The sequence below is a fragment of the Poromitra crassiceps genome, assembly GCF_964638095.1.
Source record: "Poromitra crassiceps genome assembly, chromosome: 7".
Taxonomy (NCBI): Eukaryota; Metazoa; Chordata; class Actinopteri; order Beryciformes; family Melamphaidae; genus Poromitra; species Poromitra crassiceps.
This window is the reverse complement of record NC_139628.1, coordinates 42,372,065-42,504,051: the sequence shown is the minus strand read 5'-3', so window position 1 is coordinate 42,504,051 and position 131,987 is coordinate 42,372,065. Positions and strand designations below refer to the sequence as shown.

The following is a 131,987-nucleotide window of genomic DNA, read 5'->3' as shown; positions in this document are numbered from 1 at the left end:
GTTTGTTTGTTTGTGAACTGGGATGGCTTGTGTCCTTGAAATGAGAAAATAAGAACTTTGTTGTAGAGCTAAACCCAACACATCGTTGGAAAGGTCTCAACACGGACACATACACCGCTAACATATGTCAGTATGAAGATTCTACATGGCTCCTCCCACTTTCACATATTGACCTTTGAACCTTGACTTGGGTGGATATTTGAAGGCTTATAATTCAACAGCTAAATTGGTTACAGATATGAGTAGGGTGAGCAGATGTCTTGCTTTGTGTGGGACTGCACAGCATGTTCATCACTTTTCACACGTCCCACAAATTGAGAAGATGTCCCCCATTTTGATTGGCTCGAAGACTTTCAAGTGCAGGTGGCTCAGAGAGAGAGAGAGACAGACAGAGTGAGAGATAGACAAAGAGAAAGACAGATAACATTAGAGAGAGAGAGAGTGAGACAGAGAGAAAGACAGATAACATATAAGCTCATATAAGCAATTAAGTATTCTCATACAAGTGATCATATATGTCCATGCAAGTAATGTACATACAGGGTTATTCTTGCATATGTTTATATATATGTACATATAAGCAATTAACATATAAGAATATTTCTACATATTTCCGCATATATGCAAATACAAGCAACACACATATATGTTATTCTCTTGCATATCAAAATATGTGTGCATATAAGCATTAAACATATATGATCATTATTACGTAGGTCAACATATATGCTCATATAATCAATTAACATATGCAGATGTTCACATACATGTAATCATATATGTTTGTGTAAGCATTGAACATATAGGGTTAAACTTACATATGTCTACATATATGTGCATATCAGCAATTAACATATAAGAATTTACTTACATATGTAAGCATGTATGCTCATATAAGCAATGAACATATATGAGTATTCTCATACATGTGATCATATATGTTCATACAAGTAATGGACATACAGGGTTATTCTCACATATGTTTAGATATATGTACATATAAGCAATTAACATATAAGAATATTTCTACATATTTCCGCATATATGCAAATACAAGCAACACACATATATGTTATTCTCTTCCATATCAAAATATGTGTTCGTATAAGCATTAAACATAATGATTACTATTATGTATGTCAACATATATGCTCATATAATCAGTTAACATATACGGATATTCTCATACATGTAATCATATGTTTGTGTACGCATTGAACATATAGGGTTAAACTTACATATGTCTACATATATGTGTATATCAGCAAATAACATAGAAGACTTTACTTACATATGTCAGCAGGTATGCTCATATAAGCAATTAACATATATGAGTATTCTCATACATGTGATCATCTATGTTCATGTAAGTAATCCAGGGTGCAGCAGAGAGACTGGTTGGAGGCGGCGTGAACATTTCTCCAGAATTTGCATGGAAGTCCCATGATGCATTTGGGGCAGAGATTAGGGATCTAATATGGTTAATAACTCCACAGGATTTAATTTATGAAGCTTTTAAATTATATATTTGGAATCAGCTTTACGATGAGCTTCTGAATCATATATAATATGTTTACACTAAAACCATAATATAGACTACTATAATATAAACTATCACTATTTTAATGACTCCACTGTCAAAAAACCCTTATTTTTCAATCTCATGCACACTGGACTAACCTTGAAGAAATCCAGTAGTGTTGGAAGTCTTGCACAGAACTAACCATTTTTATGGTGGGTTTCACTTCTGAGATGTTGTTCAATCAAAAATAATTTGGAAAATTATATTTCTTTTAATTAAGAGATATGTGTTTTGATTCCAATCTTGTTCCAATTCCATACATGTTCATATATTGTGATATATATGCACATATATCCTGGATATATATGTCGAATACAGATAAATACATACAGTTATACACAGGTAATAGTCATATATGTTCATATAAAATAAAACATATATGTATGTATAGTTATTATTCATATATAGTTTTATATGTATTAACCATATATGTCCATATAGTGTCAATGCATACAAATGTACATATAATTAATTGCCATATGTGTCCATATACAATCTATACATGTATACATGTATGGACGTGCTGACCCCAAATCAGCTGTAGCAAGGCACTTTGCCGATGGCAATCATTCTCTTTCTGACCTAGCTTTTTGTGGCATTGATACAATTTTTCCAAAACGTCGTGGTGGTAATGTCGACCAAGCACTGTTACAGTGCGAGTGTAAATGGATCTATTATCTTAAAACATTGCATCCCAATGGCTTGAATGAAGAACTCGAAATGGCCTGCTTTTTGTGAATGTCTGTATGCACTACTAGTCCCATGGCCTATAATCTAATAATGTATATACTTACCTTTATACCTCTGGTTCATGTATAGGTATAGACATGTGATTGATTGATTGATTGATGTGATTTGTCTGACATGAGCTAGCTGTGCTGATTACCTGCCCCATGTGAGGCTCCTCCAGGTGTGCCTAATTAAGCTCTCCAGCTTGATTGAGAACTCTACAAAGACACTGCCACCAGAGCCGCCCAGTACTGCACTGACGATAGTCCAACCAGGACTGAAACGTTTGCTGCTAATTTTGTGCCGATCCTCAATAAAATGGATCTGATTTTGTAAGACTTTGTCTTGTCTATAGTTCTGTGTGCGAGTCCTCCACTGCCTGTTACATGTATGGACAAACATATATGGACCATATATGAAACGTTCCAATTCCATACATGTTCATATATTGTGATACATATGCACATATATGCACATATATCCTGGATATATATGTGGATATATGTCGAATACTTATATGAACATATACTACATATATGTTTACTACATATATGTGCATATATGCCTCTTCCGTATGGGCTCGCGTTCGTCTGCGTTTCTGGGGTTTCGGTTGTGAGCTGGGATGAAGCTGCGTCCGATTATAGGCTTTCTGCTGCGCGTTTCAAAGTGCGCTGCACCCAGTCTATTTTCGGAGCACTCAGCCTTGTGCGCCGGCTCCCAGCGCGACACTATATAAGCCAAACCATTCTCATGGTTTGGCTTTGGTTTTATTTTCTGGCGGCTAATCATGTGGAGAAGCTATGCAGCAGAGACAGAGACATTTGTGGGAGCGGATTGACTGCTGTTCGCAGCTAATGTTGGCTCCAGGCAGCCAGAGCAATCTGTGCCGCTCTGGCTCATGCATCGGTTTCTCTTTGATCACGGGGCTTTTTCTGCTTTTTTTTCCTCAACTTTCTCTAATCTGGAGAGCACTGTCGCCACCTAATGGGTCGGTAAAATAGGTTATACACATTCAACATGCCCCAAAATTTTACAGGAGATGGATCTGGCTTTGATCCACGTCCCACCGTCAAAAAACGCAATTGACGACTTTAGTCATCATTGGCACTCAACGTTACTATCCGAATTGATGACTAAAGTCGTCATTGGCACTCAATGAGTTAATATAGTTGTGTACCTGGTCCCTCTCTCCCCTACCCATAACCTCATACCACCCTACCTGCTCCCTCTCTCCCCTACCTATAACCTCACCCTACCTGCTCCCTCTCTCCCCTACCTATAACCTCACCTACTGCCCTGCCTGCTCCCTCTCTCCCCTACCTATAACCTCACCTACTGCCCTACCTGCTCCCTCTCTTCCCTACCCATAACCTCACCTACTGCCCTGCTTGCTCCCTCTCTCCCCTACCCATAACCTCACCTACTGCATTTTGGCCCACCCCCGCGTATTAACATAAGGTGAATAACCTCACCTACTGCCCTACCTGCTCCCTTCCTCCCCTACCCATAACCTCCCCTACTGCCCTACCTGCTCCCTCTCTCCCCTATAAACTCACCTACCGCCCTACCTGCTCCCTCTCTCCCCTACCCATAACTTCACCTACTGCCCTACCTGCTCCCTCTCTCACCTACCCATAACCTCACCTACTGCCCTACCTGCTCCCTCTCTCCCCTACCCATAACCTCACCTACTGCCCTACCTGCTCCCTCTCTCCCCTACCCATAACTTCACCTACTGCCCTGCCTGCTCCCTCTCTCCCCTATACCCATCACCTCACCTACTGCCCTGCCTGCTCCCCCTCTCCCCTACCCATGACCTCACCTACTGCCCTGCCTGCTCCCCCTCTCCCCTACCCATAACTTCACCTACCGCCCTGCCTGCTCCCTCTCTCCCCTACCCATAACCTCACCTACCACCCTGCCTGCTCCCTCTCTCCCCTACCTATAACCTCACTTACTGCCCTACCTGCTCCCTCTCTCCCCTACCCATAACCTCACTTACTGCCCTACCTGCTCCCTCTCTCCCCTACCCATAACCTCACTTACTGCCCTACCTGCTCCCTCTCTCCCCTACCTATAACCTCACCTACTGCCCTGCCTGCTCCCTCTCTCCCCTACCCATAACCTCACCTACCACCCTGCCTGCTCCCTCTCTCCCCTACCCATAACCTCACTTACTGCCCTACCTGCTCCCTCTCTCCCCTACCTATAACCTCACCTACTCCATGCTGTGGGCACTGACTCAGGCCGGGGGAGGGGGAGGGGGGAGCGCCAGCGCCCTGGTGACCCCGTCGCACCACGTCGCAACCCCCGCATCATCAGCACTTCCTGGTTTCGCCAGAAGCAGCGCCTCCTCCTCTTTCAGACATACTCACACCACCCTCACTCCTCCTGCTGCTCCTCACTCTTCCCACGGTGGCTCTGACTCCTCCCCTAAAACCTCTGACTCCTCCCCTAAAAACTCACCCAAACCCCCCTCATCATCGCCCGGCTCCTCCCCCTTCACCCGAACATGTAGGCTCCCTGAGAGTCTCAGCCTGTTCGGGTGAAGGGGGAGGAGCCGGGCGATGATGAGGGGGGTTTGGGTGAGTTTTTAGGGGAGGAGTCAGAGGTTTTAGGGGAGGAGTCAGAGCTGCCATGGGAAGAGTGAGGAGCAGCAGGAGGAGTGAGGGTGGTGTGAGTATTCGTGCGTTCCTTTATCGCAAAATAACTGGGATGTGGAGGTTATATGACATCACATCAGTTTTGTTAGCGTTCCATTTGCGGAAAACTTGAGCTGGGAAGTTCACTGTTCATTGGTCAGATCCAGGTCAGATCCAGTCGCTAGCCAGGCTAGCCATTGTTAGCAATAACAATTGACAACATGGCATTTCGCGGCATTTTGCGCATACAAACACTGCAGCCTCATGTCCACACAGATGGAAGTTAGGCAGTGCTGTGTGTACAGCTGATTTAATGAGACACAAACAAAACAGAAGTGCTAAACAATATTACTACGATTACTACTACTGTTGTTGCTGCGCGGCGCAGCCATCTTGGATTTGTGAGGTTGGGGCTGCTGAGGCTCCTACGAGTTTGGAATGGGAAATACCAGCTCTGATGACGTCACCGCCCAGCTCATGACCTTTGACCACCCAACATATGAACATAAGGTGAGTAGGCTGACAAGCTCTACTGTATGATGGCAGTCTTAACCATCCAAACCATCCAGGGAGATAAACATCAAAACTAAAGCAAAAAAGTATGCCGTAAAGTAAACAGGTACACAGAGATTTAAAAAGCCATACTTCAAAAATATCAAACATAGTATAAACATAATATCAGATACAACATTCCATATGAACATTACATTACATATTGTAACGTATCGGTGATACGCCAAGGAACCGGAGAGTTATAGTTGGTACAGGGTCTTTATTCACAGGCTCCTTTAGCTCCTAGCAGCTAGCTTCACACCGCTAGCTCTACACACAACAACCGGTCTCAGCTCGCTCCATAGCTAGACTGACATCCGGCCTGCGGCCGCTGGCTCTATATACCCCCTTTCCCCTAGGAACACACCCACACACATTAGTTCCTAGCTGCAATTGAGACACTTCTATTGCACATCACATTACAGGTAATACCTGGATTACCTGAAACGCTACATACTCCTCACCCAACATTAGTCAATGCCCACATTGACACCCACAACCCACACATATCCCCCTGTACCAAAACACACCAACACTACATTTTTCGCATTTCCCCAAATAGTCTCTTATCTTTTTAGCACACTTCTCAATTTCCGTTCCACCACCACCATTTGCATTTCTTTCCATTCCTTCCTCTTTTCCCATTCCTTTAAATTCAACCCACATTTCAATTATCTTTTTACACACATTTCAATTCACCAATAACTCCCACATTTACCTTATTTCGTTTTCCCTCTTTTCTTTACACTCATTTTCAATTCAACCCACATATCATTTCAGTTCGACAATAACCCCAACATTTACCTTATTTCTCTTTTTTTCTTCCCATTCATTTAAACCACCATTTCCATCCCCCCTTTTATAGCTTCTGTCCCACCTGAAGCACGCTAGTCCTTCTCCACCCCCAGTGGGGTTAGCCCTTCGCAAGGTGACTCTTTTCGGTCCCTTTTCTGTGCTCTACAGTCCTCACACGCACTGCAGTATCTCCGCACGTCCTCCTTTTGTTTGCCCCAGTAGTACCTGCCACCGATGTTGCTGAGTGTCTCTTCGGGCCCATAATGACTGGATCCAAGGCCCTTATGTGCCCACCGTAGCGCCAATCCTCGCAGGCAACTAGGCACAAGCCACTGGAACCCCGTGCGTCCGTGCCCCTTTCTCTTCACAATCCCCTGATCCAGATACAGGTCCGGAAACATGCTCCACAGTCCCCTCGTGGCACCGGAACACAAGCGAATCTCCTCCACAGGGGGCCGGCATCCGGCCGTTACCCCCTCGAGCACCGGACCGATATCCGCGTCCTCCGCCTGCCTGCGTCTCCACTCGCGCAAGTCGACCTTCCAGATGGCCATGTCGTCGTCCAGCTCTTGCACTCGCTCGTCCTCCCGTCCCGCTCCCCCAGGGGGCGGCGTGTTGAGGACAGCAGGGCAAACACCATCGGCGTCGATCTCCACCTCGGCTTTCTGCAGTGCAGCCGTCGGGGCTGTGTAGCGGCTTGGTTGGGCCGTCTCCTCCGGCCTTGACCCATCTCGCTCCCCCGGGGACACGAGTGCCGCTCCCCCGACTGTAACAGCTCTGCAGATGATGTCGCTCACTTCCCTCTGGCTGTTCAAAACGATCCCCGCTCTCCTGATGGTCTCGTCGCTGATGATGATGTCCCCCTCTACCGGCTGGTATGCAGAGCAGCTAGCCTGGGCCGGCTCAACAGTCACTCTCCTGCCCAGAACAATCGGCTCTGTACTGCTCCGCTGCTCCGCCGCTTGTTGCTCAGGCTGCTCCACTGCTCCGCTACCCCGCTGCTCCTCTGCCTGTTGCTCCGGCTGCTCCCCCGGCTGTGTGTCTCTTCCAGCGTTCACACTCTTAGTGCAGTCTCTAGCTAAATGTTCAGGCGACTGGCAAGTCCAACAAAGCCTCACCTGTCCGCCGCCTGCACGTCTCTCCTCCCTCGCTGTCTTCCAGTCCCCGACAGCTTCTCGACACTCTCTAGCTATGTGTCCCGATCCACCGCATGCCCAGCAGGCTCCCTGCTGTCCCCAGTACCTTTGCTCCGCATGCCCGGTCCGTCTCCCGGGAACCGTCTCGGCACCACCTCGCCACGTGGCCCGGTTCTCCACAGGTCCAACACAGTCTTTGCGGCTCCTCCGTCCGCTTCTCTCCGTGCTGCGCGACCTCTCGTAGCAGCTCCATAAGCCCCTCTGCCCAGGCTGGTGTCGTCTCCAACAGCCGTCTGACTTCTTTCAACACACGGGCTTCCATGGCCGCCAGCGCCGAGCTGATCTCTGTCGTCAGCTCTTCTTTTCTCCCGTTCGCCGACAGGCATTCTTCTAAGCGCACCATCACACGTGGCGCTCGTAGCAGCTAGCTCACACAGCTAGCTCTGCTACCGCTAGGTCCAGTGGCGGACTGCATAATCGGGCACGTCGGGCAAATGCCCGGTGGCCTGGCCTGGCCTGGCCTGCCAAAAAAAAAAAAAAAAAAAAAAAAAAAAATTTTTTTTTTTTTTTTTTTGCAAGCCAGGCCAGGCCACTCACTGAACAGCAGGCCAGGCGCCGCCTACTGGTTTACTAGTGGTTTTATTACTTTATTCAGGTTTAAAGTGGGTGCATCTCATTGTAAAATTGGACTTGGCCCAAATTGGGCTTCAAACGGCCCAAATTGGGCTTCAAACGGCCCAAATCGGGCTTCAAACAGCCCAAATCTGGCTTTAAACGACCCAAATCTGGCTTCAAACGGCCCAAATTGGGCTTCAAACGGCCCAAATTGAGCTTCAAACGCCCCAAATTTTCCGCCGGCACGCGCGTCGGCCCGTATCGGCCTGGCCTGCTTGGTATCTAATGCCCGGCCTGAATTATGATCCCAGTCCGCCCCTGGCTAGGTCGCTCGAGCCTTTGATCTCCAACTTTTCCTCCGCCGTTCCTCCTCACTCTCTCCCCTCTCGACCGAATCAGAGGCGCTACCGCTTTACTGTCTGACACCAATGTAACGTATCGGTGATACGCCAAGGAACCGGAGAGTTATAGTTGGTACAAGGTCTTTATTCACAGGCTCCTTTAGCTCCTAGCAGCTAGCTTCACACCGCTAGCTCTACACACAACAACCGGTCTCAGCTCGCTCCATAGCTAGACTGACATCCGGCCTGCGGCCGCTGGCTCTATATACCCCCTTTCCCCTAGGAACACACCCACACACATTAGTTCCTAGCTGCAGTTGAGACACTTCTATTGCACATCACATTACAGGTAATACCTGGATTACCTGAAACGCTACAATATGTTCAAAAATATTGTATTAAGTTCTAGATGATCTTTTTGTGTGTGTGTGTGTGTGTGTCTGTGTGTGTGTGTGTGTGTGTGCAGAGCTGCCAAGTCTCACCCATTGAGAGTGAGAGTCACGCAATTTAACCTCTTCACACGCGCACACGCCACACTTGTTATTTCACACGCTCATAAATGTTTCCCTCTCACTTCTTATATTTCCATAACTCGCTGCTTGCGGCTTGCCGTAGTTCGAGTCTGTCACAGGGTGAGCCCGCCCTATTCTGCCTCTGATTGGCTGACCGATATTCTTACCCTAACTTTAACCAATCATCAGTCCCCCCTGCCTACATCTAACCAGAGCCGTATCGAGGATGTTGCGTATCGGATAGCGTCTTCACTTCACGTGAAGGCTCAGGTAGGAGCTGGCGTTATATCCGTGAAAATGGCAGAGTGTTTGATGGGAAATGCGTGACGTTCGCCGGGCGCTAATGTGCTCAGTATGAGCGAGAAGCGCCCGGCTACGGGGTAAGTGAACAGCGTGGCACATTGCTGCTGTGGGTTTAACATCAAACAACCGTGACAGGCAGTGTTCATTAAAATCATCACGCATGTGTGAGCTAATTGATACTTACTATGAGCTAAGGGGATTTACATTAACTGCACACTTGGATTTTTGTCTGTTTGAAAGATGTCAGGGAAGAAGAAGCAGCAGAGAGATCTGCTGTCATTCTGGGCAGTGAAGGGTCAACCACCCCCTGCCAAACTTGCCAGGTCAGAGGAAACAGTGGAGGATCTGACAGAAAATGACAGAGCGGAGGAAAATGAGACTCCAGAAGACACAGAGGATGAAATAGTGGAAGAGACAGAGAATGAGACTGCAGGGGAGACAGGAGATGAGGGAGTAGAAGAGAGTAAAGACAGAGAGAGAGCACGAGGAGGCTGACAGTGCAGGGAGAGCAGCTGGCATGGGGGTGAAGACTGAATAATTACATCACAACAGTAATCCTAATGTTAATTTAAATTGAGATATCCCTCTAAATCTACCCTAAAAAAGGGCCAAATTTTTTTTGCCGGCAAGCGTCGCTTGCCGGCAAAACGCATTTGCCAGCCAGCTTCGCTGGCTGGCAAATCTCACTCCTAACTGTGGCTGAAACTTGGCAGCCCTGGTGTGTGTGTGTGTCTCCCACCTCCTCCCCCCCGGCCCAGGAGTGCCTCTTCTGCTCCTCCAGCTCCCGTAACCGACGGCGACGGGCCGCCTCCTTCACCTCCCTCTCCATGTTCTCCTTTATTGCGAGAGAGAGAGGGAGGGAGAGAAAGAGGGGGGAGGGGAGAGAGAGAGGGGGGGAGAGGGAGAGAAAGCAGTTGTTTTGTGTCAGTTCTCCTCAGAATATTTTTCCACTGCTGTTCCACAGTTTGAACACCTGGTGGCAGCAGCATACAACTCATTTATGTGAAGTGGTGGAATATGCTGAAGTGTCGATGGTAGAATGGATTGGCCGGAGGGACCTAACCCCACCTCTGACCCTAACCCCAGCCAATTGTCACTCCCCATGCCTAAACCCAACCAATCACCACTCCCCATACCTAAACGCAAAGAATAATTACTCCTCATGTCTCTCCGGACGATCCATTCTAGCATCGACCATGATGAAGCAGTCATCCTCTCTCTCTCTCTCTCTCTCTCTCTCTCTCTCTCTCTCTCTCTCTCTCTCCTCTCTCTCTCTCTCTCTCTCTCTCTCTCTCTCTCTCTCTCTCTCTCTCTCTCTCTCTCTCTCTCATATTAATGGGGTTTCCATCCAAATGTATCGCATAATTCATGCAAATTTTGTGAAAATCCGCAAAATAAAATGCGAATTTATGCATGTTTCCATTCAGTTTTGTTTAGCGAGTTTTGGGAGTCGGCGTGGATCAAGAAGGTGGAATCTGTGTTCATTTAATACATCCATGGTGGGCCCCCGTGATTAATTTAGGTTTACGACTGGATTTTTTCTTCTTCTTTTATGTAGCTATGTTTTCTGTATTCTTTCCTTTTCTTTTTTGTAACGATTTGTTACTGTTGTACCCCACCCCTGATAAGGACAGTTTTGTGTTACATACTGTTATTGTTCATTGAACTTGTACAATAAAAAGTACAAAAAATGCCCCCGTGATACTACTTCCGGGTCAAAGCACAGATCGATAGCAGAGCCGAGAGACGGATAGTCCTTCGGAACAGCATGTGTACCAGGCGTTAGAGGCGACAAAACACAGCTGTCAGTTATATCTATACAGGTAACGTATCCTTCTGGTTTTTATGGATTTCTCGAGGCGCTAACGTTATTTCACACAGTAACCAGCCCGTCCGTTCATGTCTCGCTAGCCCGCATCCCTAGCGTTATGTAGCCTACTAAATGCTCGAATTTTACTAACGCTAAATCAGAAAAAGATCCTGTAATGGAACTATAGCCTACGGATATTGGATTGTATATGGCGAATCCATTGTTTTACTATGTCATCCGGGATCATCCGAGCAGCATTTTGGTAAACAAACGGCGTCACTGGGAGAAAACGGCGATGGCTTTTGGAGCCAGCCTTGAGTGCTCACTCTAGCCCCGGCTGTGCTTTTTACATAAAAAAAAAACTGGGACAGTTAACACAACTTTAACACGACATGCATATATTATTTATTATTTTTGATGATGCATATATTATACATCAGACGCTTGAGCTACTTTCACTCAAAATGTCAAAATATAAGCGATGTGATGTATAGTTTTTGAGATATTAACGTTTGTTTGGCACAACTCATACTAGTTAACTACATCGACATAAATGAATAGGGTTAGGGTTAGGTTAACTCCCGCAGTTCTGGGGGATTTGCGGTGTCGTGACGTCACGCGGATTCCTCATATATCTCCAACAGGATCACTTTCTCTTCCGGCCACGTGCGTGCGTGTCTGTGTGCTTGTACCCACGCATTATCATGTTACTATTTGCCTTCACTTCCTCATCATCCTCACTGTTTCCTAATCTCCTCAGCCTCGTCACTGGGCCCCGGCTGCTGTATCACCCACAGACATGACAGAACCACGCAGCCCGTGTATGGCCCCCGCCCCACTGACGGCCCCGACCCCCGCGGACGTCGGCTCCCTCTCCTCGGCTGTGGAGATGGACCCGGTGGAGTACACCCTCCGCAAGCGTCTGCCCCGCAAGCTGCCCAAGCGGCGCAACGACGTCTACGTCAACATGAAGACGGACTTCCGGGCTCAGCTGGCACGCTGCCAGAAGCTGCTGGAGGGCGGCGGCCACAGGGAGATCTGTGTCCATGGCCTGGGCCTGGCCATCAACAGGGCCATCAATATCGCCCTGCAGCTCCAGGCGAGCAGCCAGGGGGCGCTGCAGCTGGCGGCCAACACCTCCACTGTGGAGCTGGTGGACGACCTGGAGCCCGAGGACCCCGACGAGGCCGGGGAGCCCATGACGCGCACGCGCAACAACTCGGCCATTCACATTAAGGTGTTCTACCCCGACCCGCAGTGACCCGGCTGGACGTCTGCCTCAGGCAACACCGGGCACTAGGGATGTAACCATACACTCAACTCACGATTCGATATGATTCACAAGACTGAGTTCTCAATGTGTTTTGTTTGTTTTTTACAAAATGAGATTGCAGAGCCAAAAACCACAAAATACTGTATATTTTCTTTATCAAATTAAAGAATCCCTTTTTATTTCGGAGGTACGGGTATAACTGCAAAACAAACTTTGGAATGAATGCATATTTCCTCTTTGTAAAAGAAAAACTGAAAGAAAAAAAGGCATTGCAATTTGTTTTTCATCTCACCGATTTGAATCTTCACACATTTGTATCGATTTTTGACGGTCTCGCAATGTATCGTTGTTACATCCCTACCGGGCAGGGTTTCTCCAACACTTGTTCAGTGCTCAAATAATCTTTGTTCCCTTATAAACTAATAGACACAAGTCATCACATTGCTAATGTAAGTTTTTTTGGAGGATGTGAGAATCTGAGGAGAGAGACGAGGGCGTGATGGCTGCAGTGAACTGTCCAAGAAAACCACAGTGTGATGTCTGGACGGCTTTAGTAGTTGAATGGATGTATGGTTTCCAGTTTTTGTCAGTTGTGAATTGTCATTGTCAAGATGGTGTATTCTTCATTTACTGTTGTATCCTGTTTGCATGTCTTGAAGCCAGTAGGCATGAATTATACTGTTTCAGCAAAACTCACTGGCATATAGGCTTTTATTTAAGTAAGGAGAATTTGCAGTTTTGGCTTAGGAATAGGCTAAATGAACATTGCCAACAGCAACATTTGAGGTTCAGGTCAAACCTCAAATATACTTGTCGACATACATGTACTGGCTGTGCCAAATATTAATCTATAAATATTTTATTTTTAAGGCCTATGAGCCTGTTCATTGTTTACAGTTTCATTTTCTGTGTATTTATATCAACTCTAATGTTGCTATGCCATACAAATAAATCTCAAAACAGAAGTCATGGGTTTTATATGCAAGTGATGTTACAGTGAATGTCCACTTGATGTCAGTGTTCAGCCATAGTTGTCCCTGCCAGGATGTTGGCTGTCAGCAGTCCTGCTTCCATGGCACACTGACAATCTATTTCCAAAGCATTGTTTTATAGCAGCATGGGTTCAGCTGGAGGGCAGCTCTCAGATCCCTCACTCTTGATTATGGATTAGTAGTTTATGTATCAATACTTGCTGCAGTCTCTCTGTTCTGATTGTCCTTTAAAATCTACTTGATATACTTATATATTTCCAATAATTTCATTGATGAGTCTGGGAATAGCACGGTTTACGGTTAGTGTACACACTGGCTTGGTGCATGGTAGACATCTTCACAGAGACTGAGATCATGTATGGAGCAGTGAACTTTGTGAGCTGCAGCAGGTGTTGAATGAGACAGCCCTTGGCAAAGCAAATTGTATCTGAATTTGGTTTAAAATACCTGAGCCACTCGCAGTGCTTAACATTTATACTTAAAACATTGTCAAAATTGATACATTGTAATATATTGTATCAAACGCTCCATTGTTTCAGGTTGTGAATGTATTCTACCTACTTCTAAACACAAAAATAGCGTTAGAATGTGTCAGAAGCCCACCTCTTTAGCTAGATATTTTCCAATTGAAATTCAAATATGAAACCCAAACCCTATTGTGGGTTGTTTTTTAACCTTTGTTAAAAGAAAGAAAACTTAAATTTCTATATTATTGGCAGGAAGTCAAACGACGGTAATCATGGATTATAACTTGATTGAAAGAAACAAATTTACAGACTACTAAGATCTGTGATACTAGCCTGTGTTTATGACCTGGTTTTAGTGTCACCAGGAAAACTACAGTAACTTGTCTTTTAACACCACTGAACCAAAAAGCAAAGTTGGAGAAAAAAACAAAATAGACAAACTTCCTGTCGTTTTGTCTCGCCTTTCTTTATCAAAGAAAAATATTTTGTATTTAAATACCAAATGGTGCAGTGACAGGGGGACAAACCAACACAGAAAACAGGAAAGAAAACATCCTTACAAACATCTCGCACTTCCACAACCAGATATAAGACGACGGGAAACAACAAGGAAAGACTGGTGCTAGTCTGACATGGGTGAGCAGCCATGACTGCAGAAGACCCACGGCCTGATTGCCTGCTCGCTCGTTTGATGACGAACAAGAGCCGGGGACGGAGGGCCAGCGCGTGCGATTTAGAGCTAGATCCGGCAAAACCATGCACAATTACAGCCGTAACACAGGATGTTCATCAAGGGCCAATCAATGTTGTTCCTGACGGTCTCGAGGCTCTGGTTGTGTTGGTGAGGCAGTGACAGAAACACGGATAATCACCAAACAGCTTCACAGTTCTCACGTAACCCCCCTTCAATCACTAAATCAGTTTCTTTAGTCCCACTTTCTCTATTGGTCCATTGGAAGAACATTCACTGTAATACTGTAACACATAGGTATACTTATACAAACTTTATAAAAAGGGAGACAGTAGTGTGCCAGTGGATACGATATCAACAAATACCTTTACTAAAGCATTCAGTGTTAACATCAGTGAATGTGGCCCTAAGCTAGAAGAACCCAACTAAAATCCTTAAGATCCAACAAAAAAATACATACATCTGAACAAACTGGAGCTTAAAGTTAGAAATATGCATCTGTATAAAAAATATATATATATTAAAACAGTTATTGGAAAAAAGAACAATCCAAAAACAAAAGTAACTACTGTATATGAGGCTCAGTTGTTAAAATGTTTGAAGGTTTGTTTGGTAATGTTATGCCTCATTCTTTGCTTCTTTTACAGTGGTATTGGGGGGAAAATGTCCTGACACAACCTCACAGTCCTCCAGTTTCCAGGTGCAATCTATATTTTCTGGGTTGTCCACTCTGGTGGGTTTAAGTCCACAAAGATGGGTTTAAGGGTTAAACTCACTTGAAACAGACAACACGTGACACAGATAAGACACAGGTACACAACATACAATATAAGATGAAACAGTCTCACTCACACAAAACACACACACACACACACACAAAGTGCTGGAGAGAGCCCATGAAAAGCTATTGGAGCAGTGCATCCCACAGGCCTCGTTTTTGGTTGACGTGTGCTTCACCATGTCCATGTTTCATGTCCATATTCCAAGGTGCAATCTTCTCTTGTCCCTCCAAAGCCCAGCTGGGACTGGCCTTTGCTTTCAGCGTCCTCCACTTCTACGAGGAATGGCTGTACCTTTCACTGTCCGCGCCGCTTCCACCAGCCAATGAGCAGGTCAGAAGTGTCAAGTCCCTCCTCTTGCCTTAGGAAACACAAATCAGCTTTGCCCTGGAGTCAGAGATAAGCTGATCAGCTGACGTCTGGGTGACAAGCCTGCGCATCCATTAGGAGGAGGCGCAATTTGCCCCGCAGGAAGTTGACGTGGACTTGAAGCAAGTCTGGTGCTGAGGACACCCTCCACGTCTGCTCCGCCCCCACTGCACTGGATGATGGACTATACTCCTGAAAGCCAATGCAGAAAAAATATGTTGATATGTGTATCACACATAGTGAGGCTTCTAGAATAGTATTACCTAAACTGCATGGGTGTCAGTACTGTTTAAGTGTGTTTAAACACTTCTTGAGCATTTCTGAAATCACATGACCCCTAGAAATACAGAAAATTTAGTGTTTACAGAGGTGCCCAAATTCTTTCGTATGAAGGGCCAAAATTAATCTGAATGGATGGCCGTGGGTCAAAAATAAAATGTTGATGATGTTATGTGAGATTATATTAAATTATTTTTATTATTATTATTTACATTCCAAATCTAAAATAGGTCTTCTCCTTTCATATGGTAAAAGTATCATCAAGCTAGCTTTAAAAATGAGACCGCCACAGCCTCTGAAAGACAGTTATATTAGCCGTGATTATTATAATTAATTTTTTTCAAAACCATGGAGGGCCAAAACAAACGGAGCGTGGAGAGTTTGGCCCGCGGGCCCCAAATTGGTCAGCCATGGTTTACATGCACATTCATAACCATCACACCTTCTGCAGGCTTCATCCGAGCCTCATCAGAAAATACATCATTGTGAATTTCGAAGAGAATCAACTGAAGTAACCTGAAGTGCAATCAATATATTTCAAATAAAACAGCAGTTCTTTGTTCAGCAAGTGTCCTCTATTGACCACCTCCTTTTGAATGTTTCTGCTTCTGAACGTTGACTGAATTGTCCAGTATCTGACCTGAATGTTGAGGCTGCGCAGCACAGCATTGATGCTGAGCAGGTTTCTGATGCCGTTGTCTATGTGGCTGTGCAGTGCCGTGTTGGTGACGGAGGCCCGGAGCAAGCTGAGGGCCTGCTGCAGCAGCCGGAGGCCAGCCTGCACCTCCTGGGCTTTATCCAGTGCCTGCCCAGGAGAAAAACACACAAGGCAAGAGTTGACGTGAGGTGAGATCAGGAAGAAATTAAGCAGAGAATCAGCATTCTACCATAAACCATATCCTAGGCATATGCAATGATTTATGACTACGAATCCAATAAGACCTCTGTAGTTGAAAGCTTACACCTTCAAAGATGTGCAGGCAAATGCATGTATTTAATTTTTGAAGGAGGCATACTTCCGTGTACAGCATCACATAATACTGTAGCATACTAGGGAAATTTGTCACAAACTGTAGACTCAGCAGTTTTATGTGGTACTTACACTTTTCTTTTCCCATACATCAAAGTCGACGCTGGGTTGGGGAACAGTGACAGACTCTGACAGGCTACATCCGTCTCTACATGACCGCTGAGTGAACAAGAGAGAGTAACAAACATTAGATTGATGTCTGGCAGGACCACGAGTACAGTACAGACACTTGGGTGACTGACCCCAGTGGGGGACAAACCCTGGCCCCTGGCTGTGTTAGTGCCATGTTCTACCCACTGATCTACTACACAGGATGGCCTAACAAGCTTGGCCTGCTCCAATATCTGAGCGCATGCACGTCTGTGCCTCTCACCATGGCCACTTCTGCGTCTCGCGCTTCCTTAATGAAGTGGTTGAGGACCCTCAGGTCGCAGATGGGCTTCAGCGGAGACGGCAGGCCTGGCCGGGTCCACTCCAACACTATCAACAGCAAGGCAAACAGTCCTGCAATCATACATACAACACTCACTGAAAACGTTGCTGAGAACTGTGCAGGTAAAACAGGACGGAGCAGAGCTGAACGCTCCTACAGTAGCTAGTATGAATGTGCATCCATCTGGTAGACCTTTTAACCTTTACCCATCTAAGGAAATGTTTTTCTGAGCATGTATTCTCTTTTTCATCAGTGTTATATTGTAGGCCAGTGAGCAAATCAGCCTCGGTGAAGACCGCCTGTGTGGTGGGAGAGCTCTACTTGATCACATTTCCCCAGCTGGTCTGGAGACCCAAACCGGTGCTTACAAGCACACTTCTCCAACCTTTACGCTACAGCCACCTCCAAGACTTTGTGATGTTTGCAAGCTAACTTGCTGAGAACTAGATACAAGTCCATTCTATGCATCTTTGTAGCCGTTATGAAGATGTAGGATACGATATGATATACTTTGTTGTCCCTGTAGGCACATGTGATGCAGTCTAGATGATTGTTTGATGTAAAAAAAAAAAAGAAAAAAAAGTGGCAGCCATGCTTTTAAAATTTAAACACATGATGGTCCTCTGTGGATTAACCTGGTCATGGCCCTGAGACAAAACATTACCACGAACCACCACAAGGAGGATAAATGTGCTGATTCAATCAATTCCAACCAGCTCAAGAAAGCTTGTGAGCCCTTTCATTTCAGTGAAAAGCAAAGAGAGGATAGCACCAATCAACAACAAAAAAGCAGTAATTTTCAGAGAATAAACTGGCTGAGAGTAACTACTACTAAATTATTCACATGAGTATCATTCAATCATCCTGTGTCAGGTAATCAAGATGAGAAACGTAGTAACTCGGTTCTTGAGAGAACCACATACCTCCATCAAGAATGACCTTGAGCTCATGATTGAGTCTTCTAAATAGCGAGTAAGGACTGGAGGCTGCTAAACTTTGGGTTTTTGTGCATCGAGTATGTGAAATTACATCTGATGACTCTGTATGCATCTAATGGTAAGAGCTGAAGGGCTATTCTCGACTGAAGAAATCCACTTGTTAGCAAATATGAAATATATGTAATTTTAATGCATTGTTGTCCTATGATAACTTTAGATCTGGAGTGAATCAAAGATAATGAATATTTGTGAATATAACAATACAGAGAGGGTAATCTACAGAACAGTAGGCCCGCACTGGTAGAGATTGATGGTAGAGTGTTCCAAAAGGAAAAGATTGTAATGCCTGAATAGTTTACTAGGTGGAGGGCCTCTCTAAATATTAAGGATCAAGGAGTAACCTTCCAAAATATCAGAGTACAGTAGATATGAGAAATATTTTTCTTTTCAACATAGTCCAGTGATTTACAAAAAAATACACACATTGCATATTAGTTGATGGTTAATTCTCTAGAATAAATCATGTAATATCTGCAGAATATTAAGCACAAAGAGGTGCCTCTTTAGTTTTGCATGAGTGATATAGAATGTGTTAGGAAGAAGAGATTGTGACAAAGCAAAAGTGACTGAATCCTCATTTAACCCTTTCTGCACACGTCTTCAGTTGTGCCGGCATCAGGCCTGCCCCCGATCATCTTTGCAGTAAGTTAGTAATCTTCTACTTAACCATGACAGGTGAGTACCCTCAACTCCAACATGTCAGATTTTACAACTGGAATATGAACAAGGAGTATACAACTGGAATATGAACAAGGAGTATACAACTGGGGCGCTCCGATATATTTTAGATAGTGTGCATTGTTCATGCCCACCCATCCCAAATTTAAAACCAGTGAGAAATGTGGACTTCATTTAATTACATAAGTACTCCTAACCTCTGCTTCACTGACTATACAAGAGTTTCTCTTTTGAAAGACACAGCACACTCTGAACCCTCCAGGGATAGACTTGGCAATGAGTGCGGTTCCACTGTTGTGGGTCATGTGGGCATCTAGCCTCGTTGCTCTGCGCCACATGCTGAATGTGCTCTTTCACAGCAGCCTGGACGTGTGACGCATAAATATAGATTATATTAAGTCTATAGACGCATAAACCATGAAGTAGCGACTGCTGCAGACTTCCATCTCTCCATCTTTAAATAGATGTAAACCTCTTTCAAACACTTCCAGGGGTGTCTCTCTCCCCACTGAGGTCTTCCTCTGCAAATTTGAGTGGTGGTCACCAGCTTAACCTTTCTTTGACACCAGCGTTATGGAGGGGATTGTCACAGATGTGTAGGATGAGTGTGTGTGTTTAAAACCACACGCCCACCACCCTGGGTTTCCCGGAATCCCTCTGTACACTATCTGTGCCATCTGACCCAGACACACGTTCACACTGTACGCCACCCACCCACACAGACACACACCCACACCCACACACACACACACACACACACATTTGTACATTTAGTGTTAGACATTGGTAACTTTATTGTTAGACATTGGTAAATTGAGTGTTAAGATATTGGTACATTTAGTGTTAGACATTGGCAGTGTTGGGCAGTAACACAGTACTTAGTAACGCATTACTATAATCTGATTACTTTTTCAGTAACTAAGTAATGTAAGGTGTTACAATTTCCAAAACAGTGATCAGATTACAGTTACTAATCCAAGTCACGCTGAGTTACTTTTTTTGGGGGCCAATTTTGCAGTTTGGCCGATTGTGGACTCCTGTACTCCATTCCAATAAACTGGATTCAGTTGTAAAAGGAGCTGGCTTGGTTGTATGTCACTTTTTCGGGGGTAAAAAAGAAAAGAAAAAGTAACTAGTAATGTAACTAATTACTTTTGAAAAAGTGATCAACAAAGTAACTTTTCTTACTTTTTTAAGGAGTAATCAGTAACTAATTACATTTCCCAAGTAACTTGCCCAACACTGGACATTGGTACATTTATTAAAACATTTGTAAATTGATACATTTATTGTTACACATTGGTAAAGTTAGTGTAGGTACATCTATTGTTAGACATTGGTACAGTTAGACATAGGTAAATTTATTGTTAGAATTTGGACTTCAGAGCAACTGACAAATTAAAAGCTTTGTGCATATGGCCCTTATCACTCCTATCCTAAGATACGTTGTGCATATGCAAGCCTTCGAGGTCTTTGTGTATTCTCATTCTCAACAGAAATACTTAAGGTCAACAATGTGGCCACAAGTAAACTGTGGTAGTGTGTGCACTTAAATAATCTTTAACCCCATTCCAGTTCCAGAGGTCTGTGTTATGTGTACTACTGGAAAACTAACCTTATTACTGGCTTCCTTTCCATACACGTCTTTATCCAAAATGCTGATCACTTTGTTCAAGTGTGTGCGACTTAGCTGTAGCATTATCAGTGACCTTTTTGTCCCCACCATGGCCTACGTGAGAATGAATGAATCTAAACTGTGTACACACACGTGCGCGCACATGCACACACTCGCCACATGCCGTCCAGAGGTGAGATTTGCAGTGCAGGACTGTGGCCAAAGTAAAGGGGAACAGTCTGCCTGCCAGCGTCAGGTTCCAGGACCTTGATGCTATTTTAAATTGGAAGCTGTTGCCCACAAGTGGCAACACGTTGGATAACGGCAAGCACACGAGGTATGCGACAGATAATCTGGAAAGGTCGAGGGATGCTCACGAGATGATGCATTAGTCACTCACTAATGTAAAGCAGTGGTTCTCACCATGGGCTCCGGGGATGACCAGGGGTGCTTGAGGGGGTTCCAGGGGGTCCCCAGCAAATTGATTAGGCCTAATTGTTAAACTTCACCACTAGTACTTAACACAGTTAATGAATGTAGAAGAATGACTATTTTGATCATATTTTCAGTTATATCTGACTACAATACAGTCATGGAATTCTGGACAAAATTGTATGTAAAATAATACCACTATTCTCAGATTTGGATTTGAGAGACTACATTTTATAAAATGTATGTGTAGATTAGGGGCCTTGATGTGAAAAAGATCACTGCTCTTAACAGCTCATCACACTGACGCACCTGAAAATGCATGAGCTCAGCAATTTCAACTAACTGGTCTGTGTGAAACTGGTGAAGTGGCTGACAAGGCATCTAAGTAGGCTACAGCTGAAATACAGATCAACTTTCCACTATTGATTGCTATGGGGAATTCCCCTGCAAAATGACCAGGCATCAGATGACACATGTGACATAATTTCCTGCTGAGCTTCATTGGAATCCCATATAGTTGTGTCAGCCTAGAAAAACCTCTTGCTCTTTTCTGCTGTGTCATGTTAGACTGTGTGGCACATCTCTTCTGTTGGCCAAAACCCCAGAATCAGCTTTCACATTGACTATCCCTAACCTTGCCTTCTGCTGTGTCATGCTAGAAAAGGACAGGAAAGACTTATTTTCATAGTGAACGAGGCAGAAAAACAAAATGATCATTAATGTCATTAATGATCAATGCATAATTGGTTTTAATACCGTTTGCTTGATCATATCAGGTTAATTTAAATGCCATTTAAAAGTGAGCATTTTATTATCGGATTAAATTATTAATGGCTATAGAGATTACTGGAACAGAAACTACAGTAACAGTAAAATAAATTGGTATATCATATTACTTTTTATATGCTCCATGTGCGCTAATCTGCGGGAAATAAAGAAAATCCCCCACCCATGAAAGATCCGAGGATTTATTAAATGTAGCTACCCTAGACAATGGAGAAATTATCTTCCTCTTGAGAAGTCAAGACTCCCAAAATTGGCAAATGAAAAAAAACTATTCAATAGACATTATAGACATAATGCACATAGCCTATACGAATCCAAGCAAGCTGCATCCTATAGGACAGCTAAGTGATAACTTTCCACTACTTCGATAACGCACGAGTACTTTCCAAATGAAGAAGTACAGAAGCGCTCTTACCTCTACTTGTTTTCTGCAACATTCGCAAACAGGTGCCGCATCCTTAAGAAACATTGTGAAAATAATCAAATACATGCGCAACCCCGACGGCGCAACAAAAGGCAGTCCAATCCAACATGCGCCCGCAGCGCGCTGGCCCGCTTTCTATGAACCAGGAGCGGACCTCTAGGTCTCCAAATAACTGTGCAGCAGCTGCGAGCAGGCATCGATCAGGGTTTGCATCACTGCTGTGCTTTGGCAAAACCTTTTATTTACCTCCCCTAAAGGATAAAGCGATAACCCGCGAGTACTGGACGCGCCTTTTTACGCAGCACAGTGAGCGATCAAACACCAACCCATGCAGTCCCCCTCTGCCTAACAATCTAAATAAGAGTACTAAAGCCACAGTAGAGAGAAAAAGAGACGGAGGCATGTCCATAACTCACTGGGGAACTCCATAGCGACATCCATATAGTCCCTCACAGGATCCTCGCTGTTTGGCACATAGGTCGGTCTATTGCCCATTAATTGGAAACGAAGCTCTTTTGTGGATCTCCTGCACTTATCCGGTAGGTGTATCTACAAACTGATCCTGTTTTTTTATTGATGACTTGCATTGCAACAATGCAAAGTTGCATTGTTTCTATGATGACTATCTCAACTACTTCCTCCCTTCAGGCAAAACTGTTTTTCTTTCATTGTTATCCAAGTAATATCCATGTTTTCAAAACAATAGGCCCCAAAAGTAAATCATGTCTCAAAAGCAATGCGGTGACTTCCCATCCATTGTTTCTATGGATGATCCTCTGAAAGTCCCTCTTCACTGACTACGTGTCCCAAAAATGTTAGCCTCAATATTAATAAACATCGAATGGGCAAATGTCACAGGCCTAACCACTTGAAAGTTAATGCAATAAAAAATAAATAAAAAAGTGTGGCCCAGAAACCAATGTTTTCCATAAATTCACTTTATTTTCAATATCTTGAATCGTCCAATCATTTCCAAACATCTGAAAAAAGAAAAAGATAATAAAAAGTTATATACTGTAGCTTAACCTTAATAAACAATCTGTCTACTGTCTAGATGCCACTTTGTCCAATCCAGCCCAGCAAGACTAACCTTGACGTGATGGGGCTCACGTCCTCCTTAATGACCCTGCACCCTCACACACCCCTCTAAGTGTATGTGCAACTCAGCTTTAGCATTATCAGTGACCTTTTCACCCCTGCCATGGCCTACGTGAGAATGAATGAATCTAAAGGCCATACACAGAGAGAGAGGGGGGGGGGGCTGACTCAGGGTAGGGGGGGGGGGGGGGGGGCTGACTCAGAAGTCCGCATCTGGATCAAAGCACCCAGGGTCATAAAGCTGCACCTGAACATCTCCACCGCTGCACTCATTCATGACAACAAAGTGTCAGTTTTACTTTTCAGGTCAGATCATTTTAGTTGACAATATATGTTGTGTCGCTGTGTTAACAACAATAATAATGTTATATAGTGCTTTTCTAAGATGCTTTACACACAGTAAAGTCATTTAATAGGTACATTCATTATAGTAAAAATAAAACAAGAAAAGTTGGTAGTTTAAAACTGGAGGGGTCATGCGATGGAGGGAAGGGAAAGAGAGGGAAGGATGTTAGCAGGTGAAAGCGAGTTTGAAGAGGTGGGTTTTGAGGGCCTGTTTGAATGGTCCGGAGCTTGGTCCTGGGGGTCTTCAGACTGTTTGTGTCAGCATACCTGAGGCAATGGGTAGGGGTGTGGCAGGGGAGGAGATCGGAGAGGTGAGGAGGGGCCAGGTTAGTTAAGGCTTTGTAGGTGGTGAGTAGTATTTTGAAGTCGATCCTGTATTTAACCAGGAGTCAGGGGAGGTTGTAAAGGACAGGGGTGATGTGATCTCGGCGGCGGGTGGAGGTGAGCAGGCGGGCAGTGAGTTCTGGACATATTTTTATTGAGGATTTTGTTGGGTGAGCCATAGAGGATGTTATTGCAGTAGTCGAGTCTGGAAGTTATGAGGGCATGGATGAGTGTCTCGGCAGCAGAAAGGGACAGGGTAGGCCAGAGGAGGGCAATGTTCTTGAGGTGAAAGAAGGCAGCTTTGGTGATGTGGATGACATCAGGTAGGAATGAAAGGGTGGGGTCAAGGATGATTCCGAGGTTGTGGACCTGGGTGGAGGGGGTGACGATGCAGCTGTCAATGTTGAGTGAGAAGGTGTGGATGGAGCGGTGACTGGTGAGGGAGTTTGGGGCGATGAGTAGGCCTATCTCATTTATTGCAGTTGAGTTGGAGAAAAATTTGTTGCATCTAGGAGTGTAATGGTTCACAAAATTTACGGTTCGGTCCAATACGACACAGTGGTGTCACGGTTTGGTACGTTTTCGAAACAGCAAAAAAGTTGAAATGCCAGAGAAATTGATTGATTTTAAATATATTAATTCATTTATTTTATTATTTTCAGTCTAGTTTAAATTTTCAATTTATGACAATGTTTTTTAAGATGGTTTGCAATGCGTATTGAACCTAAATTTTTTAACTTTGTAGCACTCAGATTCTTTCTGAATGAAGAGCGCACTACAAATAAAATGATTATTATTTATTATTAAAGCCTTGTACCTAACACTTTGGTATGAATAAGCGTATTGTTACACCCCTAGTTGCATCCATGATTGTATATGGGCAAGGCAGGTGGTGAGGGTGGCTGAGGTGATTGTCTTGGAGGAAATGTAGAGTTGGGTGTCAGGCAGGTGGTGAGGGTGGAGTGGGTGGGTGAGGTGATGGTCTTGGAAGAGATGTAGAGTTGGTGGTGAGGGTGGCTGAGGTGACGGTCTTGGAGGAGATGTAGAGTTGGGTGTCAGGCAGGTGGTGAGGGTGGAGTGGGTGGCTGAGGTGATGGTCTTGGAGGAGATGTAGAGTTGGTGGTGAGGGTGGAGTGGGTGGCTGAGGTGATGGTCTTGGATATGTAGAGTTGACAGGTGGTGAGGGTGGAGTAGGTGGCTGAGGTGATGGTCTTGGAGGAAATGTACAGTTGACAGGTGGAGTGGGTGTCTGAGATGATGGTATTGGAAGAGATGTAGATTTGTGGAAATGGAGGCCATGGTGGTGGAGGATTTGTCTGAAGGGAAGGATGTATAGGATGAAGGGGGGGGAGACCAAGCACTGAACCCTGGGGGACACCATGAGTGACTGGGACGGTGGAGGACTGGCAGTTGTTTATAGAGATGTATTGATGTCTGACAGAGAGATGTCAGATAAGCCAAGGGAGTGCTGAAGGCATATGGAGGATGGAATGGTTGATGTATCAAAGGACCCAAAAAGGCATAGTTTGAGACACAGACCAAGGATAATTACAGTTACAACACAGATGCTCACAGACGACACCCTTGAAAGAGAGGGACGCTTGCATGTGTGAACACGTAACATGTGTGAACGTGTAACAGCAAACTGTGCTGTTACACGTTAAGTGAAAAAACCTCTCAATTTATATTCTTGCACAAAATATATAAATTCAAGCACTTTCAGACATAGGTGACCTGAGACATTAAAAGTGCTTGTTCAACCTGAGTCAGGTCTATTTATGTCTATTTTCAAAAACTTTCAAGGCATTGATTTTTTCCCTCAAATTCACAAACTTTCAATCATTTCAAAGACCTGTGGAAAACCTGGATAACATATGGCCGCAAAGGAATAAAACAGCAATCAATCAAACAATAACAAAAATATTGATTTCATCAATTCATCTACAATCTAGTCTCGCTGGCCAGCCTCCTCTCCCTTCCGTCTGAGGAGTCTGGCACCGCAGCTCTCTATAGTGGGATTGCGAAGGGCGGCGCTTAACGGCAGTGCCCTTGGAAAATAGTTTCCAACAATCCAATTTGCCGTTTTCAGTGTGTGTGGAAACGAGCTAGCGTGTAGGTTTCTGCCGTTAGCTTGCTAGCTAGTTAGCGTTGTTGTTTTCACTGCGGCGGCAGGGCACTATTTACAGCGACACACAGGGAGGAGGGAGCGGAAGCTGCCCATGTCTGATTGACATGGTCGGAGCCAATGACAGAGCTTGTAATAAGCCGGGAGCGGACATCCGGCTGCCCCCGAAACAGTTGCTCCAATGGGAGAGCAGCTGTAGAGCAGGGGAGGGTTTATCCCAGCTATGAAGACCTGCGGCGCCAGACTCCTCAGACGGAAGGGAGAGGAGGCTGGCCAACGAGACTATCTACAATCTTAACCAGGAGACATGTGATGCTTGGCACTAAATGGAAGTCAAATGTTTGCAGAATAATCATGTTTACAGATCAGCTGCTTTCTAGGGAAGAATTACTCAAGCATACAATATAAAAACCAAAGATAACGCATCATGCTGAAGGCAGATTTTTAACAAGAATAAACATGCATCCATTGCCAATGCCCGTGTTGAAATAATGGGTAGCAATTCCAGTCCAGGAAATAATTGGTAATTAATTGCAAATACTATAAAACCCCACCACATATTGTTAAATGCTATAATTCCTGTATAGTGACATTTCAATAAACTCCAAATGAGACTGACCCCAACCTGGGTATGTACAGTGACAACACATATCTGGGGCATCATCTAAACAGAATGCGGGCCACAGGAAGATGCAGAGACCCTTTCAAGGAAACCGTTCAAGTTCAGCGAGAGGGCTGGAGTTCAGCCAACATGGTAGCAGACGGCATTCCTAGAATAGTTTCCTCTTGATATGGCTTCCTTGTGATACAATGAAACAAATAGGCCTAGGAAAGACGAGTTATTCCATAGGAGACCGTTAATCCTACATTCTGAAAATGGCATTAATTATTCAGTGCACAAGATTTATTTCATTATCCTTGTGGATGTGGTTAATTATCATTAGATAAAATATTGATATTAAATGAACTAGGATCAAATATTACAGTATGTAATACATCTGAAAATGAGTATCCAGTAAGGACAATCTATGGGTGGTGTGTGGGTTGTGGAAAAATATGTCAAGCAACTCCATTAGGTGTACTTGAACTAACCCTGCCCTTTGGGGACAGTGCAAAGGATATATACAGTACCGGTACTGACATTTCCTGGAAGTCACCACTGTGTCTCGTGAAGGGGGGGGGGGGGGTGGAAGACAGGAAGTAATGGTGTGTTTGAATGTGCATTATCAGGTGCCAGCATGCAATGCTAAGTGACATAGGCTTATATAGTAGAGCAAATACTTGAAGAGACTGATACTGAAGTTTAGTTTGTACAGTACAGGGCTTGACATTGCCATTTACCCGGTGGCAACGTTTTTTGTGCTAGCAAATATTGATTTTTAGTTCGACCGTTTGGCCGCTAAAAATTGCCTATATTTGATCATTTTTGTTGTGAAATGATTGACGGAATGATTACATTGTCAGAAAAGGCTTCCCTCTTTGCAAGCAAGCATGCAGAATGCCTCATGGTGGTTTTGACTAATTACGTAGCGACGTCAACATTCACATTCTGTGACTGCATGAATGGTGGCTGGATACAGACAAGCAACGTCACTGCAATCAGCGCTCTTTCAGATGTTTCCTAAGCCTCCGTCATCTGGCCACATGCCAGGAACAACGATTCCGCTAGAAAGGAAGATAAGAGAGAGAAGAGGAGATAGAAGATGACAGGATAAGAGTGTTAAAGATCAGCTTCACTGAGTGACAGGCAGGGCCTAATGCTTTTTTTCTTCTTTTTTCCTCTCTTTTCTTCAAAAATCAAAGTGGCAGCAGCAAAAAGCACTGATTCACTAATGGGCCAGTAGTTTCAGTGTTTGGGCCAGTGAATTTGAAAAACCACTGGTTTTTAAGTACTAAGGCACTGGAAATCAAAAGAGAAAATTGCATTTAAAGAGTGGAGAGATGAACCAGCTAGGATAGCCTCTTTTGAGCAGCTTATCCATAGAGTTAACAACACCCCTAAACGTTTTCAGGAAGATCTGGGGGCCTTACTTGGAAATATTTGGAAATGATGAGTAGAGATGATTATGATGAGTAGAGATGATTACTAATATCAGTGCTGATATTTTATTCTGAAGACTGTTGACCGATGAGGTACTGATATTATCGTGTTTCCCTAATGGCAATAATCACACACTCTAAACAGGCCGATCTCTATGTATTGTAGCAATGTATTATTAATGTAACATTGGTATTATGATGTAAGAATGTGCACCTCTTGTTTTCTTTTCACCCTTTTTTGTTTGTTTTTTGTCCGTCTTCCCCCCACTTTTTTTGTTTTTCTTCCATTTTGCTTGGTAAAGGTGACTATTGTAAATGTTTAAACATCAAAAAGCAAATAAAAGCTTTAATCACACAAAAAATGGTTCAAATGGAAAATTGGAAGTAGCCTATATCATATAGTGGACATGAGCCTATGAAATGTGAATGCATACATACATGAAAGTGACATTCATTGACACAAATGGGTTTCTGTGTAGCCCATTCAAGATATGATGGCAGGTCAATGGCAGAAATGTCATAGCAATTAGAAGAGGGATGAATAGGCAGAATACATTTTATATTATAAAAGAGATAGCTCCGGTCCTTGATTCTGATTGGCTGAGCTGCGTTCGAAGCCATTGTAAAATTCTCTATAAACACAGACTGTGACCGCGACTAACATTTCAGTTGGAGCAAAAATAAAGACGGGGCGGGGGAAATCGGAAAAACAATTCCCCCCCACCCCCGTTATTTTTTGTTTTTGCTCCAACTGAAATGTTTTATGGTCACTCTCAGGATTCAGTAGGAGAAAATGAATGCAAAACTCACTTCCGGGGCAACAGATGTCACGAGTGTGTTCAGCTCTATAGCGTCAAAACTGTGCAAGCATCCCTGTGATCCCATCACAGGATGGCCTCTAGTTTAATGATTGTGAATGCTCTGATTAAATGTAAAATAATGCTTTGTTTGTGATGACAGTTTTGTTTAGTTGTAATAGCTTAGCTAGCACCTAGGCGTCCAATGTGCTCCAGGCACTGTGGATCTTTTGTTTATGTATTCTGTGACTTTTTCTCCAAAGCCCTATCTCCAATAGTTATGAGCTATATCACTATAATGTTCCTATAACATTCCTATATGGATTTATAATCTGCTTGTGGTACTCACTAGTCAGTATATAGTGGCATCATCAGCACCCTATTCATAGCTTTCAAGGGGCGTTACGTGCTGCCGGGAACGCCCACCTGGCGGTCAAAAAAAAACTTGTTCATTCCGTTGCCTGCGAGTCGACTCACGCTGTTTGTTCAGCCAAAGTGCCGGATAGCCTACCTGTTGTGCTATCGGTTGCACTAAACCGACGAGGAGACATGCCTGGCTTGTGTTTTACAGAATCCCGTCGGAGAAAGAAAGGAGGAGGTTGTGGATTTGTGCGACGTGGTTCAGTCGCTGGGGAGGGCAAAAAAAATTGCTTTTTTTCCTACCATCAAAGTACACACGTCTTTGCTCTTTGCGGCCAACATTTCATCAAAGGTAAGCTCAAGTAACGTTACAATAATGATTAACACCCCGTTAACGTTACTTGAGCTTACCTTTGATGAAATGTTGGTCGCAAAGAGCAAAGACGTGTGTACTTTGATGGTAGAAAAAAAAGCCAAACAGCGTGAGTCGACTCGCAGGCAACGGAATGAACAAGTGTTTTTTTTGACCGCCAGGTGGGCGTTCCCGGCAGCACGTAACGCCCCTTGAAAGCTATGAATAGAGCTCAACAGTCACGTGACTTTCGTGACGTCATTTCCGCGGAAGTTCCCCATTCATTTTCTCCATAGACATTTAGAAAAATCCTTATAACGAGTTTTAAGGCTCGAACCAAGCCACCCTGTGACCTACTGAATCGTGAGTGACCATAAAACATTCAGTTTGAGCAGTTTGAGAAATAAAATAAAAATCTGGTTGTTATTCTTTTGTTCTTGCTCAAACCGACAGTTATCTAAGGATTTTTCTGAATGTCTATGGAGAAAATGAATGGGGAACTTCGTCACGAAACGAAAAGTCACCTGACTGTTGAGCTCTGTGTGTTCCGGAACCTCTTGATTTACAAATTAAAGGAACACACTGCCGCTTTTCAACCAGCTTTGTATCATTAAAAAAAATCTGTAGTATATCAGAAAACTGTAAACAGTTTTGCAGGCCTTCATTTAGTTTGACAGTTATTGCGAGTTAATTCGAGTGAAGTTGTAGACCAGTGATGCCATTTGTGCACCAACTAAATTAATGTCTGCAAAACTGTTGACAGTTTTCTGATATACTACTGATTTTGCAATGATACAAAGCTGGTTGAAAATCGGCGGAGTGTTCCTTTAATCACTGCCAACACTATTTCACATTTAATCATATTTTATACCATCAAATATCTGGGACCCATTTTTGGCCTACTCTGACGAGGTTAAGAATGATAAGTGACTGAGGTTGGGGGTGACGGATGGCTTGCCCGGCTGGACCCCTTGCGCGGGATCCCAGGCACACAATCTCTTATAAACACATAAGCACCTTATGCAGCAACGATGTCAACGATGTATGTTTTTCTTCCTTTCTTTTCCGGTGTCTGAGCCTGTTTGTCTTGTTCGGATATTGTTCTATAAAAAATTTAAAATAAAATATTAAAACTCAACATAATTCTAGGTCAATTCAACACAAACTTACTGATCAGGATGCCTTGTTGTAATAACACACTAAACCCAAGGCTTTGCATAAATGGTTATTTCTCAAACATTTGTTGCCAACAATCTGATGCCAAAATATAGTGGCTTCTCTAATTTTATTGGGGGTATGTTGGGGTATGTTGATAATGCAATACCTCCCGATTTCTCAGTTCCCTGCCATATTCATCAGGTGTTATTAATGAATGCCTTGGACATTCTATGTGTCACCGAATGCAATTCTCTAGACATTCTCTAATAAATGTATACACTATACTCATACTGTACAGTATATATCAGTCAGCTCCAACTCTACATGGTCACTGCAGTGCTAAGCTGACGCCAATGTTGACACATTGTTGCAGTGTTTGCTGAAAGGCCCAGGGCTGTTTGCTTATGTCTGAGGCAACATGAGAGAGAGAGAGAGAGAGAGGAGAGGGACACAAGGTACGTGCTGAGAGCCATGCATAGCGACTAGGAGGACAGGGGCTTAGGGTGGGAGGTGAGGGGGGTGCGGGGACAGGAATGTCCCGTCACACTGACTCCTTGGTTGGAATGGGATGCAGTCATTGGATTCAGTACCATTTAAAAGGGGAGGGGTGATATAAAGTCGAGGATGAACCCAAAGACTCTCGCTGTGCCCCCCCCCCCCCCCCGTGATTAATAAACAAAGACAGCCAGGAGTCAGTGATGCAAACAACAAAGGGAGGGAGAGTTCACATCATAGTAAATAGAGGGCAGTGAAAGTGCACGGCTGTTACGGTAGAGAATGTGTGTTCTTTGTGTGTGTGTGTGTGTGTGTGTGTGTGTGTTTTTGGGATCACAGCCAGCGAGGTCTCCTCCTCTGGCGCGACACAAGACAGGAAGCTGACATAAAAGAATAGGGGGGAACTGACTACGAGGGACCCAGGAGCCAAGGCAGTAGCCGCTGGCGAGGTCGGAAGTTATTGTTTCAGAGCTCACAGGCGTCCCCAGTGAAGAGGATAATTTGATCACTTTGTTGGACCGGCGAGGCTTTGTGGCCCCGTGACGACCAGCGGTCGTCACGTGACACTGCTACTGCGCCTGTGTCACCTGTGGTCCTCTGCACGTGGAGGGGAGCAAATTCCAGGACAGGAACCTCGTCATTGCAGTTTGCGTTGAGGGGAAACGGTGAAGAAAAGCACCATGCATCATGGGGGGGTGGCGGTAGAGAATGAATAATGGTTAGAAACATTAGCTTGTTACTGGAAGGTTGAATAGAAGCATTCTTCCATTCAATCCTCCTCTCTTGTTTAACAACTGTTACATTGACCTTGAGCAAGGCAGTTCATGGCCTATTTTACTGCTGTGAATATGCAGCCCAGTCGCCAGAATAAAATGTCACCATTGCACCTTTGTGGAATCCACGGAAATGTAGAATACTACGTGCGCTCGATGCCTAGGCTCGGCCGCCGTGTGGCCTCGCCCGTAGCTCGGCCTCGCCTATTGCCTATCCACCTTATTTTTGGCGGCCATTTTGCCTTACGTTAACTATGGGTTCTATTTCCGGTGTAACCAATTTAGATAACCCCCCAGCCCCCGACAAAAAAAACGTCTATGAGGATTTTACCCTTTTACAGCAGAGCCATTCTGCTCTACAGCCGTGTCGTTCGGGTGCTGGGATAACGTAATGCATTGTGGGTAGTCGGCTACTAACTGTGGCTAATGTTAGCGGCTAGCTAGCTATGTTACATGGCAGTAAAACGCCACCAAATTGATTTAACTTTTAACCATTTCGAGTAACACACATTTCGAGTTTCCATACGGACCTCCAGCGTTGGTTAGTTGTTTATAACGTGACTATATTTATAACTTTTATAACGGACTCCAGCTTCCGGTTTATAATTCGGGTCTGCAGCCAGAGTATAACAAAGGAAATGGCAAGCGGCAACAATGAGTCACGTTAAACCGGACCTTGTACCCACGATTCTTTTTTACAGTGGGGCATTCAAAAATAAGGTGGATAGAGACACTGCATGAAATAGGCCATGCCCATCATGGCGGGAAAGCTATCCATTGACTTCCAAACACCATTCATTTTCCTTGAATTAAACATAGCTAAAAGCTGTTGTGTGGTGGGCTGCGGAGACAACAAATGTAAAAAAAACGCAAATTAAAGTTTTTTTGTAGTCCCGAGAAAAACAAGGAAGCCATTGAGAATGGGCGAGAAGAAAAATGTGGATCTAGCTGTCAAGGAAGTTGGAGTGTTCATCTTCCGTAGATATGATCTTTGTGTGCAACACGTGACATAGGAGAACGCCAGGATTGGGGGGGAAGGGGAGTTTTTGTTTCCCTCCGTTTTGGGCGTGGTTTCTGAATGATGACGCACTCCACAGAGTCTCTAAGGGGGCACGCGCGCGCGCGTGTGTGTGTGTTGCTCACTAAATGTTATTGCATCAGTGATGTCACAATGCCTCCTTGTGTGTGTCTGTGTGACCCATTATATCACTGATGACATCATCAGTGTGTGTGTGTATGCGCCCCCCTATGACATCACTGATCAGTCTTGTCACAATGCCTCTTTGTGTGTGTGTGTGTGTGTGTGTGTGCGCGCGCGCCCTTATGACATCACTTTTGACATCATCCCTGATGACATCATCACTGATGACATCACTGATGACATGACATCATTAGCTAAAATCTGGCTCCATCAGGTCACCCGCACGGGTGCCCTTTACACACCCTGAAAGTTTCAGCCCAATCTCACCTAAAACGGCATAGCTGTAGCCGTACACAGAACTTGAAACATCGCCCACATACTCGATGCCTAGGCTCGGACGCTGCGCGGCCTATACACGTCATTGAGGATAACGACTGTCTCATGTTGAAGTACGTCTCTGGCGCCTAAGGGTGAAGGGGTGGGATTGGCGAACCTCTAACCCCGTCTTACAAGTGAGAGAGCACATGTTCAACTCCGGAGCGGTTTTAGCCACAAACCATACATTTAACCAAGTTGCTGCTCCCTCTAGTCTGAGTCTTTCAGTGATCACTTTAATCCACTCATCCCCTTGCCTTGAACTTGACATCCTTTGGCGTTCCTAACAACACCACAAAAAGAAAAAAAGATACTTGCTTTAGTTACTACCTACAGTAACCTACTCCTACGTCAATACTACCATCTTCGCTCTTATTGTTCTCCCTCTCTCTCATCCAGGCATCTAGCTAATTCTTTTTCTTTCTTTTTTTAGCTTCCCTGTGCCCCAGCTGCCCCCGGAGCTATTCCCTTGCCCTTTCAGCCATCTTTTGCCTTCTTCTGTGGTATTCTCTCCCTGCTGCCAAGCTGCCTGGTGTGGTGTATTTCTGGCATGGTGGCGAGGGACTCACACCTTCTCTTATCCAGTGGGCCTCTCACCTCCACCCCACACTACTCTACTCTCCTGGCTGTCCTGCGTGCTATTTTACTGACTTGGCTGCCCTGGCTGTAAGACCTAGACTTTTTACCCTGCAAGTTTTATTATCCAACTCACGCTTTAATATAAGTCTGTGTTGTACATATATACTGTATATTACAAAGAAATGTCTGTCACATAGGGTTTATGAGTTTCATACAGACAATCAATTAGCAACATACTGTAGACATTTGGGAATTTGTTTGATAAAGGGAACTAATCTGATTAGTCATGTATGTGTGTACTTTGAAATTTACAGTAAAAATAAAAATATTTTGTAAAACATCTTCCCTGTGCCTTTCTCTGATTCCCCTCCCCTTTCTCTGTTCACAGTTCTATCCAAAAGAAAAGCGTGCTGCTTGATGGCAAGCACCTGGTGGCCAGATGACCCATGTAGCTTGACAGGGTACAAGCACCTGGTGGCTAGATGAACAGGGTACAAGCACCTGGTGGCTAGATGAACAGAGTACAAGCACCTGGTGGTTAGATGAACAGAGTACAAGCACCTGGTGGCTAGATGAACAGGGTACAAGCACCTGGTGGCCAGATGAACAGGGTACAAGCACCTGGTGGCCAGATGAACAGAGTACAAGCACCTGGTGGCCAGATGAACAGGGTACAAGCACCTGGTGGCCAGATGAACAGGGTACAAGCACCTGGTGGCCAGATGAACAGGGTACAAGCACCTGGTGGCCAGATGAACAGGGTACAAGCACCTGGTGGCCAGATGAACAGGGTACAAGCACCTGGTGGCCAGATGAACAGGGTACAAGCACCTGGTGGCCAGATGAACAGGGTACAAGCACCTGGTGGCCAGATGACCCCTGTAGCTTGACAGGGTACAACCTGAAACTAGAACGACCGCAACGCGGACTTATGCCTCCGCCATTAGTTCATTCTTGAGTCCAAGTGGATGTTGGAGCCAAATTGGAAGAAATTGCATCAAGGCGTTTCTTTGCAGAATTGGATATTTGAGCCAAATGTGAAGAAATTTAGTCAAGGTGTTACTGAGATATGGCGTTACCGAGCTTGAAAATTGCATTTGTTAGGTCACTGTGACCTTGACCTTTGACCTTTGATAACCAAAATGGAATCAGTTCATCCTTGAGCCTAAGTGAATGTTTAAGGCGAATCTGATGAAATTCCGTCCAGGCGTTCCTCAGATATCGCGTTAACAAGCTTGAAAATGGCGTTTGAGAGGTCACAGTGACCTTGACCTTTGACCACCAAAATCTAATCAGATCATCCTTGAGCCTAATTGAATGTTTAAGGTGAATGTGATGAAATTCCGTCCAGGCGTTCCTCAGATATCGCGTTAACAAGCTTGAAAATGGCGTTGGAGAGGTCACAGTGACCTTGACCTTTGACCTTTGACCACCAAAATCTAATCAGATCATCCTTGAGCCTAAGTGAATGTTTAAGGCGAATCTGATGAAATTCCGTCCAGGCGTTCCTCAGATATCGCGTTAACAAGCTTGAAAATGGTGTTCGAGAGGTCACAGTGACCTTGACCTTTGACCTTTGACCACCAAAATCTAATCAGATCATCCTTGAGCCTAAGTGAATGTTTAAGGCGAATCTGATGAAATTCCGTCCAGGCGTTCCTCAGATATCGCGTTAACAAGCTTGAAAATGGCGTTCGAGAGGTCACAGTGACCTTGACCTTTGACCTTTGACCACCAAAATGTAATCAGATCATCCTTGAGCCTAAGTGAATGTTTAAGGCGAATCTGATGAAATTCCGTCCAGGCGTTCCTCAGATATCGCGTTAACAAGCTTGAAAATGGCGTTCGAGAGGTCACAGTGACCTTGACCTTTGACCTTTGACCACCAAAATCTAATCAGATCATCGTTGAGCCTAAGTGAATGTTTAAGGCGAATCTGAAGAAATTCCGTCAAGGCGTTCCTCAGATATCGCGTTAACAAGCTTGAAAATGGCGTTTGAGAGGTCACAGTGACCTTGACCTTTGACCTTTGACCACCAAAATCTAATCAGATCATCCTTGAGCCTAAGTGAATGTTTAAGGCGAATCTGATGAAATTCCGTCAAGGCGTTCCTCAGATATCGCGTTAACAAGCTTGAAAATGGCGTTCGAGAGGTCACAGTGACCTTGACCTTTGACCTTTGACCACCAAAATCTAATCAGATCATCCTTGAGCCTAAGTGAATGTTTAAGGCGAATCTGATGAAATTCCGTCAAGGCGTTCCTCAGATATCGCGTTAACAAACATCCGTACGGACGTACGTACGTACGGCCGGCCGTACGTACGTACGGACGGACAACCCGGATCCATAATGCCTTCGGCCTGGCTTCGCCGGCGGAGGCATAAAAACAGTGCGTTGTGGGCTCACCACCAAGGAGAAAGAGGTTTGAATGCAACGCCTGTGAGACAAAGCACAGGGGTGGAGCAGACCTAGGGGTCATGGAAAGGGGAACCAGATCTCAGAATAGGAATGCAACCTGGTGGGGAAGGAGCCTGAGCTGGTGTGAGAGGAACCAATGATGCTTCTGCAACCAAACGCTGTGATATGGCGTGGTCTCTCTCCCACTCAGGAGTTGTGAGTGGTGGCTGACTGGCTGCCACACAGTTGGAGTTTCTCCTGGTGGAAGGGAGAAATGAAGCCAATGCAGAAGTTCTTAAACCTGCATTCTTTAGGTGGCTAGTGGCCAGGTGGGCTATCTCGTGAAAAGGGCCTTTCTGTGTGGAGTTTGCATGTTCTCCCCGTGCTCCCCTGGGGTTCCCTCCACATAAAATCAATATGGACCCCCACTAAAAACATGCAAGAAGATCGTCGTCTGACCACAGCTGTCCACCGCCCCTGGCCTGACCATGGAGGAGGATGAGCCAGGATGGGAAAAATGCAGAGGACAAATTTCAGGGCACCTCTAAGTGTGTGTGTGTGTGTGTGTGTGTGTGTGTGTGTGTGTGTGTGTGTGTGTGTGTGTATAATGCATATGTGCATGCATTGGTGTATTGTGGAAAATAAAGATGGGGTTTGTCCATCCTGTACCTTTATTTAGAGGTAAAATAAGACGATAAATCAGGCTATGTTTTGGGCTGTGAGTGACAGGTCACCTGTCCAGTTATAGCGCAGCTCGCCAATCATGGACCAATGGCAGGCGGCGCTGCAGCTCTCTTCCTCTTAAAGTTTGAAGGGCAGCAGAATGTGTGGATGACGATGTTGATAAATTAAGGGCAGAGAATGGGAATCGTGTTTGGTAGTTGGCGTGGCCTACAGAAGCCCTTTAGATGCCATCTCATGAAGCGTTGATGAATGTCTGTCTGTCTGACTGCCTCCCTGCCTGACCAGAATATACATCATGATGCCCTCAGTGCCGTGGGAAAAGGTGGGTTGTCCCATCCAGGTGAGGGGTGAGCAAATGCCCCAAGTGGAGGAGTTCAGCTATTGCCGGCTCGTATTCACAATTGCAGGTAATAATGAGCGAGTGACTGAAAGAATGAGATAGCAGATAAAAGCGGCCAAAATAAAAATTGCTGGCTTGCTGGGGAAACTAAGCAGGACTCACTCTGGTTAGTCTTTGGATAGGAGACCATAGGACCAGTAGAAGGTGTTCTTCCCTCTGGTCTAATGAATACAAATATCCCCATCCCCAGTGCTCCAGGGCAGAGACACGGACTGTGAGTGATGTTAAACAGGTTCTGACTCTCTCTGCTCATTAAGATCCCACCTGCACTTATCACAAGAGTAGGGGTGTAAACCTCGTACCCTGGCTAAATTCCCACACACGCCTTCCTACTCATCCCTCGACATCTAATTGGCACATTCAGTCCTCAACTCTCCACCGTGATAGGCTGATGTGTGGTGAACGTTCTGCCATTTGTGCATCATCCAGGTGGCGGATGCGTTGCTCCACCATCACGATCCTGACCCAAATAAGTGGCTAGAAAATGGATGGATGGACCTACCGGCTACTTGGACAGATCTACACCGTCTACCTGTCATCTCACAAAGCCCACTTCTATTCAACACTGCTGTTCAATTCTGGCACCAAACAAACTGACATGATTGCTATTGCTATGCTATGCTATTGCTATGATATGCTAACAATACCTCTCCTCAGTGCCAGACTCTCCTGAATGGGAATAATACTATAACCACCACCCCCACCTGAAAGAGAATAAATGGGTTCAAGTCCTGAAGAGCAATCTACGTTATGTGTCTCCTGTGTCTCTTTATATTGTTTTTGTTGTTGTTTTTAAAGGGTGGCTTAGTTTTTGTGCTACAAACATGAAACTTTGCAATACGAATGAGTAGAGTGGGCTCAATTCAATAATTCAATATTCAATAATTCAATATTATCATTTATCATCTTTCAGTGGAATCATATTGTGATGATATGAAGATATTTTAATGTCGTCGTGACACACATTTCTGCTGTCTAAATTGATGACAAGCAGATTTTACTTAAAAAGCTCACAGCATTACCATCCGGTTCAATGAGATGAACAATAATTTGATTATTTAACGTGATTTTGCACACGTGAACCATATCGTGATATATATTGATATATCGCGAAAGATCCGGATGATTATTGTGATACTGGTTTCAACCATATCGCCCAGCCCTACGAATAAGGTGCAATCAATGGGTGCAATATCTACCCAATTTACAGTAAGATGTTGCAATAATTAAAGTCCAAAACTCAAACATCTCTATAGATAGATGCCTTAATCATGCAAGCTTTTGACCCCTTAACGCAGTGGTTCTCAAATGGGGGTCTGCGGACCCCCAGGGGTCCGTGGCACTTTGCCAGGGGGTCCGCGAAAAGTTTTCAGGTAAAAAAAAATAATAATAATAATAATTAATTAATTAAAGAATAAAATGCTACATGTTACTTATTCCTTCTCAAACTACTTCCTACATGGTGCTAGTCTATCAAAATATCTTGGCTGTCATTGATTGTGTTGCATAGTGGTTTTCTGTACTGTTGACAAATTGTGATATTGTAAGTCGCTTTGGACAAAACAAAAGCGTCTGCTAAATGATGTAATGTAAATGTAATGTAATAAAAAAAAAAAATTTTTTTTTTTTTTGCAAAATCTTCATTGTTCAATGAAAATAGTTTATGCTTTAAATCTAAAATGGTTCATGGATTACATTCTAATAACAAACCTATCAAATTAAAAGTCAAGCACGTTACCGTGGAAACAATTAAGCTTAGCCCAAAATCACAAATCAGAATGAGGGGGTCCCCGGTATATTTTCTATCTTGTAAGGGGTCCTTGGCTGAAAAACATTTGAGAACCTCTGCCTTAACGTTCCCATATGGCCCATTAAATTGCAGTGGCATGGATTCTTGACAGTACCATCTAATCTAATGGAACACTGGCCATTTGTGACTATTGTTGGGGGGGAAAGGAACGCCCACATACTTCAATGGGAATTCCATTGACGCTTCTCCTACTAGCTCAAACATTTAATACTACAACGTCCTCAAACAAAACCACTTGCACCAAAAGAGGCCCTGCACTGCCTCAACATGCAGCTCTTACAGGTAGATGTCTGTAAGCATTACTGGAGTCACACAGCTGTTCAAACCACAAGCTCACAAGGGGCATCATCGTTATGCAATAAGGCCTAAAAGCATAATGCAATGCAATCCAATTTGGCTGTTATGACTATTTAGTTCTAATTCAGTTCAGGGGACATGAGAAAAGGTGTGTTCTTTGCTGTAGATCTCTATGCCACTTTGTACTGCAATTATTCAGAAGCACAGATTAAAAACAATATCTAGTATCAGTATCAAGACAGCATTAGTTACTAGAAACATACTAGTAGGAAAATATGAGCATTCCATGTGCAGAAAGGTGATTTAAAGCACATATGAAGCAGTGTAGCTGTCCCAAACATGCTTAGACCAATATCTGTGTATTCTAATGTGCTTCTTTTCTTGTCTTCTCTATTCACAATGGGGTATTGTTGTCTGGTATATTTTAGGTTCCACTGAAATTCTCTGGACCCTGTGGAAATTCCTCGTGGGTAATTTCATTTGTAGGCATTTCATGGCTATCGACTTCATGGTTAAGACTAATTAGATAACGAGGTTCCCATGCTTACAGTATATCATGATGTAACCACCGGGGTCTAACTGATTCAGATATGTATACATATAATTTAGATTGGATCTGTGGTGACTTCATGTCACAAAGAGAACGGAAATTGATGATTAATAAATTGGGTTAAATGGTAAGTGGAAATCGATAAAGCTAAGGCCACAGCTACTGTACGGCTCATTCTTCAAACGATTAGATCCCATATTAAAACTGTAATAGCCCAGTCTTGTCAAAAACCCCAAAATGAGTTATTTTACAAATGATCTCCTTGTATTGTTTTGGCTTTTATCAGAATGCCCCCTGTACCCACCTGAGGTACAGTTGGAAAAGCCTCTTCAGGGATTGAATGAGAGGTGGCCTGTCCAATTGGAGAGTGGAAGGGTGTGAAGTGGCCCAACTGTTGTGTCTGCCTCATGCTCCTTTTCTGTAAAATAAATAAACAAATACAAATACATACTTACACATACATACATATATACATACATACATCTGATTTAAAATGATCATGATACAGCAAAAGTCATGTATCACTGCATACACAAGCTACTACGACCATGCTATCATTTGCTATCAGCACATCTAGTACAATACCCTCCGCAATCTTGCAGGTTGCATTGGTTTTGAAGGGGTGAGTAACCTGTTTCTGGTTGGGTAATGGGTGGTGTGAGCCCATCAGTCTTCCCTCCAGTCTGTCTAAAGCAGTCTGCAGAATCACAGCACTTGCACAGACCACTGTCTCCCTCTGTGGCACGCCAGCTGAATGACACAAATGTCTTGTTAGCACACTGCAGCTGTGATGTGATGGCCTGCACTGCAACATGCAATCCAGCTAAGGAAATAAGCTTGATATCAGTTTGTTTATTTATTTATTTTTACCTTTATTTAACCAGGTAAAAATACTTGAGAACCAATTCTCATTTATTTATTATTTATTTCTTATGGCCAAAAGGTGATCACCTCATTTGCCAACACTTTGGCAGCCTAACCTGAATGTGGGGCTGTGGAAGAAGCAGGCTTTGTTGAGGCGGTCAGGTGGGTTTTGTTTAAGAGTGGCCCTGAGGTGACAGTTGACGAACATCTGCAACAAGAAAGCAAGACAATTTTTAACTAAATACATTTTGATTCTGGGGACCAATTTCAATATCTCAATAGCACTATATACCAACAAATGATAATTTTATTTATATCACATATTCCCAAAAAGTACTTGACAATCAAAAAACAAACAAAAAAATCCAATAGGATAAGTAAATTATGCTACTCTAACGGTAGCCAGCGGTCGTGCTGTGCAGTGAGTAAAACTCACTCCTGACAGCTTAAGAGAGACGCTCTAGCGACAGATGCTAGAGGTAATGGGTTTTAGCTTCCTTGCTAGAACGTGCCGGAGGTTCCGAGTTCAATCCCCAGGCTGCGGGGGACTAAGCATGCAGGTTACACTGCCAATAACATGTTTGTGCTCATGAAGACAATCATTCAAATAATGGTAATCCTTCAGATAGTGACGAGTTACCTGGTCTCCAGACTCCTGGCTGAAGTGGAAGGCTTGGACGCTGAAGCGCAGTCTGTTATCTTGCTCCCTCGGGAGGAATGTAGAGGGTGACTTTGGCACTACACTGTCCATAAGACACCTGTAACAGAGGAGCAACACTCACTTGCATGATCCAAGTGAACTGCGTGAAACATAGTCGTGATGCGTGTCTCACTCTCACCACTTGGTATAGATTTGTTTAAAGCACAGATTTCAGTTTACATTTGAAATCTTGGATGAGGTCACTGTGCCATAAACAAACTTTGGAGTATAGTAGCCACTAAATTGTGTATAAAATCCACAAATCAGTTTCTTTTCACTCAAATTTGACCATGGGTCAGTGAAAGGATGTGACTGACCCATGGTTAGTGATAAACATGTAGCTGGGCAAGGAGAGACGGTCAGGCTTCAGTGTAGCGACACAGGAGTCAACGTAGATCCTGAGAGGAGGGTGCAGAGGGGCAACGACGCTGGCCTCCAGAAACACCACCTCCCCCTGCTGGTACACCGATGAACTACGTGGAGAGGTCCAGTCATCTACAAAGAACGATAGGCATAGGCAGATATTCATTTCTCTATTCTTTTTTTTTCAGTCCCAGATTCCACTGCATTCCAAGTACAAGCACTATTGCCACATTTTACTGTTGTGCTGTCAGGGACATCTCTGAGCGTTACCCTCAGGATCTTTCTATGTTCGTCTCAGGACTTCATGGTAGTAAGAGCCCTCTCATGGACCATACGATTTTCGTTAGACAATCTGTGTTGGGAATTAAACTCACCTTATTTCTGCACTTTGAAGTCACAGGTAGGGTCGGGTGGTGCAAACTAATTATATCGGAAATCGGAAGCCTAGTTGCGGGGAAAAGTGAGCGGTTCTTTTTTTAAAGACAAAGTTTGACGAGAATCACCGAGTTGCCTGGAAACAGAGTCCAGACACATGCGCACTGGCATCATTTTGCCTTCTACATACATTCTGCAATGCATTTTAGACAGACCACCACCGTTGACTTTTCCCCGCCACTAGGCTTCCGATATAATTAGTTTGCCCCACCCGACCCTACCTGTGACTTCAAAGTGCAGAAATAAGGTGAGTTTAATGCCCAACACAGATTGTCTAACGAAAATCGCATGGTCCATGAGAGGGCTCTTACTACCGTGAAGTCCTGAGTGAGACGAACATAGAAAGAGCCTGAGGGTAACTCTGAGCGTAGCTACAGTCAGATAGTAGTTTCACCTGCCATGGTGCGAAGGGAGAAGTGCAGCAGGCCAAAGCCACTGATAGTGGAGGTCATGGGCAGCCAGGTCGGGGTGACAGGCTCCCCACTCACTCTCTGCTTTCTGTACCGCCATAGAGGGAAGGGCACAGGTTACATTTGGTGTAACCTGAGGTAGACAGTTGCTAGCCAGTTACCTGAATAACTCGGCGCCAAATGATTGTGTTCTGATTAATCTGTAGGTACACATAGGATGATGTCACACACTACTGTGGCATCCATCCACCTCACCTCTTATAATGGCACTCAATAGGTACAACAGTGGTTGCCCCTCTGACTATCAGACCTCCTGTAGAGATGGGAATCACCGCAGGAAACAGGACCAGCTGGTTGGAATAGACAAGCCAGTCCCCGTCAACCTGGATATTTAACAAGTATCAATGAAAGCATGGATACATTAATGAATGAACGGGAAAAATAATAATAATCATAAGTTCTCAGCACTTCAATGGCTACTCATTTTGGATTATGATTGATGGCAAAGGCAGAGCTCAGATGATCATGCTCAGGTGGTCAGAGGGACCAGAGGGAGGCGCTGTTGTGTATAGATACATTAAATACTGACTTTATGTAAACACACACTCTAGGCAATACATTCATGCGGTTATGAATTTGTCTTGTCTACAGCAGGTGACGTCACGTGTCAGAAAGTGCACAGTGACTAGCCAGGTCTAATTTTAACCGGGATATCCTTACTCTCATTTGATCACTTACTCTGGACTCAGTCCCACATTCTTGTAGTCCAGCATAGATGAGCATTTCAGAGTCAGACACGGGTCCCTCTCTGACGGGTCTGCAGGAGCCCTGCTGCTGTGTTGAGTTGTCTCCCAGGTGAAGATGTTCGTGTGTGAACGGGATCCGCCGCTCTGCGAAAAACTCTCGCTTCACTGCTATCCTCATTTTGACTTCTTCACATTTTACTACAAGTCCAACCTCGTCCAGAGTTTGTAAAGCACTTCCCTTTGCAAAAGAAACGCCGCGCAGACACTGCCAAACCATTAAATAGACGAGGGAATTCGTGTATTTTAACTTCGTCGCCATTTTTGTTGAGAAAAGAAACGTGTTAAAGCGTTAAAAGTCATTAGCGTAAACACATTTACAGGTGTGTTGTGCGCGCGTGCAGTTGACGAATATATGCTCCCTTCAGGTACTGGCAGAGATATTGTATATCCGACCTGAAGTATAACAATCCAACAGTGACTACGACTGGGGTCTGGGGGGATATAAATCGAGTTTCTGATATGATATTTAGGGAGCAAGCAAGCAATAGCAATAACAACTGACGACAAATGGATACACATTACAGAACATAATTACATGCCATGCCTCGTGCATCATCACCTCTTCATTCTGCCGCCTGCAGCACAAGCTAGCTCAGTCAGTACCACTTCATTTATAAAATAAAACAACAGCCACACACGAAGCTTCTCTTGTTACAGCTTGTCCGTGCTCTTATTTTCGACCAAAAACGCTATTTACGACTCTTTCAGTCAGAAGTTGGAGCTGACGAAGAGCCCATGAAGGCAGCACCAACAGTGGGAACAAAACAAGGCGGAACTCAAACGCTATTGCAAGTGCTTAGAGGGACATTAATTGCAGTAACACCAAACAACTAAAAAGCGAACTTCAATGGCTTTTTATTTTGTAAATACATTTGTCAATTATGCGAAACTGTGATAATGGATAAAAAGGTCAGAGCAGCAGAAGGTACTGGGGAGGAGATTGACTGGGGAGAGAATATCATTACAGTGGGAGAGGAGAAGATTATGAAGAAGAAGACGACTGGTAACACAAACTGGACCGAAAGTTTGCTGAAGAGCGTCCACACTGATCTCCCTAACCCACTTGCAGAGCCTCTGAAATGCTCTTTGATAAAAGGAGAGTGCCTCTACTTCCATTATGGCTGTGATGGGCAAGATGACAGAGGCTGGGGATGTGGCTACCGCACCATTCAGACAATGGCTTCCTGGCTGTGCCACAACTGGTCCCCACCCAAGGGCCAATGCAGGCCCCCACCAAGCCTGCCCGAGATCCAGCAAGCCTTGGTCTCCATGGGGGACAAGCCGGCCTCATTTTCAGGTTCCAGGGAGTGGATAGGGACATTTGAAGGATCCCTGGTCATTGACTACTTCTATGATGTTCCCTGCAAGGTGGTTCATGTTAGGGGTGGAGGGACAGAGCTGGAGCAGGTGGCAGTGGAAGAGCTCCATCTGCACTTCCAGAAGCATGGGTCTCCAGTCATGATGGGAGGGGACAGGGACAACTCGTCTAAGGGGATAGTAGGGGTGTGCACTGGGGACAAGGGCAGCTATGTGCTAGTCGTCGACCCTCACTACTACGGAGGTCCGCTGGACAAGGCAGAGGTGCAGGGGCGAGGATGGGTGGCGTGGAAAAGAGTGTCATCTCTGGATCAGTCGTCATTTTATAACCTATGTCTGCCTCAGACAGCCCAAAAGGGACAGTGAGCTAACATGACATGTTCAGGCATCTCTGTTTCAGATCCACAAATTAATTATTGAATCTGTATGACCAAATGTGTCATTTCATGGTGTAGTAGGTTGCTGCTGAAGTAGGATCACAGAAAAACAACATGGTACTGTATGGCCAGTCAGTGTTTTGAAAGGAGCTGCAGTGCCATCATGTGGATGGAATCGCTGACAAAGTGTTGGGATGAAAGAAACCACAAAATGATTAATACAGCTCTATTAAATTCTCCCAAATCCCATATTTCTTTGGACATGTATTAAACATATTTACATAAACAATGCTGCTTCTTTTGATTTCTTAGCTGGGAACATAAAAGCTGTAGATCTATGCATTTCTTTGCCTTACATCAGATTGTTACCCAGAGTGCAATATATGCAAATTAAGCTATATGATCAAAGACTGGATTGGTATAAATAGGACAAATTCTTTTAGTTAGAAGGGTTAAACGCCCACTGTGGATATTTCTTACCTAGAAAGAATTCATTCACTTTAGACACTACAAAGTGCTTAATTGTCTTAAAAGCAGAATAGTTTTAATTACCTAACACTGGATTTTATTGTATGAGACAGAGTCAAGTTAATTCCTCATTTTATTGTTTGCAATTACATTTCACAACACATCTCTGTTCCAGTTTGCTCACATATTAGTCTCTATCTGAACTGCTAGAAGCCCAAACCTCTAAAATCATGTGGCAAAGAATTGTTTAATAATCTATCAAAATTATTAATTAACTCTAGCTAAACCCCACTTTTATCTCACTCAAACATCTGGCACACAGTCATTGTAGAAGATCTGGAAGTTCTTGTCCACATCCATCCTCCCCTTGAGGAACTTCTCCAGGTTCTTGAGTGGAACTTCTACCATGATGTTGTTGATGCGGTCGTTGAGCCCATATGACCCAAACACGGGAAACTTGTAGCGCACAAAGTACGGCGCATTTTGGTCAAACTCAGTGCAGCAGTAGGCCGACCACATGTACTCTGGTATAGCCACCCGGTCCAGGTTGTCCCGACGGATCATGTTCCCGGAGCTGGTGACCCCAGTGACCACATAGGCCTTGCCCCGGCAGTAGTTGTTGAGGCGTTTGCGGATTAGTTCCTGGTGTACAGCCCAGGGGCCCATGTTGAACTCCCTGATCTGAGGCACCACGTTGGTCATGGTGTAGGTGGAGGCCTTGTCCAGTGGGTCAGCCTGGTGCTCGTCGGGGTTTAGGTGGCCACGCTCATACTGAACCACATCAGCGTAGTCCTCCAGAACCGCCTGGTTGTCCTCAAAGTTCATATGCATCTGAGAGGACTGAGGAAAGGGCTCCATGTTACTGCTGCCCTTGTCTGAGGCCAGCTAGAGAGACAGAAAGAATTATGTGAGGAAAAATGATGATGAGAATGAAAGCTATTAATTTTCCATTGATGAAACTAAATTGATTACTGTTGACAAAACAGTTAACTATCATACACTCACATTTACATACACTCACTTAAAAAAAAGCAAGGTAACAATTTGAAAAACTACATACTAAACCATCTACGTGAATGTGACATATGGCATGATCTTATTGTACCAATTCACAGGCAGTAAAGCAGCTTATCTGAAGCTTACACGTATGCAGTAATATCTTTTGCTCAGGTTTATAAGCTAGCACTTGGGTGTGAATTTATTTATGCAATGTTTTCTGTCTGAAAACATAATTTCCCTGTTGAATACACTTGAGTGTGCATACAAATGCACAGGTGTGTTATAGTACTAACAGTGTAGTATAATTGCATACACAGAGACCACACACGAACACTACTCCCAATTCCCAAAGAAGTTACAAAGTAAAACTCACCTGGGGCTCAAACATCCAAGGGAAATCCACCTTCTTCTCCCCGTCTGACTTCTTGAAGGTATAAGCACAATAGATGGGGATATGCTTGCGGGAGTCGTAGAGGGTGACGTAGCGTGGCTTGTCCTCGTAGCGCTGGCAGATCTTCTTCAAGGAGTTCAAGGAGTTGGTGAGGTAGCCTCGCGGCGGGGTGCCCATGTACAGAGAGTCCTTGCAGCGCTCCACATGGCTGAAGTCCTCCACCACTCCTGCCCGGACCCCCTGCAGCACCACACAGGTCAGCAGGGTCACAACAGCTGCCAGAGGCATGGTGCTGCTTTCTGATATGAGCATCATCAGGGCAGCTCTGTGTTTACACTATCTCACAACCTTGATGTGCCTTCCCGCACCTCTCTAGTCTCCACTGCTCCAAGTATGCACAAATTATGCCACCAGAATTGTCTAACAAGCTACAGTAGCCAAGACGTCTCTCCCAGCTCTGTCAGACTTAACATAATTTACCCTCTTGCTTCATCTAACAAACCGGCCTCCCATTGTAAAGCCTTTTCCATATATTCAAAGTGCCGTACGTACGTGCAGTGCCAGTATGAATGTTATCTGGTTGAGAGCACTTTGAGATAAAAGCATTCGAGAAGCAGTCTCTCATCTCATACATATAGGCTAATGTAGCCTATACCCTATGTTCTACACAAAATGTCTGAAAATTATTTTGCTTTCAATCTCATAAAGTAGTTTTCTGGTTCTATTGAGACAGAGGGGGGGAGAGTAAGAGGGTTGAAAAAGAGAAACTGAATCAGAGGATAGAAGCAGACTACGGTCACCTAACTCCACACTGCCTCCCATTCTTCCAGGTTAACTGGATGCAAAGCAGCCCCCTTAGCTCTGGCCATAGTGAAGAAGAAAAAAATTATAATACTGAAGTATAGAATCTCTACAGCATATCCTCAACCAACCCTCTCTTTCTGCTCTCTTCACCGAGATAAAAGAAAAAGAAGCTGCACAGTGCACATAGATCCAGATAGGTCTGCTGTGTGTCTTGTGGAAGAAAGTGTCTCACAGTGACTCTAAAAGCTAGTAGACAGTAGACTTGGTTGATTTATCATTAGAGCATGCTGCGTAATGCATTATATGTGATTGTTTCATGTAGACAGCCCAGTGGTGGGCCGCAAAGGTATTACAAGTGGACCACCAAATCATTTGCAAAACATATTATATATATTATGAAATTTGTGAGAAAATTAAAACATGTAATTATTATTATTATTATTATATTATTATTATTATTATTATACATGAAAGTGCATTGTTGAATGATACCATTATTTAGTTTATTGCAGACAGCACCTCACTTTTATTTTCTGATTTCTGTGTGGTGCTGATGGACAGCTCCTTTTCTTGTTAAAATAAAAAGTGCTCTGAGAATGTATTGTTTACAGTCGAATGTGGGCCAGGAAGATTTTAAAGATTTTAAAGTGGGCCATGAGTAGAAAAAGGTTGGGAACCGCTGATGATGTAGACCAAAAGAAGGCAGAGATATAGGGAACATGTAGAGATAATGGGTGAGATGTCGTCATGTCCTTTCCTCTTTTTTCTCTTTTTTTAGATGGAGCATTCAGATTAATTCCTTTTGTGAATGATCACAAGAACTCAGCATACTATCACAGAGATGTTATTTGCATTCGTAAAAAGTGAATGTGTCAGAAGAATGAAAACTTCATAACCACTCGATAAAAGTTTGTAAAGCTTTATTACTGCATGCAAACCAGGCAAAGCAGATGCGTTTATTGTAACAGTTTCAGGGTGACCAATATCTGTTCAATGGCTTTAATTCAATTGATCATCATAATTTACCATGTTAAAACAGACAATCTGTTAGCATGTATCTCACTACTTGATAATCATACTAACAAGTATAAACTATTCCAAGGAAGACTGATCAGGCACAAGCAACCGTAATGTGATTATTCTATGTTTTCTTTGCCTTGATTAAGGTGCTCACTGTACAGTTGTGCTGCTATTAGACGAGAAACAACAGAAATCATTATGGGTGAGCTTTACTGGAGGATGGGGGGACACAGTCGTCTACAAAGATCTGAAAGTTCTTGTCCACAAATGTGGACTTCTTGAGGAAGTCTTCCAGCTTCTGGATAGAGATTTCCAGCACCTGGTTGTTCTCCTTCTCATTGAGGCCATAGTGCGCGAAGGACGGGAACTTGTAGCGCTCATCAAAAGGTGCGTTGCGGTCGTAGTTAGCACAGCAGTAGGCCGACCACAGGTAGGTGGGCACTGCCACACGGTTGATGTTTTCCCGGCGGATCATTTTTCCCGAGGTGGTGATGCCCGTGACCACGTAGGCCGTGCCGCGACAGTAATTGTTTAGCCGTTTGCGGATGATATGCTCCTGTTTGTTCCAGGCGTCGTCGCTGAACTCGGGAACCAGAGGCACAATATTGGTCAAGGTGTAGGTGGAGGCCTTGTCCTCGGGGTCAGCCTGGTGTTCGTCTGGGTTGAGGGCACCGCGCTCGTAAAAGACGGCATTTGCGTAGTCATCCAGAACTGCCTGGGCATCTTCAAAATTCATGTGCATGTAGCCCCGTGGGAAAGGCTGCATCTCGCCTGTCTCAGAGGATGTGGATAGCTGTGTGGGCAAACAGACAAACCCAGTCAATGAAGGGAGGGGGAGGGTCAAGTCTGAGGACCTGATCACATTGCACAAAGTCTAAGATCAATTGAAACATTTGCAGTCACAAGAATACAGACATGATTACAATACAATGATCAAAAATTATGCCCTCTGGATGACATTTCTGCTCATGATTTTCTTTTTAAATCTGTAATCTTTCCATTCTTAGCTCCCCCTGTCTAACCTCTTATTTGTTTTACCTGAGGCTCAAACATCCAGGGCACATCCACACACTTCTCCCCGTCCGAGCGCTTGAAGGTGTATGCAGAGTAGACGGGGATGTGGTCCACGGTGTCGTACAGCGTCACGTAGCGCGGCTTGTTGTTGTAACGTTGACAGATGAACTTGAGGGAGTGGTGCTCCAGCCCCGACGGTGGCGTTCCCATGTACAGGAACTCTCTGCACTCTGGAGACAGCTGCTTCTCCACAGTACCTCTCACCGCCGATGTTAGCGTGGTGAGCAGCAAGAAGGCCGTCTGAGCCCAGAATGCCATGGTTGGGACGGCGTACAAATGGTCACACCAGTTAACAGCAGTCCTGAATGTGTCCGCGGAGTATTTCTCAAGGAAGACGAAGATCCTCCAAAACAACGCTGATGTATCTCTGTCAACTTCTATATATCATTTCTGCCTGCAGAGCACAAAGGCTTTACCAGCAGCTGAGTTAATACCTACTAGATGCTTCATCCTCGGCTCTCTCTAATCGGGACTCAATATGCAAAACCATACGCACTGCAGGTCCACTCACAGCTGGCTGGCTACTGTAATATCTATAGCCTATACAGTGCCTCTCTGGCACTCGAGTGGCCTCTCTCATTGGCAGATAACGGTGTTACAAGGGTTAGCTTAAAGGAATAGTTCAACCAAAAATGAAAATTCTGACATAATCTACTCACCCTCATGCCAGTGGAAACACAGATGAGTTTGTCCATATCAAAACCAAAACAACTGAAGTCAGTGGAGACCAGTTCTTCAGAGCTCCAAAAAGACCTATATTTACATCATAATTTAGTGCAAATCTCAGCTGATTGATTTGCAACAAATAATAATGTAGGTCTTTCTATTCACAGTGTGATTGTTGTTTGTCTGTTTTTGTTGTGGAACTCTAACGAACATGGTCCCCATTGATTGTTGTTTTGGAGAAGCTTGCTATGATGTTGTGCTGGTAAACTAACTCCCTGTGTGTTATATGGACTAACACATTTCACCTGTTTAATTTGGCATGAGGTCTATGATGGCAGAATTTTAATGTTTGGGTGAACTATTCCTTTAACTCAGGCACTCACTCATGAACCAGAAAACAATTCTTAATGCCTCTAGAGGAGCTGTTTTTAAATGTGCTGGTTGCAGAACTCATTCAGGCTTGTTAAGTGTGTTAACTTGAAAGGCCCATAAAGGGTCATGTTATGTCCTGTTTTTGATGAACGCGTGCATTTTCTGAACGATCAAGAGAAGTCAGCATAATATAACAGACGTGTATATTATTTGTATTATTTTGTCAAAAGTGAATGTGTGAGAAGGATGAGAACAGCTCAATAACAGTTTGTAAAGCTTTATTAGCAGGCAAGGGTTTATAGTAACAGTTTCAGGGTGAGCAATATCTGTTTGCTGATTTAAATCCTTTGTATTCTTGCTACAAAATAGTCATACTACGGTAATAAGTGTGAACTATTCCAAAGAAGACTGAAGAGGTGTACATAATGTACAATAATGTATTATTGTACTGTTTTATGTTTTCTTTAACTGTAAAGTGTTTCGGGGCCATGTCTCATGGTGATTTTACACTATAAATAAAACTGGATTGAATTGAATTGAATTGAATTGAATTGAATTGAAACAAGCGTAATGTAATGATTCTGTTTCCTATGCCGCTTGATTAAGGTGTTCACTGTACAATAAAGGGCAGAGGAGAAAGAAAAGATGAAAATGATAGTTTGTTTTATTTCTGAGTAAGATCATATTGATATTGTATCTGAGCTGAGATGCTGCATCAATCACAACCTTCATTTTTTACTTTTATTATATTGTCATATACTTCTTCTGGTTTCAACTAGAATGGCTATTTCAGAAATCCTTGAATGCGTGGATGTAACTAATATATCTGGTATTTCGACAGTGAGTAAAACAATAAGACCTTGTTCAAACATAAAGTCATTACATGTATCTCAATCTCACCTTTCCTCCAACTCAACATGACTTACTGTATGATGACCCATTTAAATGCTAACCTCAGTGACTCTACCACTAAGACTCTTCACACCTGAGGAACACAGTTTCCATCAAACAGTTGAAAGTTTTGATCTACGTCCATCTCTCTCTTCACCAGAGCTTCAACCCCTCGGGTTGACGTCTCTGTTACAAAGTTGTCCATAACATCGTTGAGGCCGTAGGCCGCATATGTTGGGAACTTGTACCGGACTTCATAGGGCATAGAGGGGTCAAATATGGGACAACAGTAGGCCGACCAAAGGTGTTTGGGCACAGCCAATCGGTTGGCATTGCCTCTACGTATAGTCTGACCCATGGTAGTCATTCCGGTGATTACATATGCGGTGCCTCGGCAGTAGTTATTGAGGCGTAAGCGGATGTTGTGCAAATATGGCAGCCAATGGAGGCGCAGGAACTCATTGGCCAGAGGCACCACATTGGTCAAGGTGTAGGTGGAGGCTTTGTCCCCTGGGTTGGACTGGTGCTGGTCGGGGTTCAGCTGGCCGCGCTGGAAGGCGATGGAGTCCGAGTAGTCAGCCAGCACCGCCTGGCTCTCCTCCAGGCTCTGGAGGGTGCCGGCAGCCGTGGGGAAGGGCTGCATGTTACTTGTTTCAGCAGATCCACTGGTCAACTGGAGGAGTCAGCATACAGGGAGAAATGATGGCGATAGGGAGAGAGAGAGCGAGAGAGAGAGAGAGAGAGAGCGAGCGAGGCAGAGAGACAGGTGTTATTGACAAAGCAGTAGAGAGGGAGAGAATGAGCATTATCGTTGACACAGTGTTTGACTTCACTGCAGCAGGTATCTTACAGTAACAGTGAGTCCCGTTCATTACACAGGCAATTGTGGCACCGTGCCTATCAACACTCTTCACAGTAATAATCGTAAACTCTCCAGTCAAAGCACTGTGGAGCCTTGTTCTTTGTACTTGCTGCCAAAGCTTGGCCCTTGATATAGACAGAAAAGCCATCTGTACCTGAGGCTCGTACATCCAGGGCAAGCCGTCCATGGACTCCCCGGTGGAGCGTTTGAAGGTGTAGGCAGAGTACAGCGGCACCCTGCGCACCCCGTCGTACAGGGTGGCGTAGCGTGGCCGGTCACCGTAGTGCTGGCAGATCCTCTGAAGCCCCCGGGCCCTGGTGCCCCTCGGCACCTGCTGACGATACAGGAAGTTGGCACAGTCCCTGAACGAAGAGGGGTCGACGCTGGGAGCCCCAGGGGTCACCATGGAGGTCAGCAGGGCTAGGAGGAGCAGGTGAGCCGGCATCATGGGTGCGTGAGCGCTGCCTCTCCTCTGGCTGTACCTGGACTAGATGGACGAGAGCAGAGACTGGACACTGGCAAGAGGGAAGGAGGGGAGGAGCAGGGAGGGAGGAGGGCTGAGGGTAAAGCCTCCGTGGGGTGAAGCCTCCATAAAGTAGGCTATGTCATCATTGTATCCTCATTGGTGATTTGAAAAGTGTTCCAATGTGATCTAGCCTAAATGGTGTTAGCCTTATGTGATCCTTATGTTTGATGTTTTTGTTGTTGTTGTTGTTGTTGTTTTTTGTTTTTACGAACTATAGGTAAGTAGCATTATAGCCTGAAGAACATCCAGTAAAAGTTATATATCTTGTAAAAAGTTGTCAGGAATCAGTGATCTGCTTTTACATTTCATTCAAGATACAAAACCTTACCTAAAAGTGTAAATACTTGAGTATGTTTTATTTCAGTAATCCATAATCAGTTTACAAATACCAACATTGTTCATACGTTTAAACCAGCGCCCACACTATCACAGCTCTCTATTGTTGTATGTTAAGGTATGGAGTATTATGGGTAAAGGTCAGTACAAAGCAAGCGTGGGGTTCAATGCGGTGCGGTTCAAACATAAATGACACAGTTTGCAGACGATTACTTGCACTGCACATGGTAAAACATTTGAGAGTGGTAGATATGCAAAGAATGGCTGTCATTCAGGGTGAACTATATCATTGGCACTCCTTATGAACTAAGTTATCTACACTGGTACTGTCTGGTACTACAGTACATGCTAATGTGCTAGCTTTAGCAGCCAAGGTGATCAGCTCTCATGATTTTACTCTCATTTTATTTTACTCTCATTCTTTTTTCTTTGCAACAATTAGCATATAATCAGGCTCAATACATGGCTGTGAGTCCATGCAGTTGAAGATGTTATATCAGACTGAAACACTGCTCAGGTCTCTCCTCTTCTTCTTGAAGGGGTTTTCTGACACACAGCCCTTGTAGAAAATAGCCAGGTTGCTGCTGTCCATGTCTGTGTGGCTCTTCAGGAAAGTCTCCAGGGTCTTCAGAGGGACCTCCACCACACTGTGGCCAGTCTGTTCATTCAGTGCGTAGCCTCCATAACTGGGGAACATGAACCTCACCTCATACGGCGAGTTACGGTCAAACCGCGGGCAGCAGTATGCCAGCCATAAGTGTTTAGGGATTGCTAGGCGGTCCTTGTTGTCTCGCTGAATGCTCGCCCCAGAGACGGTCACCCCTGTCACCACGAAAGATTTGCCATGGCAGAAGTTGTTGAGGCGTCGGCGGATGATGTCCATATATGGGTTCCAGGAGGTGTGCAGGAAGTCTGTAATTAAGGGGACCACATTAGTCAGGGTGTAGGTGGAGGATTTGTCGTCAGGTTCTGCTTGGTGCTGATCCGGATTCAGCGTGCCACGTTCATACTCCACAGCGTCTGTGTAGTCGTCCAACACCGCCTGGCTCTCCTCAATCAGAGGAGAGAGAGTGTCATCATCGCTAAGGGGAAGCCCTCTCATATCCCCACTCTCATCATCAGAGGCCAGCTGGAGAGGAAAGAGGAGAAAGAAAGGTGGCATCATTTATTTTGAACTAGTGCAGTGCCCGTTCACCCCCGCTCCTATGTGTCACATGCCATGTCATGTGACACATAGCCTATTAGACAGTGATGACAAGCTGCTGCTATCTGCTAACTTGCACCATGTATGATGTATGTTCTATGTTCTATGTTCTATGTTCTCTATGTTTTATGGTGTGCTGATTGTGCACAATACGTAACATACTGTATGTGCCGTGAAGAGAAGCCAAAGACAAATTTCCACTAAGGTGGACAATAAAGTAAATCAAATCAAATCAAATCAGGTACATGGGGCAACCTTTTCGGCAACCCTGATGGCCAATAATACCAAATAGAAACATCTGGGAAAACATCTGGGAAGGTAATGAGAGATTCAATGAGATTTTTGTCACTGTCTCACTTGTTACTGCTGCTGGCAGAATTGCCCAGAAAACATCGAGTTTATCCAATATCCAGCTCAAACCGCAGTGGCCAACTGGCGATGGCAGTAGATTTTGAAAGCAAACGCAGTCAAGTGCTGCCGTTATCTCTACCTGAGGCTCATACATCCAGGGTGTGTCCATCCTCCTCGTGCCGTCAGACTTCTTAAAGATGTAGGCTGAGTAGAGGGCGAGGCGGCGACTGCTGTCGTACAGCGTGGCGTAGCGCGCTTTGTCTCGGTACCTCTGGCAGACCCTCTTCGCGCCGCTCCCCCGGATTCCTGCAGGTGCCGTCTGCATGTAGAAGAAGTGACCGCAGTCTTTGAAGCTGTTCGACACGCTTGCGCCCACCAGAGTGGACGCCATCAGCAGCAGGGGGAAGGAGGACAGGAGGCAGCCCCGAAACAGATGCATCTTCACACAGCTGAAGCCCACGAGGCTGACGGGGATGGCCATTTGCTCATCTCAACTGCTTCTCCATTTCCATCCAACATCAGGGAAGATGATCCAGGAATTCTATATGCAGTAAAGAGAGGAGGTTGTGCACTGTTTCTGTTTCATGCTATACAGGTGTTGCCCTTGTAGTCTAGGTAAGTGGAATGACTGTTTTGCTTGGACAGAGACTCAGTATGCAAAGCAGCAGTGGCTAAGACTGGATCCATTGGCTGGATGGTTGGCTTATCTTGTACTATAATGTCTCTGCGCGGCCTTGCAGCACGACAGGCTTTGCACACTTGGTCACATTTCAGCCTCAGGAATTTTGTCCATGTTCTTTAATGCTGCAAAAGTACCTCATGTGGACACCATTACTACCACAGAGCTAGATAAGGTCCAACCACTGGTAGTGCCACACGATTGAGAAGAGCCCAGACTCCAGAGCACACCAATGCATAGCACACTGCACTACAAACATCACTGCAGAGCACACTGCACTACAAACTTCACTGCAGAGCACACTACACTACAAACTTCACTGAAGAGCACACTGCACTACAAACCTCACTGCAGAGCACACTGCACTACAAACCTCACTGCAGAGCACAATGCACTACAAACTTCACTGCAGAGCACACTACACTACAAACATCACTGCAGAGCACACTGCACTACAAACCTCACTGCAGAGCACACTACACTACAAACCTCACTGCAGAGCAGAGCACACTGCACTACAAACTTCACTGCAGAGCACACTACACTAAAACTTCACGGCAGAGCACACTGCACTACAAACTTCACTGCAGAGCACACTGCACTACAAACTTCACTGCAGAGCACACTACACTACAAACTTCACTGCAGAGCACACTACACTACAAACCTCACTGCAGAGCACACTGAACTACAAACTTCACTGCAGAGCACACTGCACTACAAACTTCACTGCAGAGCACACTACACTAAAAACTTCACTGCAGAGCACACTACACTACAAACCTCACTGCAGAGCACACTACACTACAAACCTCACTGCACTACAAACTTCACTGCAGAGCACACTGCACTACAAACTCCAATGCAGAGCACACTACACTACAAACCTTACTGCAGAGCACACTGCACTACAAACCTCACTGCACTACAAACTTCACTGCAGAGCACACTGCACTACAAACTCCAATGCAGAGCACACTGCACTACAAACTCCAATGCAGAGCACACTGCACTACAAACTTCACTGCAGAGCACACTACACTACAAACTTCACTGCAGAGCACACTGCACTACAAACTTCACTGCAGAGCACACTACACTACAAACTTCACTGCAGAGCACACTACACTACAAACTTCACTGCAGAGCACACTGCACTACAAACTTCACTGCAGAGCACACTGCACTACAAACTTCACTGCAGAGCACACTGCACTACAAACCTCACTGCACTACAAACTTCACTGCAGAGCACACTACACTACAAACCTCACTGCAGAGCACACTACACTACAAACCTCACTGCAGAGCACACTGCACTACAAACTTCACTGCAGAGCACACTACACTAAAAACCTCACTGCAGAGCACACTACACTACAAACCTCACTGCAGAGCACACTGCACTACAAACTTCACTGCAGAGCACAATGCACTACAAACTTCACTGCAGAGCACAATGCACTACAAACTTCACTGCAGAGCACACTACACTACAAACCTCACTGCAGAGCACACTACACTACAAACCTCACTGCAGAGCACACTACACTACAAACCTCACTGCAGAGCACACTACACTACAAACCTCACTGAATGTTTACTTAAAGCATGATCTGTCACTGGCCCAGCCTGTCCCTTTAAGGACCCTGGCATTTGTGTGTGTGTGTATGTATGTGTGTGTGTGTGTGTGTGTGTGTGTGTGTGTGTGTGTGTGTGTGTGTGTGTGTGTGTGTGTGTGTGTGTGTGTGTGTGTGTGTGTGTGTGTGTGTGTGTGTGTGTGTGTGGGTCAAGTTAAGTTTATTGTATAGCCCTAATTCATGAGCATGTCTCAGAGGGCTTTACAGATCAACAATAAACAGGATTGAACAATCTTATATTGGAGAGAGAGAGAAGGGGGAGGGGTGTGTGTGTGTCGTAGGGCGTCTCTGGGTTTCTGCGGAAGTGAAGGCACTTTAGTGATAGCAGCCTCGTGAACTCTGCACTACGAGTAATTAAGTTATGGAAGTCAGTCACTAGTCAGTGTAATAGTGTGTAACAGTCTCAGAAGGTCGTGTGTTATGCTCGTTGTTGCACATCGGCTGCATCCTGTTTACACAACGGCGACTCAACATCTGGCTTTACTCCTTCAATCCAGCAGAGTTGGTCCGGACTGCTTAGGCCAACCTACATTAGTCTAAAACCAGTGTGCTCTCAACTAGGCTACGGTTTGGGCCCGAGAAGCTGGTAAGGTAACAGCCTTGAATAAATCAATCAGCAATCAGCCTCAAATTATTAATTTCAGACAAACTGCTTCTGAGAAACGAAAGAGAAATTGCTTCATCAAGCTAACTGGTTACAATCACCGAGATGGTTACAATGCATTCAGTAATAGTTTGCAATCCTATCTGTTGTTTTACATTCAATGACTCCTACTAAGGTTAAGATATGGATACTTTGTCCTGAGGTTTACTCCACTGGCAGAATATGGACGGAATTAATGTTTTGTAATAAATACCACCACCACCAGCAGCAGCAGCAGCAGCAACAACAACAGCTACTACCCTAAATATAAAGTGTTACCAAAGAGGATAAAACAAACTAAAAACCATAAAAATGATTCACATTATAAAAAGACAAATAGCCTAGAGTAAATTGAACTAAAATGCCATAGGCTATGATGAAATCACGAATAGCAATTTTAAACAAGTGAGTTTTTAACAGTGATTTAAAAGATGTGACAGAGTTGCTGAGCTCCTCAGACAAGTCGCTCCGGCTCTGTTCCCTTTTTATTAGGAGATACCGTTAACGGGCCTTTGGGGCGCCCCCTATTGGTCAACATTTGAATGGTTTTGCACATAATGTTCATTCATTATAGTTAACATGCTGTGCAAGAGTCATGATGATTGACCGAGCATCTATCAAAGGTATAACAATTTACTTTTAAACAACAAATGCCAGATTATTGTATTTTGAACACATTTTGTACTGCAAGACAATGTGCAAATCATCAAATAAAGAGAAATACTTACTAATGGCCAGTGTATCAAGAAGAACATGTGATTTTCAGAGCAGGTGGCTCATTCCAGTTACTAGCATCATTGTGCTGGAAAGAGTTACAGCCAGGAAATAAAAGATAAAAATGTTAATCAATTCACAGAAATAAAAGGAAGGAGAAAAGGGGAATCATCCTGTTCTAGCTTTGTTGAAGCAATTCATAGATAAGTACTGTGTGTTTTGTACCAAAGGGTTAGGATCAGACAATAGAAGCAATAATACCAATTACATTATCAATTACCTTTTGTGATCTGGCTGATGAAGTACTTTTACAAGACTGTCATATATATAGGTAATACTACTTAATGAGATTAATTTAAAATCATCATCATCATCATCATTATGATTGCCCTTTGAGTTGAAAATATCTTTCAATTTTACCAGGGAGCAACGATGCCATCAATTGATGAGAAGCTCTTGGAAACTCTGGATAAGTTGTTAGATGTAGAGTTCAAGAGATTTAAGTGGTTCCTGACGAAGGCTGACATCCTGGAAGGTATCGCACCAATCTCAAGGAGCCGACTGGAGGATGCAGACAGGATGTACACAGTGGATGTGATAGTGCAGACCTACATGCGACACTCTCTGGAGTTGACCAAGAAGGTTTTGGTGAAGATCAACCAGAACGATCTAGCGCAGAGTTTGTCAAACAGCAGCTCAGGACTTGAAGGTAAGTCATGGTCATGGAGAGAGAAAAATACAAACGTGTGATAAACAGAGAAATGACACATATGACTCCTAATTAAGCTATGTTAAATTGCAGATATATGTATTCATCTGTAATCTATTTTGCTCACCTCTTGAGTTTTTACATTTTGGCAATGGTAACATTTGAATTCTCCATTTCTTGTACAGTTGCAAATGCAAACGATAGAACAAAAATCCAGATCTTTGTGAAGACCCTCACTGGCAGGACCATCATCCTCGAGGTTGAGGCAAGCGAGGCCATTGAGAATGTGAAGGCTAAGATCGAGGAGAGAGAAGGCATTTATCAGAACCACCAGAGGCTGATCTATGGAGGCAAGCAGCTGATAAATGGAAAAACCCTGTCTGACTACAAGGTCCAGAAAGACTCTACAATCCATATTGTCCTGCGTCTGTTGGGAGCCATGTAGATCTTTGTGGAGGTTGAGCCAAGCGACACCATTGAGAAAGTGAAGGCCAAGATGCAGAGGCATTTGCTGGCAAATGTCTGGAAGATGGCCGCACCCTGTCTGACCACATCATCATCCATGAGTTACTCCTCCATCTGAGTGTGGACTCCTGCATCACCTGCATCTGAGGGGTGGGGGAAGTAAATTATTTCATGTTCTGAACTACTTTTTCTTCTTTTTGTAACATGCTTCCTATATTGAGATGGAAACAACAAAGCCTGAATGACATTCTCTTTGAAATCTGTTTAGTTTAGAAAACAGATAAATTAGTTTTTGGTTGTTCACCAAAACTCTATGGCTGCACTCACCGAAACTCAAAACTACCGGTTACCCTTTGATAACACAAAAGCGTAAAGATTAAATAAAATGCAATGTCCATGACTATCATTTCAGAAAGAAATATTATTTTCCATGTCTGTCTCTTTTATGTGTCTGCCTGTATTTCTGTATTCTGTGATTGCATACTTTTAGATTTTTTGCCACTTTTCCATTACTTCCAGCCTACTACTTTACTGAATCCTATCTCCTTTTAATTGTAGACATATGAAATACTTCTTATTTTGATTACATTTCTGTTTAATAGCCAGTCTGGATAGTGACATGAAAGATAGGAGCTAAGATAATCAGAACCTATTATTATTACTCATCGTAATTGTCTGATCCACCAAAACTTAACATTTTGTCAATCTACATTGAATTTTATTTGGGTTAGATAATGAGACCCAACTCAATATAATCACTTAGAGTTTGTCCTATCAGTGTCTCATTGATTTGTTATTATCTTATATTGTTTATTATATGATAGTTCCATTTTGCCTGTTTTCCATTTTTTATCAGAAATATCTTGTCACTTTATATCTTGTCAAATTCAACAGCGCCCTCTGCTGACCTCTGGGTAGTACTGCTACAAAAGCATCGCACATGCTCAGTTCAACAATGTGGGTCTCTAGCCTAGGACCCCATCCCCTCGCCAGTTACCGTGTGGTGCGTGTGGTGTCTAAACACAGTAAATATCACATTATTCCTTGAACCGCATAGGCATTTGAAGATTATGAACCAAATTTGACCGGAAGCGTGTTTCGTTATTTGGTTAAGTTCATGCTGGTGTCTCGCGAGTTGTTTTGCTGAGCTGGAGGTTTTCAGCTGACGGCCAAAAATCCAAGCTCGCCATGTACCCGTTAACGTAGAAATACTTCACGAATAGCTATCCGGCTCCTAACCGCTCCTAACTAAAGGCCATCGCAATCGCTACAAACATACAAAACCAATGCAAAGTGCGCTGCACACTGGCGCCCAGGCTGGTAAATAGGGGTGTGTTTGCCCTGCGACAACATTGGCTAGCCGCTTGTCAGTGTGAAGTCACGTGGTGTGACACGGACGGCCATGTTTCCGAAACACAAACAACAAGAGCAGCGACTAGGAGCCAGCAGACACACACTGATACGCAGCAGCGACCGCAGGAGAGGGGAAATAATAAATAAAACACAGAGCACGACTTTCTGAAAGTACGATTCTGTCGAATGAAAACGTTTACAGTGATTCGAGAGACCAATGCATAACATTTATTGGCTGTAGACAAACCGTGCAGACGACCAGTCGGATAGCTATAAACAGTAAAGGTAAGCCATCGTTCCTCTTTGCAGCTTGTCTTTTTTTTTTAGCTAGCTGGCTAACGTTAGCTAACAAGCTAACGTCGGTTCTTGCAGCTGAAATGGGTTGGATTTAATTGTCATGGGAAAGGCATTTTTACCAAGTTGTAATCGCATCTTAAACTCTGTTGTCTCTGTCGTTATTTTCGTTGCTTTGTTTACATCACGCAAGCTACATTTAACAGCGAGCAGCGGAATGGAGGTGGTCGCCCCGGCCCGCACATTGGCGGAGCAGGCCGGGGAGAGCGAGCTAATACTCCGCCCCCTCCGCCATCATATCTGGTGTCATTTGAACCTACGAGCCAAGGCCTTTACGACCAGCGCATACCTTATGCTAGGTGTCGAGGTAGGGTTATGCAACCGAAATATGATATGGCGGCGCAAATACTTCATAATAACAATCGGTTATTGCCGCAAAAAGGTCGCACCCTGCCCCCCCGTTCTAGCGTTATCTGACTGCAGCCGTTAGCTGGAAAGTTGGGTAATGTAATTCAGCGAGCTACCGTCAACGGTAACGTTAGCTAACTTTAGCAAGTCGGTGGTGTAGATATTAAGGTTAGCCACCTTTAGGCCTAACGTTAACAATTCAGTGTTGTTCAGTGTGATCATTTGCAAAATTGGTAACGTACAGCTCAACTCTAGTTTTATTTCACATTTAACACACCAGCAGTTTTAAAAAGATGTTGTTTAGCCATGTTTTAAGTGTAGAACATTTGCAATTGCAAATGCTAAAATTCCTGCGCATCTCCTTGGAAGCAATTTCTGCAACTACGGTAACCACTCAAGACAAGACCTGACCCTAGTTACCTCTGCGTATCGTTGTACAGCGGGCTACAGCCAGTAAACCTACAGTAACGTACAATAAAGATGTAAACTCTTGCATGTTGCTTGGCGTCTGTTGTGCATGAGCTTTAGATAAAAAACAAACAGAATAAGCACAGAAATAGTTTGGTCAAAGCTAACCTCTGATTTAAGTACTTTTACTTTGCACTTTATCATTTCTAATTTGTTTTTGTTTGCTCCATCTTCCTCGTTTGTAATATGATTACTCATGATGGCTATTAAAACAAATCTTGAATCTTGTTTGGAAGTCAAAAGGTCTTTAATTTCTCTTCTCTTTTGTCTTTTCAGTTATGACGTGTTTTAATAATCATAAGTTGCTATCAAGAATACTAGTTTGCTTTTTGCTGTTCTTAAATGGATAAAAGAAAATTACTATTGGCAAGTCTCAATACTCGTTGAAGCACAAAACCTTGATCAAACTATGGATGATTGTCGCTCTATCATTTCCAATTGTGATATTTCTCTTATTTCTCTAGTATTTCTCAACCCTTCTATAGAGTTGACTTTATAGGTGATTGAGTGAAGTCCTGGTCCCATAATAAGGACCAGCCTGAAGCCTCATCTAAATTGTTTTATATACATTCGTATAGAGAGCCGCAGGAATGAGTCCCGAAGTATACTTCCGGGTTCTCCAGTGGAAAAGTCTATAGGATTTAACATGGGGGTTTAGCTTAAATGCATAAAATAAGGTCTGTGGTTAACAAAAGTTTATGGGAACGCGAATCTGAGTTCTGCATGATAATGTTCACAAACGTGAATAACTTTTATGACTTTTGGAACGTAAATGCATTTTTTTAACGCAATTTTTATAAAATGCTTCAAAAGGCATAAAAGTTATTCACATTTGTGAAGGGTATCATGCTGAACCCACATTCTCGTTCCCATAAACCTTTGATAACCACAGACCTTATTTTATGCATTTAAGTGAAATCCCCACTCTAAAACCCCATAGACTTTTCCACTGAAGAACCAAATGGTGGCGATTTCTGGATAAAGCCTACAAAAATACATCATCCCTGCGGTGCTCTATTCACCTTATGTAGCCCCGCCCACTTGACCCAGTTGTGTTATGACTTCCTGTTCAAAACACCGTCTGTTTTACCTGCTCACTAGTACTGTACTGTCACAGGAAGTGTAAACACAATAGGAAGTAACTGGCTGACTCCTATGTTGGAACATAAGGTGAATAGCATAGTGCAGGCATTTTCAAAGTCTGAGACTGTGGGCCCCTCGCTCAATTCCTGGATGCCTATGGGATTCTGATTGTTATTGATCCCACGAACACTCAACAATTGTGCCAAGATATCCTGATATCACCGATTGACGTACTTCAGACAACACACCAAATGCATAAAAGAATGTCTATCTGATTGTGAAGGCATTTATTTGTTTCTGACTCTGTGAAAATGGGATAAAATCGTAAAATTCCACAAAACTAATGTATCTCTTAACTATCTCTTTAACCAAATCACACACATTTAGGCTATCTTTAGATAAATAATGTATAAGTAATCGAATATTTTTTCACTTCCATTCACTGAGCCTCCCCTGAAACTGCTTGGGGAGGCCCGCGTCCCACTTTGAAAGCCTCTGGCCTAGGGAATAATAATAGTAGTAGGTCGTCTTCTTAGTGCCAAGCTTTCAGTTAATGCAGGCAAGTTGACTCTGTCGTGAATTAGAAAGGAGTCGTGCATGTGTCCGTATCAATAGTGACATAATCATGTCGCATGAAGGGTCGAACGTAGGATGTGTTGGGGCATTGGGTTCCTAGATGTTTGCGGCATAGGAAGCAAAGAAAGTCTGAATGTTTACCACAGTTGCAGAGTTGAGTTGCCTGGATATTCCTTTAGTTGCCATGACATTTGCCGGTGTTATCTCCTACCAACTGCATGCTTTGTCTATGAGCTGGTTCACAACATCATCAAAGTAGTCTCCCTGGATTTTGTGGATGGAAAATCTCTTGTGAGCAAAAGAAACACTGGGCTGTGATTGAGGACGAGGCTGTTTTTCTAGGGCTGGGCGATAAATCAATAGCAAATATCGGTGATAGACAATTCATCAATACAATAAGAAAATAGTTCAATATATATAGATATGTCCCTTGATAATGGAACGTGTTACGAGTGACACACAAACAGCCAATCAAACAGCCAAATCCTAAAGTTCCCAACCGAGCATATTTATTACATAGCTGCCACACTCAATTTGTGTGTTTTTAATTGTTGTGTTAACGTTAAAATGATTGCCTGCTGTGTGCATTGATAAATAAGCTGGTTCAAAATAAAGTGGTTAAATTGAACCTTTTTTTCTCGTGGTCTTTATTAAAAGTAGGTAATCAAAAATTATCAATAATGATCGATATCGACTGATATTAAATCTTTTATATCGATAAATTTGGCTATATCGCCCAGCCCTAAGGTTTGCTATTTCATGTATTCTGTGAAGGAGCACACATAAAATCAATCAAATAATAGCCGGTCGCTATCAGTGAGTCCAAGGCAAGCTGCCTTGAAAATAACGTGTCAAGCCCACACAACAGAAAATCAAATGACACTGCCTTGCCGGTGACGACATGGGCTGGCTGCCAGGCAGTGAGTGAAAGTGTGTCTCACTAGCAGTTAATTTATGAAGTGCACACTCCTAACATTGTTCTTTCAGCCTGTCTGCTAATCACTCTCTTCGTCTGATCTGCTCTCTCCAATTCTGCTTTTCTTCCAGTGGTGCAAAAGGAGGAGGACAGGAAATAGAGGAGTTACCTAGAGGGTCTCCGTCGTCCACATTTCAGTGGGAGCGAGAGAACGAGGCACGGAGGGAGAGAGAGAAAGGAGAGGAGGAGTGAGCGTCGCGTCTGCTCTTGGCAGCTGTTCCAGCAGCCAGTTTCATTGTTGTGTGGCTGTTACTTTGTTCCTGCGTTATCTTTTTTGATGAATCGGTTCATATTTTTAACTTCAATGTGATATATAACTGCTGTTGTAAAAAAAAAAAAACATTATTACTCAAGAGTGTTTTATTTCGTTCCATCGTTCAATTCCAAGGTTTTGTTCTTTTCTTTTTTCTTTTTAATAACTTTTTTCGGCTGTGAGTAGCAGGAGCTTCCAATCTCCAAACTATCGTCGAACCCCTTCCTTATCTAGTAGGACCTGATAACCTGGTATTCCTCAAGCACCTGAAACTGGCAGCTATTCTCTTTGTGTCTGTGTGTTTGGGGAGCTCTGTGATCACAGCTAAAGCACCACTCAGCCTTCTAGTCACCTAAGCCTAACTAAAGCCAGCCAGCCCTAGCCTGGTCCAGCCCAGTCCAGCCTGCTCCGATCATCTGGACAGGGTAAGACAGCAGACAGGTGGAGCACATCTGATCTTACATTTTAGAAAAGTTTATGTTTCCCCAACACTAAGCAATAAAAACCTCATCTTGACTTTCTCCTCAGATACTCAGTTCTGTGAGGACGTGAGGAATATGACTGCTGAGACTCTCAACTTCGGCCCAGAATGGTAACTGACCTGGTTTCTCATAGTGTTTATTTACTTCTTTTAACACCAATTCTTTCAGGTTTGAAAGGATAATATTAGCTATTTTTTGATGTGCAACCTGGGTCGTTCCTGTCATGGTATGAGTTAATATCTCTGATTTGTCTTATTTAAATGGTTATTTATCGCTTCCTTAAAGTTTTTAGGATATAAGAATTTATCGTAAATGCAAAAAAAAAAGATCCATGAAAGTCATCACATCTGCGGGGCATGCCATGCTAACCTCTGATTTGCCCTTTATTTTACCACTTATCTCCCAGAAAAGCGATACACTAGAAACTTTTGGCGTTGGTTTGGAAAATGGAAGCTGCTGAAAAATAATATGGTAAATGGACTGCAATTATATAGCGCTTTACAATGTGCCTACACTCCCCCTTCCACACACATTCATACACTGATGGCGGCAAGCATCAGTGTGCTGGCACAGCCATCAGAAGCAAGTTGGGGTTCAGTATATTCCCCAAGGACACTTCGACATGTGGACTGCAGGAGCGGGGATTTAAACCACCGACCTCTTTTATCCAAAGCGATTAGTGGACGACCCGCTCTACCTCCTGAGCCACAGCCAGTCAGCCACCCCAATATAATATAATTCATATCAAGACAGGAATGCCAGCGGGGTGTCCTAGGGGCTCTGTTGGCTGCTATACCATGTAACCACCATGTCCTGGCCGGGGCAAATCTGGCTTTGGACCTTTCACCCCCCCCTCTTGCTCCCTAGTTTTCACATCTCTGTAACCCATCTAATTAAGGCCACATGAGAGAAAAAAAGGACAGGAATGCTATGACCAATTTATTAAAAAGCTGCTGTTACTCAACATATCTCCCATAACTTATTTTTCCATCTCCAAATATATTTTTTGTAGTAATATCAGAATGCAGCCATGCTACTTAGCCTTGTGCTTTCAAGGGATTTTGCACACATATATGGAAAAAGAGCATCATATCATATTACTCAAATCGGTGACCCGCTTATCATCGCAACTTGGCTCTATTTGTTTGGCGCTAGCTCTTAACACATTGAGTGCCACAGCGCTTCAGTAAAATTGTCTGGAGCCTGTGCCAGATTCACTTCCATTCAGTTGAAAACAGCTATAGAATTTTTTCTATTAGGGCTATATTGACAGGGCTGGACTTTAATGAAACATTGGACACTCCTGCTTCTTCCAAAGAAGAAATTTTGTTTCTAGACAGTTCCATTATGAAATGACAGCCTCTGAAAGAAGAGCACTTTCAAGGGTTTTCTGCTGTTTTTTTTTACTTTTCAAGATATAGTCACTTTTATGAATACTTTTTGCACTCTAATTTCGAGCACATTCACTGACTCTGGCTGGTGTTTTCTGATGTGGTGGCGTGGTGTGGTTCTGTGCAGCCTGCGTGCCCCTCTCCACCTCTGAGCTGCGGGCTCCTCCCCACACGCACAGAGTCTGTTTTCTCAGACTCCGTTTTTGCCCGGATCCCAGCGCAACAAGGAAATGCCAAACGCGACTGAACGAAAAGGTTTGGCCGTTCGGCTTCGGGTGCTGGCTTTCTGGCAGGGAATCGTGTGGAGAAACTATATGCAGACAGATAGATAGAAGCAGAAGAGCTCAGTTGTGGGCGCGGATGCAGCCAACTTTCAGCTGCAGACAGAGCAATCTATACGGCTCTGGCTGCAGCATGCATCGGTTTCCCCTTTGATCACGTCTTTCCCTGCTTTCTCCTGCACAAAGTAAAGGATCTGAGGTGGGTGGCGCAGCTCCCGTGTCGATGTTTAAGGTGGCGCCGTGTGATCCCTTGAAGGGATTCATGCTCACTGGCTAGGTACGACCTTAAACAGCAGAATTATGGAATAATATGAATTATGATTTTAGGACGTCCACAGACGTCCTTGGCACTCCTCGTTACTTTTTTTTAGGACGTCCACAGACGTCCTTGGCACTCAATGTGTTAAGAAGTGTGTTCAAAGAAGAAATCAGCAGGAGCTTTCAGTGAAGGAACTCTTAATTAAAAATGGAAGACAAAATGTTGACAGCAGGACAACACATGGACGATCACTCGTGATAGTCGGCCACTCTCATTTGGAAACTGTGTAGGAGCCATTCTTGAAAAGCAAAGCAAGTCTAGATCAAGTGTATAATATACTTTTATTGAAGGACCAATGTTTTGACACCAAGTGTGTCTTCATCACGCATTTTGACGTTGAGTTAGACAGGCAGGGAAAACCTTGATGTTACCAACCTCAAATTTAATCAGTTTACGTACATTCTGTAGCCTACAACACAAATGAATGCAGAAATGTTCCTGTTTTCAAAAGATGTCAAGTTTCGAAATGAAAGAGACAATAAGTAAATTGTTGGCAAAACATGTCTGATCTGAATCCTAACCTTTGCATTCTGGTATGTGACTGTTAAAAAGGTAATAATAATAAAAAGTACCTACCTACCGACCTAATTTAATAAGAAAGTTTGGTTAAGACTTTGCAGGTATGTAAGGGATTATGCAAAAAGTGTTGATGAATGCAGGTCAAAATCCTGACATTCATGTTTTATCATTACCTATGCAGTTACTGCAATCCAAAAGTCAAAGCTCCACTTCTAGATTCAAATCCCCCGCCTCCCTCCTTTCTATTTGCTAAAACGGTTGGTTGATGTGATGTCGGCGGTTTGTGTCCTCTATTTTTATTTTATGTTTTCACTCTTGGCTTTCATTACTTTTGTAATATTGTTGTTTCACTTGCAATTAGTAGCTGTAGCGAAACCATTTTTGACCTCAAGTCAAAATTTGGATATTTGTCAGTGTCACAACACTTTCCAAACCATTTTGCTACCTTTCTCCCTTCTGCTCCTCCTCAGTAAATGTTTGTGTAGAGATTCATGGGAGGCGTGCTCTCTGGTTTGGTAGCGGTCCATCTCTAATGGCCTGTGACTGCCGTGTGCATTCTTGGTGCGGCGCCAGCCCGGCAGAGTGACTCCTCCCTCCACACATACTATCCTCCCTCCACACACATCATCTGCAGCAGCAGCTTTCCCCTCTGTGCTCCTTCTATCTCGCTTTGTCCTTTCCCCTCTTCACCGTAGCTTGACAATGCCCCATCCCGGTAGCCGCCGGGCACAGCTACCTCGCCAGGATTTCTACCACACACATGCACTCTCCTTCGAGCTACATGGCTACACGAGCTATATGGTTTTGATGTGGGACGGTTAGTGAATGTGACACTGTGTGGATGGAGGCATGTGAATGGAGCGGTTGTTGAGTTGCAGCAGGTCTTGGAAGCCGGCGTGCCAGTAATAGCATTTTTAAAATGAAATCTTGAGATTGGAAAGCTAATATATCGTCTTGTGTTTAGCCAAGTCGCTTCTCGGGGACCTGCGTAGGAGGATGCTTGATTTGTTACAGCACATGCATGCATTTTTTCTTGCTGGTGCAAGATGGATGCTATTAGATCCATCTAATAGCATCCCCCCCCCCCCCCCCCGCCAAATTCAGATAAAGAGGAATTCCATCAGCGTTGCACAATAGCTCTAATTTGTTCACACCAAGCTATTTATATCAGGGATTTTCTACATTACATTTCAAGTTGGTAGACCAAAAAAGGGATGCTAGAGACGTGCAATGTTAAAGGCACAGCCGTAACTGCAGCAGAATGGCTACTGACTTTGGTTAGATAGTGGTTCATACAGCAAATATTCCCCCTACAAGTCAAACCCTTCATGCCCAACACTGAGATGGTAAAAAAAGAGAGTCATATTCTCTGTTTAACGACATCCGTACAACAACAAAAAATCCTGCTAAAGAAAGATGGACTTTTCGCCATGCTGACCATACCTGTGCTCCTCCTCCTCCTCACCCAGGCTCCGTGCACTGTCCAGTGGGGGGAGTGTGACGTCCCCCCCTCCTTCCCCCGCCATGCCAAAGTACAAGCTGGCCGAGTACCGCTACGGCCGAGAGGAGATGTTAGCACTTTATATCAAAGACAACAAGGTGAGTAGGCCAGTTGTCTTCACTTCCTGTCACTAATGATTACATTACATTGCATCATTTAGCAGACACTTTTGTCCAAAGTGACTTACATCACATTTTGTCAACAGTACAGAAAACAACTATGCAACCCAATCAATGACAGCTAAGACATTTTGATGGACTAGAGTAGCACCCTGTGTAGAAAGTAGTTTGAGAAGGAATAAGTAACATGTAACATTAGTAAGTAGTTTGAGAAGGAATAAGAAACATTATTATTATTATTTTGATGATTTTTTAATGATGAATAAGAACGGCTTCAAGGAATAGTTCAGATTTTATTTGTCATGGCCATTGGATTGCAGTAATGCTCGAGGATGTTAACTGTGCTAAAAATTACCCACCGCCCTCTAAACACCAATTTACAACATGGATCAAATTTGGATGTTTTTTTGTTTGTTTTTTTGTTTTTACCCTGTTGCCTTCTACTAGCATTGTGAACAATTGCCAATGATTTCTGCTTCTAATTTCTCAAACTGCTTGTTGTTGGACTCGAGCTCTTTTTGCAGACTTTTGATTGACTTTCCCCCCTGCAGGCCGTGTCAAAGTGTCAGAAGATGCTCTTGTCTCTTGAAGAATGTCAATGTGAATCTGTGACGTGCTGAAAAAGTCCCCAGATTTCACCGTGTTTACATGTTGTTGTTTTTAGGTCCCAGAGGACATGCAGGATAAGGAGTTTGCTGCTATTCTGCAAGATGAGCCCACGCAGCCACTGGCACTGGTGCCTCTCACTGAGGAGGAGCAGGTCTGCCACACACACACACACACACACACACACACACACACACACACACACGCGTGAACACACTGATAACATGCACTTGTTCACACATTCCATCTGGTCCTAAAACAGCCAGATACACACTTGGTTCAAAGCGCGACAAACATGGCAGTGAGCTGACATTCCTAACATTCCTCCCTTTTGCTCTTTCCATTCTGCCTCTGCAGAGGAACTTCTCCATGTCTGTGAACAGTGTGGCGGTGCTGAGGCTCATGGGAAAAGGAGTGGGTGGGGCCGCCCCGGCTGGAGTGGTCCGAGGACGAGGGGCCACACGAGGAGGTCGAGGTAAAAAAGAAAAGAAAAGAGAGAAACGAAAAAAAGTTTGCAAATTAATTCAGTACAGCAGTGACACAACCGCATCGCGCAATCGTGACAAGTCCACAACCACCACTATAGCTCAAACTGTCACCCATCCAACTGCAACAGAAAATGCTGCCCAAAGCCCTTGGTTGTTGTCCAGGGAAAGTAAAAGAGTTTATTCAAGCCATCCTTTGTAATGTTTATTTCCCCCTTTTACGTCTGCCATCTTGATGGAGCATGCTTCCTCTTGGCCTGTCCAAATAGTCCTTCTTTTGTCAGACCACACCTGACTCAGACTGCTGCGCTTATGAACTCACCTTGTACACCAGCATGCTGTTAGCATATGAATGGCCAATGTAAACACTGGTCGTCCGGTTCTGGACAGCCAAGGAAACGACTTGGAAGAATGATGGAGTGCAGATTTCATGGTGTGTGTGTGTGCGCGCGCGCGCACGTTTGTGTTTATGTGCGTTTGCTATCTGCAGTTTGAAGAAGATATAAGCAAATTAAACACTGGTTTAGTGTAAAGAAATTCAGTTAAGTTAGAACAATATTTAAATAAAAATAAATTACAAACCCGATACAAGGAAAAGGCTTCAGAGCACATGCAGGGACTGAATATTGGTTATGTTGGTAAATACAAATGGTTTTGCTTGTTGGTCGTTCCTCATGTTTGTTTTTTTTTGTTTTGTTTTTTTGTTTTTTTTCACATTTTAAATTTTTATAGAACACAAACAAGACAAAACAGACAAACAGGCTCAGACACAGGGGAAAGAAAGGAAAAACAAAACAAAAAAATAGAATCAACATTACAAAGTGGTGCCGCCAGTCACCTAAGGTGCTTATGTTCTTGTAAACGATATACTTGGGATCTCACTCAAGGGGGTCTGTGAGAAGCCAGCCGGGCGAGTCACCCGTCACCCCTAGCCTCGTTGAGGTAGGCCAAAAACGGGTCCCAGATAGTAACACATTTTCTAAGTGCATTGGTTCTCAGGAACCTAAGTCTCTCCATGCGTATAACAGAGGTCATGTCCGTCAGCCACAATTGGAAAGAGGGTGGAGAGGGAGATTTCCATTCCTTCAGAATTTGTTTTTTTGGCAACAGTTGTCCCCAGTGTCAGAGACTGTTGCACAGCTGTAGGAAAGTCCAGAGAGGACTCTGAGCAGCCGAAGACGGGGAGTTCTGCCTCCGGCTGAAGGGCCACCCTGTAGGCCTTAGAGTACCAGTCAAATATTCTGGCCCAGAATCCCGTCAGTGAAGGGCAGAAGGTCGTTCCTCATGGTTTATGACAAATTCTCTCACCCAGACAGTAGTAATAATACATAGATAATGTCATAACTGACATCTCTCATAAAACAGCTACATGGTGATGTAAGATGCATGTGTGCATGTGTGATCTAGGCCGAGGCCGTGGAGAAGGTGGATTCTACCAAAGAAGTATTGAAGAACCAGAGGTGGGTTTCGGTCTCGGTCGCAGTGTTCGGGAGATCCATCGCAGTCAGAGCTGGGACGACCGGTAAATATACAAACACTGTTAGACTTTTCTGCCACGACCAAGCTGTATTTAGTAGTGTGTATACAGTATTATACCCTATGATACCCAATAGAGGTTACCCTTAACTTTAAAGATGACCAACAGAGTTTTTGAGCACTTTTGGCACAAGTGAACAACAACAAAAACATTTATAGTGTTTGGGCTTGCTCAGCTGCATACATTTGTATATGAATTAATGCAGAAAAACTGTTTTTTGTTTAAACTAATATATATCTATTATGTATAATGCTTTAACCCATTGATACCTGATGCAGCATTTGCGTGTATATCCCTAATTTGTGTGTGTATCCCTGTAAGACCGGGATAAAGGGATACACACACAAATGCTGCATCAGGTATCAATGGGTTAAGGAGGAGATATGGAGGTTCCAATGTGTTTTGTGAAAACGTATGTTGCCACTGAATTGTTTGCTAATTAATGCATTGATTAGCTTAATAACCTCTATCTGCTTATTGTTACAAATGTCTTTTTTTCTGTTCTTTATTTTGACTATTATTATAAGGGGTTGACTTTCCAATAGTCGTCACAAGATGATAGTTTTGGCCAGCAAAATTCCTATATTGCAATTTTTGTTTCCAGCTTGTTCCTCCCGCTTTCTCATTCCACTGATGTGATTTTCTCTTGTCGGTTTCCCTCCATCCCCCCCCCCCCAGGGGTGAGCGGCGCTTTGAGAAGCCGCTGCGTCGGGAGGTGGGGCGCCCCGGCTTCGAGGAGGCTGCAGGTCCCGTGGCTCCAGGGAGGAAGGAGTACGCCAGGGCAGACAGCGATAACTGGCGCACCCTCCGGGAAGAGCAGGACGAGGAGGAGGGGGCCGGGGGGGAGCCAGGCAGCAGCTGGAGACTGGCTGGATCCCGCAGGGATGGTAAGGAGACATACACTCTCCTAAGGGCATGTTCACACTGTTAGACGTTTTTGTGAGTGTGTGTGTGTAGCTAGATCGATGGATAGAGTACCGTAAATTCCGGACTATAAGCCGCACCGGTGTATAAGCCGCACCTGCAAAGTTGACAATTTTTTTCTTATATAAGCCGCACCGGACTATAAGCCGCGGGTGTTTTAATGGTTTTTTTTTTTTTTTTTTTTTTTTTTTTTTTTTTTTTTTTTTTAAATGTTTAATTACCATATGTAAGGGTTCATGCACAGAGGGGATTGTCGGGAAAGAGATGGCTGTTTGAGGAAGCTCCCATTTATTAACATTTCAACAAAACAACATAACACAACACCACCTGTGTTGTTTTTTACAGTGCACACAGTGTCATACAGTGTCATACAGTGTCATACAGTGTGGTGAAAAGAGGGCAAGAGAGGAAATTAAAACTTATTATAGTTATATAGGATTTATAGTTAGAAAGAGTGCTAAAAAAGAGAGTTTTTTTTTTTTTTTTTTTTTTTTTTTTTGAAAAAATCCATAGATAAGCCGCACCGTTATATAAGCCGCAGGGGCCAAAAAAGGCCAAAAAACGGGAAAAAAGGTGCGGCTTATAGTCCGGAATTTACGGTACTTTATTTATCCCCGGAGGGAAATTCTTGCATTAAAGCAGCAGTAACACCAATGACAGTAACACAACATACTTAAATCAAAAACACACAAGAGAAAAAACAAAGGTAGGTGTCGGTGAGACAAATATAAATGTAGTATATGCATACTATAAATATAGAATACAGTATATACATACTTAAGAAAAACAAGTAAGTGTCCACTGTGGATCATATCATGTGGACAAAAAGTGTAGTGTGCCATGTGCAAAGCAATGTGAGCTTAGTAGTGACTTTATAGGAGGCACTTTTATGACTTTTGAAACATAAATGTGTGGGGTTTTCTTTGTGGATTTTTCAGAAAACCCTTCAAAAGTCATAAAAGTGGTCCACGTTTGTGAAGATTATCCTGCTGAACACAAAATACCACTCCCATAAACTTTTGTTAACCACAGACTTTATTTTATGCATTTAAGCGAAATCCCCATTCACTTTTCCCCTGAAGATCCAACATGTCGTGGACTTTCCGCCTTCCGAGTACAAAAATACGTCATCCCTGCGGTACTCTATAAACAGGAAGTAGTCACATGGGTCAAATGTAAAAACACACTTGTTTTCCTGATCCAACCAACACAGTATAATGTACATAATATGACAAAAGGGAGAGAGAAAAAAACAATCATTCAGCTTGGCCAAGGCCCAAACAAAATGCAAAGCTATGGCCACCCTCATCCTCCAGCTAACAAGTTTCCCGGTGTTAATGGTAAATGGACTGCATTTATATAGCGATTTTATCTAAAGCGCTTTACAATGTGCCTACATTCACCCATTCACACACCGAGGGCGGCCAGCTGCCACGCAGGGTGCTGGCACAGCCATCGGGAGCAATTTGGGGTTCAGTCTCTTGCCCAAGGACACATCGACACGCGGACCGGAGGAGCCGGGGATCGAACCACCGACCTTCCGATTAGTGGACAACCTGCTCTACCTCCTGAGCCACAGCCGCCGGTGTTTGACGAAGGCACTCAGCCTTCGCTTTAGTCAATTTGTCTTGCAATTTATTCAATTTATTTTTAGCCTCCTCATGCTTGCACCCCACAGCATCTGCCATCTCTTTGCATGAATCGATTGTTTTGTGGTCATATTTTACATATTTCTTTATAGTCATATTGAGATGAGTCATAGAAATGTGGGTGAACACAGCCTCAGAAAGCTTCTCTTTAAGGTTGTTCATTTTCACCATGGCTCTGTACAAGAAGTCAGCAGAAGTCATGAACACTGTCCTCCATGTTCTCACCTAAAACAACCTGGCCAGTTGGTGCTAAATTTGGGTGGCGTGTGGGCGGATTGATTGGAATGGAATGGAAGTATATTTAGGCCATAAACATCTAGGGATGCACCGATCCACTTTTTTCACTTCCGATCCGATTCCGATATCTGAATTTGGATATCAGGCAAAGATTTGGCCAATTATTATTATTATTTTTAATATAACTTGCAAAAAGCAGACAAAATTAAGAAAATATACAGGGCAAAGAAGGATACTATTATACATGGGCAAATTACGGCCAATTGCTGGAATTGCAAAAAAAAAAAAATCCCGCCAATATCTGCACCCGATGCCGATATTGGATCGGATCGGCCCCATCCCTATAAACATCCCACCCCCACCCTAATGGCTATGTCTTTGTTTTCCTCTTGTGTAACCTTGAATCTGTACCGTAAATTGTAAATAACTTTATAACTTTGCTGTAGGAAATTGTTGCTGAAGTGAAGTCATTCATGTTACTATCATTGCTCCTCTGATTTTTGCTCATGATTCCTTCAAATCTGATTATAGTCCGTTTCCTCTCCCTCTCTCAGATGGCGCTCCTCGCTCAGCGGGCTGGCGGGACCACAACGCTCCAGGCGAGAGTCGCCGCAGGAAGTTCGACTTTGACTTCCGGGACTCTGAGGGTCACGGCGGCGGTCGCCGACGCGCAGGCAGCGAGGGAATGGAGGATGACAGGGACGGCCTGCCTGAGTGGTGTATGGACGACGAGGATGGAGAGATGGGCACCTTTGACTCTTCTGGAGCCTTCATGCCCCTCAAGGTGTGCTTGCATGACCACATATACCTGTATGAGTGAAAAACGTCTTGTCGTCTTTGAACCATTTTTTGCAAACATGTCATGTGTTGATCTTATTGTTATAAAGACGATATAATTTGCTGCTCTGTGTGAAGCATTAAAGCAGCTACGAGGAGCTTTTAACTGGTTATGAAATAGTCTAAATGTAATGCTGATGCCTCACATCTTACCTACATCAGCAAATGAGACCATCGGCGAAGAGATCTATATAGTTTTTCTAAATGTCACATGGGGGGGGGGGGGGGGGGGGTGTCACACGCACATGGGAACCGGTGTTTCCGTCCGTGTGAAACTAATTTTTGTGCCGGCCGGCGAATGAACCAATGACGTGAACCTTATGCAGTAAGTAAAACAGCGGGAGGCTTGCTGACTCTCAGAAGCCCTGGCTGGCCTGTCGCCTGCTTGACCGACCCGTTGGCCACAGCAGGAGGAGACACTGTGTTCAGGAAATGCAATCTTTGTTCCGGGACTACCACTACACTACCATTTTCCTCCACAGGGGCCACTAAAATCAACCCCAAATGAAGCTATGAGCAATGCAAATTCTTAGTTGATGGCACACGCTACCTTAGTCTTATCTCAAACGTATCATTGCACCACGGCAAGTTCAACACCGCACTTATTTACAAGACACAGTCCTTTATTGTCTTGTCTCTGTCCTTCCCTCTGTCAGAAGGGTGGCAAGGAGACAATCCTGGAGGAGGACTTGGACTTCCAGGGGATCGAGGAGGAGGAGGAGGAAGAGGAGGAGAGCTTTGTTGACACTGAGAGGAACAATGCTGTAGGAGACAAAGACAAAGGTGAGGACAGACTCGCCTGCCTTGCTAGATATATAGGACTGTTGCTGGCATCTAGTAGGGCTGAGTGTTGCGTTTAGTGCTGTCACAACCTGGCTCAAGGTGGGACAAAGTGGAGACCACACATGACCTCAATGAAAATATAATTACATTTATTGAATTAATCTAAATAAAATGTACAATCAGTGAGTCAGTAGTGTCTGTTGTGTATGGATGTGTGAAAAAGTCCAAATCAAAACCCAACTCAACCCAACCGGGTCAAGAAGGAGAGAGACTGACTGCTCAGGCCCCAATTAAGAGGGGTGAGCAGGTGACTGAGATTTCACAATGAAACTCTCCTCAGGGAGCCCAGCAACTCAACAGGCCTGAAGGTCTGAAGGGCCAAGGTGTGTCACAGTGCCTTTAAGCAGTTACAGGCGATCACAACTAGAACATACCCTCCACACAAATAAAACATGCAAACAAGATTTGGCTTTCGTTATCATAATTCAATATCTGAAGTGGTTTAAGTGCTGTGACCAGAATCAAGAAAACCTCGGGTCAAAACAAGAACACAGAACCAAGTCTTCATTTGTGGCACCTTGTTCTTGATCTTTGTCTTGGCCCTTTTCCTTCCCTCCACTCCTCACGGCGCAGAGTTTAAAGAAGCCGGCTCTGCTGTGTGTGACGGTGAGGTGAAGCCCACATCGCCCTCCTCCTCTCCTCCCTCCTTCTCTGCCCCTCCAGCCCTGGAGCCCCAGCCCAGCACCACTGGCCCCCTGGTGGACATCCCTCAGCTGAGCAACAGCCACCCTGTCAAGGCCAACCACATGCCAAGTGAAGGTACACCTGCAATTCCCCACGTGTCTCTGTTCTACAGTGTTGAAGCAGGCCTCCGCATTAAGGCTCGTCTTTTTGTAGGACAAGTGGAAGAGACATTTACTTGACTCCACCGGACACGTTAAAGGTCCAGTGTTTCCCAGACGGAGCATACTTGAGTGGGCAGCCCGGGTATATTAACGGCCACCCAAGTATATTGGCGACCCATTTTAGTATTTTATTATTCTGCTTTGTGAAACATGATGCCAAATGGAATTGCAATTGATGGTCTCAAATTCTACGTTTTGCACTTGGAAGTATACATTTTGTGTCCTGCGTCTGTTCCTTTCAAACGTGTGATCTCCTACATTGAGCCAAGCCCTCTCAGTCACGTAATGCTGAGTGCGAGAGAGGGAATTCTCCCCCCCTTTCTGATTGATATACAATATGTTCAGCCCCACGTCATTTAATACCCTGTTTACTGAACCTGTTGTTGCTGCTGTATCAAGACACCGAAGCCAGTAGGTGGCTCTACCACTCTGACCCGGCAACACCACTCCCTAAATAGCCAAACTATAAATAGTACCCATTGTTTTACTAAACACTTCTTTGCTGTTTTGTGTCAGACGTGGCTCCAGTAGGGGGCTCCAAGACTCAGCTGAGCCCCAGCGCCGCCATCTCCTCCACTCTGCCTCCCCCTCCTCCCTCCTCTGCTGCTCCTCTCCTCCCTCCATCAGGAGGAGACACCGAGGACGACGAGGGCATGAAGCACCTACAGCAGGTAGGAACAGCGCCGTCCAAGCATCTTTCTCTCTCATATTGTCTGAATGTGCAGCGGTAAACATCTTAGCCATGTTGATTTGAGATTTAGCCTCCCTGATGTTCAGGGCATTTGAAGGCAAGTTGCAGGAGGAAATTTCATATAATAGTTTCTCTGACTGTAACTATAAATGTACCTCTGTTGGATAGCATGCTATGCAATTGCACGTAATTTCATATTTTGACATTCTTTGTGTATTGGTTGTCGGTGCATTTCACTCATCTGAGCAACCTTGATTCCTGAGAGGAGTGTGACTCGATTATTTTTGCTTTAGAACAATCTGTTGAAGTTTACATTGAGTATGTGAATAATCTATGATAGAGAACGTTAATTTCAGTGTAACAATATGTACTGAATAATTTAAACACCATTTATTTGACCAAAGCCCACCATTTCAATGTGTCGATTAAATGATAACTGCCCAGTGCCCAATTAAAACAAAGCTACCCTCCTTGACATTATTTAATCTCTTCACACTTTACTATTATAATATTATAATGGCAGTAAAACCATGACTTTCACTCTCATGGTTTTTGCTTAGTCACAATATCTGGTTATCAATGAATTGAAGCTTATACTACTGTTTCACTTTGGATAACTGTTGTTGGCTAAATGTCAAAATTATCAATCCAAACATATACGGTAAATGGATTTGCCAGGACGGGTCAGGTTGACTATAGTCTTGCTTGCCAGCCTCCCCTCACTTCCTTGAGAGGAGTCTGGCAGCGCTGGTCACCATTCTGGAATTGCGCTTAGCGGCAGTGCCCTTGGAAAATAGTTTCCAACAATCCAACTTGCCATTTTCAGCATGTAGCAACGAGCTAGCGTGTTGGTTCCTGCCGTTAGCTTGCTAGCTAGTTAGCGTTGTTGTTTTCACTGCGGCGGCAGGGGACTATTTACAGCGACACACAGGGAGGAGGGAGCGGAAGCCGCTCTGATTGACATGGTCGGAGCCAATGACAGAGCTTGTAAGCGGGGAACGGAAATGCCGGCAGCGACTGAAATGGTCGCCTCCAATGGGAGAGCAACTGTAAGAGCAGGGGAGGGCTTATGCCAGAAGTCTGTTTCCATGCAGCCAGACTCCTCTCACGGAGGTGAGGGCAGGCTGGCAAGCGAGACTAGGTTGACTATGATAACCTGCGTATGCTTGTGTGTATAGGAGGCAGAGAAGATGGTGGCATCGCTGCAGGACACCTCTCTGGAAGAGGAGTGTTTCACCCAGGCTCTGCAACAGCAGCAGGAGAGCAGGAACACAGCAGCTGCCCTGCCTCTGTCGCACGAGGCCGCCATGAAGTGGTTCTACAAGGATCCCCAGGCAGAGATCCAGGGTACTGCTGCACAGCGGCTTTTACACCCATACATTCACATATCGATGGCGACACGCACACACCACCTAGGGATCGGAGTTCAAACTATTCCATTTGTGGATGACTACAGTTTATTTGCCTAGACTGATTGCAATTGGGTAGACCTGCATTTATTCCCTGCATTGTGAATAGAGGTATCAGCTGAAATGATGCAGTGCGCAACACATTTACCGTAAGTAGCCAGTTCAATTAGACTTGCATTCGGTTACAGGTCAACTCAGTATTTCCACTGAAAGCCTGCCTCCAGACCCTCAAAATACTCTTTGGATGGAAGGTTGGATACACAAACGCAGGGTTAGCAGCATTGTAAAACTCATCGCTCTTTTCCTCCCTGACGCCACCAGGGCCATTCACCACGGTGGAGATGTGCGAGTGGTTTCAGGCTGGCTACTTCACCATGACCCTGCTGGTGAAGCGGGGCTGTGATGAGGGCTTCCAGCCCCTGGGGGACGTCATCAAGATGTGGGGCCGCGTGCCCTTCGCCCCAGGGCCCTCCCCGCCGCCCCTGCTGGTGAGACAGCCACCACCACCGCAGCGCCCGCAGCCCACCCGGGGGCCCGCTGGGACTGTGAGTCAGAACTCAGTCAATGCACAGGATGGGGAGGAGAGGGAAGGTTAATGAACAGGTCTTGGACATAGAATGCTGTGTTTGGGGAGTACTTAAGACGAGATCTGAAATTGATGCTGGAAATGATCAGGGTTAATGTTGTTTTAATTTGTAAGTCAAGAGGAGTATATTGGGGAGATTCATAGAAACACAACCTCAATTATATATTCAGTGATATTTACAGCCAGGTTGTGAAATTACCATCTGCCCAAGCACCAAATGTGGCTAAAAATGTATTTTATATTATCTTATAAACTTGATCCATTGTATCCGAGTTAGCAAATTAACACCGTACCTGATTCAATACATGAAATGACATTGAAAAGGGATAAGGTAGTATTTCTTTGAGAAATGTATATTGCTTATTTTGGCCTTAGCTGGTAGAAATTATTCTTGGCAGGTAATTAGTTTTAGTTTATTGTACAGTACCACTCTTGGATAGTGAGCCAATTTCATTTTGGACCCTTTTTATTATGTCCTTGTGTTTTGGGCCCTTTACAAATTATACACAAGCAACAGCTCAAAAGAGGTGCCCGAGGGTGCGTCTCACCTTCTTGTGTAGTCAAATGTGTCGTCCAAATTTGTGCTGCAACACCAGTGCATATTGCAATTTCCCAGCGTGTGTACAACATGCCAATACCATCAAATGAACGACAACAAACAAAGGAAGAGTCGTTTCCAATGTAAACATGATAATCGGAAGTGACACTGGCTGCACTGCTGCGGGCATACAGGCATATTTATCACAACTCATCACCGAAACTGGATGGTGTGAGATGGCCAAAACAAGGAAATAATATTCCCATCTACCTTTCTCGGTCTATTAAAAGGGGCACACTCACCAGCTTCTTTCTGCCGTTTCTTTTGGTATTGATATTGAGTTGAGTTGAGTTGAACTTTATTGTCCCTCAAGGGGAAATTTGTCTTAGGCACATTTACAAACTGCGATAAAAACATGATGTATCATGTATAAGTAACATATTCCTCTGCAGTAGGCATTTTTAAACACCCTGCTCATATGTCAATGCCCCCGACTAGTGACTTTGCTCCCCCGTCTGGATAAATGGGGCATTCCCTCAGACAAGGCTAAGTGCAGGGGAAGAATTTATCATTCAAAGAAATGGAGCAAAACAGGCCATTTTCTCTAGCAGTGCGTAGAGAGAAACACTACACGCACACTGTTCTTGCGAGTGTTGTGCCTCTCGTTTCTTTATGCGACTAGAAGACGCTTACAACACTAGTTTCAACCAAGAGTTTTTCCCCTGCCTGTCAATCTTTTAGTATTTATTTTGATATTAGAAGCTGTAACACAGAATCTCTGTGACAAACTAATATAAACTACATTTAGGGAGCCATTGTTTAGAAGGAATAATTATTGTAGGGTCAATTTATGTTTCTTTGTGTTTGCAGAAGATACTACCGTAAATTCCGGACTATAAGACGCACCGGTGTATAAGCCGCGGGACCAAAATTGACTATTTTTTTCTTCTATAAGCCGCACCGGTCTATAAGCCGCGGGTGTTTTGATGTTTAATTACCATATGAAAGGGTTCGTGCACAGAGAGGAATGTCGGGAAAGCGATGGCTGTTTGGGGAAGCTCCCATTTATTAACATTTCAACAAAACAAAACAAAAGTCAGGTCACTAATCCCCAGACAAAATCACACAACAATAGGCTATATGTGCAGCAAACCTGTAACCAGAGAAGTCAAGTCACTAATGCTCATCTTCCTCTTCTTCCTGCGTACTGAAACCCCCAAAGTCCTCATCTTCAGTGTCGGAAACGAACAGGTTCAGGGTGGCTTCGTCAACCACTCTCCTCTCTCCTTCATTGTCACTCAAAACCAACGAACTCCTCTTCATCTATAGCTGTGTTTCCATTACAGTTTTTCGCAAAAGAATTGCGATATTTCTACAACTTCGACAATGTACAATTGCGACTTGTAGGCGTTTCCATTGAAGTTGCGTTTGAGTGATTCCCCGTTGCAGCAGCTGCCACAGTGATTACGCACGGGGATCTGCCCCATATCCCGTCCCCTGCATGCTCAAATCCAACCAATGGTCAATGGAAATCCCAACATGAAGTTACAATGCATATAAACGAGCCTGATTATCAATTCAAAAGAAAATGAGTCGCAAAATGTTGCTGGCTGCGTGAATGCAGTCAGCGCGACAGGCAGAGGAAAAAAGGTAGCCTAATAGCCTACAACTGGTCCGATTTAGAGATGGAGGGGGGAAAAGGCTGATTTGGTTCTATAATTGCACCTGAAACGTGTGCAATGTATTAGCCTACTCACAGTCACTGTATTCACTTCAGACAGCACCACCGCACCAGTGTGTGCTTTTCATCCTCTCATCTCGCCGCTGTGCCAAATGCGCGCACACAGGCAGCCTGCTGTCACCATGGACCGATTTCTGCCATTAAACATTATCTAATTTGCCCGGCTACGCTTTTGCACAACACTCGTCTTTCTGCTAGGTAGCGTTGCTTCAAAGTTTTCCACTTGCTGCGGAGGTTTTGACACGGCTATCGAACCTTACTTACCAAACTTATTTTCCGCTCCTTTTCCAAGGGATAATATGGGTCACATGACGTGCAAATGCGAAAAATGTGTTTCCATTACACTTTTGCGATAAACTGCTATATCGACACGTCTGAAAAACCACCTCATGATCATCTACTGCTCGTTCTCATGCTGTCGAGAACGAGCAAAGCTTTTTTTTGGTGAAAGAATCCTCCAGGGCGCTTCTTGTTAACAGTCCGAGTGAGTGGCAGGTCGAACGTCAAAGGCACTTCATCCATATTTATGATCTGCTCCGGTTCGATGGAATATTCCTTGATCTTCCTTTGTGTGAATTCGCCGAAGTTTGTGATTTTCTCCTGGTAGTCGGGGGAGGGAGTTGATGGGCTTGTGGCCGTTTGCTTACCGTAATTACCATATGTAAGTGGTCACGCACAGAGGGGATTGTCGGGAAAGAGATGGCTGTTTGAGGAAGCTCCCATTTACCGTATTACCGTAACATTTCAACAAAACAACATAACACAACACCACCGTTGTTTATTTTTACAGTGCACACAGTGTCCGCGGTGTGGTGAAAAGAGGGCAAGAGAGGAAATTAAAACAGAAGTGGATTTATAGTTAGAAAGAGTGCTAAAAAAGAGATTTTTTTTTTTTTTTTTTTTTTTTCTGAAAAAATCCATAGATAAGACGCACCGTTATATAAGCCGCAGGGGCCAAAAAACGGGAAAAAAGCCGCGGCTTATAGTCCGGAATTTACGGTAGTTTGTAGAAATGACATGAAATTAATATTGTAGATCTACAGAATTAGAGCAGCTGTGTGTGTGGGGGGGGGGGTGGGCAACTGTCTTGGCCTTATTCCAATATGTTGTTTGAAGAGGCAAATATGATTAATAGCATTGGTCTCTGTCCTCTTCTTCCCTCCAGGGGAACCTGGACCAGGACCGCCTGAAGAAGCAACAGGAGCTGGCGGCGCAAGCTCTCTATCAGCAGCTCCAACAGCAGCAGCTATTCCAGCTCATTAACAGGTGTGTGGGCGTGGCTTCGGTCTGCATTAGTGTTTGTTAGGGATGTCACAATATATCGCCCCACAATATATCGCGATATCAAAACATGACAATATGTATCGTTGAGATGAAATCTCATATCGCGAGAAAAAGAAGCTGAACATGGTGGCACTGATCTGCATCTGATTGCATGCTCGCTCTCCTTTTCATTGCTTTGTTTGAACAGACGAGGGACGTTGCAGACACGGAGGATGAAAATGGTGAAATTACTCAAATTAGCGTGGAGGATGCCCCCTCAACTTACAAATCGATCGCAAATAAATATTGTTAAAATATCGTATCCTATCGTTATCGTGAACCCAATATCGTGTATCGTAAACTGAGTGTATCGTGACACCCCTAGTGTTTGTACTACTATGTTCATGGATGTTGTTTGGAGGGGATTTTGACTTGTATATAACATGCTAATTGTTTTGTATGACTTTTTATTTTATTTTTGTATGTGGCCTTGCTCTGTGCGTTCCAGGTGCAGTGAGCAGGGTATGATGCCTTCGATGAACAGGTCGATGTCAGTGCCAGATACAGGGTCCATGTGGGACATGCATACCTCAGCTTCACAGCCATCGGGTACAGTGTGGGAGCACACACACACACACACACACACCCCGACATGCTCAAAAATGACACGTGTTGTACCTGATGTGGTTAAAGTAACACTTTTGTTTCTATTTAGGCGGTGAAGCCAGTCTTTGGGACTTAACAATGAATTCTTCTACTCAGGGTCCAACTCTCGAACAGCTTCAAAAGGTGAGCTCAGTCGCCCCCTGCAGGTTGTATTATGGCTGCACACTCATGTCTTTCTCGAAACCATTTGAAGCAACAGGGGACCTTTTTAAAATGAAATAAAATGTGGAAACTAAAATGGCAATATATGATACACAATTAATTCTGGAGCCCAAGGTTGGATGCAAATATCACATTTCCCCACACAACTCACGAATACCTGGGTGCTTTCTAACATCTTAACTAAATAGTAGGTCAACTTCAAGGTGATCTGGTTGTATATGTTACGGTAACTGCGGAAAAACGGTAAATGTATACACTTAGCACTCTGTTTCCCAAGGTAAATCTGGTGTACCATTCCAGTTGATATGAGTAGGCTCTGTAGCAGGAAGCTCTCTCCTTGATAATGCTGCTGACCACATATCTGTAATATGATGCACATTGTCCTCTGAAGCGTGACAATTTTTTTTGGCCCAAATAAGCGATCGGGATCCACCTCCTTTCAGTCTAATCATGAATCTGTGGGTGTTGTGTTATAACTTCATGTAAGAGTTTTTGAGTCATAGATTCAGATTACTTTAATACATTTAATATGATTAAGGTATCATGAGAGGAAGAGATGCAACTAGCACAATAGGGCAGGGATACATTTCTTCAAAGAGAAAGAGATGGTCACAGTGTTTTATAAGGTGCAATGACGCACACGGAGAGCTGATATCATAATAGATAAGTTGATACAGAGGTAGAGTTACAGTACAGTAAATTGTGTCGCAGAGATTACATTACGTGGGATGAAACGTCAGAGATAGTGTGCAGACAGTGGTATTGCTGATGAAGAGGACAAGACATGATCGATTCGGATTTCTGTGAGGTCGTGAGACTAAATATGTGAATTTTGAGGAGAGTATGTCTATGAAAATACATACTGAAAGCTTTAAGTGTGTCTATGAAAATACATACTGAAAGCTTTAAGTATGTCTATGAAAATACATACTGAAAGCTTTAAGTATGTCTATGAAAATACATACTGAAAGCTTTAAGGGGAAAAATACTGAGTCTGACTGAGATCTGATTCCATTAGATGGCTGTGAAATGATTGGCTTTAAATACGTCCAACAGCTAGGCAGTTAGCTGCACAATGATTTTGAAATGCCAGAGCCAGGATTTGACTAAAGGAATATTTGTATTCATCTAAACTCAATCTGTCTGCCTTACTTCATTCAACCCCTGACCTGTCCCCTTCCAGCTCCAGCAGGAGAGGCGAGACGCTGAACTCAGGGCGAAGCGTGAGGAGGAGGAGCAACGTAAGCGGAGGGAGGAGAAGAGGAGGCAGCAGGAGGAGCAGAAAAGGAGGGACGAGGAGGAGCTCTTCAGACGCAAGCAGGTGAGATGAGAGGAAGAAGTGTTGAAGAGGGGATAAATCTGAAGTTTCTCTCTTCCCCCTTCTGTTGCCTTGGGCAGGTACCTGTCAAACTTTGCTTAGTCGGACTAGGTTTTCAGGGTTTACACTGTTGGACGTTATGAAAAATTAAAAGTCAAATGTTGTTTTGTTTCAAACACACACACACACACACACACCGCCCAGCCGCCCACGTGTCATAGTGATCTCCAGTGGGGTCCACTGAGCAACTTCTTCTTCTTTTGAGATGTGTGTGCAGTTGGCGTCCAAGCGTTGCATTACCGCCCCCACTGGCCAACTTGAATGTATTAAGAAGAAGAAGAAAAAACCCTACACGTCACATATGTGCCACTGTGTGGATCTCATCTGCAATTACTGCTCATGGCCATTGGTGTTGTCAGAGACAAGAAAACTGAAATCTTCCGTATTATCACTTTAACTGTAATATATATGTTCACAGTTGTATGTTTCTGCTAGTTTTTGCAATTGCTTTTAAAGCAGCTCAGCTAATCAGAATTGAGGGACCGCAACTGTCCATTTTATCATTTTAATTAAGTGTTAATCCTCACCATGTGTTCCCCTCTCTAGTGTCGTCAACAGCAGGAGCTGATCATGAAGTTGCTCCAGCAGACCCCTCAGCAGCAGGGACCTGGGGGAGGCGGCTCAGGCTGGAGCGGGGCATCCTCCTCCGGGCTCTCCAAGTCAGGAAAGCCCCCGGCTCTGGCCATGCTGGAGATGCAGCAGGAAGCCGAGAGGCTCCTGAAGCAGCAGCAGCAGCAGAGAGCCCAGCAGCAGAGAGACCGCGTGAGTCAAACAGGAAATGGTCATTTCGCTTCTAACTGAAGACTCTTACAGAAATGCTCCATAGACAGGGGACCATTCACCATTGCAGGCAATGCAAAAAGTGCAGGTCATTTTGAATGTGATATAATCAGCCTGACATCTCTCTCCATCTGTTTCTAGCACCCTGGCATGTCAATGGGGGGCTCCTCCATGGGGGGCCAGTGGGCGGACGGTGTTGGCATGTGGGGAGGCTCTGGAGGTATGGAGGGTAAGGGGAGCAGCGGGGGCTCCTCAGGCGGTATGGGCATGTGGGACGAGGCAGTGAAGAACCAGAGCAGCCTGCGTGGCAACAGCAACAACAACATGGGCCTGAAGAACAGCCGCAGCAGCCCCTCTCTCAGGTACAAGATGTTCACCTTCAGTAGTGGTGTAGTGCCGGGTATATGGAGTGGACCTACCGTAAATTCCGGACTATAAGGCGCACCGGTGTATAAGCCGCACCTTCAAAGTTGACTATTTTTTGCTTATATAAGCCGCACCGGACTATAAGCCGCGGGTGTTTTAATGTTTTTTTTTTTTTTTTTTTTTTTTTTTTTTTTATTGTGTTTTAATATTTAATTACCATATGTAATGCTCCCATTTATTAACATTTCAACAAAACAACATAACACAACACCACCTGTGTTGTTATTTACAGTGCACACAGTGTCATACAGTGTCATACAGTGTCATACAGTGTCATACAGTGTGGTGAAAAGAGGGCAAGAGAGGAAATTAAAACAGAAGTGGCTTTATAGTTAGAAAGAGTGCTAAAAAAGGGAGATTTTTTTTTTTTTTTTGAAAAAATCCATAGATAAGCCGCACCGTTATATAAGCCGCAGGGGCCAAAAAAGCCCAAAAAACGGGAAAAAAGGTGCGGCTTATAGTCCGGAATTTACGGTACTTATTTTGCAGTCGGTATTGAGTATACCCACTCTGAAATCTCCTCTGATGTAGTGTGCTGCAGCTAATTTGTCTATACAGTATATCGGATCCTACATTGTAGTGTAACTACTGCTACCAGAGCTAGGAGAGTGACGGATTATGTAGCTATCTATTGTTGTTTGATTAACTGTAATTGATTGATTGATTTTTATTTGTTTCAAACCAACAGGTACAGATATCACAATAATTGGATAAAAAAAATGTATAAAAAAGAAAGAAATAACAATATGATATGAAGTTTGGTCCGAGAAGGGGCAGAAAGAAGCAGTGCTTATCTAGTCCTGCCCCTTCCTTACAACATTATATTGCACTTATAGATTCTCACTCTTAGTAAAACTTTCTCAAAAAAACAGAGAAGACAAATTAACAGTTTTCACAAAGAATAAAATAGGTCATATTCATAAAAAGAAACAGTATTATTCAATATTTTCCTCTTTATTATATATGTCTATGAATGTATGTTTATAATCGCATTTAAAAAAAAAATGTTTTTACTCATTTTTATCGTCTCATGAAGGCTGTTCCAAAGAAATGAAATATTAGCTTTAGCTAAATGCTTTGCAATGGTGCAGCCCATCATATATTCTCTTTGTGTTAAACTGGATATAGTCAAAGTCTCATATAACACAGGGCGTTTATCCTTTGCTGGATGGGCCAAAAACACACACTTCTCCGGGCACCACTACCCCGGGATAACAGTGTGTTAAAAACATTAGCATGCATCCATTCCAACCCAAGTAGTGTCTCTCTCTCTGTCTATCTCGTGTTTATGTAGCGCACTGTTGGCAGATATGAAGCAGTATGCCTGCTAGCTAGAAGTGAACAGCCCCACCTACCTGGTCTGGATTTAGCCTCCAAATGTCCTCAAAGCGCCAAGCTACGCGCTTCTTGTTTAGATTCAAGATTTTTATTGTCACTCCATGGTACAAGTATCACGTGTGAAATTCTTGTGCTGTGGACTCCGTTTACAACATAGTACAAATATAACAGGGCATATGAGTGCAAAAACAGCAAGAGACACAACAACAATAAGGCAGTATAGTGATAAGACAAGTCAGAGACAGTGGCATATTCACTGCACATAGGTGCACATGTCATGTGCATACTTTAGACGTGCTTAAACATTTTAAATTTGACGTATTTGACATACAGGTGCAAATAGCATATACCTTATTAAACATACAATTAAACATTAGACATACGTAATGGTAGCAGCTACAGTACGGTACAGTACGGCTACTACACTATTTGTGTATGTTAAGGAGTCTCGTGGCCTGCGGGAAGAAACTGTTCCTCAAGCGATTTGTGCGTGCTTTTGGAACCCTGTACGTATCTCCTCCCTGAGGGTAACAGGGAGAACAGGCTGTTGTGGGGATGGTTTGTGTCTTTGATGATCTTCAGGGACCTCCTGAGGCACCGCTGTTTATACAGTTCATGCAGTTCTGGCAACTCACATCCTGTTACGTGCTGCGTCTCACTCTCCGTAGCGCCCTGCGGTCCATGGTGGTACAGTTCCCGTACCAGGTGGTGAAGCAGCCAGTCAGCAGGCTTTCAATGGTGCCTCTGTAGAAGTCCATAAGGATTTCTGTCCTTAGCCCAAATTTCTTCAGGCGCCTGAGTCCGTGTATTCGCTGTTGGGCCTTTTTGGCAACAGTGGCGGTGTGACCGGCCCAAGTCAGGTCCTGGTGGATGTTGACTCCCAGGTACTTGAAGCTGTCCACCCTTTCCACCACTGTGCCGTTGATGGTGATTGGGAGGTGTGCGCCCCCCCCCCCCCCCTCCTGTAGTCTACAATGACCCCCTTGGTCTTGGAGATGTTCAGAGAGAGGTGGTTGTCCTGGCACCATTGTTCCAGGGCCCTCACCTCCTCTCTGTAGGCCGTCTCGTCGCCCCCCGAGATCAGCCCCACGACCGCTGTGTCGTCGGCAAACTTCACGATGGTGTTCGAAGTTTGAGTCGCCACGCAGTCGTGGGTGTAGAGGTCGTACCAGAAGTATGTCTCTGCCGATGAACGTTACATATGAACTATGCACGTCTCCCCCACCCATCTTGCCCTCCACAGTGATCAGTACTTGATGCAGCAGCGTCGCAAGCGGACAGAGGAGGAGGAGAAGCTGCTGAAGCTGCTGCAGGGCATGAAGCCTCAGGACGGCTTCACCACCTGGTGTGAGCAGATGCTGCACGCCCTCAACACCTCCGCCAACAACTCCTCCTCCTCTCTGGATGGTAGGCTGCCCAGCCTCTTTTCTCTGTTAAGCTGTTTCACGGTTTGCGGTGACTTCACCCTCAGTCTTATCTGGCATGTAAAGAGAAAATCCAAATGCCTTCTTAAATGACAGAGGGCCGACTGCTCTGTTAACTTATGTAATTTTCTGTAATGAATTGCATGAGCCATTTTTGTCATCACTTAATTTCCACCTACTGGTCTTTCCCTAATCATAACTAATCATATTTGACTCTCTGTCCTTACACTTATACCATTGCTAATGACTCAAACTGTGTGTGTGTGTGTGTGTGTGTGTGTGTGTCTGAAGTTGCCACAATTGTGGCGTACCTGAAGGAGGTGGAGTCTCCCTATGCCGTGCTGGACTTCATCCGGTCCTACCTAGGGGACACAGTGGAAGCCAAAGAGTTCGCCAAACAGTTCCTGGAGCGACGTGCCAAACAGAAAGCCAACCAACAGAGACAGCAGCAGCAGGTAGGCCAAACAGAAAGCCAACCAACAGAGACAGCAGCATCAGGTAGGCCAAACAGAAAGCCAACCAACAGAGACAGCAGCAGCAGGTAGGCCAAACAGAAAGCCAACCAACAGAGACAGCAGCATCAGGTAGGCCTAGCGGGCGAGTGGTCCATTTGATGCCTTGGAACAGTGTATTGGAAGAAAGGGGGAAAAAAGCAGACCTGGTTTGATGAGATATGCAGCATAACGAAGGACGTACAACTGAACAAACATCGGGAAAACGGCCACTTACTGGAAATGTAAATCTGGCTGTTTAATTTTTCTTTTCCTACCACTAAAAGTAATAATTCTGCAAACTATGTGTGATGCCTGCTCTAGTCTCACATGGTCAGACCCTCAGTAGCAGAGACAGTCTTAATCACAAGTCAGCATTTCCGGCTTTTGCCGCAGGTTTTCCTGCCTCTGATTGGCTGGGCTGCAACGGAAGTCCAGCTCTCTGTGTGCATTGGTGCATCGTTCAAAATGTACCGCCCCACGAATCGCGTCACGCAAATAAGGAGGTCCGTGGGTTGGTCAATTCATGTGTCTGTCACACGTTTTGATTTGGTCTTAAGCTGCGTTCACACCGACCTATTAAAGTGTTTCGCTGGCATCGAGTTTACATACAAAGTCAATGCAAACGAGCGATTGAGCGTATATTCGCCCAGGAGAAAAATCGCTGGGCGTCCGAGCGACAGAGACAGAGCGATAGGGAGAAAATTCGCTCGTCGCCCGAGATAAAATATCCCAACTCGAGCGAAATTACGCTGGCATCAGTCGCTCGCTGTTCAACGCTGATTGGCTGCCGTGTGAGAGTGAGTCAAGCATCACACTGGCTTGGAACAAACCGCTGGTTTATTGTGTGGCAACAAACCGCATTGACAGCTGATTGACAGGCTGAGAGCTGACATAAAGTGAAGTCTGTACTACCGGTATAGAGCTCGCGTTAGGAGCACGCTGATAGGCTTAGCTTGTCAACAACTACGGTGGCTCGTAGTGGACAAATACGAATGACATTGCGTAACGTTATAGCCCCCACATGTCCGTCAATTATTGTGCCTGTTGACGAGCGATTTAAACAGAGCGACAGAGCGATTCCAAAGGGTTGAATCAAGCGACAGAGAGAAAAATAAATATCTCGGTGTGAACACAGCTTTAGGGCAGCGGTCCTTAAAGCCACTTGTCAAGAGTTGTGCCCCAGAGACATAGAAAGAGTATTGATCTACGGCTGTCTACTGTGAGACGATAGGCCTTCTGCTTCAGTATGTTAGCGTTACATTTCAGTGCCTCATTCAGAAAGGCTTTCTCAAATGGGTGAAGACAGAGCATTCCTGTGGGTTAGAGGCGAGCAGGAGAGTTAGGTGAAATCCTGCCATGCACCTGTTTTAATCTCGGTGGGATTTTGAAGGGAGGTCATCGTGTGTCCTCTGGTGGCTGGATTGAAAGCATAGTGACAAAAGATGTTAACTCTTCAGAGAAATGTTGAATTAAAATGTGATTTGAATCACTAAGTACATTGAGTTGAACGTGGCATTGATTTTAATTGAATCTATAAACCGGTCATCCGTCTGTGCACCGTCATTTCTTGCGTGGCTTTGGAGGACACTTAATTAAATAGTTTGTGCAATGTTTTATTGCGATGAACTTCAACATAGGTTTAGTTTATAGCCTTAGTCAAACACAGCCGCTGTGGTCAAGATCATACGTTTTAATTATTCCGTGACAAGTTTGTTTGCATTTTTTCAATGCCAAAATCAACAATGGTTTTCTCAGGAATGAATGCAGCCTGCAAATCACCCAATAGTGATATGAAGTGTTAGCAGCAGTGCCGCTAACAGTTAGCAGCTTCATAATTGGCTTTTTGTAAGTTATTTTGGTGGAGCAGTTTTTATGTCACTGCCCAAAGATTTGATTTGTGCTTAATACGAGTTCCAAGAGTTGCACCCCACACAGAAAAGCCCACTTAGACTGGCAGTAACCACCTGTGCCAAAAACATTCCAAAACATGCCCAAGATACTTGAACAGTTCCGTGCCTCGTCCATTCGATTGACAAGTCATTATTATAGACTCATATATATATATTTAGTTCTTGCGTTCCCATGTGAGAGACAAACCCCAACTATAAAATCTGTTTAATAAATATAATAAAAACTTCTTCCAACTTATCCAACTCGTAAAGACTGGTGACACCATGGCGACTGACTAAAAGGGGGCAGCCCTTCCCACACTGGTGTGTTCGTTAACACCCGGGCTGAGAGTGCATGGCTTCAGTGTGACCGTTCTAAACCCCTCTTCTTGTCTTCTGTAGTTATCAAAGGAAGTGGCTGGATTGAACATGAACTTCCCACTGCAGGTAAATCCTGACCTGCCACTCCTGTAAAGCTAAACACTGATAGGGTTAGCATAGATGCTGCCTTTGGGGGAGTGGATAGGGCTGTGACGATATTGAAATTTTCTTACCTCGGTGAAACCCCCCATTATGCATTTGGGTTCTGGAGCCGGTATTAGATCCGTGACTGCCCAGATACGTGAAAAGAACGTGGCTACTTAATATGCACATTATCAGGGGCTTTCCCAAGGACTTTCCAAGACCAACTGACGAAGCTGGCTGTCGACCTCTCGGTAGGATGTTTACTCGATTGTGTTGCTGTTACGAGTTCAAGCTGCGACTAACGGTACAAGGGGTTACAGCGCGCTGACTGACAGATGTGAACGTTTCTTTCTCTTGTTTTCCCATTCGGCAAGTCAGCGGCATCAAAACGTGTTATTTCACATGTGATTACTGACATAGAACAACAGTGCGATGTGCGAGGCACACGGACACATACGGAGATTTATGGAAAATGCAAACATTGATATCAACAGCTACTGGACAAAACAGACTTTTTTCAGTCAAACCATGTCAGAGAGCAGCTTCAGGAATCCTGTGAGTTGACTGAGTGTTGTCGGGCAGAGAAATGGAGAGGAGAGCGAGACAGCTCCCAATTAAAGGACAGAACTCATTACGTACTGTATATACTGTAAATACTGTATTTGACATGAAACGAATTGCAGTCATCCTGGTTATTTCCTTTTATTGTATGCAACTTACACTGTAAGACTGGCTATATAGACTATAGTCACATTGACCGCGGTGATGCGGTTACCGTCACAGCCCTGGGAGAAAATCCTGCTCATTTGAATGATGTTTTGGAGGATTTGTCGTCATTCAGACGATTTTTTAAATCATCTTCTCTTTTTTGTTCTCTCTCAGGACTCAATGCGGGGTATGAACCCCAGTGCCCTGCAGTCCATGTTCCAGGCCGCCCACATGGGCAGCAAGGCTGGTCTCTATGACAACCAGGCAGGAAAGATGAAGAAGAAACAGCCCATGATGCTGCACTCTGACCCCAGCATCTTAGGTACATGACGTCACCTCACCAGACACAATTAAACCATTATTGTTATTATTTTTACTTGAGCTTCATTCATCCATTGCCTTCTTTGATCTGTGAATGGCTAGATTCTAAATGGTTGGGTCTCACACACAAATTGCAACTAATGGGTGAGAGGATGTCGCACATGTTGCACCTGCATCTGAAGTCAATCCAAGTGCACCAGGCTCTCGTTTGGGTGAAGTCCTAGTGATGTTACCCAGGGATTTTGAATTACAATCAATTGCATCTTGAGATTTAGCATCGTCACTATACAACAGTTCTTATATGGGTGCCAGACCAGTACAAGACCAAATATCATGGTTTTTGTTCTAAAATGATACCACACCCACACACACAAATCCAAACTAAAACCATGACATATAAATACACGAAACAACAATAGTTCTGAAAGTATGTTCGACATGACATGGCATGGCATAGCTGGCACCTTTTAAAGAGGGGGAACTGGAAGTACAGTGTGCTACAAAGTTTCTCCCCATAGCGGAAACTGTGGCTCAATTTCACTGCTCTTGCATGCTGGACTTAACAGCAGAGCACAAAATTAATGATTTGTATCATAGCATAAAGTAAAAACAAAACAAAAAAAACACTTAACACGTTCACTGCCGTGGACGAGATATCTCGTCAAGCAGAAACCAACGGTTGACTGCCGTGGACGAGATATCTCGTCCAAAAAAAAAAAAAATTTTTTTGACGGTGGGACGTGGATCTAACCCTTTTACATCTCCTATAAAAATATTGGAGGTATTGAATGTGTATAATCTATTTTACCAACCCACTAAGTGGCGACAGTGCTCTCCAGACGAGAGAAAGCCAAGAAAAAACAGCCGCTTGAGGAAGCCATTCTCATGAAAATGGATTGGCGAAAACGCTTTCGCTTTCGCGCTCGGAGCTGGCGGTGGGGGATTGCAAATTTGCATAATAGATTATGGGTGCAACACACTTTGAAACACCAGCAGAAAGAATCGCATGCAGCTTCATCAAAGCTCACAACCGAAAACCCAGAAACGAACGAGCCCGATTTTACAGTCTATCCAGACTGCGCCAGCAGCAGCAGCACAGACAGGCAGGCAGCAGAAACTCGCCTGTGAGACAAACACTGCAAAGCCACCAGAGACACACCTACGGAGGGAGGAGTTTGAAGGAGAGGGGGGTGGGGGTGCTTATGGAGGAACTATATGTTCAGAACGATATTGTTTAGATGTCTGATGGCTCACTGATGCCAAAAATAAATCGTTAAAGTGACTGTTCTGCCTGTTCTACCGAAACACACACACACACACACACACACACACACACACACACACACACACACACACACACACACACACAATACAGTATACACGCTTGCCCAAGGGCACCCATAATCACAGGCATGTGAGGTGGTTCTAAAAATCCATTTATCTCAAAACTCTCAAAAAATCTCTGAAACCATGCTGTATTCAACTGCTAATGCATACATAACTACTAACTCTACAAACTAACTCTTTTAGACAGAGAAAGCACACATTCTATTAGTTCTTTTGAGATATTTTGTGTCCACAAAATCCTAGCAGAAAATAATCCTCGGCTCTTGAAAGATGAGCCACAATCCTCAAAAAAAACCTTTGGCAGAAGCTACCTACAGTAAAAAAAAAAAACGGTTGGCAGTGAATGTGTTAATGTGTGTAAATGTTATTTTTTTTATTTTTTTTCAAGGATTTACATTTGTGAGAATGAATTTGAGTGAATTTTATTTTAGATGATGGTAGCGAATTTGACATAAATAAGGTGTGGTACAAAATAAACTACTATGGAAATTTTTTATAAGTTTGTATAGTACGATTTCTTAGAGACACGGTGGTACATTACTACAGATTGTTCTATTGATTTATGGATAGTATCTTAAACTAAGTAGTGCTAATTATTGATCATAAACAATATCTAATCTAAGTATATTACAAATGATTTGTGATTTACCTCAGCAGATCTCGTGAAACGCATTGCGTTTTTGTCTTTGCCCGTATCAAATTGAAGATGTATTCTGGTTTGTAATTCTTTGCAGTACGCAGATACAATTACTTCTCATTAAATATTATATTCTTTTCAAACTCCAAGTAGCTCCTTTTTTCGCCTTGCCCTCAGCAGATCTCAAAATAGACGTTGCTTGTTAGGTCAAATTTGCCTCCTTTGTTTAAAGCAGTGGTTCTCAAATGGGGGTCCGGGGACCACCAGGGGTCCGTTGCACTTTGCCAGGGGGTCCGCAAAAAGTTTTCAGGAAAATAAAAATAAAAACTTTTTTTGTTGCAAAAGCTTCATAGTTCAACGTCAATATTTTATGCTTTAAATCTAAAATGCTTCGTGATTACATTCTAATCGAAGAAACCTATCAATTTAAAAGTCGAGCACGTTACCGTGGAAACAATTAAACTTAGTCCAAAATCACAAATCAGAATGAGGGTGTCCCCGGTCTATTTTCTATCTTGTAAGGGGTCCTTGGCTGAAAAAACATTTGAGAACCTCTGGTTTAAAGGACCGGTTGTATGTACATGATTTGTTGTATTTAAAACCTTTTCTATTCACACTGGACTGACAAGTAGGAGAAGTTAGACATACCAAGTCTGTAAACTTTCACTTTCTATTGGTTGATGTCAACAAGTGGAGACACAAACACACTGTATCCAAATTGATGTGGTCAAATAATTATTGGATTGCATCTTTACTGCACAACCTACACTCTGTCTAAGCTGGTCCTTCTGCTCCCACTGTCTCCCATTCCCTCTCCATCCCCCTCCCCATATAGGGTACTCATTCCACAACACGGGCGACTGTCTGAGCCTGAATGAGATGGAGATGGTGGAGGATTACTGATGTGACGCAGCGCAGCAGCAATAGCTACCTGAGGCCTTCTGTCTTTTAATCAGACAAACCTGATGACGAATGTGCACTGCTGGGGGAAACCAGGGGGAGGGGGGGGTGTGAATGAGCGCAGGTGGGGAGGGAAGGTGCGGGGTGGAGGTGCCCGGATCTTGCGCCTCCCACCCCTTTCCCTCCCTCAGGATAGAAAACAAGGGCTCTCTGCTGCCACCAGGTGATCACTTGAGCAGGGGAGAGGGGGGTGGGGGGGGGGGGGGGGGGGGTTAAAAGGAAGAGATGGGTATCCTCTGGCACTCAAAAGATTAAGCACCTTATACTGAACTAATGCACTTTATTGAGATGGGATTTGAGTAGGGTTTTTTGTTTTTGTTTCGTTATTTTTTTGGTTCAGAATCACTGCGCATATGGTATGTGTGTATTAGATGTACACAATTCCCTATGCGCCTGTGGGAATCGAAACTGGAAAGGGGGGGGGGGGGGGGTGAAGCAAAGTTGGTGGGGTGGACGGTCGGGGCTGGTAGGTTTTCAAAGTCAGGGGGACCGTTTTTTTTTTTTTTTTTTTGAAACCCTATCAGAAAGCAAATCCTTTCTCGAAAGACAAACACTGTTGATATTTCTCTTGTTTAGCATTTTTTTTACGTTTATATAAAAAGTAAAGCTATTAAAAAATGGATTATAAAAAAAAACTTGAAGATTTGCACTTGCCTAAAAAATGAATAAGAAAAACATAAAAAAAAATCAAAAACAAATGGGGGTTAGTTATAGAAATGAATATTTTTGTGAATGTGTACGAGTGACTGTGAGAGAGACTGATTGTGTGATGGTTGGTTTGTATCAGTAATATACCAGTCTGCACAATGTTTTTTTTTCTTTCTTTCATTGCTTACCAAGATGTATGAAACATAAGAGGCCATTTTTTTTGTCTTTTTGTTCAAATGATAATTTTGTATTCTCATGTGTAGAATGTGTGCGTCCCTCTTCCAAACGGGGGCTTGCTTGGTGCGTTTTGAGCGTGAGTGAACGAATGAGAGAGAGAGGGGAGGGAGGGGGCAATTGCACAACACATCCTTTCTCTCACCAGCTCTTCATCCCCAGATAGACATCATATAAATGCATACATTAATGTAAATGTTAGCTTTGCGCTCATCCTATGATGACCACCACTCTTGTTTTGAATTATCCCTTAGCTTCTCCCCCCGGGGAGCTGTCTCTAGACCTGTGAGGACTGGCAGACAGGGCAAATCATGAGGGACATTACTATGTGCTCGTCTGAGTGAGATTGTGTGTGTGAGAGCGAGAAAGAAAGTGCGCATGTTCATTTACTGTTCATAGAAATGAGTTGAGACTACAGGTACTCATTTGTATGCATGTTGCTTTTGTTTTTGTATGTGTATGAATGCACATTTGTGCCTAAGAACTTGGATAGGGTGCGTGGCCATTGAGACATTAACTCTTTTGAGAGCGAGTGTGACCTGTGTCAGTGCTCAGCACAGTGTATCTAATGTATGTAAGTTTATAACGTCGATATTTTCTAGGTTAGTCCTGGGGGTGATCCATCCATCGGAAGGTTAGTCCAGTTCTGTTTTCCTGGGGGTGTGATCACGTTGCCTTTTGTCAGCGCTCGAACTTGTGAATGAAAGGTGTCGAGTTTCTGACTGCTAAAAAAAAAAAAAGAGAAAGAAATACAGCATCTTAATGTGCAAGTGCACAGGACGGTGCATGAGATGTTAGCATATTGTGTTACTATTCGTCGTTGCAATTTGATAATGACGAGTTTTCTTTTTTTAATGAAAAATATATATGAATATATACATTATATACAAAGTTTAAAAAGTATTTGGACTAAGATTATGAGCACTTGGGCTGCTATTTTTGTTTGTTTTAATTTTTTCCTTAATTTTGTTTCATTTTGTTTTGTTTCATTACCGCCATGTGAAGTGTGTTTGTATTATTTTTTTCTTAAGAAAACATTGAATGTATTCCAAAAAAATGACAAGAAAACCGTGCTGATACCAGATTTGTTTTTCCTCGAAATATTTCAAAAATGGAAACAAACGTACAAAAAAGCTTCAAAGAGTTTAGCGAGGTCTTTTTTTTCTTTTTTTTTTACACAAAGGAGAAGACAAAAGAACTCTGGATGGATACAGTTGAACACACTGCCTCTACAATCCTGGTCGTACAAACAATGACTACGAACTTAAAGAAAGGACTTTCTATTCCATACTGGAGCTTTTGGTTGTTTACAAACCACATGGATTTCTGTGGGTGCAGTTTTTTCCTTGAATTTTTTTATTTTATTTTATTTTTTTGTTTCGTCAGATGGGTGGGGTTTGCAAGTGCGCTTCTGCCATTATGGACATCGAGTGGCGTTGGTTTTTGAGGACAAGTGGCATGGCATCACAATTACAAGGCAAGATCCTCATACTGGACGTTTCGTGCGGTCGCGGATCCCTTAAGACTTTATGATCAACCAAGGAGCGGAGGAGAAAAATCAAAGATTGTCTATTTTGTGGAGAGTGGAGTGCAGGGCTATACCTAACCCTGGAGGGGACTGAGAGGGCAATGTGGGTACACCTGCTTCGTGCACTTGTCCTCACCTCCACCCTCTTAAGCACTCACACCCTGCCCTCACCAACTCACCTATGCACTTTTGTTCATTCAAGCTGTGAGGTACCATTTTGGGGATGGGAGCACAATTTACAACAGGAGGATTGCTATGACTTTTGACGGAGTCGCTGAAAACAAGATATTCCCAAACTGAAATAAGAGACTCGAGAAGCACGTCTTCTTCCACCTCCTGTACATAACCATATTTTTGTATCACCTTTCAGAGGGAAAAAAAAAAGATTTGCAAACGGATGAAGGAAAATTCATGAGACTTTGATTATAAGGAGTGAATGTTCTTCGAGAAAACCAATCTTTTTGAATATAGTTTGAGATAAACTTGTGGTGGGGTTTCCCTTACGTTTGCCAGTAACCCTGCAATTATCAGGGAGGGGAGGGAAAACCACATGGACTGAGGTTTGGGACATGCTGCAGTGGCTCCAAGACTGACTGATAGCTACTTATCTAAATGGATGCTGCAACGGCTGCAGATTGCCCGGCCTCGAGGGTTTGGTCGGCAGACGAGGTGGACAGAGGCAGACGATGGACGGTCCGGAGGGTTCTTGGGAAGGACATTTGTCTTCTGACGTCACCGTGCCTGCTGCCTGCCTGGAGAGCAATATGACCACACGAGAAAGAGCCTTGGTTTCAGTAAGACTCTTTTACTGCTCACTGTTTACTGCATTGAAATTATTTCATTCATTCGATGGCTACGTTTACATGGACTGCAGTAGAGTACCGCAAGGATGACATTTTTGTCGGCCAACCCAGCAGTCATGCACTCCCTGGTTCCATCGTGGGGAAGTCAGTGGGATTCTTGTATGGGGATTTTGGTTAAATGCCTTTGAAATCAGGACCGTGGTTAACAAAAGTTTCTGAAAATGCGACCTTTGTGTTCAGCAAGTGATTTGTTTGTGAAGATGATCTTGCTGAACACAAGGGTCAAAGGTCGCCGTTTCATCAACTAAAAAAAGCAAAAACCAACAAAAGATTGACTTTGAGACGAGAGAATCAGGAAGGGCCAACATCCGTGTCTTAGGACTCATTCCTGTGGTACTCCATCCAACTATTGACTTTATTCTAAATAAGCCAATAATTTGATTAAGGTGTTTTACATGAGATGCTTATAGAGAGCCCCAGGGATGACGTATTTTTGTAGGCTGAATGCGGAAGTCCCGAACTTCCTGGTACTTCACTGTTTCTGTCTATGGGATTTTTGAATGGGTTTTTGGCGCGATGCTTCAAATAATGTCTGTGGGCAACGCAAGTTTAATCAAACGCGAACCAAGGTTCAGCGGGATAATCTTCACACATGAGGACCACTTTCATGAGTTTTGAAGCGCAACTGCGAGCCCTAGAGGTAAAAAGCTTGTGCTAAGCTAATCCAGAACTACACACAGTGTCGCATAGGCGTCCACGCATTGATTGCGAGAGAAAGAATTTCCGCGTTCACTCGTGATGACGTATAATATCCGCGTCGACATTGTAGTCTCATTTAGCCGTTTGCTAGCTAGCCACCCTTTTAACGGCACACAAAAGCTTCAAAACTCATAAAAGTGGTCTTCATGTGTGAAGATGATGTTACTAAACACTGGTTCGCGTTTGATTAAGCCAGCGTTGCCCAGAGAGATTATTAGAAGCATCGCGCCAAAAACCCATTCAAAACTCCCATAGGCGAAAACTGTGAAGAACCAGGGCTGTTAGCATCGATGATTTCCGGACTCGTTCCTGGGGCTCTCTATAGAGAGGCAAAGTGACCGCCTACTTCCTGCTTCAGCAATGTACCAGAGATTTTCATCCGCCATTTATTTTCCCATGGACATTTCGTAAAATGCTTATAACAATAGTTTTACAAACGGTCTAGCTATATTTAGAATCAGGAGAGAACATTTCACTCTGACCAAAACTAAAAAAAACCACAGAAAAAAAGTTTCCTTGAAATCTGCGATTTTAAAAAATTGGGTTATTGTCTTAATTGGGTTAATATTGGAATATTGCGTCCATGTAAACATAGTAGTCACTCACTCCTGGTTAATCTGGTTGGCGCGTTAGTCCTGATAACAGTATTGTTTGGACGATGTGGTGATGGTTATCTTGTGCTTAACTTTGTGTCTCCTCACAGAATTCCAGCTGTTTATTTGCTGCCCTTTGCTAGGAGGATTCAGCACCAACCAGTTAACCCCCAGCGCCTGCCCCCCTTTGAACTGGAACCCCAAGACCTTTCCTGTCTTGACCTTGGACTGGGCAGGCCATTGGCATCGTCAGACAGCGAACGGATGCGGTCAACGGCGGTTTTGGGGTTTGAACAGACCCGTCTCTGGGCGAGGAAGAGGAGGGCAACATTTCCTCTGCAACAATAAAGAGGCACTAACTGCTCAGATGGCATTATCCACCTCGGCCTGGAACTCTTGGTTGGAGGTCTTCTCACCGGCGGGGGCAGAAGACCCCGCCCCTCCTGCCCAGAAGTCTGAGGCTGGGGTTGGGTTTGGCTGGACCTGGCCTAAGCTAGCAGAGATACCTGCAGCTGTGGAAGGAGAAGAACTTGGAACGAGTTGTACAAAATGAAAGACTTCTCAACATGACATAGACATGCATATAAACATTCACATAGCTACACGTCGCAGATTTTCACATAGTCTGAACGAGACCCGGACACACGCTACACACACACACACACGCGCGCGCGCGCGCACACAGCAAAAGCAATTTACATTCACTTACATTGGCTCTCCTCTGGAACCACATGTACGCACATAACTGAGGGGCCTACATCAATATCAAAACTGATATGACACAGACAAGCAAGCAGCAAAGCTCAATAATATAAACGTGAGCGCTCTGCTTTGTAAATAATGTAAAAGTTGGTGTTTTGACCCCCCCCCCTAGTGAGTTTTGTTTCAGTTATCTGTTCACATGCCTTAAGTTGTATAGTTCAGTCCTGGATGGGTAACTGAAATGTTCTTAAAAAAAATGACAAATTTAAGTTAGAAACCACCTCATCATCTGTCTTTTGATCTGTTGGCTAACAAAACTATTGTCTGTGCTGTGTCGACCTGACAACACGTACATCCGATCACCACCAAAGTTACTAGTTGGCTACAGAATAGAGCAGCCAACAGTCATTGATTAAGATGATTTTTTTTTGGTGGTGGGTTTCTTTTTTCCACCCTCTTTTTGTTTGTTTTGTTTGCTATAGTTTTCCTTGAAATGAAGAGTGGCTTTTGTTCAGATTTCCTGATGATCGCTGAAGATGCAGGCTTATTAAAGGGCTGGAGTCTGTACTGTCCGGAGCTGAGCTGCCCTTGGGCTTAAGAACGCACAGGGAGATGATGTTACCTGATAACATGGTGTCAGATATAGCAGTGGATGTACCACTCTAGAACAGACAAAATTGAGGCCAAGTGACTCGGTTATCCTCAATCTGAGATGATAAAAAAAAAAAAGTTGAGGATGTGGTTCTCTTTTACACTCAATGACTTTGATGTTTCCAAAGATTAGGTACTTTCACACTTGAGATGACTGACTTGTTCGAAAGAAGTGGAAGCATGATTTTTGGAGCAAGATTGCATGATTTGTGGTATGTTTAGGGTTTGTCACTGAACCTTGAGGTGGGTTGGAAGTCGGCCTCGTTTGCCTGTGTGCTCCTTGTATGCACTCGGTGGTGTCACTGTCCATCTATGTCGGAGGGCACTGAATAGATTTGACCTCGACCGGTCGGTTGTGTTTTGTCTTAATATGAAATTCCATGTCGCTTGAGATTTGGAAAGTAAGTATCTTCCCATGTTTGCCTAATTAAGTGAAGCTGGATCGGAAGCATCAATCTTTTTAGCCAGCCGGTGGCTTCTTTTGTGTTCTCTAAACATTATGCAGGTAATTCCTATGGGATCTGATATTCATTGAATACCTTCAGCTTACGTTTTTTGTCGTATTAAACTGTAAGTTTTGATCAGCGGAGGGTTTGCAGAATGCCAGTTATGTGCCATATGTAAGGTCAAGTGCGTAAACTGAAGTAGGCACAGCGGGCTTCAGTATCTGATACCAAGTGGTTTCGTTTAATGTGGTCAAAACTGTGAACTTTGGCAATGTCAAACATATTCCAGAATGCTATCAATTCTCTATAGACCCTTTTCACGGGGGCCGTTTTGTGTCGAAAAGGCAGGGTAAACGGGTGCAAGCAAAACCGTAATGAGGGTTTCCAACTTCCACTCATGGAAGTTGGAAACACTCAGTGTTTTGCTTGCAGCTGTCTTTACCCTGCCTTTTTCGACACAAAATGCCCCCCGTGAAGAGGGTCTATAGGAACATTTTGTGAATGACTTTCGTAATACCTCTGTTTGACATTTTTAAAGACTGATATTTTGTGATATTAAAACTTCAGTTATTGGCCTGTCATTGTCCAGAGAAAAAGAGTAAAACTTTGTGGTTTTTCATGTTATTTTACTGTACTACAAAAAAGCTTTTATGAATAGTTAAACTGCAATATTGTCAGTCTCGGGTATTTGGTTAGAACCTTTCAAAAGATCCTGTCGATTATGTCTGTTCTCTGCGAGTATAACGTCCATCCACCTCTGCATCTAGACACCGCTTATCACAAGTTCAGTAAGCAGTGGCCCAAAGGATTTTGATAACCAGTTTGATTGGTATCAACAAATTTATAAAATCATGAACATTTTGAGCCCAGTCAGCTCAGCTCCTTTGCATAAAACATTTTTGAATGTTATTGAAATGACAACATACATGTAATGAAAATGTTTCGGAAAAAGAACAATTGAAAGAATTGTAAATAGTTTGGCTTTTTGTTTGTTTGAAGAACAAAAAATATTAATAAATAAAATAGCATTTACCAATGGTTGACTCAGTATTTTTGTTAATGAACTGTGGGTGGGTGGGTGGGGGGCAGTACGTGAGATTGGTAAGATATTGATAATGATGTACAATCTGAGTAGCGTTGAACAGTGGTTGACATAGTATTTCTTGTTAATGATAATGAGCTGTGAAGGAGTGTGTGAGATTGGTAAGGTATTAATATGCCATAGCCCATATACAATCTATTTGTTAAAATGAATGAAAGTGTGATCAATATTATCCAGCTCCAGCTGGGACCAGTACAGAGCACACCCATAGGCGAATCCCTCTATCCAAAGAGCACTTCAAACTGTCCAAAGTGCTCCTTCCCAAACAAACATAATAAATAAAAAATTTAATGTTTTACATATTTATTCACAAAGCAATCTAGATGGATATAGCACTACAGGTGAGAGGAAAATGTAGCCTATTAGTAGTTTGATCTTATAGGGTGAGGTGTAAGCTTTTACATTTCTATATAGCCTACATGGTATATCATAATTATTACATCTTTATTATCACACTATTACCCCTATTATGTTGTTACTAAGCTGTAATGTAAAGTGCTCCCAGTAGTTCCTTGACAGCCTATTTGGATACTGCTTGTGTTTTTGCCAATGCCATAAAGGAAAAAAATGTCATGCTGAGTCTGACCAATGCTGACAGTTAATAAATGTGAAAGGAAATACTGGGGGAAACGGAGAAGGATACTGTCCATAGCACAATATAATCATGTTCATTGTTTGCAGGTATTCTTCTGTATCCTACAGATTTTCACAGGAGTCACTCAGGGGCTTTTAGGGAACTTAATTTTTCAGCCTTCCTACCTGTGTTTAACCTGACTTTTCGACACAAAATGGTCCCTGTGAGGCTCTGATCATGGTGATGTGATGTTGTGGCTGTATGTGAGAGCTGTGTGTGTGTGTGTGTGTGTGTGTGTGTGTGTGTGTGTGTGTGTGTGTGTGTGAGCACTTCAAACTGTCCAAAGTGCTCCTTCCCAAACAAACATAATAAATAAAATTTTTAATGTTTTACATATTTATTCACAAAGCAATCTAGATGGATATAGCACTACAGGTGAGAGGAAAATGTAGCCTATTAGTAGTTTGATCTGTGTGTGTGTGTGTGTGTGTGTGTGTGAGAGAGAGAGAGAGAGAGAGAGAGTAAAGTAAGTACGTTTTATTTGACAATTTAAAACGCATAATACTGCTTCACAGAAGACACATCATGAAACTGATAGAGAGCGAGAGAGGGAGAGAGAGAGAAGTCCCGCTACGTCATCAAACGAAACTCTCGCGATAGTTTCAGCCACATGGCCGCCCCCAGTGTTTACAACTTTTCGCATTGAACTGGTGACTAAAAATAAAACAAAGTCCATATTTAGAAAGACTTCGAAGACGTTTCGGTGTCATTCATACTCTCCAGTTTAAGGGGAAAGATCGACACAGGTGAAAACAAACGTGTTTTGATCGAAATCCGAGCAGAATCAGAGGCCAGGGCCAGCCACAACACAGACAGGTAGGCAATTAGCAGTCTGCTAGCAACATTAGCTAACGATAGTATTACCAAACGTTACTGCTGGAGGGGGCCGGTGTTTGGGGTGAAACGCTGAAGCATTTCGTCTTCAAATCTAAGTTATACAATGGCATTAGGTATATAGAATAGTAAACCCAAGGTAATCTAAGTTTACTAACGTGTCAACGTTATTAAATCGCCAACTTTTAACTAGCCAACTAAATTAGTGTTGTTTTCTTTAAACTGTGGGCACGTCGACGGCTAGCCACAGGTGCTTTGTTAACGCTAGTGTTTGTGTAGTTTAGTGTAACTCATTAGCTAGTATTAACTCCAAGTACTTCTGCCAGGCTCTTTACTGACAGTGGTGTTTACATTTTTTCTGCAAGAAGTGCTTTTATGTTGTTGCCATGTTATTGTGTTATGATCTCCCCTCCCTGTGTGCCCCTCTGTATCCAGGCTAGCGGGTGCTGTGATGTCCCCGTCCCCCAGCAGACTCAAACATCCACACTGCAGGAAGAAGCACTACCCTAGTAGCACTTACCTCACCCACGTCTGACAGACAGACACAGGCCAAGGAAGCCGGCACTCTGACCCCGGGTAACGTTCGAGGACTTGACAGGAGGGATTGAGCAACAAACAAGAGATGTCTGACTCGGTGGGGAGCGGCGAAGGCGGCGGCGTGGCAGGTGTGGGGCAAGACGCAGAGGCCGATAATGAGCCCCCTCAACAGATGCCGCCGTTACCTGAGGGTGACCGCTCGGAGCCGAGTGAGACCCCGGAGGAAGGGGCCTGCCCGTCTGCCAAGCGGCCCAGGCTGAGTGAGGAGGAACAGGACCCGGGGCTGCCTGCCGAGTCCCTTGACAGTGACACACACGGAGAATCCGCAGCACAGGCTGGCTTGTTGCGGGAAGACCCAGCCCCACCAGTACAAGGTGGAGTATCTTCAGCCATGAAGATGCATCACTGTTAAATTGTCCATACCATTGTTCACCTTTACATTCCATTACTCACTCAAATCTCCTGTGAACAGGAGCCCCCCTGCAATGTGAGGAAGGATGTCAAGGAGGGGAGGAGGAGGCTGTGAGTGCAGGACGTGAAGTCGAATGCCATCAGAACGGAGATGGAGGTCATGATGCTCCTTTAGAAGAAGGAGAGGCGAAAACAGAGGAGGAGCAGAACACTAATGGATCTGCAGACAGCCCCAGTGAAGGACAGCAGTATGTGGAGGAAACTCTTTTTTTGTCTGCTCTAATTTGCATAGATGTAAAGGATTGCCTAGCTAGTGAGCGATTTCATGAAATATTCTTGTCAGTAAGGCGATGTGTGGGTTTGTTTGTCCATCCCTCTGTTTTACACTCTCTGCAGCCTTGGTCTGGATTTTACCCAGAATCCCCAGATGCTGGCTGGTTCCTGGACTGAGTACTCCAACTTCCCAGAGAACTACCTCAAAGGCTGCAAATGGTATTTCCTCCTACTCCTACCACTCCCTCTAATGGCCGCCATCTGAAAGTGGTTGAGTCATCAAGTGTGGAAGGGATCCACATTGGATAAATAGTAGGGATGTTCGATATTGGCTTTTTTACCGATATCCGATAATGTCCAACTCTTAATTTCCGATACCGATATCAACCGATACCGATATAAGCGGGCTTTTTTTCCACCAAAATTTCACGTAACAAGTTACATAATGTAGCTTAATGTAGCTGAAGAGTTTAATATATAATATGCATGTTGTGTTAAAGTTGTAAGTGTTAGAGAAGCGAGCTTGTGACCAGAAGGTCGTCGGTTCAATCCCCGGGACCGGCAGGATAAATCTGGGTGGGGAAAGTGAAAAGGCAGCGCTTGCCCCTCCCTCATTACCACCACTGAGGTGCCCTTGAGCAAGGCCCTTAACCCCAACCGCTCCAGTGGAGCTGCTCAGTGGCCAACAGATCAGACTGTGGTTGTACTGGTCAGCTTCCAGGTATGAATGTGTGTGTGAATGTGAACAGGGCACTCCTGAAAAAGAGAGCATTGCTCTCAGTGAGACTCCCCCTGTATTTATATAAAATAAAAAAAAATCGGCATGAAAACCGATACCGATATTTTCCGATATCGATTTTTTTATGCTAATATCGGCCGATAATATCGGTAGGCCGATAATATCGGACATCCCTAATAAATAGGAGTATTGGGACAGCAGGGCCCTTTGCACTGATGTTGACTCTGGCAGGTTTGAGGCTCGCTATATATTGTTTATTGTCAAGAAACCTAAGGCGTTTGAGGGATAGACTCCCTGATGAGTCTGTTCTCATCTAGGCTCTGGCTCTACAGAGTGGACAACAGGTAATTTAAAAATAAATGTAGCCTATACTGCAAAATCTGCAACATGTGGAATTATAATTAAAATAAGCGTAATAATGACATGTCACCCAACATTATACACAATGTCAATACTGTACAATACAGATTCGGTAAAACTATTTCTCATTCATCAAAAAGTTGTAGATTGCAATTGTAATAGAAATGATCGATGATTATTCTAGGATTGTGTAAAATAACTACTTCCATTCCTCTGATATAATATTTTTGTCTAATCTGAAATCCCTATTAATGTAATGTTTCATTGTCAATTAAGGCATTCCAGCGCACTCGCAAACACATCAAACATCATCAAACACAACATTTTTTTGACAGATATTTGCAGCCTTCCCCGTTTTATACGTCAACGCTATGCATTGTGGGCAATTCCCTTTCCGTAAGTGGCCACAGCTGCACCCTTACGGTAAGGGGGCAGAAAGGGCTCACTCCGAGCCTAATAAGCCCTCACTCCCTTCACGTGAACGCGCCTCTAAGGGGGTGAGTCAGTAAGGGGGCGAATTGGAATTGGGCCATAGATTCAATTGGGTACAATTTTCCAGTTACAAGAAATACACAATCCAATAATCTGTTTAGGAAAAACATTTCACAATTAAAGTAAATAAATGTAAACAAATTGAATATGGTACCAAACTAGGTACCTATTTAGGCAACAAGGTATGTATATAGGTATATATGTGAACGTTTCCAAACAAGCCAACATAATGTTTTTCCAGTTTGAAATCCGAGCCTTTCATCATACAAAAGTGGTAGTGCAGGTTGGCTATAATTGGTATGTCATCTACCTCTTTGTCCTTGACGCACCCTCTCTCATCTCATCTCCTAGGGCCCCTGATGGTGCATGTATCCTGACCAACAGTGCAGACAATGTGCTGCGTGTGTACAACATTCCACCAGAGATCTACAGCTACAACTGGGACTTGATTCCTGAGATGGTGAGCGCACTGATAGCTTACATGCTGACTAGTGTTTCGGCCACGATCGATGTTGCACAGCTTCCCAAATCTTCTATTTTAGACTAGAGTCTGTATCTTTTTGCACTCCTTTGCTATTGTTTAGAACAGTTTTTTTTAAAGCAGCTACGAGCAAGATTTTCGATTGTTATTAAACAGTCTAAATTTAATATCAATGCATCACAACTTACCTCTTAATAGTAGACGAGACCAACGCAGAGTAGTCTCGCTTGAACCCAGAGTGAATCGGCCAGTGTTAGTCTCTCTGTGGCCAGGGCAGATCAGGAAGTGAAATGAAACGGTTTGCAGCAGCCACTTCGGCCATAACCACAAAATAACTTCCAAAAAACCTGTTAGAATATAACGGGAGATGTTCGCGAGAGTATGCATGGCATTCTACTTGTTTATGGTATGTTGCTAGGCAGCGCGAACGGGGTAAGGCAGGCAGCTGCGTTTCACTTCCGGGTTTCACTTCCGGGTTTATCCGGTCCGGCGGTAAGGAGAGAGAGAGAGAGAGAGCCCCCTGTTGACGCGAGTTTAGACAGACAGAGACTTAAGAGAGCAATCTCCGATTCACACGGCTTTGGTCTCAGCTACTATTATAGGTAAGATGTGATGCATCAATATTGTAATCATACTGTTTAATAACAATCGAAAATCTTGCTCGTAGCTCCTGTAAAGATGGTGGTGATGAATTTTATTAAAAAAAAAAATCGAGGCCTTGAAAGTTTTTTTTTTAAATGGACATACATTGGTCATTGACAGTGCTTGGATATATATTTTGTGCAAGAATAGAAATTGAAGTTGTTTGGCACAGTTGAGGACTGTTCACACATTCAAGCCTCTCTTTTTAATTGTTGCCTGTGAGAGCTTCTGTAAAGCTCCTATTTCTCATGATAAAAATGCTCAGTGTTGTACCAGTAATTAACCTTCATCCGTGTCTCAAACGATGCCGTGTTGGGTCCTTGGATTTGAGGGAATTGGGCCTGGAAAGTCCTTGAATTGTTTAACAAGGTGTGGGAACCCTGAGTACCACAAACCAGCAACTTGCGTTATGTCCTGACTCCTGAGATTCTCCACTGGGGGTTTGAGATGTTACAAACAGATTTATTTTATCAATATGTTTATTGGCCCATAGTAGCAGCCCAGTATTCATTTGTTAATATACACTATACTTGCTATAAGTTGCTAACAGTTTGTGGTTTCTTAAGTGGATGTTTTTTCTGAGCAACTACTATAGCGCATAAACGAAAAGCACAGAAAACTGTCATTTTTTATATGATATAGATATGTCATGTGTGACTAGTTGCAGACAGAAATGAACTGCAACCCTCAGCTTGTCAGCGAGGTGGTGACCGCTCGTTTTTCCTTGTGCAAACATACCCCGCCCCGCGTGTCTTGGCCAATCGGATTTAGTGTTTAAACTAAATATCTGTTTTTCACTTTTTCACACTTTCACTGGTGAATGATACCAATTCACCAAGAAGACCCGGAATCCATAATCATTGATTGGTCCCTCATGTTGAACTCATGTCTGCTACTGGTTTTATTTAGAGTGATTTATTGTATATATGTTGTTGTCTGAGCGTTTCATACAAATACTCACAGTATGTCACGGCTGAGCTTCAATTCTGCATGTATTGTGTGTCATGATCAGCTAATGTGTTTACATGTGTTTATTACATGTGTTTCAATCAGTTAAAGTAAAATGCTTAAGAAAATGTGTGAATGTAGCCCAATTTTAGCTGATTAAATACATTCTGTATTTAAACATAGGCCAACCTCAAAGTGGCAAACCATTACAGGCCAGTAGAGCGATGTCACTGAGCAAACATCATTGAGATATAAGATATAATGCACTGTGCTCCATTACCGAGATCTAACATCTTTCTATTTGGGAAATGTGCTTAAAATTGAGCTTTTTGATGTCTTTGCTTTATTTCTGCCATGTTACTGTTGGCTGTGGAGAATGGACTTCACCACTGTGCACAGTGTTTGAGACTGTCTTCTAGCCTGCTATCAGCCCAATATCCAGCACCAGTGTCAGTACCTCATGAGACCAGTTCATTGACCCACTATGACTCCATGCCCTGTGCTTCATTCCTTGCATACCTGGCCATCTTCTCAGAGTCCAGTGCTGAGGATGGCGGAGGGAGACACCATCTACGACTACTGCTGGTACCCCAAGATGAGCTCCCTGGACCCAGACTCCTGCTTGTGAGTTCAGCCTCTCTTGCCATTTTCAAATTTGCTTGTCAATCAGTGTGCCCAAGGTTTTTTTTAGCTAGAGCACCTGACATTGTCTTGTCTTTCGCACCGACATTGTCATCTGTTCTCTGCTGTTTTGGAATGTATATGGAATGCAAGGAGGCTAACCAATCGGAGGCAGAGTAGCATCCTAAATAACAGGCCGCGTAACTGCAAATGGCTGTGAAATGGGTCATTTGGCAGGAGGACATTTCAACATTTCTACACACACAAAAAAAATCAATTGTGCACTTATTGCTACTGTGTGCTGCCGCGCCACTGATTAACCCTTCGCGTGCCAGAGGTGGCACCCGTGCCATAGGTTGCTGACCCCTGAACTAGGCTAAGCTAAACAAGACATTTAAAGTTCACTCTGGAGGTCAACCTGCAAGCTGGTGAAGGGTGTAGGCAGAAAAGGGTATAAGGTTGTTTATTGAGGGGTGTGCCACTGAGAGCCATTGGTGTTTCTTAGGTGTGTGTGTGTGTGTGTAAGAAAGTGTGTGTTTAAGCCTGTCTAATAGACAGAGTAGAGCAGAGAGTGTTGTGCGCGTCTGACTCAGTCTTTGATCGCCGTGTTATTTGCGCTGGATGGATGTGGGAGCCGGCTGCCGGCGTGGAGAGAGGCTGTAAAAGCGTTCTCATGTCTCTCATTATGAGCAAGGGGTTGGCCTTCGTCGTGTGTGCCTCAGCCCGCTAACAGCACTCCAGACACCACCTAAAGGGTCCCACGATTCCCCCGACTTGAGCTCGTCTCTTTTCATCCGTGTCTGGAGGCTTTTAAAATGCCATAATTATGACATAGCTGTGTGTTTGTGCGTGTGCGCCGAGGCCAAGCCGGCATCAATAACAGCCAGCCGTCACCGTGGAGAATGCTCATCCTCAACGGCAAAAGAGGTAAAGACCGGCTAACGAGCCGAGGCCCGGTTGCCAACAGCGCGCGCGCCGTGTTTCCCGCGCTGCCGCCGCCGCTGCCCCACCCCCAACTCCCATCATCCTCCAGTTCTAAGTTGCCCCCCGCCACCCGGGGCTTCCCTCTGATCGGGGCCCAGCATGGGCACCGCTCCACCCCGCCATCAGACCGCCTTTCCTGGGCGAGAGAAGAGGAGATGGGGGTCTGGGGGTGAGAGTTGTGTAAACAGCACGAGGGTACGTTTAATGAGCACGATGAGCCACTTGAGAGGCCTGCGGGTGTCTCTCAAAGCCAGGCAGCATCTCTCGCTCTGTGATGAGGACCAGGATGATAGCAGGAGCCCGACAGCGGACGCCCTTCATCTTATTCAGATCACTGCTGCACTTCAGAGAGCGCCTCCTGCAGGACAGGTGGAAGAGTGAAGTTGGCACTCTCGCTGGAGACTTGTAATGCTCAGCAAGATAAAAGGTTGGGATTGTTAAGCCCATCCATCTCTTAGCTTTGGTCTCTCCTTCTCCCCCCACTTGTCGCATCAACATCCTCCCCTTTGTCTCTGGCTGCGTCTCCTCCTCCCCTCCTTGACCGTTCCATCTGCCAGAAGGCACGCGTTGTCCATGCCCTCTCCTGTAGAGAGGGAAGAAGGGGTGGAGTTGCGCTGGCTTCTGGGCAGCGCTCCAAGCTAGCAGCGGGCTAGCATTATAATTGGGCATTTCCCTGCATGGGAACAAAGCCGCGGCTCAGAGGGGCCGCAGCGGAACACGGCAGCAGCGCTAGGGGGCGGGGCTAATTTCCTTTGTCTAATTGAGCTGCAGTGATGTTTGAGCGTTTGTTCAGTGCCCAACAGTTGGAGTTAAAAAGCCATGCTTCTGGGTTTGCCCCTGAGTTGAATAAATCAGAGTGTGCTCTGGTGTTGCCTCTGTATGAAGGCACAGGTGACAGCAGCTATCCTTTTCATACTGCAGTGAGTGAGTCACCTCAGGTGATCGCTTTGGATCTGTTGCTGTTAATGCATTCTGAGGGCTGCTGCTGTTGGGCTTTGAAACAAGAACATTAAAATAGTGATTGAAATGCATGACCAAGGTTAAAGGAATCCCAGGAACCTCCTTTTTAAAATTTAAGTAGCAACTTTTGTGGCACAGGTACAGGTTCCCCAAGTGTAAAGCCAACATGTTTATATCTAGCTAGCTAGCTAGCTATATATATATAAATTTATATATATATATATATATATATATATATATATATATATATATATATTAGGGGTGGGAATCACCAGATGGCCACGATACGATACTAAAACGATACTTGAGTCACGATATGATAGTATTGCGATATTGTGATATCACCGATATTGCGATATATTGAATATTGCAATATTTCGATATATTGTCTAACTCCTTTTCCTACATTTTCCTTGACCTCACCGGAAGTAAAACATGCAGTATTTATTTTTTATTTATTTTTTGCCCCACATGTAGGCTACATTATTAAGCTTCTCTGGACTCAATACACCACTGCAGGCGTGGACTGCAACATCGGGCACTTCGGGCAGGTGACCTGGCATGGCATGGCCTGCAAAAAAAAAAAAAAAAAATGTAAATATTGATACAATATCGTCAGGCAAAATATCGCGATACTATGGTGTATCATATATATATATATATATATATATATATATGTTTATATGTATATATGTGTGTGTGTATATTCCTCCAGTTTGCTTGTGTGAACAAATACTGATCCTGACCTATACCCTTATATTCACTGTGCGCTACATCGTCCTTCTGCGGTTTTCTATGTGTGTATTGAACCTCTTACATGAGTCATTTGTACTATGTTTCAATGAATGCTAGCTGTAAAGCAAATTGGCCTTCAGGGACAATAAAGCTTTACTTGACCCAAAAAGAATTCTCAGGACTATTTTTTACCCTCATCATCCATCATCAACTCTCTCTCTCTATTGCTTGATCCCGCTCCATCAATCTGTTTGTCATAATATCTTTTCCCTCTCTGCCTTTCTTCTCATCTGTTCCCTCGCTCGCCTCTGTGCTATCTGCCTGCTCCAGTCTAGCCAGCAGTAGCCGCGACAACCCGGTGCACGTGTGGGACGCCTTTTACGGGGACGTGCGGGCCAGCTTCCGACCGTACAACCACCTGGACGAGCTGACGGCGGCCCACTCCCTCTGCTTCTCGCCCGACGGCTCGCGGCTGTACTGCGGCTTCGACAAGACCGTCCGCGTGTTCCACACCGAGCGACCCGGCAGAGACTGTGAGGAGAGACCCACCGTAGGTCAGACCACCAGCTTACTCTCTCACAGCGGGGTACTCGTCTGGGGCTAGACAGAGCCTGGGCTCAGCTTGAAATCAGTCTCCTCACATTTTGTGTGTGTGTTTAATTATTTATAAAGTGGGAATTAGTGAGGGGCACAAAGTGGGGTTGGGACTATTGGTGCAGCAATAGGATGGGGGGGGGGGGGGTCATACGTTTCGGTGGGATCTGTTGTGTAACTGCAAAGTTTGAATGAGTTGTATCGGGCCTGTGTTATGGACAAGCGAGCGTATGTCTGTCCGTCCATCTGTCTCGTTTGCACTGGGATTTCCCCCTGCGTTCTCGGATATTGAGGGACTAGTTTGGACATTTGGGTGTCTGCGTCTGTGTTATTTGTTTAGTTGCTTACATGCTTGCTTGTGCAGTATATAAGTAGTATATAAAAAAAAAGGGGCAAATCATGACGGCGATCGACACCTGTCAATCAAAAATGTATTTTCACGTTAAAATTATATTTTAACATGAAAACAATATAAAGAAAGATGGGAAATTCTTAATTTCTTCCCTCCCGTGGTATTGAAAATGGTAGCACATATCAATATTTTCCTGGGTGTAGTTGTATCAAAGACAAGTTATTCTGGTATCGTGACAACTCTATTAGAAATGAATGGGAGTTGTTGTTCTGTTGGAACCTGTTGGAAAGCCTGAACACCGTGCCAACTGTCTCCGGTCTCCCCTGCAGTGAAGAAGCAGGGCCAAAGTGGCATCATCTCCTGCTTTGCCTTCAGCCCCTGCCAGTCTGTGTACGCCTGTGGCTCCTACTCTCGCAGCGCCGGCCTCTACTCCTGCCAAGACGGGACCCCTCTGGCCCTGCTGCCCACCCGGCACCACGGAGGCCTCACCCACCTGCTCTTCTCCCCCGACGGCAACTACCTGTACACCGGAGGGCGCAAGGTGAGGGCACCCGCACACACGTTCAACACACAGACCTGCATTCAGCAGTAGGAGAGAGGGGGCTGTAAAAACGCGGCTGCGCTTGGGTTTTTGTTCTCGAACACACGCACCATGAGTGGGCTTTGTGTGTCAACTAGGAAACGCATGAATTTGCTCAGATCTCGTGTTGCAAAAGCGGTTTCCACATTATAAACCGGTTTACACAAGCGTTATAGCATTTATTGACGTTTTTGGATACGAGTTTTGTGTGGATTTGTTGACGTTCAAGACAAAGGTGTAGACTGGCTGGGGTGGGGTGCCGGGTAGCCTATTTTAGAACTGTAGAATAGCTAGATTGTTTGCCTTGCTAAAATGGGCTTTTGCTTACCTTGTGTTTTTCGCTATGGTTGTCTTTTATAGGTTTGCTCAATTTTATGAATTGACTGTGTTTAGTTCTATCTACCTAGACACATTCTATGTAAAGTCCTCCTTAGAGACATGCTAAACTTACACATTTAAAAATATTTTGTGATTTTCTGTTGATCCCCAAAAGAGGATAAAAGGTCATTCTTCTTCTTTTTAAAATCAATTATTTTATCATGTCACAAAAATGTACCCGATATTTTCTGTCCCAAATTATTTTTATTTTTATCCTGGACATAAAAAAAACACATTTGACTATATATTTTTTTAATTTGATGTAGACATGATTTTTGTTCAGTTTTAGTGTTTTTATGGTCTTTGTATTTATAGTTCAGTTTTACGCCAATTGTTTTTAACACCTAGTTTTTGTCTTTTTTATATATTTGTTTTATCTATTTATTTACTATATTAACCTCATTTGGAAACACCTCAGCACATGTTCTTGCATTTAAGTGAGGTGAGAAACTTTTAGCATTCCTCCATAAGAACATCAGCGAAGAAAATAATTGTTGATTTGTTCAGAATGTCATGTCGATTGTCCAAAGTCCGGCCCGGGGGCCAATTGCGGCCCGTGGATTGATTTTAAGCGGTCCACGGCTTGTCTCTCAAAATATACTATATGTGTCCCTCCACAAAGTATTGTTTAATCAAGCAAGTTCGATTTGCATTTTTTTCTGTTCACCTAACGATGACAGCACTATCATACAGTTTGTAGACAAGCACCAAGTAGGAACAACACAGGCAGAACGAATGTTTTCAGATGGCAAACAAAATCCTTAAGAGTACAATTGTATTGTATGTTTGTTGTTGTTTATTTTTAAATACCCCATATCATGCGAGAAGTAGCGACCCCCCCCCGGTATTTTCACATGATCTATTCTGGCCCGCATTCAAAAAATGGCCACCCCTGGTGTAGAAAGTCTGGGAGATAAATCGTAGAGCAGTGAAACTCTGGCCTTGCATGTGGGCGCACACAGTAAGCACTGCTTCTCCTCATTACGCCCACTTTGAGCACAGCTATGGACAAGAGCTCTTGTGAAGTGAGTGTGTGTGTGTGTGTGTGTGTCTGTGTCTGTGTGTCTGTGTCTGTCTGTCTGTCTGTCTGTCTCATCGACATAAATAAATTCATATATCTCAGAGGTCTGTCTGTGTGTGCGTGCGTGCGTGTAGGATCCCGAGATCCTGTGCTGGGACCTAAGGGAGCCAGGCAAGGTGGTGTTCTCTCTCAAGAGGAGCGTGGACACTAACCAGCGCATCTACTTTGACCTGGACATGTGAGTTGACTTCAGCAGCCAGAACGCTTCTCAGTGAGATGTCACAGGGCTGCTTTCACCTGTGCCACTTGTATTATATTCTATTGTCCATGGATGTTTCTTTGTGTCTTGTCTAGGTCAGGCAGGTACCTGCTGAGTGGGGACACGGAGGGAGTGGTGTCGATATGGGACACTCAAACAGCTCCTTCTGCTGGCAGTGAGGAGCTACTGCAGCCTCAGCTCCAGTTCCAGGCCCACTGGGACTGCACCAATGGCATCAGGTATTGTTGCTAAGAAATGTCACCCATCAGTGTTGGGTGGTGACGCATAACACTGTTGAGTAATGTAGCAAATATCTGCGGAATCTTTGGTCATGATAGTACAGTTACAAATCTAAAAGCTAAGTTATCATCTCCTTTGAATATCAGATTGAAGTGGTTTTATCCCACCACCATGTCCCAATTTGTTTGAGTCATAAATCGTCATTGTCTTTCTCAGTTGACACAGACATGCACTGTGACTAGATGAAAAGAACATGGTTCTCAATTCTAAACTGTGTGCTGGTACAAAAACGAAGAAAATAACTTGCAAAAAGGCATAAACAAAAGCAAACATGTCAAATCTCACGAAGCAAAAAATAAATCAAATTAACTGTTTGCAATAGAAAAGCACAAGCAGAGAGCAGCCACCAACAGCTCTAGGCCAGCCGAGAGAATTTACATATGCAAATCATGTATGTGAATATGTGTAATAAAGCACTTGTGTAAATTGAGGTAGTTAAATCCTTGTCACTGACTGTGCCGCTGTTTGCCTGCCTGTTGCACTCTACTGTTTGGTTCCTCTCACTCACACAAAAGCACCGGAGTGGAAAATTAATTGTTCTAATAAGAAATGGATACACCAATTTTGGAGGTGTAGTGGAAAAGTACTATAAGTAGTGCAACAAATTACTATGCGTTTGATCGAATATGTTTGATAATAGTTTGCAGATCACATTCAAATAAACTCATAATGAATTAGTTCTATTACAGTGTTGCCATGAATGTGCATTCATGATTCCTTCTCATTGATCTTCTCTGCCTCTGTGTCTCCCTCCTCCTCTCCTCCAGCATTCATCCCTTCATGCCGTTGTTGGCGTCGTCCAGCGGGCAGCGGCAGTTCCTGTGGCCCGGGGACAGCGAGGGCGACTCCGCCTCAGAGGGCGAGGCGGTGACGTCGCCCCGTGAGACGCGCCAAGACAACGCCCTGAAGCTGTGGTGGGCCGGCCCGCTCGGCCCGGCCGCAGAGGGCGTCCAGCAGCAGAGTACAGCACCAGTGGATGCTTAAGTGCCTGTTACTCCAACCAGCTCACGCCCTCCTCCTCCTCTGTTCTGGATCAAAGTGAACGACACCTGCCGTGTGATGCTTATTTTGGGACTTTTTCATGTGGTGAGAGCTAACGGTATATCGTGGGTTTGTTTTACGAGTCAGGTTGCATTCGGTGACATGAAGTCTTGGAATAGGGCTGCAACCAACGATTATTTTCTTTATCGATTAATCTGTCCCTTATTTTCTCGACTAATGGATGAATCTTATGGTCTATAAAATGTCACAAAATGGTGAAAAATGTCCATCACTTTTCCCCCAAAACCTAAGATTATATCCTCAAATGTCTTCCTTTGTCCTGACCAGCAGTCCACAACCCAAAGATAATCAGTTTACTGTCATAGAAGACTAAAGAAACCAGAAAATATTCACATTTAAGGAGCTGGGAAGAGAGGATTTTTTGTTTCTTTCTTAAAAATGAGTCTAAGCGATGAGTCGATTATACCAATCGTTGACGATTAATTTTCTGACGATCAATTAATCGACTAATCGAACAGCCAATGTACATTTTCAGTGTACATATACAGCCAAAGTTGTTAATTCTATCCAAGTAATTTTGGAGAGCGAATATTAACATATCACCTACTAGTTACAGCCTTTACTATACGCTATTCCTGGCAGTGTTTTAGTGCCCGTGTTTAAATGAAAGGATTTGGAAATAATGTCGCACATCTCTAATCATGAAACGGACCAATAGGGTTCTATGTCTGAAAGGCTCAGTTATTGTTCCTCTAATGTCAAGGTGGTAACTAAGTTCCAGGGTTGAATCTACATGCCAAGGCTGTGGTCAATGTTGGAAAGCAGCGTAGTTTGAACGTTTCCTTAATAAAAGGCCCCCCACCCATACTCAGGTTGAGACCCAACGGGCAATGGAGCTGCATGTGGACGGGGTGAAGGTCAAATCCATCTCAATTCAGAAATCCAGTGATTGAAGATGGAGGATTATTTTTTTATTGAATTTAGTCAAATTTTCCCACTTGAATTTCCGAGAGAATCCATTTCCTGAATTGGTTGAAAAGCGGATTAGCCCAGTGTCCCTTCTGCTGACCGTACCTCCAGTCTGAGTTGTTTCTGTGGGTTTGTTCACCTGTATGTGGCTGCGATGCTGCCCCCTCTGGAGATTCCTAATTTCTCTAGTTAACAGTAAGTGCCATTTGTTCTCAAGCTTTGTGTATTTTGTAAGCCGGTCGATGGGATCTCCTGTTTTGATTTTCTCTTTTTAACTCTTGGATGTGCCACGGTGGTGTTGTGTCGCTCTGTGCACGCCTATGAAATGTCTATTTTTGTAAAGCCATGATGATCATTCTAGTTTTCGAATGTACTCGTTACTGTAACCTCATAACAAATCTGTGAAATTGTTTTATATATATATATTCAAAGTGGGTGCACCTATATTCACAGCTGTCTCTGTTGTATGCGTTAATACAGAATGTGATCGGATCACATTTGTATCTGGGTGAGCGGTTATGTTGTAGCACACAACACGGTATTTGTATAGAAGTGCATTAATAATGTAGCAGATCAATCCTTATTTTGCTATCCATGGGGTCCTTTGCAGGTTCAAGATTTGCCCAGCCAAAGCCTTGTGTCTTCAGACAATACAACATTGGGGAGTCTAGAAATGTTATTATAAGCCTCCTGTGATTCAGGTTTTACTTCTTGGAACTAAATGTTGCGGGCAAGCAATATCCACAACTATTGCGCTTAATGTCTTGTAATGTGTTTGGTGCCTGAAAAGATAACGCCAATTTATTGTGAACACGTTGTACCAGGCAGCACTAGGAACCGTCTCGGCCTTGCCGATTTCACATCACTCTCGAGATCAGAGGTTTTCAAAGGGGGAGGCTCAGTGAATGGCAGTGAAAAAAATATTACATCAAGAGGAGATTAGCATAAAATAGCCTAAATGTGTGTGATTTGGTTTACCTTTAACCAAAAGAGATGCTCCAGATCGCCAGTTTTGTGGAATTTTGACTGTTTTTCCCACAGTCGAAAACAAATAAATGCCTTCAGACAGACCTTTTTTAATTGCATTTGGTATAATCTTGTCAAACCGCAAAATCAGACCATCTTGGATCAATTGTTGAGTGTCTATATGGTATAAAAAAAACAATCATGATCCCATAGCCACCCAGGAATAGAGTGGGGGGCGGGGGTTCTTTTTCCAAGCGTTGTTTGGGGAGAGGCCCACAGTCTCAGACTTTGAAAACCCCTGCTCTAGATGGATGGCTCTGTCTACAAGTGGCTTTATGAAAACCCCTGCTCTAGATGGATGGCTCTGTCTACAAGTGGCTTTACGATGGTCTCTTATTCAAGTCAGACTGAATTAAAAGCAGCTCTCTTCACAGATTTACAGGCCTGTTCATTTCCATTCTTTGTTTTTTACGGCGATTTGGATGCCCTGTAATAATTCTATGATGACTGCAAGATGATTTTGACACTCTCCAGTCAAGAGGCGGCTCTTAAAAGCTCAGGGGACTATTAACTTGTGCTTATGAGATGGAAACTATTCATAGCTTTCACCTTTCCCATACACGTTCTGTCTGAGTGCACACACTCATGGATTTGATTGTCTGAAACCACAGGGGCAGGCCGAGCCGAGTGCCAAGTTGGAGAGCGCCGCTGTTGTGTTGTGCGGGTTGCCTAGCGACCGCCTCCGCCTTGCGAGAGAAAAGTAGGGTGAGAGACGACGAGAAGAAGCCAACGTGGAGTGAGAGAGTGTGAAAAAACTAATTACTGATCCAGTGGAGTGGTGATTGCCACTTTGGTGGCGGGGGTGGCCTGGACTTGTCTCTGTCTATATGTCATCCTTATCACCTCAGGGTGCCTGCTGTTGGCTGCTGGGGGGACAGAAAGTCTTTGGCTGTGACAAGAGAAAGACCACATCTGACACCGCCGAGTCTTTAGAGAGGATGCTGAACCAGATTGCCATGTCTGCCCACAGAGTCCTGCACTAACGCATGGTAGGTGAGACACTGCACAGTCCATCCAATTCGCCCTTTTCACTTCCCACCCAATTCACAATTGTTTGGTCTAAAATTCAGGAAGAAACAGGTGCAAACAACGCTAAGGAGGGTTTCCAACTTCCAATCCATTTAGGACATTTTAGGTGTCCCATTGTTAATGTTTTCCTTGCACCTGTGTTACCTCCTGCCTTTTAGACACAAAATGGGTGAATTGGGTGGGAAGTGAAAAAGGCTAATGCTATCCCTGCCTTTCTTTACCTTTCTCCTTTTGACCCAATTTGATTTGGCCATGTTCTCAGAGTCATTCACTCTGTTCTTCCTTCTACTGATGCAAACACAAAACAGTCGTTTCGTTATTGGTCCGAGTGTGACCTTTACTAAAAATCAGATATTTTCCAGTCGGTATTGGTCGCCTTTGAACCGATGGATATTATGCATATTGTTTGATTTGAATATTGTATCATTTTAAACACAATTTATTACACTGGTTTTCTATGGGAAGACCTTAACCTGAATTGAGTAAAATGTTCAAGTTCAAGTTGATTCGTATGTCCCAGAAGGGCACTTTGGGTTGCAGCAAGACATAAAAACATAGAAAACAGGCATAACATCAACAACATCCTGGATAAAACCACAAAAGGATAAAAAAAATAAACATAAAGTGCTGACAAAGTTAAACACAATATAAGTACAAATTAGCAGTTTAAAGTGCCAGTGATCAGTGCAAAGTGCAAGGCTATATAGGCCAAGTGCCAAAGTGGTTGTTTTGTCACTTGTTATGTCACTCAGCAATACACAATTACAACAGTACATATTGTATAAAACAACATAGCAGACCAAATGCTAAAGTGGTACTAATGCTAGTTAGTTAGTAATGGTAGTAATGTTTTACTTTTGATCTGATTCTACACAAGTATGAATGAATATTTATTATTTTTTATTATTTATTATTATCATTATTATCATTATCATGGTTATTACTATAGCTTATTGGTTTCACTCGAGGCGGGTTTTAGTGTCACTAAAATCCTGGGAGAAACACTGAATACTTGTCATTTTAAAACATTCTTGCCATTTAAAATGCTAAGCAAAAAAAAGTAAGGAATATGGACACAAAATGTGGCTATCTTCACTCTCGATCCTAAAATATCGTATCCACTATCGGCCTTCAAAGACCCATATCGGTCAAAGCCTAGCAGGCGCTCTCACACGCAGTCGACGGTGAAGTCGTTACCTTGATCCCAAGGTAGCTGCAATGTAGTCTTTCCACTTATGTCGTTAGTGAGCCAATGTACATGAAGTGTTGTTTCTGTGCCTCCATTTACGTTGCATTTTCAATGATTCTCCATGGCCTTGCATAAGTGCTTTCCATTAGATGGGCACACGCACACACACACACACACACACACACACACAACATAACAGTCCCCGTGCTCCTCACCAGAGGGTGAGCGGAGTAGGAAGTAATGGCATCTTGATGTTAAGAAAGACATTTGAAAACAATTATTCAAATAGCTGTCTGCCTGTTGAATCTCCGAATCCTGGAGAGGAAGCACTCAAGCAGACACTCACTGGTTTGACCCCGGCTAAATGAGCATGGAGGGAAGAGAAGGAGGGGGGGGGGGGGGGAGATGCTAAATGTCTAAACTACTCTCTGCTTTGGAGAGGAGACGGCTTTTTCCAGCATGGAGCAAAAGGAGCATTGTTTAGAGTGTTTAGAGGTTGTCAGACGTGACATTTCTCAAAATGTCAGAGGTTTGGGTGCTTCATCTCAGACTTTGAGACTTTGATTCTGTTCACTAGGCACTGAGTACAGGGATTCGCTTTGACCCGGCTCTAGCACACTCATAGTTCATAGATTATATCCAACCCAAATGCGATTCTACACTGCGTGGCACATTATTTGGTACACCTCTCCGTACACAAACAGCCCAGTTCTCCAGAAAATGTCGTTATTAAATAAAGCATGAGAATTAAACCAAGCAGACAGGGCCGAGAGGTTCAGTTAGTGTTTGACTAAAAGTGTACACACAGAAGATGCACTGGATGCCGCATCTCAGAAACGGCTATCCTCTTTAGGATTCTCTATAGAATTGACCAAGAATAGTGTGATAAACATAACGCGTCCAGTCAGCTACAGTTGTGAGTCAAAAACGTGCTGAGAGAAGTCGGCGGAGAATGCAGAGACTTGCTCTGGCTGACAGGCGGGCCACAACTATGCAAATGACAGCTCAGTACAACAGCTGTGTACAGAAGGGAATCTCAGAACACACAACTCGTGGAACCTTGAAGCGGAGGGGTAACAGGAGCAGAGGACCAAGAAAAACAAGAAGATGGGGGCCCAGCAGGGGGTGTGATCAAGGAAACTGGACGACTGAAGAGAGGAAAAGCATTTCCTGGTCCAACAAAGGTTTTGAACAGCGCAAGTCCACGGATACATCCTGTCCCGTGTCAACACTACAGAGTGGTGGTTGTATGATGATGTGAGGAATGTTTTCTCAGGACACATTAGGTGCCTTTGTACCAATGCAGCATCATTTGAATGCTGCAGCGTACCTAAACTGACCAGGTGACACTTCCAGGAGGATAACATCGTCTCAGGATGGGTCCACAGATGTGACAGTGGCATTATTTATGGTAGTTAATTCCCCAGATCTCAACCCAATAGAAACCTTTGAGAAGAGCTGCAATAGGAAGTTTGCAGCATGAACGTGCCGCCAAAACGTCGGCAGGAACTGACTTAACATTTCTATCGAGTCTGGATGGACCAAGATCCATGTGGACTAGGGATGCCCGATATGGATTTTTTCAGACGATACCTAGGATACCTGCTTCTCATGGCCGATACCGATAACTGATCATTTCACATTTTTGTGTTTTAAAACGTTCATAACCTGTAGTTTATGCACACCAGGCTAAGATGTAGTGAGCAAAGATGGCTGATTTAAGATTCCATAGATCTAAACTAACCAAATCTAACTGACATCACTATTGTGAACCCAACAAAAACAAAGAACAGTTCTGACGCTTCAAACTAGCAGAATATCCGTGTCTCATTCTGATACCGGCTGGAGCACTCAATCACTGGCCATTTAGTCAGGTCTCACTCACAGAGTTGGCATGCAGCCTCTCCCCAGAGGGTTTTCATTGTCCACTTCCTTGGCTGATTCAAACTCCGCTCAGCTGTGCTCCTCCACTCAGGTGAGCTCCATCAGTAGCTAACGAATGGAGCTGTCCTGTGCTCACTCATTTTGGCCAATAATTTGCCATTTTTGCATTTGCATTTAGTTGGCCCTAATTACCCAATTCAAAAATCTGGCTCCATCAGGTCACCCGCAGGGGTGCCCTTTACATTTCTTGAAAGATTCAGCACAATCACACGTAAAATGGCATAGCTCTGGCCGAACACAATTTGCTCACTCACTTTGCATTCTTCACATTATATAATGTAGGTAGGATGTACATTTTTTTCGAGTAAAGTACATTATAAAACTTCCAGCATCCTATGGCATTTTGCCTAAAAATTCAAATTAAATGCTTTGATTTAATCTGTCAAATCAGACATGTCGATGTATTAAATACAGGTCATTAGTAGTAAAGGGCATCACTTAATACATAGCTAAATAAAGACTTTTATAGAACCGAAAGCCTATGGGTGCTTAGTATTTTATGTGTATTTATTTGGTTTATTTTTTTCCCAGTACACATTTCCACAATAACAAAAATACAGTTAGGCAGGTGGTCCAGATAATACTAGATCGTTGTAGCAATTATTGGCTGATAATTTATCGGCACTGATCTATATTATGCATGCTACTGTGGACCATTTGCAGCACCTTGTTGAAGCCATGCCTAGGGGGATTCATGCTATAGCCTACTAAAGGCAAAAGAGGGGTCCAACCAGGTACTAACTAGCTAGGTAATAAAGTGGCTACTGACTGAGTGTATATTAATCTAACGCCAAACTAATCGCTATGAACTGCAACTCATCTGGACAGTTCCTGACAAAAATAGGAGAAAGGTTTTGCCCTACACCCGTTAATACCGTAGATACACAAAGCCCGGCTAGGAGCCAGGTTTTCCACCTGTCGGACCCCAGTCAGAGCAGCATGAGGTGGGGGAAACAGAAGGGGTCTCACCTTGGATGGAGGACCTCCTGAAGAGAGCAGAAGAAAAGGAGCAGACTCTGAAACAACAAAGAACTAGACACTACTGATGCTCATCAAAACTGCCAAGTAGAAACAAAAGACAAACCATATATGACGCAATGGGACTTATTAAACTGTCTCAGGACTGAAGGCTGTTTTTGTGAGAATGAAATATTGGGACCACTTATGTTTATTGACTCGACATTCGAAACAAACTATCTGACAATCATTTCCCAGTTCTTACCACTGTATTGTTGTCGCTTGCGTCCTTGAGTGCCAGTTATATTGATTCAATGATTGTTTACTCCTGTTTGCACTAGTTAGAATAAGAGCCAAAGCCCCCAAAAGTAAATCAATGTGCCTTTATGCGCATGTATCAAAAAGGAAACTTCTGATCAATAGAACATGATTTTCACATTGCCACGTTTTTTTGCTCATTATAGACAGACCAGTCGGATTTGAAATCTGAAGTTCAGATGACTGAGGTTCTACTTACAAAGCCCGAATCTCCGCATGAAGTGTCGGGGGATATTTTTTTTACAAGTCCCATCCAATACATTTCATCCGCCGCCAAAATAGCCGCGCTCCTATGAATACATCCCATTACATTAGCATTCCAAAAGGCTGCGCCGATGACTGACACGTCCTTCTCCTCTCTCTCCTCTCTCTCTCCCTCTTGTTCTCTGGTTTACATTAGAAGAGAAAATAATTGGCACCTATTCAAGTGACATGTATTCGTCCACATGCTCTGAACCCGGGGAAAAAGAACATTCCCGCTTGTTTCATTTCACTACATGTACGTAGTCTGATCTCCCTCTCACATTATTCACTCCAGATGTGGAGACACACACACACACACACACACACACACACACACACATCATAGACTTCCATCTGAAATGGACAGAGTAAAGATGTGTCATATCACCGTATTGCACACGTTCTATTGTAGCTGACACGTTGAGCCCAGTATAGCTCCGCATTGATATTTCTCTCACGTATATGAGCCCTCATACATATAGAATATCTACTTAGAATATGTACTCACACGTACGCTTCTAGAGTCCCCCATCCAATCCCCCCCTCCACCACCACCACCTCTTCTCATCCCCTCAAACTCTCCACTTGCTCCTCCTCCTCCCCCTCCTCCTCCTCCTCCTCCTCCCGCTCCACATCCCCTCTGGCGATCTCCGAAGCTAGTTATCATGAAGGCGGAGCCTATTGAAGTACATTAGGGCGCCTGGTATCCCGTCCGGCTCTGACAGATTGGATGTGTGCTTGGCGGCTTAGCGGGGGGTGCACAGCCCAGTCGGGGTAATTGCTCATGTAATTGCACTCTGGGGAAAGGTAGAGCGGCAACAAAGAGGCCAGACTAGCTTCTACCTGCCCCCGGGGGCAACGCAGCCCACGCTTGTCCCCGCTCTGACCGTCGTCTGTCCGTCCTTTCCGCCCCGCTGTCGCCACCTTCCCTCCCTCCCTCCCTCCCCCCTCCTCCACAGTGGCTGCAGGGGAGGCTTAGCAAGGCTGGAGGCGGGAGGAACAGGTGTAGCAGCAGGTTGGTGGAGCGCAGCAGGGGGGCAGAGGAAGCCTGCGGAAGACTGAGGGATGAAATAAAACAAGTAGACAGAGGAGCAGAGAGAGAGACACACACACAGGATATGAAAGACAACGCCCAATTGGGGGGAAGTGTGTGTGTGTTCTTGCACCAATATTGTCTTAGAAAGATGGTTAGAAAGATGAGAATATTCCTCCAAAGTGAGGACATTTTGGATGGCTCTCACTTGTAGGCTACAAGGGGCTAGTTTAGGGGTTAAAGGCCCCAGACACGCCGGGCTGACGGCAAATAATTAGCGGCAACGAAGGCCAACCCCCCCGCTCGCACCATACGCCGAAGCAACGCTCAACCTACACTCAACCTACGCTGAACCCACAAGTTTCATTTTGGCGTCCTTGTTAACAGGCGAGGCCGTTCACACCTCAGTGTGCCACGCTGAAGCCACGCTCACGCCTTGCTCAAGCGATCGTTCAGGATTCAGTCCTATTTTCCAAGCGTGACGCGTGAAGCTTGAAGGTGCCAGCCATGAAGTCTAATGGGAGTTGTTCAAGGCGTGCCGAGGAGGCACTGAGAGGAAAAGAGAAGGCTTCTTGTGTGAACGGTGAGGCGTCAGTTCGGCTTGGGCCTGCCCCAAGCTTCAGCTCTGCTACGTTCGGCGTCCTGTGTGAACGAGGGCCAACTGTTGCGTCGCCTGTGTCAAAGTCAAACCGTCGCACTTGAACACACCTTAATGACTACAGCTGATGGGCAACTAGCACGTACAGTATGTTGTGCGCCTGTGTGAGACCTCGGACTGTGTGTATACAAACCATTGTTACGATACATACACTGAACAAAGCAGCGTTTGCCTACCGTTTTCACACCACTCTTGCTCACCATGGTTTCATAATATAGCTACTTCTAGTCGAGAACATGTCTGATAAACAGTTCCAAATGGCACTGGCGTTGTCAGCCCTTCCCTGGTATTTTGCTTGTTGAAGAAGAAAGGAAGAGGCAGAAAAGGATAAGGAGAAATCACACTAAATTGGTGATATCCCGAAGTCCCAATGTGTGTATTCTAGTTATCAGATGAAGTTGAAAAATGAGAAGATTGTTTTGTGTGTGCCCTCCCTTCTCGTGCACTGCTTTGCTTAACCAACTGACCAGCCGGTCAGAGTGATTTCTCTTACCGACTGCCCCGTGCCATTGAAGAAGGCCGTCTGGTGCCAACAATGTGGGACACACCACAAAGACTAGGCCCAACAGATGCTCACCTACATCATTGTAGACCACATGGTGTGTCTGGGCTGGGATTTAGGGTCAAACAGTAACTAAACCCCAAACACAAATTTGTGGTGAAGCCTGACATCTAATGGTGAAACGTAGGGTACTGATATGGCCATCTACTATTGGCTAGTCTTTAGTGCCAGGTGATATCGCCTTCTATATAGTACAACAGATGGTGGCACCAAAGACCAGCAAATAGGAGATGGCCAGTTCAGTAGCATGCGTTTCATCTTCATATGTGGGAGGTATAGCAATGTGATTGGGGGGGGGGGGGGAGTAATCTCACACATAGCTGCATCTAGACTCGTGATGTGAACGTCCAGCAACAAGTGATGTCACGGGAGGTGTTGGATGCCCATTTAGAATGCCACCCTTTCCTCCATATTTCTATCCCGGGGGCTTGTAATTTTTTTTTTTTTTTTTTTCATTTAAAATTTTGTGCCTGTAACCAACGAACTGCTCCCGACGAGCAGTTGGCAGCTAGCGTGGCTGCAGAAGCCGTCGGAGTGTGAATGGGTGAATGTAGACATTACTGTAAAGCGCTTTGAGCGGTTGTCAGACTAGAATAAGCGCTATATAAATCCATTTACTACATGCGTGTGCATGCAAGCGTGTGTTTCAGAGACTGCCTAATTATGCAAATGCGAGTAGGTGTGCATCTGAGAGAGATCAACTGTCAGGTACAAATTGTTTACTGACGCAGAATCAGCGAGTTCATTTTGTACTTTCCATGTCTGAAGTGCACACATGTCTACCCCTCATCGCTCCCTCCCTCCCTGTCTCTCTCCCTGTCTCTCTCTCCATGTCTATCTCTCTCTCTCTCCCTCCCTGTCTATCTCTATCTCTCTCTCCCTGTCTATCTCTAACTCTCTCTCCATGTCTATCTCTCTCTCTCTCCCTCCCTGTCTATCTCTCTCTCTCTCCCTGTCTATCTCTATCTCTCTCTCCCTGTCTATCTCTAACTCTCTCTCTCTCTCCATGTCTATCTCTCTCTCTCGCCCTGTCTCTATCTCTCTCTCTCCCTCCCTGTCTATCTCTCTCCCTCCCTGTCTCTCTCTCTCCCTGTCTCTCTCTCTCTCTCCCTGTCTCTCTCTCTCCCTGTCTCTCTCTCTCTCTCTCTCCCTGTCTATCTCTCTCTCTCCCTGTCTATCTCTCTCAGCAGGATGTGAGAAGGTGTGAGTAGGATGTGCAGAATGACAGACAAACGCTCCAGGACAGACGTGCAGCTGAGATCTATCAAATGCAAAGCAGGCGAGGATACTGTGTACACACACACACACACACACACACACACACACACACACACACACACACACACACACACACATACACACACATACAAACACAGACACCCACGGTGACCACATTACCCAGATGTAAAAGAGGAAAACATGCACCCTGCCGGGATATGAAGTCACACTGAGCCATGATCGGCTCAGTGGTAGAGCGTGTGTGTGTGTGTGTGTGTGTGTGTGTGTGTGTGTGTGCGTGTGTGTGTGTGTGTGCGCCATAATGTTTGTTTATGTTTCTTTATTTTCACACACATAAAGATCAAAACATTTTAAGTGAATAAAAAAAGGGAGTACATGTGAGGGTTTGGTAGAAGCCAATAGAGGCTTATATGAAACCACACCCGACAGAAGGACAGAAGGAAGGACAGACACACACAGTCACTTATAGAAGCGGCTGCACTGCTTAACAATTAGACAAATAGAGTAGAACCCAGCAAATAGCTCGTATGTGCATCAATGCACATCCGCAATGCAATAAATTTGAAACGCTATCAATACCAAAGGTGTTTAGAATTTGAACAAAAAATAATACATAACATTTAATCTGTACAGGTAGGTGTTCATCCTGCTAGCCTCTAGGCCTGCCGCAGTGCCGCACCTCCACCGGTTCCCACTTTGTTTGCTGCAGGGTCATCAGCTGGAGACCACCGCTCATAGATGTTTCGCTCCTTAGTCCAGAACATCTCCTGGTGGCGGGCCAGTGAACAGGGACGTCTCCCTGACACTCCCTGCAGCTAACCTTCTTCAGGAGTTGCTTGCTCCCCATGCAAAGCTTGCCATCTCCACCTCCTCCAATATCTCCTGCTCCTTCATCCTGGGCTCTTCAGGCTTCTGTCCCTTTGGCATGACTCCGCTCTTGTGTTGTTTGTGTTGTTTCCATTTAAACTGGGAACTTGGGATTTCACGGTGGAGTGACGTCACACCCGAGTTGTTGGCGTTCCATTTAAACAATCTGGAAACCAGCCAGGGTTATGCTGCATTCCAGACAACTCGGACCTTCGGATTTTCTGACCTCCTACCAGACAACTCGGACCTCGAGATTTTCTGGCCTCCTACTAGAAAAAGTGCAGAGTAAACTCGGGAGGCAAATACCTACCCCAACTTCACGGCGAATCAGTTGCCTGACGTCACCCAACCAACACACAACACAGTGTGCTTTGAGGGTCGCAGGTGGGACTTTTCAACTGGCAAATTCTCACCTTTGTGTTCACCTAATGAATGCATCATTAGCGACATGTCCACACAGATAGAAGTTAGACATTACTGTGTGTCCAAACTGATTTAATGAGACACACACAAAAAGAGACAGAAGTGGTAATAAAGAGTATTTACTACGATTTTAACTCATGTTGAAGTGCGGAGCAGCCATCTTGGATTTTGGAGGTTGAGGCTGGTGAGGCTCCCCTGAGTTTGGCAGAGAGAATCTGAAAGGACAGGTGACGTCACCAGGGGGAATTCATGACCTTGGAACCATGA

At 44.1% G+C, this 131,987-nt stretch overlaps 9 protein-coding genes across 10 annotated transcripts; 5 read left to right on the top strand and 4 right to left on the bottom strand.

Annotated features, from left to right (window-relative positions):
• Positions 1-10,923: 10,923 nt before the first annotated feature.
• Positions 10,924-13,226, top strand: pop7 (POP7 homolog, ribonuclease P/MRP subunit). 2 transcript variants are annotated; one of them, XM_083639667.1, is made up of 2 exons: positions 10,924-11,030; positions 11,778-13,226. In XM_083639667.1, the coding sequence occupies exon 2, from the start codon at positions 11,817-11,819 to the stop codon at positions 12,276-12,278; it is 462 nt and encodes a 153-aa protein (XP_083495793.1). In that variant the 5' UTR covers positions 10,924-11,030; positions 11,778-11,816; the 3' UTR covers positions 12,279-13,226. The 2 variants fall into 2 exon arrangements, with proteins under 2 accessions (XP_083495793.1, XP_083495792.1); XM_083639666.1 differs by lacking the exon at positions 10,924-11,030 and adding an exon at positions 11,150-11,279.
• Positions 13,227-15,627: 2,401 nt separating this feature from the next.
• Positions 15,628-22,758, bottom strand: epoa (erythropoietin a; the record flags this gene model as incomplete). The annotated part of the gene is made up of 5 exons (XM_083639665.1): positions 15,628-15,780; positions 16,508-16,672; positions 16,970-17,056; positions 17,271-17,401; positions 22,680-22,758. The coding sequence occupies 5 exons, from the start codon at positions 22,756-22,758 to the stop codon at positions 15,628-15,630; spliced, it is 615 nt and encodes a 204-aa protein (XP_083495791.1).
• Positions 22,759-25,085: 2,327 nt separating this feature from the next.
• LOC310779616 (zona pellucida sperm-binding protein 3-like) lies at positions 25,086-44,061 on the bottom strand (the record flags this gene model as incomplete). Its single annotated transcript, XM_083640128.1, has 8 exons — positions 25,086-25,279; positions 40,997-41,115; positions 41,346-41,437; positions 41,870-41,987; positions 42,247-42,424; positions 43,122-43,225; positions 43,393-43,520; positions 43,876-44,061. The coding sequence occupies 8 exons, from the start codon at positions 44,059-44,061 to the stop codon at positions 25,086-25,088; spliced, it is 1,119 nt and encodes a 372-aa protein (XP_083496254.1).
• A 992-nt stretch (positions 44,062-45,053) lies between these two features.
• On the top strand, positions 45,054-45,789 carry ufsp1 (UFM1-specific peptidase 1). Its single transcript, XM_083639669.1, has one exon. It carries the CDS (start codon positions 45,120-45,122, stop codon positions 45,624-45,626), a length of 507 nt encoding a protein of 168 aa, XP_083495795.1. The 5' UTR covers positions 45,054-45,119; the 3' UTR covers positions 45,627-45,789.
• A 497-nt stretch (positions 45,790-46,286) lies between these two features.
• On the bottom strand, positions 46,287-47,936 carry LOC310779164 (endonuclease domain-containing 1 protein). The gene is made up of 2 exons (XM_083639663.1): positions 47,478-47,936; positions 46,287-46,990 (listed from the first exon to the last, which is right to left on the bottom strand). The coding sequence occupies exons 1-2, from the start codon at positions 47,808-47,810 to the stop codon at positions 46,409-46,411; spliced, it is 915 nt and encodes a 304-aa protein (XP_083495789.1). The 5' UTR covers positions 47,811-47,936; the 3' UTR covers positions 46,287-46,408.
• Positions 47,937-49,276: 1,340 nt separating this feature from the next.
• On the bottom strand, positions 49,277-50,773 carry LOC310779165 (endonuclease domain-containing 1 protein-like). The gene is made up of 2 exons (XM_083639664.1): positions 50,358-50,773; positions 49,277-50,112 (listed from the first exon to the last, which is right to left on the bottom strand). Exons 1-2 carry the CDS (start codon positions 50,649-50,651, stop codon positions 49,516-49,518), a joined length of 891 nt encoding a protein of 296 aa, XP_083495790.1. The 5' UTR covers positions 50,652-50,773; the 3' UTR covers positions 49,277-49,515.
• Positions 50,774-58,308: 7,535 nt separating this feature from the next.
• Positions 58,309-60,852, top strand: LOC310779169 (uncharacterized protein). The gene is made up of 3 exons (XM_083639668.1): positions 58,309-58,506; positions 59,701-59,986; positions 60,172-60,852. Exons 2-3 carry the CDS (start codon positions 59,710-59,712, stop codon positions 60,429-60,431), a joined length of 537 nt encoding a protein of 178 aa, XP_083495794.1. The 5' UTR covers positions 58,309-58,506; positions 59,701-59,709; the 3' UTR covers positions 60,432-60,852.
• A 5,371-nt stretch (positions 60,853-66,223) lies between these two features.
• gigyf1a (GRB10 interacting GYF protein 1a) lies at positions 66,224-97,673 on the top strand. The gene is made up of 24 exons (XM_083639670.1): positions 66,224-66,287; positions 66,391-66,454; positions 70,324-70,453; positions 71,139-71,234; positions 71,438-71,555; positions 72,973-73,087; positions 73,781-73,989; positions 76,467-76,696; positions 77,406-77,532; positions 78,166-78,351; positions 78,954-79,108; positions 80,307-80,475; positions 80,859-81,082; positions 84,568-84,668; positions 85,174-85,274; positions 85,381-85,454; positions 86,677-86,814; positions 87,418-87,633; positions 87,793-88,013; positions 90,659-90,822; positions 91,131-91,294; positions 93,625-93,669; positions 94,570-94,717; positions 97,536-97,673. The coding sequence occupies exons 2-24, from the start codon at positions 66,420-66,422 to the stop codon at positions 97,601-97,603; spliced, it is 3,234 nt and encodes a 1,077-aa protein (XP_083495796.1). The 5' UTR covers positions 66,224-66,287; positions 66,391-66,419; the 3' UTR covers positions 97,604-97,673.
• Positions 97,674-106,396: 8,723 nt separating this feature from the next.
• Positions 106,397-121,587, top strand: wrap53 (WD repeat containing, antisense to TP53). Its single transcript, XM_083639662.1, has 11 exons — positions 106,397-106,576; positions 107,030-107,505; positions 107,604-107,790; positions 107,939-108,034; positions 109,758-109,866; positions 112,013-112,101; positions 115,108-115,331; positions 116,053-116,264; positions 117,837-117,940; positions 118,057-118,200; positions 119,029-121,587. Exons 2-11 carry the CDS (start codon positions 107,217-107,219, stop codon positions 119,243-119,245), a joined length of 1,671 nt encoding a protein of 556 aa, XP_083495788.1. The 5' UTR covers positions 106,397-106,576; positions 107,030-107,216; the 3' UTR covers positions 119,246-121,587.
• Positions 121,588-131,987: the final 10,400 nt, after the last annotated feature.

What these genes read in the sequence shown, in the direction of transcription:
- LOC310779165 (XM_083639664.1), bottom strand. Translation starts at nt 50,651, where the DNA reads ATGGCATTCTGGGCTCAGACGGCCTTCTTGCTGCTCACCACGCTAACA. An exon ending in CCTGGATGTTTGAGCCTCAG is followed by an intron (nt 50,113 to 50,357) that starts GTAAAACAAATA and finishes TTGCCCACACAG; the next exon opens with CTATCCACATCCTCTGAGAC.
- LOC310779164 (XM_083639663.1), bottom strand. Translation starts at nt 47,810, where the DNA reads ATGATGCTCATATCAGAAAGCAGCACCATGCCTCTGGCAGCTGTTGTG. An exon ending in CTTGGATGTTTGAGCCCCAG is followed by an intron (nt 46,991 to 47,477) that starts GTGAGTTTTACT and finishes CTGTCTCTCTAG; the next exon opens with CTGGCCTCAGACAAGGGCAG.
- gigyf1a (XM_083639670.1), top strand. Translation starts at nt 66,420, where the DNA reads ATGACTGCTGAGACTCTCAACTTCGGCCCAGAATG. An exon ending in CTCTCGAACAGCTTCAAAAG is followed by an intron (nt 85,455 to 86,676) that starts GTGAGCTCAGTC and finishes GTCCCCTTCCAG; the next exon opens with CTCCAGCAGGAGAGGCGAGA. An exon ending in ACATGAACTTCCCACTGCAG is followed by an intron (nt 93,670 to 94,569) that starts GTAAATCCTGAC and finishes GTTCTCTCTCAG; the next exon opens with GACTCAATGCGGGGTATGAA.
- LOC310779169 (XM_083639668.1), top strand. Translation starts at nt 59,710, where the DNA reads ATGCCATCAATTGATGAGAAGCTCTTGGAAACTCTGGATAAGTTGTTA. An exon ending in CAGCAGCTCAGGACTTGAAG is followed by an intron (nt 59,987 to 60,171) that starts GTAAGTCATGGT and finishes TTTCTTGTACAG; the next exon opens with TTGCAAATGCAAACGATAGA.
- wrap53 (XM_083639662.1), top strand. Translation starts at nt 107,217, where the DNA reads ATGTCTGACTCGGTGGGGAGCGGCGAAGGCGGCGGCGTGGCAGGTGTG. An exon ending in CTGGACCCAGACTCCTGCTT is followed by an intron (nt 112,102 to 115,107) that starts GTGAGTTCAGCC and finishes TGCCTGCTCCAG; the next exon opens with TCTAGCCAGCAGTAGCCGCG. An exon ending in GACTGCACCAATGGCATCAG is followed by an intron (nt 118,201 to 119,028) that starts GTATTGTTGCTA and finishes CCTCTCCTCCAG; the next exon opens with CATTCATCCCTTCATGCCGT.
- ufsp1 (XM_083639669.1), top strand. Translation starts at nt 45,120, where the DNA reads ATGGCTTCCTGGCTGTGCCACAACTGGTCCCCACCCAAGGGCCAATGC.
- pop7 (XM_083639666.1), top strand. Translation starts at nt 11,226, where the DNA reads ATGGCGAATCCATTGTTTTACTATGTCATCCGGGATCATCCGAGCAGC. An exon ending in ATCATCCGAGCAGCATTTTG is followed by an intron (nt 11,280 to 11,777) that starts GTAAACAAACGG and finishes TAATCTCCTCAG; the next exon opens with CCTCGTCACTGGGCCCCGGC.